This window comes from Oncorhynchus mykiss, chromosome 13, assembly GCF_013265735.2.
Source record: "Oncorhynchus mykiss isolate Arlee chromosome 13, USDA_OmykA_1.1, whole genome shotgun sequence".
In the NCBI taxonomy this organism is placed as follows: Eukaryota; Metazoa; Chordata; class Actinopteri; order Salmoniformes; family Salmonidae; genus Oncorhynchus; species Oncorhynchus mykiss.
Genome location: NC_048577.1, coordinates 20,718,746 through 20,859,788, shown reverse-complemented (window position 1 = coordinate 20,859,788; position 141,043 = coordinate 20,718,746). Strand labels below are relative to the sequence as shown.

At 43.5% G+C, this 141,043-nt stretch overlaps 6 protein-coding genes across 12 annotated transcripts; 5 read left to right on the top strand and 1 right to left on the bottom strand.

Annotated features, from left to right (window-relative positions):
- Positions 1–2: 2 nt before the first annotated feature.
- On the top strand, positions 3–19,848 carry LOC100136305 (insulin-like growth factor-binding protein 4). 2 transcript variants are annotated; one of them, XM_021557125.2, is made up of 4 exons: positions 41–2,091; positions 13,013–13,176; positions 13,753–13,878; positions 15,700–19,848. In XM_021557125.2, exons 1-4 carry the CDS (start codon positions 1,731–1,733, stop codon positions 15,835–15,837), a joined length of 789 nt encoding a protein of 262 aa, XP_021412800.1. In that variant the 5' UTR covers positions 41–1,730; the 3' UTR covers positions 15,838–19,848. The 2 variants fall into 2 exon arrangements, with proteins under 2 accessions (XP_021412801.1, XP_021412800.1); XM_021557126.2 differs by lacking the exon at positions 13,753–13,878 and having other exon boundaries at positions 3–2,091.
- A 4,037-nt stretch (positions 19,849–23,885) lies between these two features.
- Positions 23,886–34,478, top strand: LOC110485903 (SWI/SNF-related matrix-associated actin-dependent regulator of chromatin subfamily E member 1). Of its 5 annotated transcripts, none has more exons than XM_021557122.2 (11): positions 23,892–24,131; positions 25,199–25,249; positions 25,615–25,667; positions 26,180–26,284; positions 27,193–27,273; positions 27,594–27,725; positions 27,946–28,117; positions 29,591–29,763; positions 29,969–30,070; positions 30,744–30,984; positions 32,824–34,478. In XM_021557122.2, the coding sequence occupies exons 2-11, from the start codon at positions 25,243–25,245 to the stop codon at positions 33,045–33,047; spliced, it is 1,290 nt and encodes a 429-aa protein (XP_021412797.1). In that variant the 5' UTR covers positions 23,892–24,131; positions 25,199–25,242; the 3' UTR covers positions 33,048–34,478. The 5 variants fall into 5 exon arrangements, with proteins under 5 accessions (XP_036796471.1, XP_021412797.1, XP_036796472.1 ...); XM_021557123.2 differs by lacking the exon at positions 23,892–24,131 and adding an exon at positions 24,154–24,447; XM_036940575.1 differs by lacking the exon at positions 23,892–24,131 and adding an exon at positions 24,154–24,453.
- Positions 34,479–40,099: 5,621 nt separating this feature from the next.
- On the top strand, positions 40,100–43,934 carry LOC110485902 (C-C chemokine receptor type 7). The gene is made up of 4 exons (XM_021557120.2): positions 40,100–40,295; positions 41,809–41,855; positions 42,295–42,719; positions 42,949–43,934. Exons 1-4 carry the CDS (start codon positions 40,280–40,282, stop codon positions 43,604–43,606), a joined length of 1,146 nt encoding a protein of 381 aa, XP_021412795.1. The 5' UTR covers positions 40,100–40,279; the 3' UTR covers positions 43,607–43,934.
- A 1,707-nt stretch (positions 43,935–45,641) lies between these two features.
- On the top strand, positions 45,642–63,284 carry LOC110485900 (tensin-4). Its single transcript, XM_036940574.1, has 13 exons — positions 45,642–45,692; positions 51,617–51,886; positions 54,034–54,379; positions 54,582–54,916; positions 55,050–55,145; positions 55,948–56,079; positions 56,579–56,671; positions 57,226–57,303; positions 58,975–59,037; positions 60,548–60,719; positions 60,860–60,928; positions 61,112–61,138; positions 61,266–63,284. The coding sequence occupies exons 2-13, from the start codon at positions 51,628–51,630 to the stop codon at positions 61,396–61,398; spliced, it is 1,803 nt and encodes a 600-aa protein (XP_036796469.1). The 5' UTR covers positions 45,642–45,692; positions 51,617–51,627; the 3' UTR covers positions 61,399–63,284.
- A 219-nt stretch (positions 63,285–63,503) lies between these two features.
- LOC110485901 (keratin, type I cytoskeletal 18) lies at positions 63,504–95,316 on the bottom strand. Of its 2 annotated transcripts, XM_021557117.2 has the most exons (10): positions 94,877–95,316; positions 94,380–94,584; positions 88,615–88,697; positions 86,641–86,794; positions 84,340–84,621; positions 81,126–81,260; positions 80,064–80,284; positions 70,721–70,980; positions 69,224–69,326; positions 63,504–65,690 (listed from the first exon to the last, which is right to left on the bottom strand). In XM_021557117.2, exons 2-10 carry the CDS (start codon positions 94,575–94,577, stop codon positions 65,459–65,461), a joined length of 1,668 nt encoding a protein of 555 aa, XP_021412792.2. In that variant the 5' UTR covers positions 94,578–94,584; positions 94,877–95,316; the 3' UTR covers positions 63,504–65,458. The 2 variants fall into 2 exon arrangements, with proteins under 2 accessions (XP_021412792.2, XP_021412793.2); XM_021557118.2 differs by having other exon boundaries at positions 94,380–95,316.
- Positions 95,317–116,731: 21,415 nt separating this feature from the next.
- e7 (type I keratin E7) lies at positions 116,732–121,904 on the top strand. Its single transcript, NM_001124353.1, is given in 8 exon segments — positions 116,732–117,193; positions 118,037–118,119; positions 118,484–118,640; positions 119,365–119,529; positions 119,854–119,979; positions 120,581–120,801; positions 121,251–121,297; positions 121,509–121,904. Coding segments are annotated over 8 exon segments (1,317 nt in total). The 5' UTR covers positions 116,732–116,782; the 3' UTR covers positions 121,616–121,904.
- The last annotated feature ends 19,139 nt before the right edge of the window (positions 121,905–141,043 follow it).

Sequence of the window (141,043 nt, the reverse complement as noted above, 5' to 3'; positions counted from 1 at the left end):
GAGAGAGTTTATTTCACTTTTGTTTTTTATGATCTTTTTCACTTGCTTCGGCAATGTAAACATATGTTTCCCATGCCAATGAAGCTCCTTGAATTGAATTGAATGGAGAGTGAGTGAGTAAAGGGCAGATGCAGAGGGAGGAAAAGCGGGATGCTGGTCCCTAATGGACTCGTCTTCTCACACAACACACACACACTGGCCACACTAACCACGGCCATGTGCAGGAAAGGGACATGAGGTTGCCCAAGCTTTGTTATTTCAACAATGCTTTGTCATTAGCTGGAGGTGTGTGTGTGCGTGTGTCTGTGAAAGAGAGTTTAAGATGGCATGGAAGTGGTTTCCTTTATCCCCTTTGTGTGTGTATGAATGCCTTTTACTGCGAGTGAGAATAATAGCTTTCCAGATACGTTTTTCTCTCTGTGTGTGTTTGTGTGTCAGAGTGCAAGTTCATGTTCAGGCTAGTGTGTATTTAGAGAGAGAATGAGAGAGGGGGGATGAGAAAGAGAGAGAGGGGAGAGTAGGGGTTAGTGGTTCACGGCAAGCTATTGTAATGATGCGAGTTAGCAATTTTTTGTGTTCATAGTCATTGTGTTAGGGTGAAGGTGCTGCCAGCTCTTGAGTCTGAAATGTGAGAGAGGGGAAGGCTTTAGTTACATATTTTGTCGGTGTGATTCTGTGTTATAAGGGGACAAAAAGTGAGATACTCGTTCTGTGAATATTCAACACAGGAAAAGAGAGAGTGAGAGTGGGTACAGAGAGTGTGTGTGTGTGTGTGTGTGTGTGTGCGTGCGTGTGTGCGTGCGTGTGTGGGTGGAGGGTGGTTCAGCTCAGTCTTTCTTCCCTGCAATTCTGTGCGAGCATTCAAGATTGAGGGAGAAAACGTGAGGGAGAGAGCATGTGTGTGTGTGTCTGTGTGAGAGCATGAGTGAGCGACAGCAAGAGAAAAAGAGAGAGAGAGAGAGTGAGAGAGAGTGAGAGAGAGCGCGAGAGCGCGAGAGCTTTAGCCTGGCATTTCTTCCCTGTGCCTTTCAGCTCCTCTCCCCCTGAAGAAGGAGGCGTGTCCATTGGCCAGCAGTATAAATTCCAAGAAGAGCCACTCGTGTAGAGCCATTCTCAGGAGCAACCCATTGCACTGCACCCCATATGGAAGAGGAAATTGCTACTCAACTTGAAAAACTTGATGCCCCTTCCCTACACCTGGACATTGGCAAACCACAGACTTTTCTCTTTGCACTATAAAAGGCTTCACGGGCTCTGTGTGAATTCTTCTTGAAGGGAGAAAGACTCACCTAAATAGACCAGTGGGCATTTGTTCTACTTCCCAACAAATAACCACTTTGTGCGACTCAAAGACTTAAAGACTTTCGTCGCATGGGAGAGCAAGGACTAGATATTTAGCATTCTTTGATCTACCTGCATTCTTTTTCCAACCTCCCAAACATCCTAGGGCTAGGAAATCAAGCCTAAAAAAAAACGAGGTAAAACAGCGGGGACATTGTGTTCCAACTCCTGCCAAAACCCCTGCCACCCGAAACACCAACCAGCGGGCAACATCAAAGACCAAACCCTCCAACCGCCTCCCTCCCATTCCTTACCCTCCAAAACTAAAGCAGAGACCAAACAGTTGTGGGCGAGAGAGCAGAGAAACAGAAGGAATACTAACAAACAAACTGCAGGAAGTGCAAGAGAAATCGAGGACAAAGATTTGAGATCACGCCTTCGGGACTGCCATGGTGCGAGGTGGCGGTGCGGCTATAGCGCCGCCCTGCTGGGGCCTGTGGGCGGTGGGCGCCCTTTCGCTGGCGACCCTGTGTCTGACGGAGGAGGCCATCCGCTGCCCTGTGTGCTCCGAGGAGCGGCTGGCCAGCTGCCAGCTGCCTGATGGCAGCTGCGAAGAGACGGTGAGGGAGGCGGGCTGCGGCTGCTGCCCCACCTGCGCCCTGGCCAAGGGGGTGCACTGCGGCGTCTACTCGCCCCGCTGCGGCACGGGGCTCCGCTGCTATCCGCCACGGAACGTGGAGAGGCCCCTCCACTCGCTCATGCATGGCCAGGGAGTGTGCACCGACGAGAGGGATGTGGAAGAGAACTCAGGTGAGACAATAGGGAAGGTGTGGATGCGGGATACCGGTATCTTTAACGCTTGTCCACTGATGTGGCTGTATGTGCAGGTGGCATCACTGGGGGTTCACCCTCTGTTAAAAATGGGTGATGCGTTATGTTATCCCTCCTTCTTTTCTTCAGTTGTGGTCCGACTCTCCATATTGTATTTTCGGCTACTGTGTGCAACACTCTTAGTGGTGCACTGGCACGCCTACCCAGAACTAGGACATGTGTGCATGAGAACACCGCCACCTCAATAGCCTCAGTCGTTTTCCAGGTTAGTACTGTATACAACAGGATGTAGCTGTAAAATCAAGCCTGGCGGACTGGTTGGTCTCTTCACACTTTCTCTTCCTCTCTCTCCCTCTCTCATGTTGGATCCTAGCCGGTCCAGTTGGACCATACGCAGTTAAGTGGGCCAGGATACCGGGGCTGGGCCAGACTGTTCTCTCCCTGCTCCCTGCTCTTACCTGAGCTGGGGAGGGTGTGGCAATGTGCTGCTTGTTTGCTCTAATCTCCGCTAAGCCTCGGCCCAGAGCACACACACCAGCTCTTCACGCATGGCCTGACCTGAGAGCACACAGTCCCCCCGCTGTTTTGCACCCGGCCGTACACAGCAAAAGGGCACCTTCTGCCTTAGACATAGCAGAAAAGGTATCAGTGAAATGCCCACTTACAAGCCCTAACCAACAATGCAGTTTAAAAAAAAAATAAGAATGAGAACAAATAATTAAAGGGCAGCAGTAAAATAATAATAGAGTTATTAAAGTGACTTATGCATGGATAATAACAGGGAGTAGCAGTAGTGTGAAAGAGGGGGGGGGGGGGGCAAAGCAAATAGTGTGGGTAGCCATTTTATTAGATGTTCAGGAGTATTATGGCTTGGGGATAGAAGCTGTTTAGAAGCCTCTTGTACCTAGACTTGGCACTCTGGTACAGCTTGCCATGCAGTAGCAGAGAGTACAGTCTCTAACTAGGGTGGCTGGAGTCTTTGACAATTTTTAGGGCCTTCCTCTGACACCGGCTGGTATAGAGGTCCTGGATGGCAGGAAGCTTGGCCACAGTGATGTACTGGGCTGTACGCACGACCCTCTGTAGTGCCTTGCGGTCGGAGGCCCGAGCAGTTGCCGTACCAGGCAGTGACGCAACCAGTCAGGATGCTCTCGATGGTGCAGCTGTGGAACCTTTTGAGGATCTGAGGACCCATGCCAAATATTTTCAGTCTCCTAAGGGGGAATAGGTTTAGTCGTGCCCTCTTCAAGACTGTCTTGGTGTGCTTTGACCATGTTGGTTTGTTGGTGATGTGGACACCAAGGAACTTGAAGCTCTCAACCTGCTCCCCCACAGCCAGAATTGGTGTGTGATCAGTCCTCCTTTTCCTGTAGTCAACAATCATCTCCTTTGTCTTGATCACGTTGAGGGAGAGGTTGTTGTCCTGGCACCACACGTCCAGGTCTTTGACCTCCTCCCTATAGGCTGTTTCGTCGTTGTCGGTGATCCGGACTACCACTGTTGTGTCATCGGCAAACTTAATGATGGTGTTGGAGTCGTGCCTGGCCGTGCAGTCATGAGTGAACAGGGAGTACAGGAGGGGACTGAGCACGCACCCCTGAGGGGCCCCTGTATTGAGGATCAGCATGGCGGATGTGTTGTTACCTACCCTTACCACCTGGGGGCGGCCCGTCAGGAAGTCCAGGATCCAGTTGCAGAGGGAGATGTTTAGTCCCAGGATCCTTAGCTTAGTGATGAGCTTTGAGGGCACTATGGTGTTGAACGCTAAGCTGTAGTCAATGAATAGCATTCTCACATAGGTGTTCCTTTTGTCCAGGTGGGAAAGGGCAGTGTGGAGTGCAATAGAGATTGCATAATCTTTGGATCTGTTAGGGCGGTATGCAAATTGGAGTGGGTCTATGGTTTCTGGGATAATGGTGTTGATGTGAGCCATGAAAGCCATTCAAAGCACTTCATGCCTACAGACGTGAGTGCTACGGGTTGGTAGTAATTTAGGCAGGTTACCTTAGTGTTCTTGGTCTGCTTGAAATATGTTGGTATTACAGACTCAGACAGGGAGAGGTTGAAAATGTCAGTGAAGACACTTGCCAGTTGGACAGCGCATGCTCGGAGTACACGTCCTGGTAATCCATCTGGCCCTGCGGCCTTGTGAATGTTGACCTGTATAAAGGTCTTACTCACATCGGATGAGACAAGCGTGATCAAATTTCCGTGCTCTGTGTGTGGGTTTGTATATGTATGCATGTGTTTTTGCGTGTGTGTTCAGTGTATATGTGTGTGTGTGTGTGTGTGTGTGTGTGTGTGTGTGTGTGTGTGTGTGTGTGTGTGTATGTGTGTACGTACACTATATATACAAAGGTATGTCATCCATTCAGATGAGTGGATTTGGCTATTTCATTCACACCCGTTGCTGACGGGGGTATACAATCGAGCACACAGCCATGCAATCTCCATAGACAAACATTGGCAGTAGATGGCCTTACTGAAGAGCTCAGTGGCTTTCAACAGGGCACGTCATGAGATGCCACCTTTCCAACAAGTCAGTTTGTCACATTTCTGGCCTGCTAGAGCTGCCCATGTCAACTGTAAGTGCTGTTATTGGGAAGTGGAAATGTCTAGGAACAACAACGGCTCAGCCTCGTTGTTGCACAAAGTGAGGTCCATAGAGAAATGTTTTGCCGAGATTGGTGTGGAAGAACTTGAATGACCTGCACAGAGCCCTGACCTCAACCCCATCGAACACCTTTGGGATGAATTGGAATGCTGACTGCGAGCCAGACCTAATCACCCAACATCGGTGCCCGACCTCACTAATGCTCTTGTGGCTGAATGGAAGCAAGTCCCTGCAGCAATGTTCCAACATCTAGTGAAAAGCCTTTCCAGAAGAGTGGAGGCTGTTATAGCAGCAAAGGGGGGACCAACTCCATATTAATGCCCATGATTTTGGAATGAGATGTCCAATGAGCAGGTGTCCACATTCTCTTGGTCATGTAGTGTCTGTGTGAGCGTGAACTGAATGTAAATGTGTGAGAATACATTATAAGTGTATTTGTATATATTTGTGAGTGTATGCATGAGTGTACTGATGTAGCTGCAGTATATGTTGGCGTATGCACCATATGTGTGAATGTATGTCCGTGTATCTCTGTGTGTATCCTGTTATTGATCTCAGCATGTTAATACGTGGTCATAAGTGTGTGTGTGTTGTATTGCAGGGAACCGTGTGTATGTGTGTGTGTGTGTGTGTGTGTGTGTGTGTGTGTGTGTGTGTGTGTGTGTGTGTGTGTGTGTGTGTGTGTGTGTGGGTGGATGGGTGGGTGGGTGGGTGTGGGTGGGTGTGTGTGTGTGTTTAACAAGAGGAGGTAATAAAAGCTGCCTGTCTGCCTGTATGAAATTACTCTGTAATGGAGTGCGGCCAGTCTCAGGCTATTAGAGCTCTCTGCAATCAGTAATTCATTCTCACTCTCTTCATGGCCCCCATTCCTCTTCCTCCTCCTCCTCTTCGCTGGCACTGCAGATGTCTGACTGACTGACTCCTCTTACTGGAGATGTCTTGTTCACTTCCCCCTGCAGACATCTTGATACAACCCCTGTCTTTCTCCTCTCACGGTAGTCACATTCTTCTTCCTACTGCAGCAGCAGAGGTCTGGTTCCACTTGAACATCTAATACTGTATGGCTTATCTGCTATTCCTGTTCCATCGTATTCTTCAGATGGCAGCAGATGAAACTGTTCCTGCCTTTTTTTTAAAAATTCTTCCTCTCTCCCCTTCCAAAGCAGGGGGAACTCGTAGGCAGTCTTTCACGGTGGCGATTTCTATTATGCCAAAGAAGTTTGGTAGCGATCGTTTAAAAAAAAACGCACCGCCTACGAAGCCATTCACTCATTTGTTCCAGATTTCATCCACACTGATTGTCGGGACCTCCAGCGGTTATCGGTAATGAAGGTGAACTATCTCCCAGTTCCAAGCAGCACAGCAAGGCGAGACTTTGGACAGACTTGAACAGCCCTCAACTTCCAGGCTGCGTCTGACATGGCACACTCTTCTCAGGGCTCTCTGGTCAAAAGTAGTGCTCTGCTTTAGGGAGAATAGGGTGCCATTTTGAATGCACTTCCAGAGACTCAAGTCTCCAGCACTACTGCATCAGTTTCCCCCTGGGCCTGGGTGGGTTGCTGCTCCTCTCTTCCCCCCCCCCCCCCACCCCCCTGCCCCGGAGCGCATCGCCCACCGTCCAGCACTGCTAGGATGAGCTCATCGGCACGCTTGCTGCCAGAGCAGAAATGAGAGCCTTCTGCTCTGTGCGAGGCCAGCCTAGGTTAGGCCAGCACATAGCGTGACTAAACGGAATCAGAGAGAGGGGGAAAGCTGTTTAGTGCATGATAAAAAGGTGGACGGTCTTGGTTTTGGCTTCGTACCGTCCTCTGAATTGCTTAATCTGGCTGAATGTTTTTCCCTAAACATTGTTTACTGAATGACTTCGCCATCCACGCCATTGTGCTGTCCGTTGGAGACGAGCGGCGCTGACGCCGAAGTGGGCTAAAGTGCGAAAGCTCAGCGGTTTGGGAGTTCTCGTAAACTCTCTCGGCAAGCTAGGGGGTGTCAGCGATTGATGAAATGCTAAACGGCGTCGAAATGTTTGGATGTTTTGTTTTGTTTTCAGTGTTCTGGAATCCTACTATCCCAGGGTTGAGCTTCGGTTGACCCCCCCCCCCCAACGTAGCCCTACTCAATAAGTCTTACATCAACACTTCAGTGCAGCGCCTCTGAAACCCCCACAGACGGACAGGAAGAAACAGGAGAGAGAGAGAGAGGAAGAGAGAGGGAGTATGAGGAAAAACCCAAGCCACAAGTGTACGAGTTCCTTTGTGGCACTTTTGCCGGGTTTATCCATTATTAAACCGAGGGGTACATCTCCTTGAGACGCTTCCCGCACTGCCCCAGAGGATTCCCAAAGACAAGGACACCGTAGGGGGAAGAGTATAACTGATCCTGAATTGACAGCACATGTACCAGAAAGCATCCCAATGAAACGGTCATATACTCGGAATATAACATTTTCACACATTTTGTCAATAAACTTTTCCCAAAGCTAGCCTACCATTTCCATGGCCAGACGCACAGACCATTTAAATCTGAGGGATAGATGTCCAGATGCTATCTACTCTATGCCTTCTGTTACATTCCTTCAAGTTCAAAGCTGCAGTATTCGTAAACTCAATTTCCATAGCAACTGTAAGTACTGGGGAGTACATTTAGCATCTTATCATGTCCTGCAAATCTCATGCAGTTCCCTAATAACCGATTCTCGGAAACTCTCTCGCAATCCTGATTCTTAGAAATCATTATGAGGGCTTGGAATCCATTCAAACATGCCGACGGGGTCTCTTTTGGTGTCTTATTCAAATGCTCCGCAAACCTTTTAAACTCGGAAATGTGTAGTACTTACAAGCAGATACAGGTGTCAATGGGAATGTCATTACTGACATAAGGTGTTGCGAATGCCGTTCACGCTGGTGGTAAGCTTACAGGAGCCACATGTGTCTGATGTACAGTATGAATCTGCATTTAGGCAGGCCTGATCAGTGGCACTAGTCTAGTCAGCCATCTGTTCTTGTCAACCATCCACAACTCCTGTTCTTCTTACGATGTGAGGAAAACACTTGTCTGTGTGCTCACTGGAATTATGGAACTGATACAATCATTTCTCTGTGGCCAATGAGGATATGTTGGGGAATAGGGCAAACCAATTGCAGATGTCCCCGAGGGCGTGTTTAGGTCCTTATTATTTGCTTTCTTTGGGTATTTATCCCATTTGTACAGCTGGGCTTTCTGCAGCAGAACTCAGTAAATGTGATTAGCTAATTGATCCCTCCATGGAGCCATGGATTTAAGACCCCCTCCCCCTGGTGTCAGAGCTGTAGAGACACAGATGCACAAACAAACCAACGGACACCGAGTAACGACACAGAGCGACGATGAGCGCTCGCTAGCTGGTCGTCAAATTCAAATACGCCTAATCCTCGGAGCCCAGTGAGATCAAAGTCCCTCGTAAAATGTCTGAGTTCATATGTGAACGTAATAAACAGCAACCGCTCCCATCATGCTTTGTTTGGAAACATCCCATGTAAACACGTATATCACAAACATCTGGCAGGGGAACATCTGGCAGGGGACTCAGCCCATGGTGCTTTGTTTGAACAGTCGTTCGTTCATTCTGAGTTAAGCCCGTTGTTATGTATCGATGCACAGTTTGCACACTAAACATTTCACGTATAAATTCAATGACTCACTTATCTATCTAATGATCCAGAGACTCAAATGTACTGCAATCAAAATGTGCTTAATCACTACGAACAGTGTTACTGTTGGCACGGGTGGTGTGTTGCTGTAATGTTTTATGTTGTTGTATTTTGGTGCGTGATCCTGTTCTGTGGGATATCCTTACTGTACATGAGCAAAAACCACCCAAACCAGTTCTTATTTCATGGGTAAATCATTTTGGCCCACTTTTGTGGGGTACCTACCTCGATTCACGGCTGCTTTATGAAGCAGAGAAGTCAAATGAAAGTTGAAGGGGGAAAAAAGGGGAAGGGTAGTTTTGAGCACATCCCTTTTTATTGTAATAATGTCCACCTGCATTGTTTTACAGTACAGAAATATGCCACACAAAGCACTATGGACCAATAAGCTGAAAATACCCCCCAGAAAGGTGGAGGGTAACACTTTAGTTCAACACATTGTACACATTCTTGCTATTGCCAGCTGACAGAAAGAGCAATGACTTGACATAAGATATGCAGTGGGCGACAAACTGTGTCACACGTGCACTATTTACATTCAAGCGTGCCAAACGCCCACTGTCTCCTCACCCAGATTTCCACTGATGCAATGACGGCCGACGATAAGCGTCTCGCTAGCTGACGTGCTATAATGCTATGTAGCGTAACGAAGTCCAGCCTACGGAGCCAGACATGTCCCCCGGGACAGTGTTGAGACTAGTTCACATGCTCCGTCCAGACTCCCAGTGACAGCTGCAACTGGAACAGTGGAGTTTGATGCCACCCTCTGAACCTCCGGTGGGCTGGGAGTGGGGGAACACACCGCCGACATTCCCTGGCAATCACCTCACCGGAGGAAGGTCAAGTCATGGCCGAAAAATGGTTTGCAACTGGGTCGGTGGCAGACAAGTCTGCATTAATTCAACGATACGACGGTAGATGCCAACGGTTCGAGGGATCCAGCAGCTCTTGAACCCCACATGAACTCTACACAAACCTCCCCGGGTTGACATGTTCACGGCCTAAGTTTTTTGTTTTTTTTTAAGCGCTGTCAAAAACAGATGGAAATGATAGAACCTTTATCAGAACAGTCGTAAAATCGAGTCTTTCTTTATCTTGGCTATCCACCTGTGGCTGGGGTTGGATGCGAGTGAACACCGCACATTGTCCATGCTTGTGTTCTTCGCCTTCGCTCTTGACAAAGGAATCTAGCCGAAATGGTTCTGGCCCTGGCTTTTCTTCCTCCTGTTTGTTTAACATGATCCATTTGTATTAAAAGAAGATTATTACTTGGATTTTTTTCCCCCCCGGAGTGCGTCCCCCCCGTCCTTTCTATTATTCATCACAGCAGTCTGCCTTGTGCCTCAGCCTGCCTGTGTTTGAAATGGAGATGTTGACACAATCCTCCCGAAGCAGCAGCTTCCTGCCCGGAGAACAGCGGTGGCAGCAAACAGGACATGGCACCCCCTGACCCACTTTTAAATAACGTTGGGCTTGTATGACATGGCACTCCGAAGGAGCACGGATTCGGCAAACTGGCTAAATGGCAAAAGAGGGAAAGAACGATTTATAGGGAGACGGGAAAACAGTCCTGGGTCTGGCGGAAAGTGCAGATGAGTAAGGCCAACAGAAACATACAAACCCCCGGTCGGCAGAACACAGCCTGTCAATCAACTTCAGAGCAACTCCCTCACCTCAACCTCATGTAGAGAGGTGCGGTATAGAAATGTAAACCTCTCATGTCATTACTGAAATGTGACTAGAATAGCTAATGGCAAAACCCCTTACCCCGAGTCTGAAACAGCCAAAGGCCACCTTACCTCATGAGTAGGCTAGTCTATCCATTGTTCAATAACAAAAATAACTTCACAACTAAACCTGTTGATAGCTAATTGCTATTTAATCCTAATTACAGAGTGAATTCCCTTGGTAAATGTGGAAAGGTCAGAGAGAGCAATGCAGAAGATCTGACCCTGACAGAAAGTAGGTTCCCAGAAGCAACTGGTATTAATGCCACACTGATGTGAGACGCCATTCGTGCTTTGATCTTTCCAGTGATCTGACAGACAAAGCTCAAGGAAGCACAAAAGCCCAGGCTCTGGGTGCTATGGTTGCAGTGCCAACCCATGAAAGGTCACAAGCAGAACAGCAAAGAACAGTTGGTGGGGGAAAAAATGTGTTTGAGTTACCAACCAACCCTGCAAAGGCCACAGGTGAACAGTCAAGCCAGAACAAAACAGCTGTAAAGCTCTCCACACTCCATACGTTTGCCCACCGGCACCTTGTGACACTGCAAAATACCCTCTTCCAATCTCCATCTGGCACAGTGAGGTTTTTTTTTTTTGCTGTAGGGGAGATGGAAGTGGGGTGGGGGCAGTTTCCTGAGGAAACAGCTGGCTGCCTGCAGGGCCATAGAACTGGAGAATTATTGCAAGGTAAATGTGGCACAGGCCACAATGGGTAGGCAGGCAGTGAGGAGAGGGGGGGGGGGTAATTTACTGTATTGTACCCCTCTGAGTGGGAACACCACTGTTTGTCCTTGATGCTAAGCCTGGTTCTTAGCCTACAATTCACCATGGTGTTTTCATCAAATCAAATCAAATGTTATTGGTCACACACATATTTATGGAAAGATATCTCTCTGTTGGTATGACAACATTTGCATTGGGTCAGATCAGTGATATACTGTAAATTAGGTACACGAAATTATACATTTTCATGCAATCAACAAATTGCGAAAAGCCTCTGAGAGAAGGTGTAATTGACAGAGAAACTCATCAAAAATGGCATGGTCTATTGTTTCAACTCTTGTGCTGTGACATATACAGTGGGGAGAACAAGTATTTGATACACTGCCAATTTTGCAAGTTTTCCTACTTACAAAGCATGTAGAGGTCTGTCATTTTTATCATAGGTACACTTCAACTGTGAGAGACGGAATCTAAAACAACAATCCAGAAAATCACATTGTATGATTTTTAAGTAATTAATTTTATTGCATGACATAAGTATTTGATACATCAGAAAAACAGAACTTAATATTTTGTACAGAAACCTTTGTTTGCAATTACAGAGATCATACGTTTCCTGTAGTTCTTCACCAGGTTTGCACACACTGGAGCAGGGATTTTGGCCCACTCCTCCATACAGACCTTCTCCAGATCCTTCAGGTTTCGGGGCTGTCGCTGGGCAATACGGACTTTCAGCTCCCTTCAAAGATTTTCTATTGGGTTCAGGTCTGGAGACTGGCTAGGCCACTCCAGGACCTGAGATGCTTCTTACGGAGCCACTACTTAGTTGCCCTGGCTGTGTGTTTTGGGTCGTTGTCATGCTGGAAGACCCAGCCATGACCCATCTTCAATGCTCTTACTGAGGGAAGGAGGTTGTTGGCCAAGATCTCGCGATACATGGCAACCATCCATCCTCCCCTCAATACGGTGCAGTCGTCCTGTCCCCTTTGCAGAAAAGCATCCCCAAAGAATGATGTTTCCACCTCTATGTTTCACGGTTGGGATGCTGTTCTTGGGGTTGTACTCATCCTTCTTCTTCCTCCAAACACGGCGAGTGGAGTTTAGACCAAAAATCCCAATTTATGTATCATCAGACCACATGACCACCTCCCATTCCTCCTCTGGATGATCCAGATGGTCATTGGCAAACTTCAGACGGGCCTGGACATGCGCTGGCTTGAGCAGGGGGACCTTGCGTGCGCTGCAGGATTTTAATCCATGACGGCGTAGTGTGTTAATAATGGTTTTCTTTGAGACTATGGTCCCAGCTCTCTTCAGGTCATTGACCAGGTCCTACCGTGTAGTTCTGGGCTGATCCCTCACCTTCCTCATGATCATTGATGCCCCACGAGGTGAGATCTTGCATGGAGCCCCAGACCGAGGGTGATTGACCGTCATCTTGAACTTCTTCCATTTTCTAATAATTGCACCAACAGTTGTTGCCTTCTCACCAAGCTGCTTGCCTATTGTCCTGTAGCCCATCCCAGCCTTGTGCAGGTCTACAATTTTATCCCTGATGTCCTTAGACAGCTCTCTGGTCTTGGCCATTGTGGAGAGGTTGGAGTCTGATTGATTGAGTGTGTGGACAGGTGTCTTTCATACAGGTAACGAGTTCAAACAGGTGCAGTTAATACAGGTAATGAGTGGAGAACAGGAGGGCTTCTTAAAGAAAAACGAACAGGTCTGTGAGAGCCAGAATTCTTACTGGTTGGTAGGTGATCAAATACTTATGTCATGCAATAAAATGCAAATTAATTACATAAAAATCATACAATGTGATTTTCTGGATTTTTGTTTTAGATTCCGTCTCTCACAGTTAAAGTGTACCTATGATAAAAAATGACAGACCTCTACATGCTTTGTAAGTAGGGAAACCTGCAAAATCGTCAGTGTATCAAATACTTACTCTCCACTGTATGAGTTGCGGCCTTGTACGGGTTGGGATTGCGAGTCTTTCATGTGTTGTGTAGGTTGTAGCTCTAGAGGTTTCCCTGGTAAAAAAAAAAAAAGGTCTATTGACATTGATGGGACTTGCGGGATAAATAAAGGCTTCAATAAAATGTTGGTGACTTGTAGTGTTGCGACTCAGTGTTAACTGTTGTGTCCCACAGCGATGGACAGGCACGATGAGACCATCCCTGAGCACCCCAACAACAGCAACATCCGCTGCAGTCCCCAGGACAAACGCTGCATTCAGAAGACCCTGGCCCGCCACCCCGCCAAATCCACTAATCAGAGAAGCAACAACGCCAGGGAGGACCCAAAGGCTGCCCTGGTGAGCGCACCAACCACCGTTCACCTCCGTATAGGAAAAGACTACAGCTAAAGGTTACGTGTAGGAAAACATTACATACGCACATTTAAAGTATTTGAGCAGGTGCTGGATATAAAAAAGAATGTCACCCCATAGCTTTCAACTAGAGTCCAGTTCAGTCTTGTTACTAGACCGACACAGGTCTAACAGGTGTTTTCAATTACTATTTTACAGATCCAAATCCATGAGTTTAGCAGCTGGGTTACAAACGGCATGTAACCTATTCGCTATTTTCAGCCCTCATCATTCAATGGCCATCTCATGAAACGTAAACCCAGGTGTTCACTGAAATCAACAACAAAGGGTCGTATAAAACTCTTTGCCATTTCCAGATACCTACATGGACGTATATAAGCATACATGGGCGTACATGCCCAAACATCTACATGGGCCGCACTAGCCTGGATACCAGTCTGTTTAGCTAACATTCCACTCCTTATTCTCCGCGTCATATGCCAAAGATTAACATAACAGGAGTGGCAAGGAGTGGAATGATCGCTGAACAGATTTCCGACTAATTCCACTGGTCGTCCTCAGGCTCCATGTCGTGCTGAGCTGCAGAGAGCGCTGGACCGACTGGTGTCCAACACTCGCACCCATGAGGATCTCTACAGTATCCCCATACCCAACTGTGACAAGAACGGAGACTTCCATGCCAAGCAGGTTTGTCGACTGACAAGGAGTCCTTATCCCAATGGCATCTATATTATGCACTATTCAGGAAGTCCTCCGACATACTCTGAAATGGCACCTTATTTATGCCATTTATGCACTATTTTTTTAACCAGAGCCCTATTGGCCACTGCCAAAAAAGTAGACCACTACAAGGAATATCGTGCCATTTTGGATGCAGACATTTATCCAAGTAGTCTGTGTAGAAGGTCTTTATCATTCACTCGATCTGGTCTCAGACAGGCGCATAAGAACACACCACGCAAACAAACCCCTCTAACATTGTCACGGCTCTATTAGCCAAAACACCACAATGGCCCTGTAACAGCATTGTTTTCTGTGAGCATTTTCTCCTGCCAAGACTCCACATCTACAGACAAGCAAAAATTTACCAAAGAAAAACCGCGCTGAACCGTGCACGTACAACACGACACAGTGGTTAACCTAAAAGGGTTGACAGTAATCGCTTCACTGCAGTGATAGATGTCATTAGCTTTTCGAAAAGCAATTATTTCTCCGCTATGTCTGAAATGGGCGGCTTTGTAGATAAGACGGGGAAGAATCTGAGAACACGGAGCTCGATAAGGCTCGTTGCTCTGTAGAGCAGAATACGCTACGAAGCAACAGGAGTAGCAGAGTCAGTCAGTGGTAAAAGTCTTACCCTGCCAAGGGCATCAGAGTCTGGGCTCAGGCTTGATTGTGTAACACAGTTAATGTACCCTTGTCTGCTCTTTATAGTGTGTAAAAGGCATCTGTTCACTGTTGAACTATAACTGCATTGTGGTAGAGATTCACGGCACCCTTTGTGAGTATAACTAAGGTTATGAGAGGTCATCTGGCATCTTTTCATTGCACAGGAGGAATCTCAATAGGAAAGTTGAGCCAGGCTGATGGGGTGTTTCAAAACCACCCCAGGCTACATACAGATATGTATCACTCAGTGGTTGTGATTCATACAACTTTGAGATTATATTCAATTAATCCACATTCACACTGGTGAGATTGAGGGGCTTGAGAGAAAGTGATTAACAAAGGGAACAATGTCAAATATAACAGTGGTTTGAATGTGAAGGTACCTCAGGTTTGAATGTGAAGGTACCTTAAAGATGGAATCCGCAGTAGGGTGGAAACATCGCCACTGACCGCTCTACCACTGTTGTTATTGTTTTTGTTTTTGTTTCCGGAGCTGAAGAGAGTCGTGCGGCATGGTAAAAAAAAATATTGCAGTACATATTGCGCTCTTCTATCGTTGCTTGCAATGATGTCAGAGGATGACAAAAAGTGTTTGCTGTTTGCAGTAACTTCTTTGTTGTTGTAATATCACAAACGGACGTGGCGTTTCACCGTTAAGTAATCCAGCTACAAGGGAACTTAAGTGCTATTAAGAAACTGCAACAGCTTATGCCAGAGTACCTGCAGTTTTCTGAACCAAAAATATATATTTCGTTGTTGGACATAAAATACTATAGAATCACCAGGAAATCAGCTCAAAGTGATTTTAATTTAGGAAATCTGTTCCCAAGTATTCCCATGCATAAATAGAGAGCCATATGTGACAATATCACAATGCAATCAAGGTTTGAAATGAAATATATCTGTTTGAGATTGTTGCGGCCAATTTGCAGTGTACAAATGATTTATAACTATGTTCCAGCCCGCGACCATCCGCTCAAGGAAAAATTACATTGCTGAATGTATTTGGAGGCCCCTACCTTATGCCATTGATCTGATTTGATCTGTATCATATGCCTATCGTGCAACAAATGCCATTTGGCTTGTGACTGACACCTGTCTTGTTTCTTGTGTCTACAGTGCCAGCCAGCACGTGACGGGCAGCGAGGAAAGTGCTGGTGTGTCGACCAGAAGACGGGCATGAGGCTGCCAGGGCCCATGGAGCTGCGGGGGGAACTGGACTGCCACCAGCTAATTACTGCAACCATGAGAGAGTGAGGAGGGGACCGGCTGGGCCCCTGGGGGGCCAGGGCTAGGGCTTAGGGCCAGCCAAATTCTACTGGTGCTGTTTAGTTACAACTATGGAAGGGAAGGACTTAACCCTAAAGCCCCACTTCACGTGAGGCTAACGGTACTTGCTTGATATGAAAAAGATAAAAGGAAACCATAGAATTTTGCTATTTTACTATTGTTTGTTTTCGTGTGTGAGCGTATGTCTGTATGCATCTTTTTGAGCACATGTGTGTATTTTACGTTTCTGTGAAGTTAGGCAGATGCTCTTGCTTTAAATGACAGGTGGCAAACAACAGACTCCCGAATAAAAGTGTTGTAATCATTCTTCTCAAAACAGGACAACGTTGGTTTAGTGTAGTCTAGTTGAACTCTGATTTCCATCTCTTAGCATCTTTGAAACAAAAAACAGAAAATCTTTACGCATGAGTTAAGTGTCCTAACATGACTCACCATCGACCATTCAGCAGCAGCTGTGGAAAATAATGACTATTGCGAGTGTGTATGAGAGAGAGAGAGAATTACCAATTGATGATAAGCCGCAGCTTTTCACAACACTTGGAGACATGAAGTGAAAAGAGAGATTACTTTTGAAAGAATAAACTGTACCTCTGAGAGGAGCCCAGAATAGATGTGCTTTACCGTTATCCCCCCCCCCCTTCGTTCCCTCCTCTCCGCTTCCCCCCTTCTCTTTGACTGGGAGCTCTCTCTCTCTCTGGCTTATTTGTCCAGGGGGACTGGCATCATAGCTGGGCTCGGGACTCTGTACACTGCTGATAGGATAATCTTGTTTCTCCAGCTGGGGCTGAAGTACTAAGACGCCAGTGCTGCTGCTCTCATGTTTGTATGAATATGCTTCTATATACAGGATTTCTTTCCAACCAAGAGACTGCTTGTTGGCAGTATTGTGTTGTTTATAGTGGTGCTATACACTCATTGTGTCCCCCCCCCCCCCCCCCAAAAAAAGTGTTTTTTTCTTCTTCTCCTGTGCTTTTTGGGAGATTGTTTTTAGAAGGAGACAGAGATACAAACTCCCAGATGAGGGGGGCGATCTTAGAATAGCCTAGATGTGTGACTGACCACAAATACGGTCTAGTTGTCACACAAATATCTCCAAGTTTTTATACTGCATTGATGAAATAAAACATACAAGTAAATACACGGATCTCAGTGGGAGCATTACTGTAGTTAACCCACCTGACTGTTTCATGGACTAATGTAGTGTGACTTTGCATGATTGTAGCACGTGTGGCTCGTGACAACTTCTCGCGGCTAGAAGGGAAGAGGACTTTATGGCTGCAATGATGAAAAAAAAAAACACGCTCTAGACAGCCTCTGTAATGGCTAGCTGGCTGAAACGTTCGGAGAAACGCCAGACGTCTATATAATAGCATTGGAATCCTCACTGAGAGCTAGCATCCTGGTCATACATGGGCTCCCTCCAGTATAAGTGAACACCCTTGACTTTTACTCTGGCAGAGCCAGTTATCAGGTTCGACGTCATCGATGAAGCAGTATACGAGCCAAGGAATCATTGATTTGTGTTATTATGTGGACAAACTCCCTAGTGCATCATACTCCTACATACCTTCCACATACACTACATGGACAAGACTGTTAACATCCCTACAGCGATTTGATTGTACTGTATTGCAAACGGGTGGAAAAGATCGGTGATGGGTTCCCTCGGGCTATGATCTATGATGTGATTGGTTGATTGACCGACTCAGGCTTAACCTGTGGACCACAGGGAGTATAGGAGAGAAGACGGCCCTTGAACACAGGACAGTCTGATCAGCAAGGTCGGTCGTTTGTCATTTCTAGAAATGGATAGTGCACTTAATCCCCCTGAGAGAGTTTGGTTACTAATTGACTCCAGGGAGGATTCATCTCGCCGGGACATTCATTATTGGTGTTAACAGTACACTGGCACAGTTAGCTTCCTGTAGAGCGAGGCGAGGGGACAGTGCCGAGGGGGTAAACCAGACGGACGGGGGCAGCAGTTGTCCTGCTTCCTCTCTTTCAAGAACTGAAAGAAGAGTGCAGGACGGGTTGTCCAAAAACGGACTCCTACAAATGATAGGCAGCTCTTTTTGTCAGCAGAGATGTGAGCAGATCGACTAGAGGGAGAGGGAGCAGAGACGGTGTGAGTGACAGAGAGCTCGGGAGTTCCAGCTACATTTGTGTCGCAACTGATTTGCTCTCACAAAAAGCCACATTGTGTCCGTAAGGCACACAGCTTTTACCATTCACTCTCTCTCTCTCTCATACCCCTCTGGTTTGACAGAGGAGCCTAGAAGTAATTCAAGGGCTTTCCTCTGGCTGTTATCCAGAGCAGCAGAGCACATACTGTAGCAAGTCCAACTAAGCCCAACATAGCAATGCCCTTCAACACGGTTGTGCTGTGATTGCTGCCATGGGGTAGTACATCCTGGGACAGAAACATCTAATTTCATTAGGCAACATTGAACATTCACACCTCCCTGCCTGGGGACAAAGTAGATAGAAAACCCGCTGTGCTACATTACCATTCAGAATCACAATATCAAAGACATTTGGGTCGATGTGTGACATGACCTGACATGAGCCGGGCCAAAGATAATTATTGCGGACTTAGCCAACTGTACTGTATCTGTAACTTGCTTCCTTGTAAAAAATAAAATAATAAAAAAAACTGCCAAAGTTATCCAAAGGGTCTATGGGGATATTGCATGGTAATAGTGTTGTAGTCTACTTAGTAGTCGCTCAGTCAATGACTTATCTTCTGAACTAATTACTAACCTGTAGACATTTACTTAGCCTACATTTGACCAAAACTTTGACCGACAAAACAAACATCCCCAGTGGGCTGGTGGAACCAACGTCCAGTTTTGCCTGCTTCCTGGGTCATTAACCTTGAAACTGAGCCTCTCGATGATCACTAATAGTTCATATTAGCTTTTTCTCAATTGACAAGTCCCTAAAACATATTTTTGGCTCTCTGAGGCTATTCGGTGAAACAGGATGCTCTTACTTTCTGCCACATTCCACCATGACATCCACTATTCCCCTAGAATACCTAAGAGCAGAGTTCCACCTCAGCAGCTCCCAAATGAAAAGCCCATATTCCAAAAGCTGGTCATATTTTCATTGTAAAAATTCCTTGTTCTAAACCATAAATCCCACATAACTTCAACAAAGCGACTGATGTCATTCCCAACTAGAAAGACATAGGAAATGGTATTAAGGAAGGAGGATATACTGTAGCTGATAAGTTGATTGCATTTCAAAACACAATGAAGTAACATGAGCAATGAAAGGCTTCTCCAAAGAAGTTACAAGGAAGAGTATTTTGAGGCGTGAAACCCCAAAAACTATAGGAGTGCTTTGTGTACATTAAATGTTGATATTCCCTTGTCATGTACTGAATGAAAAAACACCATACATAAGTCTAAGGCCTTATCTTTACAAGTAGGCTGTCATTGTAAATACAAATTTGCTATTTACTGACTTGCCTGGTTATATAAAAGGTAAAACAAAGTAATATCCTAGAACATTCCATTTCTGTGCTACTGTAGATACTATCTCTAGGTAAAGTAGTGCTATGTTTCAAGTCAATGGTCCTGGTTTTCCTTTTGGATCCAAGACCTTCAGTGTTTAATTTACATTCAACGGTGTGTACCTACACTATATTACTTGATCTCTAACTTTTGCTCTACTGTATTTTGTATTTCTGAGGGATATTCCTATTTGCCTTGGACTTTACATGTTAATTCTACTGTAAAAAGATTTAAGGTAACTTTAGCATGTGTAGCCTAACTATATACTGGGTTTAAACATGGCGAGATCTTGTATGTGGGGTCCAGAACAGGGCCATGCTTTACCAACATTGAAGAAAACGCAGCAAGAATGTGTGCTTGTTACAGAATAATGATTTGGTTACCTTAGAAATGTTTACTCTATGAGAGAATTGTATACAATGTATTAGATCCAATGAAATTATAAACGTGTAGCATCTGATCTCTCGCCTGATTCTTTCCCCCTCTAAACGTCTGCATGGCATGTAGTTAAACGGTTCATGTATGTTAGATCATGTACCAAATATATTCCACCACACGGTAGATACTGAGTTCAAGGGAAAGTGTATACTGTGCTAAGTGTAGGCCATACTGATTGCACAAGAACCGAGGGTGCACTTCTAAACGGGTTGTTTCAATCAATATGTCTGGATCATCAAAGGCTAAGAAAAACATCATCCCAGTACTGTTTTCCAGGTCCACCACACAACCATAGCTACAGGTCAACCGACCGAGTCAGAAACTGCGGAAGTTTCTGTCAACTGAAAAAATCTCATGAATGTCTTTTGCCGGGTGTAACTTTTGAAGGCTCCGCTTAAACATACACGTCGTTAACAGTATTACTCAAGGCATGTCCAACGAATACCTCAGGAATGATACATCATAATAGTGTGACTGCCACCGCTTATAAAAATACCTGCACGGTCCACCACCAGAATAAACGTTCAAGGCTGCTTAGTTCCACTGCCTGAGTCTATTGGCGAGCCCAACAGGCTTAAGACGAACTGTGCCTGAATCAGAATGGGAAATACCCCCGGACCTTTCAGAAGAAAATCCTATGCCTAATCCAAAATGGGAAGTCAGTAGGGATTTAAGTGGAATCCTCTGCTTGATTTAAAATGGGATTGGCCTTTTCAAGTCTACAGGCATCCAGAATCCCAGGACTGTGCCAAGGAGGCCTGGGGGTGTGTCAGTTAAGCCCTTACATCTGGCATTTAGTCTAGGGGTCATCCGTCTCTGCACACCTCTGTCCAGTACATGAACAATAGGCTATATGAGATATTTACGGAATGCAATGGAGTACTTACTGCATGACAGGTGTCACACATCAAGTAAGTGATGCAGTGATGGAGGTCAATGTGCGCAAGCTGACCTATCCATAGATATCAAACAGTGCTAACTCAATGGGCCTATCTAAATAACTGTCGCAGAGAAAATAGTAAAGTGTTTTTCTGTATTCAACGTATTTGAACTGTATTCAAAGGTTGTGTTGGAAGACAATACAAATAGAGGGTCACACCATGATCAATAGCCTGCCAAATCAAACAACAAGTGGATTAGGGCAGAGCCATTCATTTGTTTTTTTGAAATGTCAATCCAGGTCAGAAGAGGCTTACTGTGTTATTATAAAGATGGCAACAAGCAAATAAAATCATTACTGTTGAGATTGTACCGATTGCAAAGAATGTGAGCAAGAATGCAAAGCATTTGAGTTCTAACAATCAGCGGCGATTTCAGCATGTAAATCTGGGTGGGGCAAAAAACAGTGGAATGCATGCCATCAAAGCCACTACACAACACAACACTAAACAATACATTAATTGCATGATAACCGTGACAAACGATGCCCACAAACTGTTAAGGCCTACATACAGCTGTCCCAACATTTTACCACTGCTACACCTGGCTATCAGCAGAGCCTTTTCTGGCAGCGAAACAGTTCATTCAGCCTCATTTACTGCCTTTAAAATAACATAGCAGATATGGCTGACTTGCTTAAACAAATGTGGTTTCTAATGACAATTGAGATATAGAAACTATGGCATAAGGGGACAACAAGCGGATAAGAGGCAATCCCTAATTTCAATGAAGACATTAATGAGCGAGCTAGGATGGACGTAGTCAATATAACTATTTGTTTAGCACTTTTGAAATGTACATTGACAGAATTCAGAAAATGGGCTGTTCTTACAGTGTTCTCCCTGTACACCAAGTCAGAACAGTAGGATAAATAAATGGGTCATGAAAGCAGACAATGAAAACTCTTACAAGATTAAATGATTATATTTCTCTAAAACAGGCTATAGGCTACATGTGCACTACCAAGTTAGAACAGTAGGCACAATTAAGAGGGGTAAATAGACCAAATTATTAGGGTGAGGCACATGGGCTACTAACAGCTTACTACGCAACATACACTTAGTATTTCTTTCTTAGCTACAGTATACATATCTCCCTGGCATATTACATAGTTTATGCAGCGGCATGCAATACATTTTTGGACTCACCTTGTTGTGCTGTGCTCACTTGAACAGGAAGGTGGCACGGCGGACCTTCGTGGACAAATTTTGTCATCAAGGTCTGCCATTCTCTGAATTTATGGTGCTTTTAAGACAACTGGGAACTCAGAAAAAAAACAAAGTTGAATAATGGATCTTCAGGTCGTAACTCTAGAAAAAGGCCAGACTTACAATTCCAAGTTGGATGACCATTCAAAACATATTTCCCAGTCCTTATTTCTGGAATTCCCAGTTGTCTTGAACTCACTGAAGTCAAGATATCACAGTTCTGAGTTAACAGTTGTTTTGAGAGTGACATAAATCACGCTTCATTGACAGCATGGCCAATGTTGAATGTTTATCATTTTAAACTTGGAAAAGAGACCCTTAATCCCAGATTTGGGACCACACGGCCACTCCACTGAATTAGAAGCTAGTGATTGCTTTGCAATGCTTGCAGTTAGCCACCGTTACTGATTCCTTCCAAACCACTCATCATTGAATTTGCGATTTCCAACTTGTTGTGTAATGTTTATGTCCAATGGCCGATGAGCACCGATACGTTTTATCTACAGTACTGTTCAAAAGTTTGGGGTCACTTAGAAATGTCCTTGTTTTTGAAAGAAAAACACATTTTTGTTCATTTAAAATAACATCAAATCAGAAATACAGTGTAGACATTGTTAATGTTGTAAATGACTATTGTAGCTGGAAACTGCTTATATTTAATGAAATATCTACACAGGCGTACAGAAGCCCATTATCAGCAACCATCACTCTTGTGTTCCAATGGCACATTGTGTTAGCTAATCTAAGTTTATAATTTTAAATGCTAATTGATCATTAGAAAACGCTTTTGCAATTATGTTAGCACAGCTGAAAACTGCATTAAAGATGCAATACAACTTTCTTTAGACTAGTTGAGTATCTGTAGCATCAGCATTTGTGGGTTCGATTACAGGCTCAAAATGTCCAGAAACAAATAACTTTCTTCTGAAACTCATCAGTCTATTTTTGTTCTGAGAAATGAAGGCTATTCCATGCGAGAAATTATCTAGAAACTGAAGATCTCGTATTACGCTGTGTACTACTCCCTTCACAGAACAGAGCAAACTGGCTCTAACCAGAATAGAAAGAGGAGTGGGAGGCCCCGGTGCACAACTGAGCAAGAGGACAAGTACATTAGAGTGTCTAGTTTGAGAAACAGACACCTCACATGTCCTCAACTTGCAGCTTCTTTAAATAGTACCCATAAAACACCAGTCTCAACGTCATCTGTGACGAGGTGACTCCGGCATGCTGGCCTTCTAGGCAGAGTTCCTCTGTCCAGTGTCTGTGTTCTTTTGACCATCTTAATCTTTTCTTTTTATTGGCCAGTCTGAGATATGGCTCTTTTTTTTTTGCAACTTCGGCCCTGAATGACAGATCGCCACTGCTAACAAAATAGGAGATATGAATAGACCAGCCTTGGCTTTTCTGAAAACCCTTTTTTGTTAGTGAAGCAGAATGTATATAGCTAAGTTTCATGCTTGGGTGACGTAAGCAATATTTTTTGTCATTTTTATCATATAGAATTTGAAGCTAAGGCTAATCGCTCTTGGCAAAGCATTGGAATATGAAAATGTATGGTCAGAATGAATTACCAAGATTCATTCTTCTGCCATAAGCAATAGCAGCTCAACCTTCAGTGCACCAATGACAAGACCTGTCATCCTGTAACTGCAGCAGCATAGTTCAATTAGTGCAGTTTATATCGGTTATGTATAAATTATAAATTGTTCATGAATTCTGTCCTCTTTATTGTATGTTCATGTTCATCACTGATTCATTCATACTGTAGTTCACTCTAGTGAACCCATGTATTCAGAATATCTGATTCCAAATCAGTAATTGATTAATTATGAATTTGATAGTCTCAAATTCAGTATTATATTGCAAAATCATCACAAATGTGTATTTATTATGTATAATTTATTTGAGTAATATATTGATTGAAAAAAATGTTAGTAATGAAATTAGGTGATTCAATTTAGAGTAGGCTAGCCTTGGGGTGTAATGCAAACATTATGCCCTTAACAGAGGAGAAAGGAATAGTTCTGGAAAATTCTACTGAAATCTGTGTGGACCCCATAAATATATATATATATGTTTCATTCTGAGGACTGTTTCTGCTAGCTAAACCTGATTCTAGCCACACACACACTGGTGGGGGACAAAGGATTTTGGGGTGAGTTTGCTGGCCATTACTTTCACTTGCTTGCTATGTGAACTAACCGACATATGAAAATCAATAGTATTCATTAATTGATTTATGTTGAATAGTCTTTCAATTGTATGTCAAGAATTTTTGTAAAATGCCACTTTTGTTTGAATAACAGATTTACAGATACATGCAAGGTGATGATGTGACTGTACTGTGACAGCTCTAGCTAGCAAATAGCTTATTCATATACAGCGTAGGAGGCAGTGGCTATCAAGCTAGCATGGTGCTTTCTAAATGGTCTGATCCAAGGTTTTTGATTGCAAAATCCACATCCAAAACGGTTCGGGTATAGTCACTGTTAATCCGCTGTTTTAACGCCTCAAATCAAAATTGAAATGTTTCAGTGACAGCTAGATAGCTAACGTTAGCTTGCTTTGATCTGACTGCTTGGTGGCTAGCTAATGCGAGCTACCTGACAACGTATGCGGAGTATCAAATACAATATTCTGTATTTTAGCTTTTGTTAAATCATTTAAACTGCAGATTATTCGCCTTCTCCAAAAGTTACCAAGCTCACCGATTGTGTTATCTACGTTTGCATGCTCATCATCTACTGATCAGATGTTCCAAGTTAGCCAGCTGGCTAGCTAAAGCTAGTAGCTGCATATACTAAGCAAGTAACGTTAGTTAGCTCAGCGTTACTAGCCTCGCTAGCTAGCACAGCTGGGTGTCAGCCAACTACGCAAGATGACAGAGCTTTATTTTTCAGCAAATGCATTTCCATGTATCTCATTTATTTACGCATGTGCAATTATAAGCAAATGCCATTCCAAATAGTGTAAGCGATGTTTTTGGACGCGAACAGCTTGCTAGTCGTCACATCAAACCCCTGTCATGTTCATGCCTGTCCACTGACACTGTTGTGATGTTGCACATACGTTGCCTGACATCATTTTGGCACCAACATCTCTTTTGTCTTCCCTCTCAAGCTACTTACTTTCTTTCCTATTCAATTTTTAAAGTACTGTAATAACAAATGAAGATAATGAAACACCTAAATGCTTTCCCCCATTATAATGTGTTTATTACAGACCCAATGACTGGAATAAACTGATAGAATTCTTCCTCTGCCAAGATGTCAAGTAAGACATTGTTTGCAATTATACAAGTTTAGCCATCAGATAATGAAAATATGAGTACTTCTGTTTGGTCTCGGATAAAGCTGGGCAACTATGGCTGCAAAAATGTGAATTTACAAATGTATATGTTATCACAATAAAATAAATTTGAGTTTCAGGCATGAAATATTAACTTCTGGTAGCCTATAGAATTTCCTAGTATTATAATTGATAGGTTAATAATTATCCGTCTTGTATTTGCTGAGAGAGAAATAGAAAATCACAAAATTCAGATCTACCTTGATGGGATTGATTTAATCAACATTGAGAGATGTAAAAAGGGGGCTTTTTGCTTCAATTTTAAAATCTCACCTTTTCTCTCAAAACAGAAAGAGAAAGAGAAAGGCCATATGCCCCTCCCCCTCCCCCAGCCCCTACAACAGTAAGTATTTCTGATGGCACATGGGAAGCCATTTGGAAAGGGATGTCCCATAACAACATTCATGCCGGCTATTATCTTTCAATGTTAACTTGCTACTGTCCACATTTTTGGGGGCTAACTTTGTTTTTAAAAGTGGAATCCATTTGGCCATTTAATACGGTATACCCATGTAGATAGTCCTGTTACCACAGTAGAATTGGTCAATGCAATAGGCTTTGCAGTCTCAGATAATAAGCTCCACTCCCTAAGATGTGAGGTACCGTATACAACATACTGTAGAGTGTAGACTCTACATTATTTTCATAAGAAACAACGGTAATGTATAGATAACATTGCTGTCTTGATGATCCTTCTTGTTGCTACAGCATGAGTGCAAGTCTTTTTCAGTTGAGTTCTACAGCTTTTCAACATTCGTGTTCTCACCAGTTTTTTCATTGATTTTGTCATGCTTTATCCCATTTAAAAAAAACGTTATTTCTCATCTGTGTTTCTGTCTCATTTGTTTCCATCAGCAATTGCCCAACACCCCCGGCTTTGTGGGGTACAACCCCTACAGTCATCTGGCTTACAACAACTACAGGCTGGGAGGGACAACAAGCAACAACAGTCGGGCAACGGTAGGAACAATGATGTAGAAAAAACACCGGGATGAAAACGCCAGACACAGAAGGAAACTAACATCAATATTTAAAATGACTATCTAGTTGGATTGAAACAGCCTAATCTAGCTTGCTTAGTAAAACTCAGTAGTAACGTATCTGCAGATATGAGCTAAAACAGCTCTTGACAACTTTGCTCTTTGTCTTTGTTTAGAAATAGTCATTTTTCCCAGGGCTTATAAGAGCAGACATTCTTGAACAGAGGGACAGTATGATTCATCTAACCCATTCCATTACCAAGGCTTTCTGAGATGTATGCCATCCCAGCGCTCCTCTGCTGCCTTCATCATACTAGTGCAGACTGGCCAAGTGTCCATCTGTGTGTGTTCAAAATCGCTCGATCCTGCCCTTCAAAGTCTGCATTGCTGACAGCCATGCTAAGTAACCCATGCCATCAGCGTTGCCATGGCATTATAGACCCAATGCTTGGCATGGGTTTCGGCTGCTACGGGAATAATTCAGCCGTTGCATGCAAGCTGTGGTTGGCACTCGGGTTCTGATAATGGCATTATGTCACGCAGTGTGCCCGTCTCAGCTTGAGGGAGATTTTGTATATTCTTCCATCAGCGTTACTCAATCATAGTCTCTGTGTGACTCCTGTACACTGGTTGGGCTCAAACAGGCTTTAATTAAATGGAGGTGATTGAACTGATGGTTTTGTAGTTTGATGGGTCTTTGTTGGGATTTTTTACAAATACTTTGTTGAAGGTTGGATGATCAGCTATGTGGTTGCGTATTTTCCTGCAGGGTGGTTCTCAGTCCAAACTTTGCTAAGTGTCAAATTGTATGACTAGACATTTTTAGCACCAGTTGGTGTCCTAACTTTGACTTTGAATCTTAAAAAAAAGTGCCTTTTTATTTCCCAGAATTCTTCAGGAATAAACATTCCAAAGCCACCCAAGCCGCCAGACAAGCCGTTGATGCCATACATGCGATATAGTCGCAAGGTAAGTTGTCTCCGCGTAACATTACTTAAACCCCAAACTGCGCCATCGTGCGCACCATTGCAAGACATATTAAAATACTGTACCCTTATAACACGCAGCACTTTAGCCAGGGTTAGGGACGAGCACTCTTAATGTACACTGCACATCGTCTGCCCCATGTGTCCATGCAGGTAGGTGTGAACTGTGAAACTAGACATACAGCAGCCTAGCCATTAAGAGCACACAGGCAGACTATGGGATATCTCCCTGGAGGTGGAGTTTAAACACGGCCTCCATAGGTTTGTGGAGATAATGAGCCCCTGTCTGGTTCTCATCACCAGGTTTGGGATCAAGTAAAAGCCTCCAATCCCGATCTGAAACTATGGGAAATTGGGAAGATAATCGGTGGCATGTGGAGGGACCTCACTGATGAGGAGAAACAGGATTACTTGAATGATTACGAAGCAGAGAAGGTTGGTTTGTTTTTACCGGGGTGTTTATTTACGGGGTTGTTATGGGTGACCAGTAACAAGTGTCTCCAACAGTTGTCAGAAGGGTCCCTCCAGTCATCATTCCTTCCTTTGAAAAAAATACTGAGTAACTTTTCTTCAATGTCGAAGAGTTTGTTTTTGCATTGCAGGGGCACGTGTCAAAGATCTCTCCCTTTGTCACATCCTTGTCTCTCCTCCACAGATTGAGTACAATGAGAGCATGAAGGCCTACCACAACTCTCCGGCCTACCTGGCTTACGTCAACGCTAAGAGCCGCGCCGAGGCCGCTCTGGAGGAGGAAAGCCGACAGCGCCAGTCTCGTCTCGACAAGGGCGAGCCGTACATGAGTATCCAGCCAGCAGACGACCCAGATGGTAAGACGCTCTCAGCACTACTAGTATTACCATGTCAGTCACACTGGTTCCCACACCATGTTTCAGCAACTGTGACATCACCTTGGTGTCAATTTCTATCCCTGCACTACCTCTTCGTGTTTTGTCACACTTGCTACTTCACCTTATAGGCCACGCTCCATTTCAGCTCTGTAGTATAAGTCTGGGCCCTGTATTTGGGATCAATGGCTTCACTGAGATCCAGTAAGAAACAAGGCAACACACATTCACATAGAAACATACATCAAAACTGGACTTCTGAATTACACCCTGCAGGAAATGATGCTTGTCTCGTATCGAGCTGGATAATGGTATACAGGAAATGGATTTAAAAAAAATCTTGTGGTAAGTTGGAAACACCCAAGATATAAAAATGTGATAGTTAGTATCCCTATGGGTTCATTTCTCAACAAGCTGTACATTGATGACTTCAAAAAGATTTGCCACATCAGTTGCTTTAATAGATGCGGAGAACGGGGAGAGTCTGAAGAAACTGTTCCCGTTGGTTTTGGAGAAAAAGCACCCCAAAAAAAAATCGGAAGTGAAGATCAACCGATGGAACAGGTTGATGGAGATGATGATCATTTTCGAATGACGTCTTTCTCCACCATAAAATGTGCGATGTTAATATGAAGCCAAAATTGTATTTCTTGCTCCCAAAATGCACAGACAAATGCACCATCTTGTCCCCATTGCTATTTTCAAAGGGTAGCATTCAAATGAAATGGGTGTTTGACTACAGCAGTCAATCACTTTATTTAATCACTGCAGTTTTTAGATTTTTTTTGTCAATTGAATGACTTTTGGCCCAACGTGGAATGAATGAATTCTCCATGTGTTCAATAAGAAGTTGACCTTATTAAAGAGACAATGTCTTCTCCTACATTTCTGACTTACTTTGATGCTAGTGTTACAGAGGACAGCTTCATTTGACCCTGGATTTAAAAGAAAAGTGTCACGTACCTAAAAGCTGGGATGTTCACTTAGTTTCGCAACATCCTCTAGTTTTTCTGGGAAATAATAGGAGCACAAGCGCCAGTAAAAACCACCAAGACGTTTCTGGAGTAAATGAGTAAGGTTTTTGAGACACAGCGAGAGAGAAAAATGTATCTTTAACTCTGTACCCACATATGGATATCAACACCATTCACAGCAACAGTGGTGAAACATCCTTTGCAAATGTGTATATTCAAGTATGTTCATGCGACAAACATGTAAACAGCCAAATTTGCAGACATTTCCGACTGATATATAAATGGTTCAACCAAATGTAGGTATGTCAATGTTGAACTATGTCCGATTAAGATATGCCAGATCAGATTTCTTCCGGAAGCCGACCACATCTACACTTGTTGTGGTGGGATCTCTCCCCTCTTGACCCATTGACCGTTGTGTTCACTGAGCCCTGATAGACACACGGCACCCGCCACATGCCTTTTCCATTCGCTCTCCCAGATTACGACGACGGATTCTCCACGAAGCACTCGGCTGCCGCCCGTTTCCAGCGCAACCACCGGCTGATCAGCGAGATCCTGAGCGAGAGCGTGGTCCCCGACGTGCGCTCCGTCGTCACTACCGCCCGCATGCAGGTCTTGAAACGGCAGGTCCAGTCTCTTATGGTGCACCAGGTACGCTGGTGTCTGTCAGTCTTCTGTCAGTCTTCTATCAGTCTTCCTAGAGACATATAGATACCCAGTCATGGCGTTGTTGTCATGGTAGCCTGGAAATCAGATCCTTTTTCCTTATTTGATAATTGAGTAGCAATTAAAAACAGGTAATCAGTCAGGTAAATTGGCAGATCTCTGTCTGTCTGTCTGTCTATCTGGTCCACAGAGGAAGCTGGAGGCGGAGCTACTTCAGATTGAAGACCGCCACCAGGACAAGAAAAGGAAATTCATCGATGCCACAGAGTCTTTCAACGGCGAGCTGAAAAGGGTATGGGATCATCATCCGGGAACTTGTACGCAAAATCTATTAATGTTGCACATAGTAAATATTACAGCGTTGACCTCAGGCTATTTGGAATGGGCCAGTTTTGCATTGTAGAGATCCCGCAGCTGCTAACTTGGTCCACGTGTCCTGGCAAACACGCGGCGTCATCACTTAGAACTCTAAGTGGATTGACTCGGTGCAGTTCTGAATTGACTCGGTGCAGTTCTGAATCCAGATGCTGCACTGCGTAGTCCATACCCCAGGTGGCGCCATTTACTTCGAGTCAATTGACTTCCTCTATGCTTCACAATGGGCAAACTCAATGAAATAAAATGATTGAAAAGGGGGGATACCTAGTCAGTTGTAGAACTGAATGCATTCAAATGAAACGTGTCTTCCGCATTTAACCCAACCCCTCTGAATTAGAGAGGTGCGGAGGGCTGCCTTAATCGACATCCACGGCGCCCAGGGAACAGTTGGTTAACTGCCTTGCAATGTAGTATCATTGTAGAGAAAACAGGAACTGTGCCAAATCTGATCAAGGTGTCAACATTGCACTCGCTACTCACTGTCTCACTGTTACTAATCACAGTTGCACAGGTGTGAGATTGATTGTAAGATTAATAGCATTAATCCCCCGGCGGGGAGACTCAACATGTTGCCACTCTGCGCCCAGCTGTGTTGTATGAAAGTAGAGGTGGACATGGAGAAGATATCTGCAGAGGTCGCTGCGGCAGAGGATGCATCCCGCAGGCGCCTGTCAGAGCGGGAGAAGGAGGCGTCCACGTCCTCTAGCCTGGAGGAGGAGGAGAAACCAGTTGGCCCGTCAAATGGCAGCAAGAGCCAACAGGTGTCTGTCAGGGACAGCAGCAACAAGGAGAGAGACGAGACGGAACCCAGCCCCATGGATACTGGTGGTGAGGCCCAACAGTGTTAATCACTAAACCGTATGGTATTTTAATGTATGGTTCTGGTCAGGTCCCCTGAGTTAGGTACAGTGCCTTGCGAAAGTATTCGCCCCCCTTGAACTTTGCGACCTTTTGCCACATTTCAGGCTTCAAACATAAAGATATACAACTGTATTTTTTTGTGAAGAATCAACAACAAGTGGGACACAATCATGAAGTGGAACGACATTTATTGGATATTTCAAACTTTTTTAACAAATCAAAAACTGAAAAATTGGGCGTGCAAAATTATTCAGCCCCCTTAAGTTAATACTTTGTAGCGCCACCTTTTGCTGCGATTACAGCTGTAAGTCGCTTGGGGTATGTCTCTATCAGTTTTGCACATCGAGAGACTGACATTTTTTCCCATTCCTCCTTGCAAAACAGCTCGAGCTCAGTGAGGTTGGATGGAGAGCATTTGTGAACAGCAGTTTTCAGTTCTTTCCACAGATTCTCGATTGGATTCAGGTCTGGACTTTGACTTGGCCATTCTAACACCTGGATATGTTTATTTTTGAACCATTCCATTGTAGATTTTGCTTTATGTTTTGGATCATTGTCTTGTTGGAAGACAAATCTCCGCCCCAGTCTCAGGTCTTTTGCAGACTCCATCAGGTTTTCTTCCAGAATGGTCCTGTATTTGGCTCCATCCATCTTCCCATCAATTTTAACCATCTTCCCTGTCCCTGCTGAAGAAAAGCAGGCCCAAACCATGATGCTGCCACCACCATGTTTGACAGTGGGGATGGTGTGTTCAAGGTGATGAGCTGTGTTGCTTTTACCCCAAACATAACGTCTTGCATTGTTGCCAAAAAGTTCAATTTTGGTTTCATCTGACCAGAGCACCTTCTTCCACATGTTTGGTGTGTCTCCCAGGTGGCTTGTGGCAAACTTTAAACAACACTTTTTATGGATATCTTTAAGAAATGGCTTTCTTCTTGCCACTCTTCCATAAAGGCCAGATTTGTGCAATATACAACTGATTGTTGTCCTATGGACAGAGTCTCCCACCTCAGCTGTAGATCTCTGCAGTTCATCCAGAGTGATCATGGGCCTCTTGGCTGCATCTCTGATCAGTCTTCTCCTTGTATGAGCTGAACGTTTAGAGGGACGGCCAGGTCTTGGTAGATTTGCAGTGGTCTGATACTCCTTCCATTTCAATATTATCGCTTGCACAGTGCTCCTTGGGATGTTTAAAGCTTGGGAAATATTTTTGTATCCAAATCCGGCTTTAAACTTCTTCACAACAGTATCTCGGACCTGCCTGGTGTGTTCCTTGTTCTTCATGATGCTCTCTGCGCTTTTAACGGACCTCTGAGACTATCACAGTGCAGGTGCATTTATACGGAGACTTGATTACACACAGGTGGATTGTATTTATCATCATTAGTCATTTAGGTCAACATTGGATCATTCAGAGATCCTCACTGAACTTCCGGAGAGAGTTTGCTGCACTGAAAGTAAAGGGGCTGAATAATTTTGCACGCCCAATTTTTCAGTTTTTGATTTGTTAAAAAAGTTTGAAATATCCAATAAATGTCGTTCCACTTCATGATTGTGTCCCACTTGTTGTTGATTCTTCACAAAAAAATACAGTTTTATATCTTTATGTTTGAAGCCTGAAATGTGGCAAAAGGTCGCAAAGTTCAAGGGGGCCGAATACTTTCGCAAGGCACTGTATATGGGGAGATGCTTCTTTTGGGAGATTGTCTGCTGAGCGCATTTTACAATGTTATTTTATACGTTTGAAACCACATCGGTCCAAACGTGTTTGCTGTCCCCTAATATTTCCTGCTTTCTTGGTTACAGAGAAGTCAAAGGCATCGGAGGAGTCGACGGCTCGTCCTGCCAGTGAGGTTGAGGAGGGGGCGCCGTCCGAGGACAAGGAGAGTGTTCCGGAAGGGGTTATGGAGGACGGCACCAGTGACAGTAACACAGGGTCGGAGACCACCTCTGCCGTGACGGAGGACGCCCCGCCCAGCGAGCCAGCAGCCTCAGAGGGGCCGAGCAGGGCACGCCCTACCGCCCACTGAGGAGTCGACCTCTGACCTTAGGGCCGAGAAATGTCCATGATGCATCATTCCATCTCTACAGTCCCACTCTGATGATAACACATTGTACATTAGTATCTATGTGAACAAAAGCTGTGTTTAGATGGGTTTCTATTTCTGATGGGAAGTTTGATGCAATTGGTTGAATCTTCAGAGCTCTGTTGGCAGGGTCAAAATGGACCTGCTGTCAATTTGTGAAGCGCTCCAAATCCACAAAGCAAAACAATTGTCCCAACTAAAGTGAATGTCATCTAAATTGAGTCCCAATTCATACGGTGAATTCACCGTATTTCTATCACAGACCGCAGTGCCAGTCGATAGCAACCATCCCATCACCTGTCAATATATCAAAACATATCTCTTGTCTTATTCTATGGTACTATATCTGGCAGACACTATGGTACTATATCTGGCAGACACTATGGTACTATGTCTGGCAGACACTATGGTACTATATCTGGCAGACACTATGGTACTATATCTGGCAGACACTATGGTACTATGTCTGGCAGACACTATAGTACTATATCTGGCAGACACTATGGTACTATGTCTGGCAGACACTATGGTACTATATCTGGCAGACACTATGGTACTATATCTGGCAGACACTATGGTACTATATCTGGCAGACACTATGGTACTATATCTGGCAGACACTATGGTACTATATCTGGCAGACACTATAGTACTATATCTGGCAGACACTATGGTACAATGTCTGGCAGACACCATTAATCTTACCGATTGAGGCTGGTTGTAAAAACAAGTTGTTCAATGTTTAATTACTTGTTCTTTGGAGTATAATGTTATTGTTGCTTTCAATGTTATTGTTGCTTTCAATGTTATTTTTGCATGGTGTCGCAACTCCTCAAATGGAAGAGTTTGCTTAGTAACGGAAGGGGGTGGGGTGACTCTCTCTCGATATTTTGTCATGTTTACTCTTAAGTATCAGTATTAAGTGACAGTATTGTCTCAGGAGTTAATAGAAATAAGTAGTTGTTTTCATGATTTATTATTATTCTTGTGTATTGTGAGTCCTGGGCCCAGTCCGTCCGTCCACCAACCTGTTGTAAATGCTACGAGTCCATCCATGCTGTACAGTGCTCTGAACAGTCAGTGTTCTAAAGTCTGCTAGCTCTCAATCAAATCAAAAGCGGTATGCTTAGAACAACCTTTCAGTGTTATGTTGTTATGACCAGTAGTACAACGTTCGACCCAGAACAAACTCTTAAATGTTAATATGCAATGTAAGAAGCCGCGTTAGAAGGTTTGCGTGAGCGTAAGTGGTTTTTCATCTCGTCCTGAAGCTACTTGGAAAAGCAGAGTGAGTCATCAACATACTGTCTTAAAAATCGATTTTGTTTGCCACATTTATACCAATAAACTTTTCTACCCTGACAGGAAGTTGTTGACGCCAGGGTTTGTTTTCAATGTCTCACGCATTGCGTATAGAACTGGTAATCCTTTAAGGTGGCGTGTTTGTTCATATTAACAGTTATTCCCACACTCAGGCTGAGGTGACCGAGGATAATTCCATGTTGGAATTCAAATCAAATGTATTTGTCACATACACGTGTTTAGCAGATGTTATTTGCGGGTGTAACGAAATGCTTGTGTTTCTAGCTCTGACAGTACAGTAATATCTAACAGTAATATCTAACAATTTCACAACAATACACACAAGTCTAAAGTAAAGGAATGGAATTAAGAATATATAAATATTTGGGTGAGCAATGTCAGAGCAGCATAGACTAAGATACAGTAGAATACGTTAGAGTACAGTATATACATAAGTTTATGTATATAGGGCAGCAGCCTCTAATGTGCTAGTGATGGCTATTTAACAGTATTTAACAGTCTGATGGCTTTGGGATAGAAGCTGTTTTTCAGTCTCTCGGTCCCTGCTTCGATGCACCTGTACTGACCTCGCCTTCTGGATGATAGCGGGGAAAACAGGCAGTGTGGTTCGGGTGGTTGTTGTCCTTGATGGCCCGTCAGGAAGTCCAGGACACAGTTGCACAGGGCAGGGTTCAGACCCAGGGCCCCTAGCTTAATGATGAGCTTGAAGGGTACTATGGTGTTGAAGGCTGAGCTATAGTCAATGAACAGCATTCTTACATAGGTATTCCTCTTGTCCAGATGGGATAGGGCAGTGTGCAGTGCGATGACGATTGCATCGTCTGTGGATCTATTGGAGTGGTATGCAAATTGAAGTGGGTCTAGGGTGTCAGGTAAGGTAGAGGTGATATGATCCGTGACTAGTCTCTCAAAGCACTTCACAATGACAGAAGTGAGTGCTACAGGGCGATAGTCATTTAGTTCAATTACCTTTACTTTCTTGAGTACAGGAACAATGGTGGACATCTTGAAGCATGTGGGGACAGTAGACGTCGGTGGCACTGTGTTATCCTCGGTGGCACTGTGTTATCCTAGCCCTGTGCAAATTATGACTCATTTGAACTGGCCAGCTTTCAAAAGACATGAACTCTAAGCAGAATGTGTTACACTTCCAACGACTTATCACACACTATCTATGGCACCCAATACTGACGACAGATTTGAAACCATTTGTTAAAGATTTGGTCCACTGGTCTGTGTCCTCTGATCTACAAGGTACAAGGAAGTGGGTTTCCTGTTTTCAATACAAGCACCACTCTTTCCAGCTGTCTGAAGTAGTGTTCTCTGTTGTAGTTAACATGTTTTTAACCAACAGTATTTACGTTGTATCGACCTGATGTGAGCAAAGGAGACAGGTAGAAGATAAACAGAGAAGAGAGACAGGTAGAAGATAAACAGAGAAGAGAGACAGGTAGAAAATAAACAGAGAAGAGAGACAGGTAGAAGATAAACAGAGAAGAGACAGGTAGAAGATAAACAGAGAAGAGGGACAGGTAGAAGATGAACAGAGAAGAGAGACAGGTAGAAGATGAACAGAGAAGAGAGACAGGTAGAAGATAAACAGAGAAGAGAGACAGGTAGAAGATAAACAGAGAAGAGAGACAGGTAGAAGATAAGCAGAGAAGAGAGACAGGAAGAAGATAAACAGAGAAGAGAGACAGGTAGAAGATAAACAGAGAAGAGAGACAGGAAGAAGATAAACAGAGAAGAGAGACAGGTAGAAGATAAACAGAGAAGAGAGACAGGTAGAAGATAAACAGAGAAGAGAGACAGGTAGAAGATAAACAGAGAAGAGAGACAGGTAGAAGATAAACAGAGAAGAGAGACAGGTAGAAGATAAACAGAGAAGAGAGACAGGTAGAAGATAAACAGAGAAGATAGACAGGTAGAAGATAAACAGAGAAGAGAGAGGTAGAAGATAAACAGATAAAGAGGACAGGTGGAAGGTAAACTGATAAAGAGGACAGGTAGAAGGTAAACTGATAAAGAGGACAGGTAGAAGGTAAACTGATAAAAAGGACAGGTAAAAGATATACACATCTAAGAGACAGGTAGAGGATCAACAGCCACAGTCGTCTTCCTGTTAGCACACTTAGAAAAAAAAACATCTGTCACTTTTGCAGCTAGATTCCATGTGCAGGAACCATACCGGCAGCCCCATATCATTTGAATTAGTAGAAAATTAACATCCGTGATGGGTGGACCGGTGACCTATTGAGTTTACTCATGAGTGTACCAGTCCATTTTTTTTTGGCAATTTTTTTTGGCAGTCCGTTCTAATAATTATATTTCTATGATCTGCTTTCTGCAATAGCGATGAGATTTGTCACAGCTTTAGTGTAGGTGCAGATGTGCACAGTTGTCCCTCTGCAGCAGTCAACCTGTTGCAACGAATTGTGGTTAGTGTTTCTTGGCTGGTTTCTTTTCCTGAGCGCCTTGAAAACTCAAAGCCGCAACCGCACAGGCAGACAGGTGTGCAACTTGCGCAGAGTTGGCGGAGAGTAGGGGAGAATAAGACTGAACATGCCCTTTACCAACAAAGGTAAACTAAGACAGCAGGGGTACTGCCACAACTGCCTAAGCAAAAGTGTTGTGGTGGTTAAGGCAATGACCAACATATACCGTATGAGTATTGGTGAAATTGACTTTTGGAGAAATCCCTTATTTGTCGAGGTTGTCAAAGGGGACATGGAGAAACATTAGTTTATCTCTAATATTTTGAATTAAACACACATGAAGCATTGATTGTAATGAGTCCGTCTCACCTTTGAAGTTCTTTGCATATCAGCCACTTGCTCTGGGAGGCCTGTTTTGTAGCTGTTGGTTTGGCAAACACCCAGAATTGGTAAGACACTTGAAAATAGTCCCTTCGATGCATGCTGTTTACAGAATGAGCATCCATCTGGTTTGTTACTGACTTATGCAGTAAATACTTTTCAGTATTTGTTTTTTAGTTATACTTGTACTTTTATTCTAGCTAAATGTATCTCAAAGTGGGTTATTTGCTATGCTGAAGATTTCATTTTATACAGACTTTGTAATACAGCCTTTTCATCCAACATATCTCCAACATCCACTCTTAAGTACAAACCAAAATAGTTCTACCTGGAGCCAAAATAGTTCTACCTGGAACCAAAAAGGGTTCTACCTGGAGCCAAAAAGGGTTCTACCTGGAGCCAAAACGGGTTCTACCTGGAACCAAAAAAGGATTCTACCTGGAACCAAAAGGGGTTCTACCTGGAACCAAAAAGGGTTCTCCTATGGGGTCGGTTGAAGAACCCTTTTGGAACCGTTTTTTCTAAGAGTACATACAGTACTTGTATTGTAATGATAATCAGTATGCCCTGTTTGACCCGGAGAGATTTTCCTTACCTTCATCCCTGCTCCACCTGAAAGTACAGGCAGGGGTGAGGATAAACTGAAGACAATAGAAAATAGTAGACCAAAGTAAAAAATACAATTAAAATCAAGGTGGCTAATGGCTTTTAATCCAACATCAGCTGTAAACTCAATTGGAGATGGCACGGGCAATTTCATCAACATCTAAGCCTATTGATAAGCAATGGGGTTGTAACAGCGAGGTGAGAAACCAAATCTACACCAATTTAGGACCTATGTACAGTGCCTTGCGAAAGTATTCGGCCCCCTTGAACTTTGCGACCGTTTGCCACATTTCAGGCTTCAAACATAAAGATATAAAACTGTATTTTTTTGGGAAGAATCAACAACAAGTGGGACACAATCATGAAGTGGAACGACATTTATTGGATATTTCAAACTTTTTTAACAAATCAAAAACTGAAAAATTGGGCGTGCAAAATTATTCAGCCCCCTTAAGTTAATACTTTGTAGCGCCACCTTTTGCTGCGATTACAGCTGTAAGTCGCTTGGGTTATGTCTCTATCAGTTTTGCACATCGAGAGACTGAAATGTTTTCCCATTCCTCCTTGCAAAACAGCTCGAGCTCAGTGAGGTTGGATGGAGAGCATTTGTGAACAGCAGTTTTCAGTTCTTTCCACAGATTCGCGATTGGATTCAGGTCTGGACTTTGACTTGGCCATTCTAACACCTGGATATGTTTATTTTTGAACCATTCCATTGTAGATTTTGCTTTATGTTTTGGATCATTGTCTTGTTGGAAGACAAATCTCCGTCCCAGTCTCAGGTCTTTTGCAGACTCCATCAGGTTCTCTTCCAGAATGGTCCTGTATTTGGCTCCATCCATCTTTCCATCAATTTTAGCCATCTTCCCTGTCCCTGCTGAAGAAAAGCAGGCCCAAACCATGATGCTGCCACCACCATGTTTGACAGTGGGGATGGTGTGTTCAGCTGTGTTGCTTTTACGGCAAACATAACGTTTTGCATTGTTGCCAAAAAGTTCAATTTTGGTTTCATCTGACCAGAGCACCTTCTTCCACATGTTTGGTGTGTCTCCCAGGTGGCTTGTGGCAAACTTTAAACAACACTTTTTATGGATATCTTTAAGAAATGGCTTTCTTCTTGCCACTCTTCCATAAAGGCCAGATTTGTGCAATATACAACTGATTGTTGTCCTATGGACAGAGTCTCCCACCTCAGCTGTAGATCTCTGCAGTTCATCCAGAGTGATCATGGGCCTCTTGGCTGCATCTCTGATCAGTATTCTCCTTGTATGAGCTGAAACTTTAGAGGGACGGCCAGGTCTTGGTAGATTTGCAGTGGTCTGATACTCCTTCCATTTCAATATTATCGCTTGCACAGTGCTCCTTGGGATGTTTAAAGCTTGGGAAATATTTTTGTATCCAAATCCGGCTTTAAACTTCTTCACAACAGTATCTCGGACCTGCCTGGTGTGTTCCTTGTTCTTCATGATGCTCTCTGCGCTTTTGACGGACCTCTGAGACTATCACAGTGCAGGTGCATTTATACGGAGACTTGATTACACACAGGTGGATTGTATTTATCATCATTAGTCATTTAGGTCAACATTGGATCATTCAGAGATCCTCACTGAACTTCTGGAGAGAGTTTGCTGCACTGAAAGTAAAGGGGCTGAATAATTTTGCACGCCCAATTTTTCAGTTTTTGATTGGTTAAAAAAGTTTGAAATATCCAATAAATGTCGTTCCACTTCATGATTGTGTCCCACTTGTTGTTGATTCTTCACAAAAAAAATACAGTTTTATATCTTTATGTTTGAAGCCTGAAATGTGGCAAAAGTTCTCAAAGTTCAAGTGGGCCGAATACTTTCGCAAGGCACTGTATATTGTGTTCTCAATGAACCGATCTAGCATTTTCTTCAGTGTAGACTACAACGAAAAATAAGCCTCAACAGCACAAGCATAATGGTGTTATCTTTCTAGTGACTGCGGGTTGAAAATAGAACAGGCGATACATTTTCCCTCGACCACTGCGGTCACTGGGAGCTTTGGCGTGTCTGAGTGTCTGTGCTGAACAACATGAACACTCATTTCCTCTCATAGTGTTCAATAGCTGTATGCAGCAGTTCAACAGCAATGTTCCATAGGTAATGAATCAGTTCTATCAGTTCTATGGGATGCAGTTCTATCTCTCTACACTGTCATACAAATGATGAAACCTCAAATGGTTCTGCACAGTGCGGAAAACCAACAACATTTGCATTTACTCTCATTCCTTGTCATTGTTTTTCACAAGACACCCCAGGGGAGTAAAGGTGTTAACAGTTTTTTTTTTTTAGTATAGTTCAAAGGGGAATCTAGCACCTGACACAGCCTCATCTCGACTAGCGGGCTGTCTCTCTACTTTCACAACCTGTGTACAGAGAGAAAGTGCAGTTGTAACTCTCAATCAACATGACCGCTGTCAAAGGTGAGAGCACATCTTTCGATGTTTCATACATTTTTTTTTATAAATGTCATATTTTTTTTTTATACATGTTAAATAGTTGATATATTCATGGGATATTAGCTTCCTGCAATTTTTCAACTAATAACAACTTTTATCAAAAATAATATAAATGCATTTTTGTTCTAGGATTTATTTATCCAATAAATAATTAGATAAATAAATATGTGTTGTATAAGTAGGGGTTATAATGAATTAAATGACTAATAAGGCAATACTACGGGGCAGGATTAGCACAACAGTGTGTCCAGTCAATCGCTGCATGCATGTAGACAATGATATACGAAAATAGTAAATGCGCTTCGGTTAGGTGAACATAGTGTACGTGATGTAGGGTGCCAGAATGGAAACGCTAAAGCCTTTCAGCTTGACCTATACAAGCCATACAGCTGTATAGCTACGTAGGCTATAATCATTCAATTGAGCTTTTACTTCTATATTATTAACACAATATCTGTGAATCGCTGACATCTGCTGCCCTTATTAAATTAATGATTTTTGAAATGTTAATTGACTTTTTTTTAATTGTTTCAAATCAATTGGGTATGGAAATACGGAAACTTGAACCAGGTTTGTAAGACTGAGAGGTTTGCAGGTACAGCCCCAGTTTACTCATGACACGTTTTGTAACCGAGTCACTTCTGTTTTGAAGGTTTGAGAATTTCCAGTTTTCTGATCGTGCGATGAGTCAAAAGGGGGATTTTTTTAAAAGTCGTTTTTGTTTTGTTTCTTTGTTTCTTTTTGTCTCTTAAAAAAAAAAAGATTGATTTAATGCTTTCCATATTTGGGTATGCTATGATATCTTTGGACAACTGATCAATTGGTGCATCCCTTTCTGTTACCACCAGATGTCCTGCTATGTCTTTTGTCGCACACTGTACAACAGGGGTCCTCAATTACATTCATCCGTGTGAATATTTTTCCTTGAGTGGATGGTCAGGAACATAGTTATATATGATTTGTACACTGCACAATTAACTGCAAAAGTGCCAAAAAGATAAAGTATTTGACAAAAGCAGAATCATTTCAAACCTTGAATACATTGAGATACGATCACATATGCTTCTTTATTTATGCATGGGAATATTTGGGAACAGATTTTTCGAAATTAAAATCACTTTGAGCTGATTCCCTGGGGATTTTCCAGTGTTTTATGTCCAACAACAAACACTTTATGCTCAGAAAACTTGGGGGGCCAAATAAAATCACCTGTGGGATGAATTTGGCCTGTTGGCCACTTATTGAGGAACCCTGCGGTACAAGCTAAATACCCAACAGTTGAGACAACTCAAATTCATTATTGACACTTGCAAAAACAATATATGCTAATAACAAGGGACATCAACTCCTATGTAGCCTCATAAGTGACGTGTCTTGAACTCTTTCCAAAGGTTGTTCATATAGTCAACTACTGTAACATATCAGTCTACTTATCGATCAACTGGTACTCTTTAACCACACCTTATCTGATTTTCAGATACACGAATCTTAGTACCAGCTCTGTTCATCTGGACCTACTTTGAGGTAAGAACAATGGATGAACACAGTCTTCAGTATACCATATCATACAATATCATTTGTGTGAAGTATTAATAGTCTTTTGATATCATTTTTTTGGACAATCATTTAAATGACATGTTGACAACTCACTTAATAACATGACACGAACTCTACCCACAGAAACGCACAAACACTACACTGGTACTAACCACAGTCTTTCAGTCAATGGCATACTGTATAGCGCAACTTCCTCTCAGGAAGTGGTATACTCTGAAAGCATGCCAGTTTATCAAGGGGCCAGATGCAGGGTACATTGTGTCGGCTTCATTTTGGACCCAGTTCCCTGATCCTGAACACTAATCTATTTGAATGACATTTTATTAGAATTCAAGGCGTTCGATTACACCAGTCAACCATCAATTATCCTGATTTATAGTATGTCCCATTTTGTCTTTTTTTTCAGACTTGCTTCTCTCAGAATGAAAACGTGACTACAGAGTTCACCACTGATTACAATGGTTACTCCACAGACACGAACGACTTGGATTATGATCATTGGACCCAGCAATGCCAGAAGGAATCCAACCGCCACTTCCGCTCCTGGTTCATGCCCACCTTCTACTCCCTCATCTGCTTCCTCGGTCTGGTCGGTAACATCCTGGTGATCGGTACCTACGTCTACTTCAACCGGCTGAAGACCGGGACCGATGTGTTCCTGCTCAGCCTGTCCGTCGCCGACCTTCTGTTCGCCGTGTCGCTGCCCCTCTGGGCGACCAACTCCATGACGGAATGGGTGCTGGGGCTGTTCATCTGCAAGGTCATGCATACCATCTATAAGGTCAGCTTCTACAGCGGCATGTTCCTCCTCACCTCCATCAGCGTGGACAGGTATGTTATTGCAAATGCGAACGCGTTCTCAAAGACTAACCTGGTTAAATAAAAGCCTGATTGAAACGTGTTGCAGTGTGCGTCCTGCTGTGACCTAATAGGCTGATCTGCTCCTATCTCTGCTGTGACCTAATAGGCTGATCTGCTCCTATCTCTGTAAATATTTGTATATATGAGCAGATATATGAGCCTGCTATATAAAGCCTACTTTATGTCATTTTTCCGACAGGTACTTTGCCATCTCCAAGGCCGTCTCTGCCCACCGCCATCGCTCCACGGCTGTGTTCATTAGCAAGGTGACCTCTGTGGTCATCTGGGTGATGGCGCTGGTCTTCTCTGTGCCCGAGATGTCCTACACCAACATCAGCAACAAGACCTGCACCCCCTACACCGCCGGCTCAGACCAGGTGCGCGTGGGCATCCAGGTGAGCCAGATGGTCCTGGGGTTTGTTCTGCCGCTCCTAATCATGGCTTTTTGTTACGGCGCCATTGTGAAGACCCTGTGCCAGGCCCGGAGCTTTGAGAAGAACAAGGCCATCAAGGTGATCTTTGCTGTGGTGGCGGTCTTCCTGCTCTGTCAGGTGCCCTATAATCTGGTACTGCTGCTGACCACTCTCGACACAGCTAACGGGGGCAGCAAGGATTGCATCTACGACAACAGCCTCCTCTACGCCGCTGACATCACCCAGTGCCTGGCTTTCATGAGGTGCTGCCTCAACCCCTTTGTGTACGCGTTCATCGGGGTGAAGTTCCGCCGCGACCTCCTGAAGCTGCTGAAGGATCTGGGCTGTATGAGCCAGGAGAGATTCTTCCAGTACACCTGCGGCAAGAGGAGGAGTTCAGCGGTCGCCATGGAAACCGAGACCACAACCACTTTCTCCCCCTAAAGCTGCCAATGCTGCCTTGTCTGACGGCCTTTTCAACATGGACAAGACCTTGTGCACAGCCTGTGTTTATTTCTGATTATATTTTAAATGTTTGCTTGTAAGTGTTCTGTAGGTCACTTAAAAGGTCTAAAGGACATATATGTTTAATGTATCAGGCAGCTTACTGGTCGTCACCAGGAATGTATTTGGATCAGGTCTATACCATAAAAAAAATCCTGTTATATAGCTGCCAGTGAAGGACTAGCACTGTAAATACTCAATATCTTTGTATTATTTCTGTGTTGTTTTGAGTCTTATTTCAGAAGTCTTGTAAATAAATTAAAAATTAAAAAAAATGTGTGGTCTGGTCTCTAAACTATAATGTCTCTAAACTATAATGTGACCACTTGTTCAAGTGACCACTTGTTCCACAACCCGGATTAAAAAATACTAAAGTATTCTAGGGTATAAATACTGTAGTATTCACTGTAGTGTTTACTGTGGTATACTGTAGTATAAATAAAACTGTAGTTTATACTATACTAATCCATGTAGTGTTTTTACAGGTTGTAGTATTTACTGTAGTGCTTTTGTAGACTTTAGTATACTGTAGTATTGACTGTAGGGTTTTTGCAGATTGTAGTATACTGTAGTATTTACTGTAGGGTTTTTGCAGATTGTAGTATACTGTAGTATTTACTGTAGGGTTTTTGCAGACTGTAGTGTATGTACTGTTTTTGCATACAAGGTGTTTTTGTTGTACTATCTTTGAAATAGAAGTGGGGGCTTTCTCCTTCAGGAAACCTACTGGAGAAATACTAAAACAGCACATTTTTCATAACCTGTGTGTAGGTAGGACTTGGGTCTGAACAGCTAGTTCAGTGCTTCTGCTCTTTTCTATAACCTGTAGGGGAATGAATATGTGGTCTATACTTGCCATGTATGTTTCTCAGTCATGGTGGCACAAATTGCGATACAGGGGAGGGGAATGGGCAGGGTATATGCAAATTAAATAATGTAGTGTTTACTAGAGTAAAAAAAGTGTAGTGTTTTTGTGGACTGTAGTGTTTTTGACATTACTGCGGTTAATACTGTAGTATTTACCAGAGGTTGGACCAAGTAATTGTTTTACAAGTCACAAGTAAGTCTCAAGTCTTAGCACTCAAGTCCCAAGTCAAGACAGGCAAGTCCGAGTCAAGTCTCAAGTCACGACTGTCAAGTCTCAAGTTCTAAACTTTGAGTTGAGTCCTAAACAAGTAGTCATAATGTGCTCTTCACCAAATGTAATACCATTTCATATTTTTAACAAGAGTAATAGTTAGTATATTACATTTATGCAAATCATGAATGCTTTTTAAAAAAAATATATTTATTACTTTCCAAATAAATGTTATATTTCCATGGAAATACATGGGTAGCCATGAGAAAGACCACCCCCCCAAATAGTGATCGACTATCGAGGATGGCTATGGGGCGCAATCAGGCGATGTAGGCTTGTACACAATCGGCCAACCTTAACACACACACACACACACACACACACACACACACACACACACACACACACACACACACGCACACACACAGTCTCTGTGTGGTTACAGTAGGCTAACATATGTCAATGGTTTAAGGAACAGCAGCAACATCAGGCAGGATTTAGGCAAACAGCTGCTGTACGATTCAAACTGTAATGCGTGAAATGAAGAGTTGATGGGCTGCACACTTTTTTTTTTAAAGCTCCATTTTTTAAATATTTGGGCTTGGGGAGTCAAGTCAGGTCGAGTCATAAGGCTCAAGTCATGAGTCATTGGTGTTAAAGTCAAAGTCGAGTTGCAAGCCATCCTATTTGTGACTCGAGTCCAAGTCATGTGACTTGAGTCCACACCTCTGGTATTTACTATAGTATTCCACAGTATATTACAACATTCTATAGCAGGGCTGCCCAACCCTCTTCCTATCCTGTAGGTTTTTTAGCGTATCTGATTCAGCTAGTTAAGGTCTTGTTGAGTAGCTGATAAGTAGAATCAGGTGTGTTAAATTAGGGTTGGACTGAAAACCCACAGGACGGTAGATCTCCAGGAAGACGGTTGGACAGCCCTGTTCTATAGTAAGTACTACACGTGATCGAGGGATTCTACAGTGTGGTGTAGTATTCTACAGCAGGGGTAGGTAACCCTGGTCCTGGAGGGCCACAGGCACTTCATGTTTTTGGTTTAACTGACCTGGAAGACCAGGTGTGTTGAATTTAGGCACTGAACTGATTAACAGTATACTGCAGTTTACTATAGAATTCTATAGTAAGTACTGTAGTATTCTATAGTAAACTGAAGTATTTTTTCATGTGGGAACCCTACTTCTATGCTATTTGGCATGTTAGATTTCCACCAATTTACAGTACCTTGCTTCAATATGGGTATTTGAAGCCTGTAAGTCTTTATTTGTATAGTCCATCTGTAGATGCACTACAGACCCATCAGTAACATTTCAGCTAACTATCTACTAACCCTATTTTTTTGTATTAATTTGACCTTTATTCAACTAGGCAAGTCAGTTAAGAACAAATTCTTATTTTCAATGACGGCCTAGGAACAGTTCTGTTCAGGGGCAGAACAACAGATTTGTACCTTGTCGGGGGTTTGAACTTACAACCTTCCGGTTACTAGTCCAACGCTCTAACCACTAGGCTACCCTGCCACCCTAACACTAAACCTAAGCTTAACCCTTACCCTAACACAGGGTTTCCCAAACTCGGTCCTGTGGACCCCAAGGGGTGCACATTTTGTTTTTTGCCCTTGAACTACACAGCTGATTCAAATAATCAACTAATCATCAAGCTTTGATCATTTGAATCAGCTGTGTAGTGTTAGGGCAAAAACCCAAAACGTGCACCCCTTGGGGTCCCCAGGACCGAGTTGGGGAATCATTGCCCTAACCCTTATTTTAAACCTAACCCTAAGCTTAACCATAACCTTAGCAAGCAGTTGCTTATCAACAGATAGTTTGTTGATAGTATGGCCATCTGTAGAGCATCTACAGATGGACTATCCAGACTCTCCAAATAAAGTGTGACCTTGAAGGCTTCCACGGGACAAAAGAACATCACATGACACGGTTAATAAATGGTTTACACTCAAACTATGGGGTTACAGAGGAGATTAGCAAAAGTCAGACATTGGCAGACATCGTCTCATTCACCTACTCGTTTCAAAACGGACCTTGGAGAGGTCACTTCCCCAGAAAAGCAAATGACAATAGGCTATTGTTTGTAAGAAAGGGTTTATCCCTTTACATCCTTTCTGAATGGAAAATATAAGACAGGGGTTGGACTCGTGCCCACTTCACGACTATGTTCTCTAGAACACTACCCCTCCTTTAAATTTCACTCATTCTAGTTACAGATGTCTGTAAAAATACAAATGTATTCTAAATCGCCATGAATTATATTATGTATAATTATATTATAATTCATATTTCCTGTTACTGGCTCAAATGAATATCCTACAACTCTATGTGCTTACCACGTTGATGACGTCATCCGACCTAACCCAGAATGTTAGAGCTGCAAGCAAGGGCGTGTGAAACAGTGGGCTGACTGGATGACAGCAGGAAGGGTCGGGAGCTATCAATAAAAGCATTCTACTCCTGGATTCATTTACTTTGAAACCTCAGGGACATAAGCAACCCCTTTCTTTACACACTGAGAACAAGAGAACAACAAAAACAGGTAAGATACCTCAACTATATTTCAGTATACAGGATCTCATAAATGGGACGGAGGGAGATTAAGAATGCATTTAATTAGAATGTGTATACTGTGTTTACTTATAATTCTGCTGTTACACTTTGGAGAAAAAAAAGATTTATGCAAGCAAGTATCAAAAAACGTTAATCAAGGATAGATAATTGTGTCTTTACAAATGTTAAAGTAGGGATTTTTCAGTAACAGATTTACACTATCGTTCAAAGGTTTGGGGTCACTTAGAAATGTCCTTGTTTCTGAAAGAAATGCACATTTTTTGTCCATTAAAATAACATCAAATTGATAAGAAATAGTGTAGACATTGTTAATGTTGTAAATGACTATTGTAGCAGGAAACGGCTGATTTTTAATGGAATATCTACACAGGCGTACAGAGGTCCATTATCAGCAACCATCACTCCTGTGTTCCAATGGCACGTTATGTTAGCTAAACCAAGTTTATCATTTAAAAAGGCTAATTGATCATTAGAAAACCCTTTTGCAATTATGTTAGCACAGCTGAAAACGGTTGTTCTGATTAAAGAAGCAATAAAACTGGCCTTCTTTAGACTAGTTGAGTATCTGTAGCATCAGCATTTGTGGGTTCGATTACAGGCTCAAAATGGCCAGAAACAAAGAACTTTCTTCTGAAACTCAGCAGTCTATTCTTGTTCTGAGAAATGAAGGTTATTCCATGCGAGAAATTGCCAAGAAACTGAAGATCTCGTACAATGCTGTGTACTACTCCCTTCACAGAACAGAGCAAACTGGCTCTAACCAGAATAGAAAGAGGAGTGGGAGACGCTGGTGCATAACTGAGCAAGAGGACAAGTACATTAGAGTGTCTAGTTTGAGAAACAGATGCACCACAAGTCCTCAACTGGCAGCTTCATTAAATAGTACCCGCAAAACACCAGTCTCAACGTCAACAGCGAAGAGGCGTCTCCGGGATGCTGGCCTTCTAGGTAGAGTTCCTCTGTCCAGTGTCTGTGTTTTTTTGTCCATCTTAATCTTTTATTTTTATTGGCCAGTCTGAGATATGTCTTTTTCTTTGCAACACCGGCCTAGAAGGCCAGCATCCCGGAGTTACCTCTTCACTGTTGACGTTGAGACTGGTGTTTTGTGGGGACTATTTAATGAAGCTGCCAGTTGAGGACTTGTAAGGCTGATAATGGGGTTCTCTAATGGGACTCTGTATGCCTATGTAGATATTCCATTTTAAAAAATCAGCCGTTTCCAGCTACAATAGTAATTTACAACATTATGAATGTCTACACTGTATTTCTGATCAATTTGATGTTATTTTAATGGACATTTAAACAAAAAAAATTTAAACAAGGACATTTCTACGTGACCCCAAACTTTTGAACGGTAGTGTATATCTATTATTCTTATAAGTATTACGTGTATCGTGGTGAAGGTGGGTTGGGACCTCATGCACAAGCTACCTGCACATACACATGGAGATTGGACGTCCTTCGCAGGGTTGCAATCTAATGCTGCAACCTCATGCTACTGCAACTACAGTATGTGTTGCCCCTAAGGCTGATGGAATGTTTTTGAAGTGTGTCACATAACAGAGAGCCTCAAGCATCAACTTTCCTCACTCTGTCTGCAATGTGGAAATAGTAGAATGGGTGGAAATAGTAGGCTACACTACAGCAACACTAAAGTTGTTTTTTTATAAGGCCTCCTGAGTGGCACAGGGGTCTATAGGCACTGCATCTTAGTGCTAGAGGCCTCACTACAGACCCTGGTTCGATCCCAGGCTGTATCACAACTGGCCGTGATCAGGAGTCCCATGGGGCGGCGCACAACTGGCCCTGTGTCGTTAGGGGAGGGTTTGGCCGTGGTAGGCTGTCATTGTAAATAAGAATTTGTTCTCAACCGATTTGCCTAGTTAAATAAAGGGTAAATAAAATAGGAAGCAGTTTTTAGACGTGACATCTGCACATCTTTTAATTGCTGTATTTACCATTGGTAAATCAGGATAGAAAACGTATGGTCTCTGATTGCTGTATCAGCAATGGAAATGTTGGGGGGGGACAACAAGGGTTGCGTTGTCATGGCGACTCCCTCTGGCCCTGTGACTCACTGGGTGCCTTGCCCTGTCTGAGACGAGGAGGGGGTAGAGTCTATGATCTCCCTCTGACACACTACACACCCTTCCTCTGACTGCTTCCTTTATCTCCTCAACTATCACTGCAAGCAAACCTTTCACTTTCACAAGAGATTGCATCATACTTCTAGGTCAAACAGGTCAGTTTCAGAATGACTATGGCCCTTAGCATCACACATGCAAGAGTATAGGTAATTAACAACAGTATTGATAAGCAACTGGTAGGCAGAAAACCTGAAGAGAAGGATATGAGTATCTGTTAATCGCCAGTAGCTGTTAAGCCAACAGTAAACAGGTCTCATATAATTAAATATTACTCATATTTAGATGTAGCTCCTTTCACTGGGTTCACAAAAGAGTTGACCTTTGTTGACAATGCTATCAACAATACAATGAACGTTTGTGGAGGGTTCTTGTAGTTCACGGGACAGCTGCAAGTCTATTGAGACTGGGAACCGCTGGGTGGAGATCACACAATGTGGAAGAGTGATATTTGAATTGATTTGACTCAAGATGACAATTTGTGTGAGTCCAATGAAAAAGCAGTATGATGTGAATCCTAAAACAAACGTGTAAATCATCTACTGTACCACATCTAGACTTTTAGTGCTGAGCCTTCTACTTGGGTTCTGTTGAATTGCAATGTCCTTTAACTGACGGCTTTTTCTTAGTCGGCAACTGGTTGAAATTCCGTTCCTTACAACCAGACAGTTTAAATAACTTTTCCCCTCTGGGTTTCTTAACATTTTTATCTGTAATGTAGATTTGTATAGATACATGTGCATTTTAGCAAAGTGTAAATATAACTTGTACAGTAGCAGGGTCAAGTGTAGGCTAGGCACAGCTGTCCTATTTAGGTCAGTTCGGGACACAGTGCAATAACTTCCATTCATCCCATTGACACGCCAATGTTAGCAATCTCGCCCGTGCTAATCAAATCAAATCAAAGTTTAATATGGGACGTGGGAACAAATCCAATTAACAACCCAAAAAGCACTGTAACAGTATTCCAAATTCCATCTATGTACAGTACCAGTTTAAAAGTCACACTTACTCAATCCAGGATTTTTCTTTATTTTTTTAAACTATTTTCTACATTGTAGAACAATAGTGAAGACATCAAAACTATGAAATAACACATGAAAACAAAAAAGTGTTAAACAAATCAGAATATATTTTCTATTTGAGATTCTTCAAATAGCAACCCTTTTGCCTTGACAGCTATGCACACTCTTAGCATTCTCTCAACCAGCTTCAACCAGCTGGAATGCATTTCAATTAACAGGTGTGCCTTAAGTTGTGCTGTGACATGGTAGGGGTGGTATCCAGAAGATAGCCATATTGGCAAAATACCAAGTCCATATTATGTCAAGAACAGCTCAAATAAGCAAAGAGAAACGACAGTCCATCATTACTTTAAGACATGAAGGTCAGTCAAGTGCTGTCGCAAAAACCATCAAGTGCTATGATGAAACTGGCTCTCATGAGTACCGCCACAGGAAAGGAAGACCCATATTTAGCTTTGCAGAGGATAGGTTCATTAGAGTTAACTGCACCACAGATTGTAGCCCAAATAAATGCTTCATAGTAACTGTTTAAGTAACAGACACATCTCAACATCAACTGTTCAGAGGAGACTGCATGAATAAGGCCTTCATGGTTGAATTGCTGCAAAGAAACCACTAGTAAAGAACACCAATAATAAGAAGAGACTTGCTTGGGCCAATTGAGATGGTTTTGGGATGAGTTGGACCACAGAGTGAAGGAAAAGCAGCCAAGAAGTGCTCAGCATATGTGGGAACTCCTTCAAGACAGTTGGAAAATAATTCCAGGTGAAGCTGGTTGAGAGAATGCCAAGTGTGCAAATCTGTCAAGGCAAAGGGCGGCTACTTTGAAGAATCTCAAATGTAAATTATATTCTGATTTGTTGAACACTTTTTTGGTTACTACATGATTCCATATGTGTTTTTTCAGTAGTTTGATGTCTTCCCTGTTATTATACAATGTATAGAAAATAGTGAAAATAAAGAAAAACCCTTGAATGAGTAGGTGTGTCCAAATTTCTGACTGGTACTATGTACGCACCGGATGAATTTACACAAGATATACTAAGAATGATATTTACAGCAATATATATATTAGTGAGTTAATCCCACTGGTGTGTCTGTTTCAGAGATTTACGTGATGCCTATAGCTGGAGCCATGTCCCACATAATACCCAATCACATTCTGAGGGTGGGTCAGAGTACCTGCCTGGACTCTGCTCATGAGGTAGCTCTGGGGTGCAGTCCGAGCGCCATGATGGACCCCAACGGGAGTTGCAGTGAACAGGACGACCTGGACATCTCCCTAGATAACCTGAACCAGCTCATTCTGGAACTGGACCCCACGTTTGATCCCATCTACTTCAACAAGAGGTCCCAGTCCAGCAGCCTCCACACAGGTAGGACAATGAGTGAGAGGGCATATAAAGCCCAATATTTATTCATTGCTGTAATATAGGCCTATTTATTTTCTACAGTACAAACTCACATGCTTTATTTAAACTGTAGTTTATCTACATATATATATATTTTTTTTATCAATATTTCTACGTAGATCTGTCAGGAGGCCTACGCCTACAGAATTACTTTCGCTCATTCAATTCAACAGTTTTGAAAATTGAAAAATGTCCAACTTGGTCAACGAAAGGGTTCAGACCTAGGGTACTTTTCTGTCGTAAAACATGGCTAGAAACATCTGCAGTTACGTTGGCTGGAGACCAAGCCTGAGAACCTTGAATAACAACTTCCTTTGTGCCCCATTCATGTACCCATGGCCCGGGGCTATGTAAAAATCCACCCATAATTTCACATCAGTTTAATGTTACAAAATAGAGTACATTTGTCTGGGGTTACTGCCCAGACAAAAAAAAAAAAACACATACCACACCCAGAACATCTGAGGCAGACGCACTGGTGCTTTCAATACAGTCAACCTTTTCGACAGTAACTGTCTGACATGGTCTGAACAACTGAAAAACAGAAGTGAGCACAATTCCATGCACAAGTATTCATTCTTAGAAAACCAAAGAACAAATGGCGTGGGATGTACTGAATGAGGTCACAGTAATTGTGATGGATATAGTTACTGGTACTACCTACTCATCAACGGATCTCCCCCTTGGTACTAGTCACCGTTCCACGTCAACTCTAGTCACAACATAACAGTGACCCGCCCGTCTCACTCACCCTGACCACAGGACACCTCACCTCAGTGGCATGGGGCAACAGACTCATCTATTTCAATAGGTTCCCGCCGTTACTGACAAGCGGGTAGATCATACAGTCAACCATAATAATTTTTTGGGGGGGGGACAAGTTGAAACTTCTCCGTGGCAAAGTACTGCATTCTCATCCTCACAGCAGGAACACAGTGTTTGCTTGGTGTATTTGAAGAGGCTGGGTAGGGACTCACTTGAACAAGTAAAAGCCTGCACGACGTGGACGAATTTCAACCTGCTGTCTTTAGCCTCCCAGGAAAACACTTGTGTGGTAGACACTGAGTGTACAAAACATTAAGAACGCCTGCTCTTTCAAATCAAATCAAATTTATTTATACAGCCCTTCGCACATCAGCTGATATCTCAAAGTGCTGTACAGAAACCCAGCCTAAAACCCCAAACAGCAAGCAATGCAGGTGTAGAAGCACGGTGGCTAGGAAAAACTCCCTAGAAAGGCCAAAACCTAGGAAGAAACCTAGAGAGGTACCAGGCTATGTTTCCAACACATAGACTGACCAGGTGAATCCAGGTGAAAGCTATGATCCCTTATTGATGGCAATGGTTAAGAATGGCCCACCACCCAAAGGACATCCAGCCAACTTGACACAACTGTGGGAAGCATTAGAGTCAACATGGGCCAGCATCCCTGTGGAACGCTTTCGACACCTTGTAGTCGATGCCCCAACGAATTGAGGCTGTTCTGAGGGCAAAATGGGGAGATGTTTTTAATGTCTGGTATACTAAGTGTAGTATTGCCATAATAAAGCCACACCCATCTAATACAGACAACGCCATAGAAGGGAAAGGAATGGGATGTATGTGTGTGTACACGTATGAGATTAAACAAGTCTCCACAATCTGCTCTGACTGTAGAGTATGGGTATGCGGCTCTTGAAAAGGCAATACATTTGATCTGTAACGGCACTCAGTGGATAAGATTGTTGATCACAGGAAAACAACTATTTCAACACTTCTCATTCATATAATGGGGAAGGAAACGTTCAAGACCATCCAACTTGAAATGTGTGTGATCACTTCTCGTAAGTGACTGTATTGTTAGAAACACCGGGAGAAAAAAACAAATCAGACGAATTGTGTGACTCGTTGCTCGCCGAATAGGGAAGTTCAGTTGATTCCCTGGTTAAGCCACTGAACATTCCTTTCTCACGCTTCTCTCGGTTTGTTCTTCCTCTCTCCTCTCAGATAACACATTTGCAATTTCTTATATTGTCTAGACCCATTCGGTTTCTCATTTCCCTTTTCCTTCCCTTTATCCATTCGATATTTAGCACCAACTTCCTATGGCGTTCTCCCTCTCTCCTCTCCAGATGACTTCTCTCCAGATGAAGACGTCTCCAGCTGTGTGGCCAGAGGCTGTGCTCCAAGGCACATCTCCACCTCCGTCTCCCCCTCCTGCAGCATTCCCATCCCACTGTCCTCTGCTTCTGGCTCCAGGTGCAGCCCCCAAGGCTCCCTGGTGTTCTCTGATGCCTCCTCTCGCCCCCCACTGCCGTGTGGAAGTGTTGTCCGCCGGCGGCTGCCCTCGACGCAGGGAGGCGAGGTGGGCATGTGTTCATCCCCGGTTACCCTGCGCATGTCACACTCTCACAGGAACAGTGCCGTCTCGATGATCTCCACGTCGCCCGGCTCAGAAACCAGTTACATGATGGGCAGGTCAGACTCCTTCGCACTCTTGTTAATACATGCTTTTGGAAATGACTTTAATATCGGAGTTTGATGCAAACATAATGACACGTTAGACCAGTCATGACTCCACAGAGCAACACTAACTGGTGCTGATACAGATTGACACTTGAAAGCTCAATCTACCCTCTGTCTGGACTCCACAGTGCCGTAAACATCTTCTCTTCCACAGCTATCAGTCCTTGCTCAGTGACAGTGAAGGCGACAGCCCCGAGTCTCTCCTCCTCTACCGCACGTCCAGCTCCTACAGCGACGTGTCCAGGTCCTCGACCAGGCCGTTCACCAACAAGCGTTCGCCAACTGGCCCATCACCACTCGGCCACTTCCAGGGGATCCACAGCAGCCCTGCCTCCCTGGCCGGTTCACTGACAGACATCCCTGTGGTGTTGGTCAACGGAGCCCCAGAGCGGGTGCTCAGCCCCCAGTCACCTCCAGAGGCAATGGTCCCAGACAGACAGATCAAGCAGAGGCCCAGCTCCAGGCCATCCTCGCCATCTCCCTCTCACTGTGAGTCCTGATGACGATGATCCTCGCCAATCTGTTTAAAATCTAAAATCTCTGTCCAGTGCTCTCTGCTGGGAAAAGGTTTGTGCGTATACAATAATAAAAGCATGTGCATTTTCTTTTCATGGTCCCTCAGCTTTGCAAGGCCATTTTCAAGGCAACCAGCACTCCATGAAGTTTGTCATGGACACCTCTCAGTTCTGGTTCCGTCCACACATCAACAGAGTTCAGGGTAAGCGTTTTGAGAAGAAACGGGGAGCCAATATATTTGCCAGCAACTGTTGCATTGTATGTTCTAAATTACGTTTCAAAGACGCAAAGCAAATTTAGGTTGAAACAGAAAACAAACGCTGATTTTAGGCTAAAATGATTTATTTTTATTGATACTCGGCCTGCAACAGAGTGACAAACAATGGTGACTATGGGGATAGCCCTGCACAACAATGGTGACTATGGGGATAGCCCTGCACAACAATGGTGACTATGGGGATAGCCCTGCACAACAATGGTGACTATGGGGATAGCCCTGCACAACAATGGTGACTATGGGGATAGCCCTGCACAACAATGGTGACTATGGGGATAGCCCTGCACAACAATGGTGACTATGGGGATAGCCCTGCACAACAATGGTGACTATGGGGATAGCCCTGCACAACAATGGTGACTATGAGGATAGCCCTGCACAACAATGGTGACTATGGGGATAGCCCTGCACAACAATGGTGACTATGGGGATAGCCCTGCACAACAATGGTGACTATGGGGATAGCCCTGCACAACAATGGTGACTATGGGGATAGCCCTGCACAACAATGGTGACTATGGGGATAGCCCTGCACAACAATGGTGACTATGGGGATAGCCCTGCACAACAATGGTGACTATGAGGATAGCCCTGCACAACAATGGTGACTATGGGGATAGCCCTGCACAACAATGGTGACTATGGGGATAGCCCTGCACAACAATGGTGACTATGGGGATAGCCCTGCACAATCTGATCTGTATCTGTGGTACCTGTGTGATTGTAGCTGAGGCCATAGTGATAGATAAGGAGCCGGGGACATTCGTGGTGAGAGACAGCACGTCCTTCAGAGGCTCCTTTGGGCTGGCTATGAAGGTGGACCAGGCGCCCGTCAACATATCCCCTACTGGCCAACCAGGTAAACAATCCTTAAGTCCTTCTCAGTACAACACCACTGCTCAGAACCACCACCACCACCACACAGTCCTATAAACAGAGTACACACAACTAAAGCACACTAAATGCCAGGATTAACACCAGTGTGTCTTGAAAAGACCTGACAGGTCTCACCTAACTCTCCCCGCTGCTAACTTGAGTGGGAATGTCAGTCTGTGTTGACCCTGAAAACTGTGGTGCAACCGGAGGCCGCTCATTACTCATAATGTCTACCTCTGTGGCGGTGCAAACACTCAATAGCATTTGATTACCGGAATGTTATTATAGTGTTTAAATCCTGGCTTCTTACATCAGTAGTAACTATTATCAATATTACACAACACCGCATCATCACAGTAAAATCAAAGCCATCTGTCCGTATGTTATCTAACTGCCATATGTCATATCAGATTTGTTTTCAGTAAATACTACACTGACTATCTGCCTTGTCTCTTTCCTGACTCTTGGCTTCTTTATTGTAGCGGAGGGCAGCTCAGATCTCGTGAGGCACTTTCTCATTGAATCGTCGGCCAAGGGCGTCCGTATCAAGGGCTCCTCACAGGAACCGTACTTTGGTAAGGAGTGGGCTACGTCAACTTGTTCATTCATAGTGTGACAATCCATCAATCCCACTTCTTTGACAGATTGCTCATTCATGGTAAACAGTCTTGACAAAAGGCCCACACCCTGGTTTAGGAGAAGCACGAATCACAAGACTTGAGTCAGCCATGTCTGGTCTGTGTCCTGAAAACTGGGAGGCAGAGGGATGGAGACGTTTTCATTTCAGGGCTTTGAGAGATGTGGGCTTCTATCCTGTCCTGTAAGAAACAATGAAAGTAGATGAGATTTATATTGGCTGTACCGCAACAATCACAGAAAAACAACAGTTGAGTCTGATTGTGACAATCTATGCCGATCTCAAACACATTTGTGATGTCGAGGTTGCTTTGTTGTTGCCTTGGATCATCAAGGCTACCCTGGTGCACAGACGTAATGCCATGACTCAGAAAGATCACACACGCCCTCTTGTGGACATTCCTTGAAACAACATGAATACTTTATCATTTGATATGTACATTCAACCATTAAGTTAAAACAATTGGACTGTTTTTTTTGTATCCCCTTGCAGGTAGTCTGTCTGCCCTGGTCTTCCAACACACCGTCACTCCGTATGCCCTACCCTGCAAACTTCTGCTCCAGTCACATGGTATGCTATAATACTTTAACGAATAGCCTAAATCTAATCAGGCAACAAGCCACAGATGTTTACATACATTTTATGATGATGTGAATAATAGCATTATTCCACATATAAGACAACATTTTCATTTCTAAACCAGGCAATTAAATTGTACAGTTGAAGTCAGACGTTTACATAAACTTAGGTTGGGAGTCATTAAAACTCGTTTTTCAACCACTCCACAAATTTCTTGTTAACAAACTATAGTTTTTGGCAAGTCGGTTAGGACATCTACTTTGTGCATGACAGAAGTAATTTTTCCAACAATTGCTTACAGACTGATTATTTTACTTATAATTCACTGTATCACAATTCCAGTGAGTCAGAAGTTTACATACACTAAGTTGACTGTGCCTTTAAACAGCTTGGAAAATTCCAGAAAATAATGTCATGGCTTTAGAAGATTCTTATAGGCTAATTGACACAATTTGAGTCAATTGGAGGTGTACCTGTGGATGTATTTCAAGACCTACCTTTAAACTCAATGCCTCTTTGCTTGACATCATGGGGAAATCAAAAGAAATCAGCCAAGACCTCAGAAAAAAAATTGTAGACCTCCACAAGTCTGGTTCATCCTTGGGAGCAATTTCCAAATGCCTGAAGGTACCACGTTCACCTGTACAAACAATAGTACGCAAGTATAAACACCATGGGACCACGCAGCCGTCATACCGCTCAGGAAGGAGACTCGTTCTGTCCTAGAGATGAACGTACTTTGGTGTGAAAAGTGCAAATCAATCCCAGAACAACAGCAAAGACCCTTGTGAAGATGCTGGAGGAAATAGGTACAAAAGTATCTATATCCACAGTAAAACGAGTCCTATATCGACATAACCTGAAAGGCTGCTCAGCAAGTAAGAAGCCACAGCTCCAAAAACGCCATAAAGCCAGACTACAGTTTGCAACTGCAAACTGCACAAATGTCCTCTGGTCTGATGAAACAAAAATAGAACTGTTTGGCCATAATGATCACCGTTATTTTTGGAGGAAAAAGAGGGAGGCTTGCAAGCCGAAGAACACCATCCCAACCATTATGTGGATATATTGAAGCAAAATCACAAGACATCAGTTAAAGCTTGGTCACAAATGGGTCTTCCAAATGGACAATGACCCCAAGCATACTTCCAAAGTTGTGGCAAAATGGCCTAAGGACAACAAAATCAAGATAATGGAGTGGCCATCACAAAGCCCTGACCTCAAGCCTATAGAACATTTGTGGGCAGAACTGAAAAAGTGTGTGAGAGCAAGGAGGCCTACAAACCTGACTCAGTTACACCAGCGCTGTCAGGAGGAATGGGCCAAAATTCACCCAACTTATTGTGGGAAGCTTGTGGAAGGCTACCCGAAAATGATTACCCAAGTTAAACAATTTAAAGGCAATGCTACCAAATCCTAATTGAGTGTATGTAAACTTCTGACCCACTGGGAATGTGATGAAAGAAATAAAAGCTGAAATAATTCTCTCTACAATTATTCTGACATTTCACATTCTTAAAATAAAGTGGTGATCCCAACTGACCTAAGACAGGTAGTTTTTACTAGGGTTAAATGTCATGAATTGTGAAAAACTGAGTTTAAATGTATTTGGATAAGGTGTATGTAAACGTCCGACTTCAACTGCATCTGTTTGGTCTACAGATCTGAACAAAGGACAGGAGGAAACAAATGACAGGTCAGCACCAGAAGACAAGACCAAGACAGGTGAGAGAGAATTGTGCAAACATCGTTCATCATTAGGTTGTCGAGTTGCGGTATCAATTCGCCAATCAGCTAGCTAAGTTTTATATTATTCTGCCTCTAAGGAATAACATGCATCAACATCATATTTCATGAACATGTTTGGTAGGCCTTAATGGTGACTGGCTAAAGAAGTATTCCAAGCTAGCTAGCTATAATAGCCAGCATTTCATTGTAATATTAGCTAATTATCTGTTCATGGCTTACCTGAGTAAACTTGGCCTTACAATTTTTTTTTTTTTTGCAGTTTTGATACAGCAGTAAAAGTAGAGTAAATGCAGTTGACTGGTATTTTAGCAGAAAGAATTGCAGCATACTGCGGTTATACTGCACATTTTGTCCGTAACGGGTGAAAACTGCTGCATTGGTTATCTTGAACTTGTTAGTTCAACTATAAGTTAGTTTCCCCGTAATATACTTTTGGAACATATTTAAATATGTACAAAGTCAGCGAACGGTATGTTCGGGTAAGCCGTGCAGAGATTCCCTAAAAACACGCCACTTTGATATAGCTACTACTTGTGTGTAGTTGGTTAGCGAAAATGCTATCCTAACCTGCTACAAAAAGTCACTTGAATCGAAGTGGCATGTTTTTTAGGGATTCCAAAGCAGTGCATGCCAACAAAGCTCAAAGGTGAGGTGATCACCTGACCCCTCGTGGCTCCTGCCAAGTATATGGATCATTACAGTATTCCTGATAAAAGCCAGAGATTTGGAAATTGACGAAATACCTATGTATTCGTCTCGGCAATTGGATTCGTTGTCCACAGAGCGGAATGGCGCGCTGTCAAGCTTCCACACATATTCCTCTATTTGGATTGGTGGATATATTTTGTTATTTAAATACTATTTTGAATATTCGATGAGGGGTGTTGACGTCACCCGCCTGTGTTCAATGGAGAGTACGATTATATTCAAGCCTAATACTATGCATAGACTGTCTCGAATTTCAACAGGGACAACTCTGATAGAACGTTTTCTCAAAGTTGCCAGGATGTCACGTGAATAACAGTTATATCAGTACACTCGTAACAACCTAAACATGACGAAACTTATATTAGATCAAATAAGCCTCACGTATCAAAATAGCAAATCATGTTTATCTTGGCTAAATTCAACACTCTCTCATTGCCGCCCATACAAAACTCCTCGCCTGCTTATTAATTAGGAATCTGCTTAACGTGGACAGATTTTATACAGCGCTGTATGAGTGCAACACAAGCTGCAACAATGTTGCAACTTCTTGCATTCAATCAATTATGCTACATTATAAACAGTCATAGTAGGTTACATTGCACACAGCATTTGGACTCCTATAATATTTAGGGAATGACTGTTAAGTGTAGAAATCTGCAGTACAATGTAGTGGTTGTCCCCCTGTCCTGCATGCCGCAGTAGACAGCTGTGATAAAAAGCATCACACTGGTTTCTCTTCTCTCAAATGAATTCATGATCTTCCCTGTCTTCTCCCTAGCTTGCAATTTCCTCTACCTGAGTGCAATCCCCACTGAGACGTTGACAGGGCCATGTGCTGTACAAAAGGCTGTGTCCTCCACCTTCACGATGGACCTGAGCACCATCACACCCACCATAGTCAACCTGAAGGTGTCACCCAAAGGTGTCACCTTGACAGACATCCAGAGAAAGTAAGAAAAATACGGCGTTTTTTTTTCTGAATGACATTTTCTTTTGAGTTGTTCGATGACTCTACAGCTGATGATGGTAAATGACTTCTAAGACCTTTCTTGATGAAATGAAATCTGATGAATGCGTGTGTTCCCATTAGACTTTTCTTCAGACGTCATTACCCTGCACACATGCTCAGCTACAGTGGTGAAGATCCAGACAAGAGACTGTGAGTTGATTCTTTCAAACGCTTGTGTTTCAGGGCCCCGAGTTTTTCCTGGTAAGGTCATGTGGTCAGGAAAAACATGGGGCCTACAAATCAGAAATAAAGTCCACTCTGAATGGACTGTTTCTCTCTCCATTTTTAAACGTAGTTTTAATCTCTAAATTCAACCACTTTTTATCTTCACAGGTGGCACAAGAGTTCCAAACCAGCAAGGTAATGTTCCTCATTATTAGCTAGCTTCAGCATGCATTTGCCCACATTATAATAGGTATAATTTGTGAATGAAAGCTAACAACAATGTAGGCTAATATCCAACTTTGATTATTTTTTTCCCATCCAGGATATTTGGTATAGTGGCAAAGGGCACTGAAGCGGGTAGGGAGAATGTGTGCCACGTCTTCGCAGAATACGACCCTCTTCAGCCCTGTAATCCGACCATTGAGTTGACACAGGGCATAATTTTCAAATCATAACCTCAATCTGTCCAGTATGGGAAGGTGAGAAGACAATATCACAGCACTGAATGTTGGAAGCTCTTTAAATCACTACCGTCTACGAGGGCGCCCAAAGCCAGACCTGACACAGATACTCTGATGTGTCAATTCTCGGTCCATGTATGCAGGCAGGTACGAGATCGAGTTAAAAGTACGCAGAAATGAATAGGGCCTGATTTTTGGGGGGATTAAAAAACAACATTTTAATAAAAAATAAATCCACTGAGTAAATCTAACATCCCGATTCTCGAGCTGCAACACACAGACATGTACGGTGTGGACATTCAGTGGGACATTCAGTGGGCTCTAAAGTGCCAGCAGTTCACTTGCATTTGCTAGTGAAAGAAATGAAATGCAAATATGAAAAATAACTGGTCGCATTGGTGCGAGTGTGATACACATGTAATTCTGCGTCCCATTAGTTGTATTTTCCACGTAACATTACGAGGATCACGCAACCTGATAGTCTGTAACTGTAATTATGATCCACGTCACAAAAAGCATTACAAAGGTATAATCAAAAATAAATATAAACATCTTGGCCTTAAATGGGGTCGGGAGTTTAGAAGACTGCGCGATGAAGAATGAATGAGTGTCCGGTATTAGCTATAGATGCAATGCTTCTAGAATGCCTTGCACTAGATTTGAGATTTTATCCATTTTGAAAATCCAAATGATGTATGCAGCTGCAAAGAAATACAATAGGCACCTTTACATAGGCTGAAACACACTTCTAACGAAGATATCGCTGACATTGCCAATGGGCAGACAGATTGCCAACAACAACCTTTTTGAGCAGAGTCTGGTCAACATGCGCACGGATCAGGCCTGGAGAGAAATCGGCTGTGACGCTGGGGATATTGGTCTTATTCCACAGCAATGCAGACTGCGAGCGAATATTCAGTCTCGTTTCCAATAACAAAACCCAGTACAGAGTCTCCCCCAATACAGACATTCTGAGTGCCCTCGTTACCAAGGTTGCAATGATGGGCAGTGGAACTGTTTGCCACAGAGAAGTCTACCCTGATCCCTGCTGCGTAATTCTAAATCCGCTAGCTACCAGGCAAGTCTGCCTAGGAAATTATTTCCTGAACATTTGAAGGTCTCTAGAAGATTTGTTCTCACCCACTGTTTCCTATCATAGCTTTTTCGTTTGTACTGTATTATGGATAAAATGTTTATTTGATACTGATGCTCTGCTTCAAACATTTGTCATGTCAGAGTTTTTTATTTATTTATCGCGGATAAGACGTTTGCACATTTTGTACCTAAACAATTAACTTGTTATTTGTTTAATAAAATAAAAACTCAAAGAATAAAGGCCCTTTGTGTCTTTCTAATTAGTTATTGTTAGTGACTTTTACCATAGGTGTAATTGGAATGCTGTCAAGAAGGAAAGAAAGTATTCCAACCTTGTATAGACTTGATTTGGTACAATTATATAATTGCGATCAGACTCACAAACAGCGCGCGCATGAACACGTGGGGTGGGGGGTTATCTAACGAGGTTGAAAAGCACTAGAGGTTCATTAGATAAGTAGAGATATCCTCTCCGGGACAAATTCTAACTTGAGATCCATGTGTCACTTGCATTTTGGCACAACTCTCCCATCTACACTAATGCATGAGAAAATGTGATTTATGGGCATGCAAGTTAGAATTGGGCCCTAGTATGGGTAATTTGATTATGTATAGCCTATTGCTATGCTTCATGACAATAATTATATTTTTTCCTGCACTAACTTTATCATATCTATTTTGTCAGATGTATATTATTGTGTATTGAATACAAAACGTATCTATTTCATATTTTGTCATGTTTATTTTATATTTAGGATAATAATAAACTTAAAGTGACAAGTGTTTGTGTCTTGTCCAGTAATGGATCTTTAATATCCCTGCAGGGTGCACCCATACCCCAAACACATACCTGCCAAATACATGAAAGAATCTGGAAATACATGAAATAATATGACTCTGTGGAAATACATTATTTCTGAAAAATGTGCAGCATTTGTACACATACCCATGACTAGAGAAATATACTATTCTATATATATATATTTTTTTAAACCCACTGAAGACAGCGTTTTTGGTGTTTTATTTAAATGAATACATTATTAGACAAAGGCATAATTCTTAATTCTAAAGTTAAAGAGCTCCAAAAACGAAAAGAAGAATTAGTCCCAAGTACTCCGCGAAGCAGAGCAAATCAAGCGCATGAAGAACTACATAGAATATAATTGTTTTTAACATTTGTACACAGGAGGGACCCAACTGCAATGCACAATGGTATTATCTTCGCATCCTATATTTGGTGCCAACTCAAAAACATTGCAAAAAAATAAAATAAAGATACTGTCTTATAGAGTGTAATCAGTCATATAGATATTATGTATACGACACAACAATACCAAAATAAAGCATTCAGGATACTGTAGAGCAACTATTTACAAATACCGGCCCCTGCTGGCTAAACCAGGGTATATCTCTGCGATACAAGTGGCGGGGTTAGATTAGAAAAGGGCTCTCTCCGTCTCCAACCGTTGGAGAGCTTCCGTCCTGTAGGTTTTCGCTCATATCCTAATCTAGCGCACCTGATTCTAATAATTAGCTGGTTGATAAACTGAATCAGGTTAGTCACAACTCGGGTTGAAACGAAAACCTACAGGAGGGTTGCTCTCCAGGAAGAAGCCTCACTGCAATTTCGGGTCACAGTGAGCAGTGTGGGGGAAATAAATAGCTTCTTCTTTTTTTTCTCTTTTTTTTTTTTAACTGTACATTTCTAACTTCATTGCTTTGTTTGGACTTTGTCCATATATAGATAATATATAGACTACAGTTGATTTACAGCATTATAAGGAAAAAGCCCGAAGTACAGGTTTCAGCCATAGGCAAACTGTCAGTGCTGGGTTGATCCATGACTGCGTAGCAAAACCATTGGCATTTTACACACAGCGAATTGAGAAGTAAAGAACCACCCTTAAATAGTCCCCAGTAGAATGCCACATACAACTCTGTGATGCCTCAGCTTTTTTCCCATGTTTATATTTTTCACCACCTGTATAAAGTGTCAGTTGTTACCGAGGGATGGTTGGATTATACATTTGTTAAATGTGATGACCACAGTGAGTACTATATACTCTATCATATATTATTGACCACAGGGGAAATCTCTTGAACATGGCATTTTGTCACATTTGCCTTGGATGGCAAAATCGCAAGTAGGCAATATGACTTTCTACTTTTACACATGATTAAGAAATGCTGATATGTCAAATGAAACACACATTAACCCCTCATGTACGTGGTCTTCTGTGGCTGGTTTGGTCATGGGGGTTGCAAAATGGCTGCTGGTAATGCTGATGTCACAATGATGATTGTGGGTGATAGTGGAGTTGCAGGAACTTTGATGGCATGACAATACCGCTAGGTTCAAAATATACATGTTCGTACAAGAGGATTCTAATTTAGCAATAAGGCCCGAGGAGGTGTGGTATATGGCCAATTGACAGCAGCTAAGGGCTGTTCTTATGCGCAACGCAGAGTGCCTGGACACAGCCCTTAGCCGTGGTATATTGGCATATACCACAAACCCTGAGGTGCCTTATTGCAATTATAAACTGGTTACCAACGTAATTAGAGCAGTAAAATACAAATGTTATCATTCCTGTGGTATATCTTCTGATATACCACAGCTGTCAGCCAATCTGCATTCAGGGCTCGAACCACCAGTTTATAATATTTCATAACTCTTTGCAATTCATGGGACCAGTGTTGCTAGTTAGCAATGGCGCTAATAGTTATTAATGGACCTGGTCGGTCCCATGAATGTGTTTTATATTTTGAACGCTTTCGCATGGAATGTCTTAATTGTCTTAACCTTCCCGTCTTCAGCCTAGGTCAATGGGAAGCAATGCTGATATCACGGTGATATCACTGTCAAGGGTAGGGATGCTGTTGCCAGATCACAACATTTATGAGGGAGGCAATTCAATGATGATATCACCCATCAAGGATGGGCATACTGTTGCGTCGACTATACTGTTGCCTCGACATTTGCCGCGATGGTGGGGATACTGCGGGACCTCTTCATCACCAGGCGGACCTCCACGTCGGGCAGGCTATCCTGCTTGGTCTGGGCGCAGCCCTCGTCTGCAGTCGCCATGTGCAGGTCGAATCGTAGCGACACCGACTTCTTCCGCAGCTTGGGGTTCCCCTTGAAGAAGGAGCCCTCCCACTGCTTAATCACCTTGTCGATCCTGTCCGTCCTGGGGGGTTGGGGAAACAATGGGTTCGGTTTTAAAAGGCAATAGATGCTAGACGGCAACTAGAAGCGTAGAGTACATGTTTAGAAACAAACAAACATTCCTTAACAAAGCTGGTGTTGTGAAGTGTACCCTGGCCACAGTAAACCTGGGGTAAATCCTAATATGGTATCTCTAACTGATGATTGGTCCTATATGATTGTATGGGTGGGACTTTTACAGTAAAAGGTATGTCAGAGAACCCTTCCCAAACACACACTGATTGTACATGCCTCATGAACAGTTCATTGTGATAAGTATCTAATTCAAAGTCAAGGAAAGTTTACGAGATGACACAGTTAGTAAAACAACAGGCTTTTAAGCACCAGGGCGACGATGACTCTGAAAGCAAACATATTTATGCGGCCGTTCCCATCCCGTTTGGTACAGTGTGTGGTTTTAACACCTGATGTGTGCACAAAGAATGTAGGAATGACAGACGCCACTCCCTCTTGGGAAACGCCGGTGTCTCCACATCTAATGGAGCTCATTAAGGAATGTCTCTCAATGAGAAAGATTCCCAACAACCCCCAGACCGAGAGCGCATGCCAAATTTATGCCACATTTCGTAACTGAATAAACTGCTGTTAATCACTCCTGGCTTAGGCATGCAGAGGTACTTCCCTGTGCGTGTCTGCACATCTTGTCTCTCGGACTAGATGTCGCTAAGGGAGGGAAAATGAAAGTGTCTATTGGTGTCATCTTTAGTCTAACAAAGACAATACACACGGAAAGGTGGTTCATGTGAAAGATATGTTCAGCTGCTACCGAAAGTGGTAAAAAAATGTGTCCTGAATTATATTTAGAATACCTAATTTGACAGTTTGAAAAGATATCCCATAATGGTCTCTTGAATAACATATGTAAAGCATCCCTGCTCCCTTCACTGTAGTTGACACTCAGGAACGATTACTTTTCACACTTACTGAATCAGGCGGTGACACTGGGTCAACAATCATGATTAATAGGTCTGATTAGGGACGTGGCGATCATGAAATTTCGTCATCCGGTGATTGTCAGCCAATAACTGCCGGTCTCACGGTAACTGACCATTAATTAACCTAAACACACTTAGCATCTGCTGGCTTCCACACATGAGCCACTGATGCAGACCTTCAGAACATCTCAATTTTAAAAAGTCTAATAAATCCATGTAATATAGCCTACACCTTAACAATAAATCCATGTAATATAGCCTACACCTTAACAATAAATCCATTCTTTATTTTAGACAGGTATAAAGAAACATGATATGAAAATGTATTTTTTTGCCTATTTCATGAAAACAGAATAGCATACGTAAGTTGACCTTATGTTAGGCCCTGATCTGGCTATGCCATATGACTGTGGGCTACACTAGTTCATTTAGCAGACAAGATTTGCTTAGAATTCCCCGTGGCATTATTTTATATTATTTTATAGTATGAAGAATACAATAGAATAAAGCTGAATAAAATAGAAATTATATTTTCTCCAAATGATTCGAGGGAGTGCGCATATGCAGCTATTCTGTGTTGAGCAGTTAACAAAGAAATAGGTACTCCTATATTCTTAATTTAGTTTTTAATGTACCTTTAGTTCTTCAAACGTTGGGCTATATGTTTTGATTTTTAATACATTGGAAGGCTGCATGATGCCACTAATGATGATTTGAAAAAAAGTTGCTTGAAAGGCATGAGCTCTGCTTAGTTATTTTTGCACAGGCTGTACACACTTCATCAGTCTCTCATTCACAATTTGACAAGCACTTGATAATGCCTCGAATTTCCCAGCGGCATCCCCTTTGTGTGACCGTAATGCACTCTTAAAAAATCCAGGCCTTTTGCGGGCCAGTGACCGTTGTGCCCTTGGGCTCAATATAATAATTCAAATTCCCTTTTCTCTAAGTGCTACGTGCTCCGAAGCACTTCTCACTCACATGGCTCTCCATCACGTGATCGGGTCTTTCTCACAGGCTACAAGTGTAGACAGACACATCGGGGACGCAAGTGCACGCGTCCTTATCCAATTCCGAGGTGCATATTGAAGATATTGGAAGAACTGTCCACATTTATTTTTGTTTTCTGTTCTGTGCAATAAATAAATATTCCAAACATAGTCTGGGACAGTTGTGGGATGTGATAGATTCCAAATGAATGCAACCACTACGCAATGAGGCTGATGCAACAGATCAGAACATTTAGCTTAAAATGTTGATAAACTATTAGGCTATTTCTTCACATTATAAGCGCAGCAATGCGCACACGGCAGTAGGCTATAAGCACGAATGTTTCATTATGAGGAAAACACCATGATCAAAAGTGACCGCAAATGCGATTATGCATGCTTTTATTATAGAAGTGCATCTTTATGGTGAAAAGGATCTTTCCCAAACTTGAAACACATTCGCTGCCTATGTATGACAGTTGGACTCTTACACCCCTTGTAAAGTGGATTGATGTGCTTAATTTTAAGAAGTTATTTGGCATCTTTAAGATATAGACTACATGAGTTGTGCGACTATGGTTTGAAAAAGATGGAAAAAAAGGCCTTGTTTCTTGCCACACGCTAGGCATCATTCACAAGTGATAATATATAATTCAGTTCAAGTGATAGGCAAATATTGTCACCCATCAGACTATTCCTGATTTAATCTTGTCTTACCATATACTAAATAATATATGTGTGAAATTAGTTTTGATTCAGAATGGACCATCATTATGCACTTGTCCCGAAACTGGCAGGGGAAAAAATACATGTCATCTATGCACTTAAATAGCGAACGGAGGATGATTGTCCCGTGGTAATTTGTATATGCTAGCCAGGTAGGCTATACTGTTGTAAAGAGAAGCAATGTGCTTAATATTAGGAAAGTTGAGAAAAATATATAGTAGGCCGAGCCTATACAATCTGATGGGATGCTATTTTTAATAGAGGCCATCACTCTGTTTTCTCACACAATTGCATAGCCAATAGAAATGTTGCGCAACATGAGCTCATGGGCTCTCATGAAGTGTGATTAGATTTTGAAATAAATTTTTATTGATGTCAGAGTGATTAGAGGGACATGCTAGACTACAACTAGAAACGTAGAGTACACGTATTGGAAACAATCAAACAAACATTCCTTAACAAAGCTGGTGTTGTGAAGTGTACCCTGGCCACAGTAAACCTGGGGTAAATCCTAATGTGGTATCTCTAACTAATGATTGGTCCTATATGATTGTATGGGTGGGACTTTTCCAGTAAAAGGTATAAGTCAGAGAACCCTTCCCAAACACACACTGATGTACATGCCTTCTGAACAGTTAATTGTGATAAGTATCTAATTCAAAGTCAAGGAAAGTTTACGAGATGACACAGTTAGTAAAACAACTGGCTCAAGCGCAAGGGCGACGATGACTCTGAAAGCAAACATATTTATGCGGCCGTTCCCATCCTGGTTGGTACAGTGTACTCAGCACAAGTGTGGCGGTAATACGGTCACCGCAACAGCCCTAGGTCTGATAAATACTTACTCCACGGTGCCAGTGCCCTCTGCACTCTCCCTCACCACGTTGCCTTGGAGGATCTCCTGGGTCTTCACTGTGGAAATCCTCAGATCATTGTCTCTCTCTGGCTCTGCACATAAAACACATACTCAAATCAAACAGAAATTTGATTGGTTACACACACATACGCTACATGACCAAAAGTATGTGGACACCTGCTCATCGAACATCTCATTCCAAAATCATGGACATTAATATGGAGTCGGTCCCCCCTTTGCTGCTATAACAGCCTCCACTCTTCTGGGAAGGCTTTCCATTAGGTGTTGTAACATTGCTAGGGAGACTTGCTTCAATTCAGCAACAAGAGCATTGGTGAGGTCGGGCACGGATGTTGTGCGATTAGGACTGGCTCACAGTCGGTGTTCCAATTCATACCAAAGGTGATTGATGGGGTTGAGGTCAGGGCTCTGTGCAGTCCAGTCAAGTTCTTCCACACAGATCTCGACAGACCATTTCTGTATGACCCTCGCTTTGTGCACGGGGGCATTGTCATACCGGAACAGGAAAAGGCCTTCCCCAAACTGTTTCCATAAAGTTGGAAGCACAGAATCATCTAGAATGTTATTGAATGCTGTAGCGTTAAGATTTCCCTTCACTGGAACTAAGGGGCCTAGCCCAAACCATGAAAAACAGCCCCAGACCATTACTCCTCCTCCACCAAACTTTACAGTTTGCACTACACTTTGTGGCAGGTACTGTTCGCCAAACCCAGATTCATCCGTAGGACTGTTAGATGGTGAAGCGTGATTCATCACTCCAGAGAAGAGAACGCGTTTTTGATGCTACAGAGTTCAATGGCGGCAAGCTTTACGCCACTCCAGCCAATGCTTGGCATTGCGCATGGTGATCTTAGGCTTGTGTGCGAGTGCGGCTGCTCAGCCATGGAAACCCTTTTCATGAAGCTCCCGACGAACAGATCTTGTGCTGACGTTGCCTCCAGAGGCAGTTTGGAACTTGGTAGTGAGTGTTGCAACCGAGGACAGATGATTTTTACGCGCTATGCGCTTTAGCACTCGGTGGTCTCGTTCTGTGAGCTTGTGTTGCCTACCACTTCGCGGCTGAGCCGTTGTTGCTCCGAGACATTTCCACTTCACAATAACAGCACTTACAATTGACCGGGGAAGCCCTAGCAGGCGAGAAATTTGACAAACTGACTTGTTGGAAAGGTGGCATCCTATGAAGGTGCCACATTGAAAGTCACTGAGCTCTTCAGTAAGGCCTTTCTACTGCCAATGTTTGTCTATGGAGATTGCATGGCTGTACGCTCCATTTTATACACCTGTCAACAACGGGTGTGGCTGAAATATCCGAATCCACAAATGTTTTTATATATAGTGTATTTAGCATACTGAATGTGTGTGTATGGTATTCCTGCCTGATTGTGTGTATACGAGTGTGTATGACTATTAACATGAATATGTGTGTACCATTCTGTGTGTGTATGTGTCTGACCACGTCACCCACCTGTAAGGATGACCAGGCTCTGTTGCCTATACAGCGTTAGTGCAGGGCTCCTCCTCAGGCTGTTCTCTGTCACAGACCACTGCTGGGGTCTCTCAGGCAGGGGCTCGGACAGTGGCTCCTCAGGGGTTACTGCGGGGTCACTGAAGCCATTCTCCTCCACTCCATTCTCCTTGGGCTCCTCCCCTATGGAGCCTGGCTCTCTTATGGGGCCCCTCCAGCGCCGTAGCCCCATGACCTGTCCGTTACGCCCACCTGGGTACCTGTGAACAGATGAGAAAACATGGTGAGTAGGACTCAATGGAATCTGTGAGGGGGGACACTCCTTCGGCAGCTGTCTCAGATGCTGTCTACATATTTGATGGGATAACTTTAGCCATTTCCGTACACTCAAAGAAATTGCCTGGCGGAAGGATATCTTATAGTGTTGTCAGCACATCCTAATCATGATATGACATGACAGAGCAGATTGATACAATAAGGAGCTTGGCATCTTGAGTTGAGCAAGTGCATTGTGATCTTCTGAGAACATAGATCTGAATCCAATAGACTAGTAGAAGATCTAGGATGCATCATCGAGCGTCACCTTACTCAACCTGGATGGTCATAAAACTAGATCCTGCGGAGCACCTCCCAGATCAATAAAAGGTGGTACTAAAAACATAATTATGAGGCCTGCTGGGGTGAGTGTGCTAAATTGAGGGACAGATCTGCGATGTACAAACATAATGGCTGTGAACTGTCTGTGCTTGAATGCATTCGTGTGACCAGCCTGTGAATGCCCCAGTGATGATAACTGAGTATAAACTTTAGGCCTGTAAATTGAATGGAATCTTCCGTAATAAATGTTAAGAGGAAACGACATTAAAGATCTCAGGGACCCGAAAGCCATGAGGTGAAGAGGTGAATGTGGGGATGTCTGGTACAGAACATCTGGTAGTTTAAAACGGTCTTATATCTGTACACACAACGCAGAGAAATGAGTCTGTATTGTCTGTCTGCCTGCCTGCCTGCCTGCCTGTCTGTCTGCCTTCCTGCCTGCCTGCCTGCCTGCCTGCCTGCCTGTCTGTCTGTCTGTCTGTCTGTCTGTCTGTCTGTCTGTCTGTCTGTCTGTCTGCCTGCCTGCCTGCCTGCCCGTCTATCTGTCTGTCTGCCTGTCTTTCTGCATGTCTGTCTGTCTGCCTGTTTTCCTGCATGCCTGTCTGCCTTCCTGCCTGGATGCCTGTATTGTATGTAAGTAAATACACTGAGTGTACAAAACATTAAGAACACATCCCCCGCCCCCACCCCTTGGACTCTACAAGGTGTCAAAAGCATTCCACAGGGATGCTGGCCCATGTTGACTCCAATGCTTCTCACAGTTGTGGACCATTCTTAAATCTTGAAAAACCCAGCAGCGTTGCAGTTCTTGACACAAACCTGGCACCTACCATACCCTGCTCAAGGCTTAAAAATCCTTCTTTAAGCCGTCTCCTCTCCTTCATCAACATTGATTGAAGTGGATTTAACAAGTGCCATCAATAAGAGATCATAGCTTTCACCTGGATTCACCGAGTCAGACTATGTCATGGAAAGAGCAGGTGTCCTAAGTGTTTTGTACACTCAGTGTACATTAGCACACTCCTGGTGAATTTCCAGTAACCAACAGTTTCGCAATTATATTGACTCACCACCAGAACATCTCTGTCTCAACCTGCAATTATTTTTGATTCTCTATGCAGCTGCAACAGTAAAGAAAGAACATCTGTCACACTCCTCAACAAAAGAGAAAGACTCAACACGTAAATCTAGTTGTTTGGACAGAGAAACAAAGGGGCTAAAATATGAGGAATCCGTTTTTAAATGACCTTCATCCTTTAAGCTCATTTTCAAATCCAATCCAATTTTATTAGTCACATGCGCCGAATACAACAGGTGTAGACCTCACAGTGAAATGCTTACTTACGAGCCCCTAACCAACAATGCAGTTTCAAAAAAATACAGATAAGAATAAGAGATAAAAGTATCAAGTAATTAAAGAGCAGCAGTAAAATAACAATAACGAGACTATATACAGGACTATATACCACTACAGGATCTATGTGCAGTGGCACCGGTTAGTTGAGGTAGTATGTACATGTAGCTAGAGTTATTAAAGTGACTATGCATAGATTACAACAGAGAGTAGCAGTGGTGTAAAGAGGGGGAGAGGGGTGGGGGACAATGCAAATAGTCTGGGTAGCCATTTGACTAGATGTTCAGGAGTCTTATGGCTTGGGGGTAGAAGCTGTTTAGAAGCCTCTTGGACCTAGACTTGGCGCTCCGGTACCGGTTGCTGTGCGGTAGCAGAGAGAACAGTCTATGACTAGGGGGGCTGGAGTCTTTGACCATGTTTAATGCCTTCCTCTGACAATGCGTGGTAGAGGTCCTGGATATCAGGAAGCTTGGCCCCAGTGATGTACCGGTCCGTTCGCGCTACCCTCTGTAGTGCCTTGCGGTCGGAGGCTGAGCAGTTGCCATACCAGGCAGTGATGCAACCAGCCAGGATTAGGGGGAATAGGTTTTGTCGTTCCCTCTTCACGACTGTCTTGGTGTAATTGGACCATGTCAGTTTGTTGGTGATGTGGACACCAAGGAACTTCAAGCACTCGACCTGCTCCACTGCAGCCCCGTCGATGAGAATGGGGGCATGCTCGGTTCTCCTTTTCCAGGAGTCCACAATCATCTCCTTTGTCTTGATCACATTGAGGGAGAGGTTGTTGTCTGGGCACCACACATCCAGGTCTCTGACCTCCTCCCTATAGGCTGTCTCGTCGTTGTCAGTGATCAGGCCTACCACTGTTGTGTCATCTGCAAATTTAATGATGGTGTTGGAGTCGTGCCTGGCCGTGCAGTCATGAGTGAACAGAGAGTACAGGAGGGGACTGAGTACGCACCCCTGAGGGCCCCCTGTGTTGAGGATCAGCGTGGCGGATGTGTTGTTACCTATCTTTACCACCTGCGGGCGGCCCATCAGGAAGTCCAGGATCCAGTTGCAGAGGGTGGTGTTTAGTCCCAGGGTCCTTACTTTATTGATGAGCTTTGAGGGCACTATGGTGTTGAAAGCTGAGCTGTAGTCAATGAATAGCATTCTCACATAGGTGTTCCTTTTGTCCAGGTGGGAAAGGGCAGTGTGGAGTGCAATAGAGATTGCATCATCTGTGGATCTGTTAGGGTGGCATGTACATTGGAGTGGGTCTAGGGTTTCTGGGATGATGATGTTGATGTGAGCCATTACCAGCCTTTCAATGCACTTCATGGCTACAGATGTGAGTGCTACGGGTCAGTAGTCATTTAGGCAGGTTACCTTAGTGTTCTTGGGCACAGGCACTATGGTGGTCTGCTTTAACCTCTTTGATCTCTAGGGGCGCTATTTCATTTTTGGATAAAAAACATTCCCGTTTTAAGCGCGATATTTTGTCACGAAAAGATGCTCGACTATGCATATTCTTGACAGTTTTTGAAAGAAAACACTCTGAAGTTTCAGAATCTGCAAAGATATTGTCTGTAAGTGCCCCAGAACTCATTCTACAGGCGAAACCAAGATGATGCGTCAACCAGGAAATGAGCAGAATTTCTGAAGCTCTGTTTTCCATTGTCTCCTTATATGGCTGTGATTGCGCAAGGAATGAGCCTACACTTTCTGTCGTTCCCCCAAAGTGTTAGCAGCATTGTGACGTATTTGTAGGCATATCATTGGAAGATTGACCATAAGAGACTACATTTTCCAAGTGTCCGCCTGGTGTCCCTGCGTCGAAATTGGAGCGTAAAGCCAGGTGCAATTATTTTTCCATTTGAGAGCAAGGAGAAACCAGGCTTCCACGAAGGATATATCATTGAAGAGATATGTGGAAAAACACCTTGAGGATTGATTCTAAACCACGTTTGCCATGTTTCAGTCGATATTATGGAGTTAATTTGGAAAAAAGTTTGCGTTTTGAGGGCTGAATTTTCGTTTTTTTTTTTTTTTTTTTTTTTTTTTTTTGGTAGCCAAATGTGATGTACAAAACGGAGCTATTTCTAATACACAAAGAATCTTTTTGGAAAAACGGAGCATCTGCTATCTAACTGAGAGTCTCCTCATTGAAAACATCAGAAGTTCTTCAAAGGTAAGTTATTTTATTTGAAGGCTTTACTTGTTTTTGTGATAGTTGCCTGCTAAATGCTAACGCTAATGCTAACGCTAATGCTAACGCTAAATGCTACGCTAGCTAGCTACTGTTACACAAATTATTGTTTTCCTATGGTTGAAAAGCATATTTTGAAAATCTGAGATGACAGTGTTGTTAACAAAAGGCTAAGCTTGAGAGCTAGCATATTTATTTCATTTCATTTGCGATTTTCATGAATAGTTAACGTTGCGTTATGGTAATGAGCTTAGGTCTATAAATAGAATCCCGGATCCGGGTTTGGTCGTCGCAACAGGTTAAACATGTTGGTATTACAGATTCGGACAGGGAGAGGTTGAACATGTCAGTGAAGACACTTGTCAGTTGGTCAGCGTATGCTCGCAGTACACGTCCTGGTAATCCATCTGGTCCTGCGGCCTTGTGAATGTTGACCTGTTTAAAGATCTTACTCACATTGGCTGCAGAGAGCGTGATCACACAGTCTTCCCGGAATAGCTGGTGCTCTCATGCATGTTTCAGTGTTCTTTGCCTCAAAGCGAGTATTGAAGTAGTTTAGCTCATCTGGTAGGCTCATGTCACTGGGAAGCTCTCGGGTGTGCTTCTCTTTGTAGTCTGTAATGGTTTGCAAGCCCTGCCACATCCGATGAGAGTCAGAGCCGGTGTATTACGATTGGATCTTAGTCCTCAATTGACACTTTGCCTGCTTGATGGTTCGTCAGAGGCCATAGCGGTATTTCTTATAAGCTTCCGGGTTAGAGTCCGACTCCTTGAAAGCGGCAGCTCTAGCCTTTAGCTCAGTGCGGATCCTGCCTATAATCCATGGCTTCTGGTTGGGGTATGTACGTGCGGTCACTGTGGGGACAACGTCATCGATGCACTTATTGATGAATCCAATGACTGATGTTCTGTACTCCACAATGCCATTGCAGGAATCGAGGAATATATTCCTGTCTGTACTGCAAAACAGTCCTGTGGCTTCGCATCTGCTTCATCTGAACACTTTTTTATTGATCTTGTCACTGGTGCTTCCTGCTTTAATTTTTTGCAGGAATCAGGAGGATAGAATTATGGTCAGATTTGCCAAATGGAGGGTGAGGGAGAGCTTTGTATGCGTCTCTGTGTGTGGAGTTATAGGTGGTCCAGAGTTATTTTTCCTCTGGTTGCACATTTAACATGCTGATAGAAATTTGGTAAAATGTATTTAAGTTTCCCTGCATTGAAGTCCCCGGGTACTAGGAGCGCCGCCTCTGGGTGAGCGTTTTCTTGTTTGCTTATGCAGATCATTCAATGATGTCTTAGTGCCAGCCTCTGACAGTGGTGGTATGTAAACAGCTACAAAGAATACAGATCTCTCTGTAGTTAGTGTGGTCTACAGCTTATCATGAGATACTCTACCTCAGGCGAGCAATAGCTCGAGACTTCCTTAGATATCGTGCACCAGCTGTTATTTACAAAAATACATAGTCCGCCGGCCCTTGTCTTACCAGACACCGCTGTTCTATCCTGCCGGTACATCGTATAACCAGCCAGCTGTATGTTGATATTGTCGTCGTTCAGCCACGACTCCATGAAGCATAAGATGTTACAATTTTTAATGTCCCGTTGGTAGTTTAATCTTCCACATAACTCGTCGATCTTATTCTCCAAGGATTGCACGTTTGCTAGCAGAATGGAGGGAAGTGGGGGTTTATTCGATCACCTACGAATTCTCAGAAGGCAGCCCGCTCTTCGGCCCGTCTTTCTCCGCCTCCTCTTCACGCAGATCAAAGGGATTGGGGCATGTTCCCGAGGAATCAGTACATCCTTCGCGTCAGGCTCATTAGAGTCGTGAAAGAGTCGTGAAAGAAATGATTCTGCTAGTCCGTGGTAAGTAATCGCAGTCAATTCCTGACATTTAATCCAAGTAAAAATTCCCTGTCTTAGGTCAATTAGGATCACCACTTTATTTTAAGAATGTGAAATGTCAGAATAATATTTGAGAGAATTATTTATTTCAGCTTTTATTTCTTTCATCACATTCCCAGTGGGGCAGAAGTTATACATACACTCAATTAGTATTTGGTAGCATTGCCTTTAAATTGTTTAACTTGGGTCAAACGTTTCTGATCGCCTTCCACAAGCTTCCCACAATAAGTTGGGTGAATTTTGGCCCATTCCTCCTGACAGAGCTGGTGTAACTGAGTCAGGTTTGTAGGCCTCCTTGCTCTCAAACACACTTTTTCAGTTCTGCCCACAAATCTTCTATAGGGTTGAGGTTAGGGCTTTGTGATGGCCACTCCAATACCTTGATTTTGTTGTCCTTAACCCATTTTGCCACAACTTTGGAAGTATGCTTGGGGTCTTTGTCAATTTGGAAGACCCATTTGCGACCAAGCTTTAACGTCCTGACTGATGTCTTGAGATGTGGTTTCAATATATCCACATAATTTTACTTTGTGAAGTGCACCAGTCCCTCCTGCAGCAAAGCAACATGATGCTGCCACCCCTGTTCTTCACGGTTGGGGTGGTCTTGGCTGATTTCTTTTGATTTTCCCATGATGTCAAGCAAAGAGGCATTGAGTATAAAGGTACACCTTGAAAAACATCCACAGCAACACCTCCAATTGACTCAAATGATGTCAATTAGCCTATCAGACGCTTCTAAAGCCATGACATTATTTTCTGGAATTTTCCAAGCTGTTTAATTAAAGGCACAGTCAACTTAGTGTATGTAAACTTCTGACCCACTGGAATTGTGATACAGTGAATTATAAGTGAAATAATCTGTCTGTAAACAATTGTTGGAAAAATTACTTGAGTCATGCACAAAGTAGATGTCCTAACCGACTTGCCAAAACTATAGTTTGTTAATTAACAAGAAATTTGTGGAGTGGTTGAAAAATGAGTTTTAATGACTCCAACCTAAGTGTATGTAAACTTCCAACTACAACTGTATGAATTTGATGTGTTTGGTGATACGTTTTTGACTGTCTGAATGTGCATGGGAAACAAAATATGGGTCATTATAGGGCGTGGGACCCTCATTGGGGAGTTTTTATAGCATAGTTTTCATGTTCTGTTAAAAGCAACTGGGGCATCTTCATTCTGGTTCATTTGCAAAGTGAAGGAGAGTTCATGCAACTTAAGAGGGTCTCCGCCCTTCCTCATGTCCTCACAGATCCTGAGATCATCTTTCTCATACTGACTAATGATTCACGACCTTCACTTTCGATGCCTTTTCTTTCAAATGTATAGTGCCCTCAAAAAGTTTCTCGAGCAAAAAACCTTCACATTTCTTCACCGTCTTGTTATTAATTTAAGAACTTCAATGTGATACAATTTCTGTTTGGACATTTTAATGTTGTACGAAAGCTTATCCTGCCTGTTTATTTCATCCGTCTTCATTCATTTTATACCTCTCAGAGCTTTACGGTTCTTATTTATAGTTCAGGTTTGCGGTTTAAGGATAAAGACCTGCCAGCTCATTGCTGTGAATATGCCCTGTAGCATGAAACTGTTTTAAAATGTAATTTCACAATATCACGTTATACCTTCATATCAGCTATCTCACCCTTAGTAGGTGCGTATTCATCTGTGTGCATCTAAACTCAGCAAAAAAAAAGAAACTCTCCCTGTCAACTGCGTTTATTTTCAGCAAACTTAACATGTGTAAATATTTGTATGAACATAACTGAGACGTAAACTGAACAAGTTCCACAGACATGTGAATAACAGAAATGGAATAATGTGTCCCTAACAGTCAGTATCTGGTGTGGCCACCATCTGCATTAAGTACTGCAGTGCATCTCCTCCTCATGGACTGCACAAGATTTGCCAGTTCTTGCTGTGACATGTTACCCCATTCTTCCATCAAGGCACCTGCATCAAGTTCCCGGACATTTCTGGGGGGAATGGCCCTAACCCTCACCCTCTGATTCAACAGGTCCCAGACGTGCTCAATGGGATTGAGATCCGGGCTCTTTGCTGGCCATGGCAGAACACTGACATTCCTGTCTTGCAGGAAATCATCCACAGAACGAGCAGTATGGCTGGTGGCATTGTCATGCTGGAGGGTCATGTCAGGATGAGCCTGCAGGAAGGGTACCACATGAGGGAGGAGGATGTCTTCCCTGTAGCGCACAGCGATGATGCTGTGACACACCGCCCCAGACCATGACAGAGTGGACCTTTCTCCACCTCCAAATCGATCCCCCTCCAGTGTAACCTCGGTGTAACGCTCATTCCTTCGACGATAAACACGAATCCGACCATCACCCCTGGTGAGACAAAAAAAAAAAAAAAACCTTTTGCCAGTCCTGTCTGGTCCAGCGACGGTGGGTTTGTGCCCATAGGCGACATTGTTGCCGGTGATGTCTGCTGAGGACCTGCCTTACAACAGGCCTACAAGCCCTCAGTCCAGCCTCTCTCAGCCTATTGCGGACAGTCTGAGCACTGAGGGTGGGATTGTGCGTTCCTGGTGTAACTCGGACAGTTGTTGTTGCCATCCTGTGCCTGTCCCGCAGGTGTGCAGGTGTTGTTACACGTGGTCTGCCACTGCGAGGACGATCAGCTGTCTGTCCTGTCTCCCTGTAGCACTGTCTTAGGCGTCTCACAGTACGGACATTGCAATTTATTGCCCTGGCCACATCTGCAGTCCTCATGCCTCCTTGCAGCATGCCTAAGGCACATTCACGCAGATGAGCAGGGACCCTGGGCATCTTTCTTTTTGTGTTTTTCAGAGTCAGTAGAAAGGCCTCTTTAGTGTCCTAAGTTTTCATAACTGTGACCTTAATTGCTTACTGTCTGTAAGCTGTTAGTGTCTTAAAGACCGTTCCACAGGTGCATGTTCATGAATTGTTTATGGTTCAATGAACAAGCATGAAGATTTGTGAAGTTATTTGTATTTTTACGAATTATCTTTGAAAGGCAGGGTCCTGAAAAAGGGACTTTTCTTTTTTTGCTGAGTTTATGTCTGTGTAATTGACCAGAAATCGAATCTAGCTCAGCTGCTCCATTCTAGAGTAAAGCCTTTTGCTCTGGGGGTTACAGTTCCACATGTCAAATCTCAGGGAAGGTTACTCGTCACCATGTAGTTCACCAAACCTCCTCTGCTACATCTGCCCCAGGATCTGTACCAAATGGCATCCTATTTCATTTTTAGTGCAACATTTTTGTTGAGGGCCCATATAGCCCCTGTCTGTGACCGTTAGCCACCTCACCTGCCCTCCTCGCGCTCCAGCAGGCGCCTGTAGGTGGCGATCTCTTTCTCCAGCCTCATCTTGGTATTGAGCAGCTGGCCATGGCGCTCTCGCTGCGTGGCCAGGCCGCCCCTCACCTGCTCCAGCTCGCCCTCCAGACCCTGGATGACCTGGGACAGGCCCTGCAGCTGGCTGGAGTACTGACACTGGGTGTGGTGGAGGGAACTCTCCAGACCTTTCTCCTGGGGAAGGGAAGGACGGGGGAGAGAGGAGAGAGGGTGGACAGGAGAAAATGATGTGGGACAGAGAGAGCAGATGAAAAGGGAGAGAGCGGACAGAGGAGATAGAGGAGGGGGCAGAGGAGGTGAGAGGGGAGAGGGGATAGAGGAGAGAGGGTAGAGGAGATGGAGAGAGTGGAGAGGAGATGGAGGGGAGATGGAGGAGAGAGGGGAGAGGAGAAGTATTAGAGAGGGGAGAGGAGAAGTATTAGAGAGGGGAGAGGAGATGGAGGACAGAGGGGATAGGAGATGGAGGAGATGGAGGAGAGAGGGGAGAGGAGATGGAGGAGAGAGGGGAGAGGAGATGGAGGAAAGGGTAGAGGAGAAAGAAGAGAGGAGAGAGGTGAGAGTAGAGAGGAGATGGAGATGGAGGAGAGAGGGGAGAGGAGATGGAGGGGAGAGGGGAAATAGCAGGATCAGAGAGATTAAATAATTGTAAAAATGGAGAGGGGAGAGAGAGCAGAGAGGGGATGGAGAAGGTGGAGCACAGCGATGGAGAGGGAGGACAGTGTAGAGGGGAAAGAGGGAATATGATAGAGGAGAGGGTGGATAGGGACAAAAGGTGATGAGAGGATGACACAGAAAGTGGAACAGAAGAGAGAGTGAGAGGGGTCGAGGGGGAAGAGGCAAGAGTATAAGAGTGAAAGAATCCCCAATAGTGCTTTCAGAATCAATCAAGTTGAATGTTCTCCATACTCTACTGATCCACTCTACTGATCCATGGGTGTTTGTCTGCCGCAATGCTAAGCTTATGGTGGTGTGTGTGTGTGTCTGTGCATGTGTGTGTGTGTGTGTGTGTGCTCACCAGAGCATGTAGGGACTCGATCTCCACCTGCAGGCAGTGCCACTGTTTCCTGGCCTCGGCCAGCTCTGCCTGCGCCTCCCTGAGGGCAGTCCCTCCGAGGTTCACCTGGGCCCATGCTGCCTCTTCTGCATTGAGCTGGGGGAGTGAGAAAGAGGTCATATAACACACACACATACACCTACAGGTGCGCACGGAAGTACGCATGCACGCACCTACCCTACTAAGTTCTGATGGAGATGGATGCTGACACACACAAACAGGAACAGTTCACATGGAACTCAGGGACACACACACACTCATACAAATTGCCACCCGCACACACTCATAAAAACTGGTACCCACACACACCCATAAAAACTGGCACTCTCACACATTGGCACAGAGCCAGAGGACTCTGTGCAGGTACACAAAGTAGAACAACTCTAATGACTTAAATGACTTAAACTTGATGAAACATTGTAAATAAGCTTCACACCTTTATAAATCTACCTGTAATAATTTTCCCCCACAGATTCCCACAGGGCACAAACACGTTGAATCAAGTTTGTTAGTTAAACATGAAACTGACACTTGTGCTCAATGGATTCCTCAAACCTGTGGACATCATAATATTACTCTGTAATTACCGTGTAAACAAGAACATATTAGGGGCAATTATTGTAAATGTTAACCGTAACCAGTCATTTTACAGTAAGAAGGATAACATAATAGCTAGTTAGCCTCGTCCCATACAGTATGTACAGTGCATTCGGGAAGTATTCAGATTCCCACTAAGGCCCTATTCTAAAATGGATTCAAAAAAATGTCCTCGTCAATCTTCACACGAAGATGATGAGAAAGCAAAAACAGTTTTTTTAGACTTAGACATTTTGAAAATAGGACATTTACCTAAGTATTCAGACCCTTTACTGAGTACTTTGTTGAAGCACCTTTGGTTATTACCTTGAGCCTTCTTGGGTATGACGCGACAAGCTTGACACACCTGTATTTGGGGAGTTTCTCCCATTTTTCTCTGCAGATCCTCTCAAGCTCTGTCAGGTTGGATGGGGAGCGTCGCTGCACAGCTATTTTCAGGTCTCTCCAGAAATGTTAAATCGGGTTCAAGTTCAGGCTCTGGCTGGGCCACTCAAGGACATTCAGAGACTTATCCTGAAGCCACTCTATTGTCTTGGCTGTGTGCTTAGGGTTGTTGTCTTGTTGGAAGGTGAACCTTTGCCCCAGTTTGAGGTCCTGAGCACTCTGGAGTAGGTTTTCATCAAGGATATCTCTGTACTTTGCTCTGTTCAACTTTCCCTCGGTCCTGACTAGTCTCCCAGTCCCTGCCGCTGAAAAACATACCCACAACATGACGCTGCCACCACCATGCTTCACTGTAGGGAAGTAAGACGGGATGCTTGGCATTCAGGCCAAAGAGTTCAATCTTGGTTTCATGGTCTGAGAGTCCTTTAGGTGCCTTTTGGCAAACTCCAAGCGGGCTTTCATGTGCCTTTTACTGAGGACTGGCTTCCCCAGATCTATGCCTCGACACAATCCTGTCTCGGAGCTCTACGGACAATTCTTTCGACCTCATGGTTTGGTTTTGCTCTGACATGCACTGTCAAATGTGGGACCTTATATAGACAGATATGTGCCTTTTCAAATCATGTCCAATCAATTGAATTTACCACAGTTGGACTCCAATCAAGTTGTAGAAACATCTCAAGGATGGTCAATGGAAACAGGATGCACCTGAGCTCAATTTCAAGTCTCATAGCAAAGGGTCTGAATACTTATGTAAATAAGGTATTTCTGTTTTTATTTTTAATACATTTGCAACATTTTCTACAAACCTGTTTTACTTTGTCATTATGGGGTATTGTGTGAAGATTGATGAGGATAAAAAAAAGAAAAAAAGTCATCTCATTTAGAATAAGGCTGTAACGTAACAAAATGTGGAAAAAGTCAAGGGGTCTGAATACTTTCCGAATGCACTGTATGTGCTTCAGCCAACTCTGCTTCGCCGACAGATCTGGAACCAGGCTGTAACAGGGCTGTATTCCACTCCAGACTCCAGTCCACATAAAGGGGCTCTAACTAGGAGGGCAACAAACAAAGTCATTCTGTAGAGCAGACGCTGGTGAAGTACCAGTCGCTGCCTGCCTGCAGCCAAGGTACTTAATCACGCCTGTTACATCAAAGTCACTGGCTGCATCCCAAATAGATCCCTATTCCCTAAAAATTGCACTACTTTAGACCAGAGCCCTATGAGCCCTGGTCAAAAGTAGTGCACTAACCAAGGAATAAGGTGCCAATTGGGATGCAGCCAGACGGTAAAACTGACCAGACGGAAACAAGACAGCCATGATGAGTGACTCATTCCATTCCCCATATTCAATTGAAACTGAAATGCTCCTATTTCAAAACCTGAAATATGAGCTGAAATATCATCTCATGGGCAATAAGCAAAACTGACTAGATGGGCTGCGTTATTGTTGAAAACAACACCACTATGAGAGGAAGCTATAGCCCATTTGCTAAACATATCATATTCCCTGAAATCAAAATGCTACTATTTCAAAGCCTGTAAAACTGTCCCCATCCGATGTGATGTCAAAAACAACAGCTGTGCCAATTGCAAGTTCTCCTTCTCAACTGAAATCCAAATGCTCCTATTTCAAAGACTGAAAAGATGACTGTCCTCAGCTGATGCCTTATAAGGACTTAGCAGTAAACAGATCAGAGAAGCCCGTTGGTGTATTACAATGCTGCGGTTGTGGTTCACGACGTATCGATATCTAAAGAGGTTGTGTGGAGCAGCGTTTCGATATCGCAGTAAAAGTGTATCTTTTCTTCTTCGGAGGTAACGGATTGTCCACGGGTACCTTTCTGTATGTGGAGTGGTGTGTGATGAGGATGAAGAGGGAAGGAGAGATAAAGAGAAGGAGAGAGAGAGAGAGAGAAAGAGGGAGAGAGGTGAACAACCCATCTCGGACCTCAGACCACCCATCTCGGACCTCAGACCCTAATTCAGTACAACAAATCAAAATTAAACCAACTCCTCTTATCTTACCACATGTCACTGCGTTGCCTGGAAACAGCCGAGGTGAGCTATGATCAGGGTGTGACTAGGTGGCAGGGAGCCAAGGGAGGATGAAAGGAAAGACAGAGAGAGGGATGGATGGAAGGAAGGAAATTATGAGATGCGGAGGGACGAAGGCAGTGGGACACTGCGTACCTGTGGGAGAGATCCTCCATGGGCTCGGGGCCTGAGTGTGGCTCCAAAACGGCTAGGCCCGGCAGCGGAGCATGGAACTTGATTTGGGCCGGCGGCCAGGCCGGGGTGTCGGTCATCTGGGACTCGACTTAGGCCGGTGAGGCTGAGGCGGTCGCACTGCGTCCTGATTCGGTCGAGGAGCTGGGAGAGCTCCATCCCTGTGCCATCCTCCTCCCACGCTGTGGCCGTCACTAGCAGCGCATCACGAGAGTCGGCCTGCTGCTGCTGCAGAGCACGGGCTGCCTGCACAATGAGCCAACCAGTGAGAGGTAGAGAGAAGAGGGAGAGAGAGACAGGGAGATATATGAATGTAAGAGAGTATACAAGAGTGTGTGTGTGACAGCGAGAGGCGATGGATCCTGAGAATGAAGGAGAAAGGGGAACAGAGAGAGAACGAGGGCAGAGGAAGAGAGCAAGAGAGAGAGAGAACAGTGTGAGATCAGACACACGCAATGCAGGGGAGGGAGTCTGTTATTGAGCCTGTGAGTCTGGGACAGTGTGTGTGTGTGTGTGTGTGTGCGTGCGTGCGTGTGTGTGGGAGAGAGTATCCGGATCACGTAAAGACCTGAGTGGAGGAAGGGAAGGGGAGTATTAGTCAGCAGGAATAAAAAGGGTTAGTAAAAGAGAAAGAGAGAGAGAGAAGGGTGGGAGGATGACAGGAATGCATTGAAAGGGAAAGGATGGTGTGAAACCTAACAAGCCTTTCCACTGAGGTCAATAGGGGAGGTGTCTGGTTAATGGGATAATAAGGAGAAGGTGTTCTGAGACGCTGCTCTTTCTTTACAGTAGCTTGCTTCTCCCTCTCCCTCTCCCTCCCTCCCTCCCTCCCTCCCTCCCTCCCTCCCTCCCTCCCTCCCTCCCTCCCTCCCTCCCTCTCTCTCTCCCGCTCTCTCTCTCTCTCTCTGTCTCGTCTCCCCTCTCTTCTGTCTCTCTCTCTTTCTCCCTCTCTCTCCCTCTCTCTTTTGTCTCACCTTTCTCTCCCCTCCGCACATAAACATTCAAAAAAGAACGAGACAGTGGAAATTATCAAAGGTGGAATATACTGTACAAACACACTGGATGCTGATCAGTAAAAAGTAAATGAATTTCCTCCTAATTGGAACAGGACATAAGAGTTGGATAACCCCTACCAGAGTCACTTCCCACTGGGCACAAACTGGTTGAATCAACGTTGTTTCAATCATTTTTTGATGTATTGTGAAGTGGAATCTACGTGGGAAATACATTGGATTTGAAAAAAGTAATCAACGTAAACTGTTGTTTTGAGGGTGAAACTTTAACCACAGGATTATGTAATCATGGTAACCAAATTTCAACATAGACAAACCTTGTACAACATATGTTCAATTTGTAACTTTAAAACAATGTCAGATCTTCAACGTTATATCCAGTATCAGAAAAAAATGTGTTATTATTTCAATTCAACCCAGAACTGGAAAAATAGACAATAAAATAGGCCAATGGCTCCAAGCTCTGGTTGATTTCAATTGTAATGATATTTAGTGATATTGGAATGTTTTTGGTTGTCAACGCAACCAAATATCAACATTTGAAGGAGATGTATCATCTGCTTAGATAGTTTCATCTGTGCCACTGACTTAGTCTTATTTTTTTTTCTCCTTTTTGTCTACAAATTAATCATTGATATGTTGGATTCACGTCTGCATCTCAAACAGAAATCGAAGTTAAAGAATTGGACCGAATCAAAACAAACTTGAAATGCCCATTCATCAAAGTTTGTTTTGAATCAGTCCTATACTTTAATTTCGATTTTTGGTTGAGATGCAGACGTTTCATCAACATATCAATTATTCATTTTGAGATAAACTGGAATTAAAGTCAGTGGCACAGCTGGAACTATCCAAGCAAGAGAGAAATCTCCTTCAAATGTTGATATTTGGTTGTATACCAAATACAATCAATAGCCTATTCACCTGTTGACATGTTAACAAATGATGTGTTGGATTCATGTCTCCAACTCAACCACAAATACAAGTTGAAGAATGGGATTAAGCCAGTGGCTCAGATGGAACTATACAAGCAGTAGATGCATCTCCTTTAAATGTCGATATTTTTGATGCAACCAAACACAATTCAATATTAATTTGACAGTAAATAGCCTAAAGTTAAGGCTATCTTACAAACGAATGTTACAGTATTTATTCAACCTTTTTTTACGGATGTCTTTACTGAACAAAAGCAGCTGTCCGCAACCGTACAGACCCTTGCAACATGCACACGGACACTGGCACAAGACCGTACCACATAGTCCTGGTGCATGTCCTGCAGCTCTGTCATGGAGTGGTGTAGCTCCGCCTCCAGCTGCACGTTGGTTTGCTCCACCCTCATCTGGTTCTCCCTCAGCAGAGCCACCTGTTGCTCCAGACATTTGGTCTGCCTCTCTTCCGCCTCACATCTATGACAGGACACAGGACACATCTCATCATATCAACTGGGTTGTGTTCATTAGAGCACTCAATGGAAAAAATAAAATAAAATCTAAGAACACATTTTTTGTTGTTGTTGTTGTTTCTTACTGGGCAGGTAGTCCCTGTTTCCACGTTTCAGTCGGTGATATTGACTTGTATTTAGCCTTGACCACAGTGGTCTATGCAAAGCAGCTATAGGCCTATACTTTACCAGGAGGTGGTTACATAGGGAAATGTTTTTCAACATAAGGCTACTGAATGTACCCGACTCTGGGTCAACTAGCCAGGGTACCCTACATGGGTGGTGAAACAGCTACACAGACTGTGCATGTAGGTAAACACCGTGACACAGTATATGGGAAACGTTACAGCCACACATCCATTGTATCTTAGCAGGTGCATAGCCCTTTCCTGCAGTCAGTGACTAAAAACACCCTCGTTGGCCTCACGGGTGGAATGTTATTCATATTTTTCATCATTTCATAATTAACAAAGATGTTTGTATTTATTTATGACGGAACTATGGTGTTTCTATGTCAAACGGTTTTGTTATACTTCAGACGTCTGTGGTGCACTGTATATAAAGTGCAACAGTGGGTTGCAAACTCTATATCCGACATGGTACAGGTGTCTTCTGTTTTTAAGCCCATAACCATGTGTGTGAGGTGTGTACTTTTGTTTCAAAGTAGATTTGCTTAAGACTGCCAAGAATCACTCTGTGTGACCCTGATTTAGCCCACTGCAGTAAGATGTTTTAAGATGTACAAGTGTTTTCAGGTCAAGGTAAATAGACGGCACACTGCAATCTCTGCTCCCATGTGTTTTAGTGACCCTTCACCAGCTCTGACATAATCATGTAAAAGACCTTATCATACAGTACGAAACAAATCTTGCAACACTCCTTCAGTAGTTGCAATAGTCCTCACTTCCCAGCATGCTAAAGCCACAGTCACAGACATCAAATCAAAGTGTATTGGTCACGCACAACGGTTTAGCAGGTGTTATAGCGGGTGCTGTGAAATGCTTATGTTACTAGCGCCTAATGATGCAGTAAAATGTCAACAAGTACACAAGTCATACATATATATATATATATTTGAAACACAATATAAACCTTGTGACACAGAGTTGCAGACAACATCGTGACAGTGGCCCAGGTAAGGCCAGCAGGACACAATATATAAATAGAGGAGGTGTGTATTCATAGCTCATAGCTGTCTGCATGCCGTTGCCCTCCCTTGCCCTTCAGGGGTTAATGGATATCCGTCTGCATCCCAAATGACACCCTATCCCCCATTCAGTGCACTACTTTTGACCACACTCAATGGGCACCCTTATGGGCCCTGGTCAAAAGTGGTGCTCGAAATAAGAATTAGGGTGCCATTTGGCACACAGCTCTCTGGCAGTAGCAGAGGGGCTGGTGTGTCACTCTGCATCAATACCGATGGGGAAAGTGCTGACGAGGCACAACACAGCCGGGCTGTGATTTGTATGCAGGTTGTTGAGCAGGAGTGGGAACTAGCCGAGTTACAACAAAGTGCGGGCTGCACTGCTGCTACAGTGGAGAAGTGATTATAAAGTATCGCTGCAGGGGGAAATTAAATATCTGATTGTTATTCAAGAGGTGCATTTAAAGTGTTATAGACTGAAATTGGTAGGAGTAGGATTTGATGGATTTTTCCAGAACTGCTATGGTATAGCATTGTTTTCTTTAGATATGATGATAATAAATACTATGAGGGTGTATGTCTTACTGTATTAGTATAGTATTCTAGGCCTGACCTAGAATGTCCCAAACACTACTGACCTGGCCTGGATGGTAGAAGCCCTGGACATCATGTGGTCAGACTGCAGCACCAGCTCTGCATTCTCCATCAGCAGCTTACCAACCTACAGAACCAAAACACAGTCAACACACACAAGACAAAAACAACAAGGAAGGGAATAAGATGCGACGAGAAGCGTGTAAAACACGATCGATTTCAGAATGTGTTCAATCTTGTTGATCCATGTAACGTTATCGGTCCAATAGTTAGGAAAACACAATGAAACATGACATCACATACGAATACACCTCAGTACACTGGAAGTTCACATTACCGTGTGCTGCATCAAATTGGGGTCTGTTTTTAATGCGAAAACATACGGGTGAGGCCTATCGCAATAGAACAACTGTAGTAAAGGTTCCGCTTCCCTGTATTACACTAGCCTCGTCTCATACTGTCTGGCATGACATTGACCGACGGAAGAGTTGGCTACCGCACATAGAGTCCGGGACAAGGCTAACACACTAGCACCAGCATAAAGAGAGACGTCTTTGAAAGTTCATCAGAGAAAGGAAGTTGGAACAGAGACGAGAAAGAATTATACTGTACACAGAGACATAACAATGGATTCCACAATTTCATCTGATTTTGGGGGAAGTAGATAAAGGGCTTCATTGCCAAACCCCCCCCCCCCCCCCCCCCCCCAAAAGAAAAAGTATCCCTTTAATCAATTTAGACAAGTCAGTTGGAATTGCTCATTATTCTGTGAGAATAAGATCACTTGAGGTTGAGCCACTTCACATTCATTGAAAGGACTGCGCAATAATATTCTGCCTGTTCATGCGTGTCAGATTGCCACCAGCTCAGTGAGTCAGATTTATTACATGATGACGTTCCACGATTCGGGTTCATTAAGACAAGGCCTGAAGCAGTTGTGGCACAGGTATTATTCAAGCCGAAGAGCCTCTCACAGGGATTCTAGTACTTGACCTCATAAACCATAAATGTTTGGCGTTAACTGCAATGCGAGAAACATGAAACTTGAACTAATGTTATCCAAAATCCCTTGCATCTTTGATATTGAAACGTTTGCTGTACAACCTAGGGCCATTTTGAGCAAACAGAGTTTTCAATGTTGCCAATCACAATAGCACAATGCTTACTCAAGGCCAACACACCCATTCTGAAGGAAGAAAGTCAGGAATAACTTGGACTTCATTGTGTTGTGCTTTTGCTCACAACAACCGCCTCAAAGGTTATGATCATATTTTCATTGCAATTACCCGTTCCATTATCTTAGCTCTGCCAGTTATTCATCTCTGACTGTGTTGATTCATAGCCCTGAGAGAGTACAAAACCAGACATTAGCGGCTTGTTTTCTTCCGACAGGGCACTTCTCCGACTGAACATTAACGGATTGATTTAAAATGAAATCACATCCAATTGTATTTGTCGCATGTTTCGTAAACAACAGGTGTAGACTACCAGTGAAATTCTTACTTTACAGGCCCTACCCAACAATGCAGAGAGAAAAAATAGACAAACAATAACACAGGAAATAAATACACAGTGAGTAATGATAACTTGGCTATTTACACGGGGTATCATTATTCCTTATTATGGCTCGTCATTCAATGCTTCTAAATAGAATGAGGGTGGCGCCAGGTCTTAAAACCTAAACCCACAACAATAACACTAGTCTAGGACTGAAACCGGACTTGAGGAAGATGCACATTACAAAGTCAATTGTTACTATAAATCATGAATTAATGTCAAAGGAAGATTTGAAGAATGTTATCAGTTATGCGTATGTCAAGTCATACATTTTTCATTTAATTTGATTTATTTAGCCAGGATAGTCCACTCAGTAACAATTGCCACTGTTTTCCAGGGAGTCCTGGGTTCCACAGAAATCAATATTCCAGGTATTAGTCCAGGCGAAAGTCTGAGGAAATGTCATACATACACTACCGGTCAAGTTTTAGAACACCACATCAAGGGTTTTTCTTTATTGTGACTATTTTCTACATTGTAGAATAATAGTGAAGACATCAAAATGATGAAATAACACATACGGAATCATGTAGTAACCAAAAAAGTGTTAAATCAAAATATATTTTATATTTGAGATTATTCAAATAGCCACTCTTTGCATTGATGACAGCTTTGCACACGCTCGCCATTCTCTCAACCAGCTTCACCTGGAATGATTTTCTAACAGTATAGAAGGAGTTCCCACATACAGTGGGGCAAAAAAGTATTTAGTCAGCCACCAATTGTGCAAGTTCTCCCACTTAAAAAGATAAGAGAGGCCTGTAATTTTCATCATAGGTACACTTCAACTATGACAGACAAAATGAGAAAAAAAATCCAGAAAATCACATTGTAGGATTTTTAATGAATTTATTTGCAAATTCTGGTGGAAAATAAGTATTTGGTCAATAACAAAAGCTTATCTCAATACTTTGTTATATACCCTTTGTTGGCAATGACACAGGTCAAACGTTTTCTGTAAGTCTTCACAAGGTTTTCACACACTGTTGCTGGTATTTTGACCCATTCCTCAATGCAGATCTCCTCTAGAGCAGTGATGTTTTGGGGCTGTTGCTGGGCAACACAGACTTTCAACTCCCTCCAAAGATTTTCTATGGGGTTGAGATCTGGAGACTGGCTAGGCCACTCCAGGACCTTGAAATGCTTCTTACAAAGCCACTCCTTCGTTGCCCGGGCGGTGTGTCTTGGATCATTGTCATGCTGAAAGACCCAGCCACGTTTCATCTTCAATGCCCTTGCTGATGGAAGGAGGTTTTCACTCAAAATCTCACGATGCATGACCCCATTCATTCTTTTCCTTTACACGGATCAGTCGTCCTGGTCCCTTTGCAGAAAAACTGCCCCAAAGCATGATGTTTCCACCCCCATACTTCACAGTAGGTATGGTGTTCTTTGGATGCAACTCAGCATTCTTTGTCCTCCAAACACGGCAAGTTGAGCTTTTACCAAAAAGTTAAATTTTGGTTTCATCTGACCATATGACATTCTCCCAATCTTCTTCTGGATCATCCAAATGCTCTCTAGCAAACGTCTGGCACTGCAGGATTTGAGTCCCTGGCGGCGTAGTGTGTTATTGATGGTAGGCTTTGTTACTTTGGTCCCAGCTCTCTGCAGCTCTCTCTCATTCACTAGGTCCTTGCGTGGAGCCCCAGATCGAGGGAGATTATCAGTGGTCTTGTATGTCTTCCATTTCCTAATAAATGCTCCCACAGTTGATTTCTTCAAACCAAGCTGCTTACCTATTGCAGATTCAGTCTTCCCAGCCTGGTGCAGGCCTACAATTTTGTTTCTGGTGTCCTTTGACAGCTCTTTGGTCTTGGCCATAGTGGAGTTTGGAGTGTGACTGTTTGAGATTGTGGACAGATGTCTTTTAAAATGATAACAAGTTCAAACAGGTGCAATTAATACAGGTAATGAGTGGAGGACAGAGGAGCCTCTTAAAGAAGAAGTTACAGGTCTGTGAGAGCAAGAAATCTTGCTTGTTTGTAGGTGACCAAATACTTATTTTCCACCATAATTTGCAAATAAATTCATTAAAAATCCTACAATGTGATTTTCTGGATTTTTTTCTCTCATTTTGTCTGTCATAGAAGTGTACCTATGATGAAAATTACAGGCCTCTCTCATATTTTTAAGTGGGAGAACTTGCACAATTGGTGGCTGACTAAATACTTTTTTGCCCCACTGTATGCGGAGCACTTGTTGGCTGCTTTTCCTTCACTCTGTGATCCGACTCATCCCAAACCATCTCAATTGGGTTGAGGTCGGGGGATTGTGGAGGCCAGGTCATGTGATGCAGCAATCCATCACTCTCCTTGGTAAAATAGTTCTTACACAGCCTGGAGGTGTGTTGGGTCATTGTCCGGTGGAAAAACAAATGATAGTCCCACTAAGCCCAAACCACATGGGATGGCATATCGCTGCAGAATGCTGTGGTAGCCATGCTGGTTAAGTGTGCCTTGAATTCTAAATAAATCACAGACAGTGTCACCAGCAAAGCACCCACACACCATAACTCCATGCTTTACGGTGGAAAATAAGCATGTGGAGATCATCTGTTCACCCATACCGCATCTCACAAAGACACAGCGGTTTGAACCAAAAATCTCCAATTTGGACTCCAGACCAAAGGACATATTTCCACCGGTCTAATGTCCATTGCTCGTGTTTCTTGGCCCAAGCAAGTATCTTCTTCTTATTGGTGTCCTTTAATAGTGGATTCTTTGCAGCAATTCAACCACGAATGCCTGATTCATACAGTCTCCTCTGAACAGTTGATGATGAGATGTGTCTGTTACTTGAACTCTGTGAAGCATTTATTTGGGCTGCAATTTCTGAGGCTGGTAACTCTACTGAACCTATCCTCTGCAGCAGAGGTAACTCTAGGTCTTCCTTTCCGTATTAACTGACCTTCATGTCTTAAAGTAATGATGGACTGTCATTTCTCTTTGCTTATTTGAACTGTTCTTGCCATAATATGGATTTGGTATTTTACCAAATAGGGCCATTTTCTGTATACCAACCCTACATTGTCACAACACAACTGATTGGCTCAAACACATTAAGAAGGAAAGAAATTCCACAAATTAACTTCTAACAAGGAACACCTGTTCATTCAAATGCATTCCAGGTGACTACCTCATGAAGCTGGTTGAGAGAAATGCAAAAGAGTGTGCAAAGCTGTCATCAAGGCAAAAGGGTGGCTATTTGAAGAATCTCAAATATAAAATGTATTTTGATTAGTTTATAACACTTTTTTGGTTGCTACATTATTCCATGTGTGTTATTTCATAGTTTTGATGTCTTCACTATTATTCTAGAATGTAGAAAACAGTAAAAGTAAAGAAAAACCCTTGAATGAGTAGGTGTAAAACTTTTGACCGGTGGTGTTTGTACATTTGTAGATGACATGTTCTCACATGGTAACGCCTGCAGATATCGTATCAGTGCAGTTATGCATGAAGGATCTTTATGATGATCAATGGACTGGCAATTGCTCATATTTTATGCAACACTCTCACTGAAAGTGAAATTGGGCATAAAAGTCAACCCTCCCATTGGCTTCAATACTAATAGGTCAGATCATGGTGCTTTCTTCGCCTTTGTCTCCATTCACATTCAGAGACCATAAATCAAGGAGTGGTTGCAAAACCTCCAATCAGCTCATGTGAGCTGACAATTACAGCAGCCTGTGTTAATGGTCTTCTAGGGCAACGGCCTTTAAAGCAATAAAAGGATCCACATTCTTGTGTGTGACAATGGAGTGATGTCTTGTTTCCAAATGTCCTGATATACAGTATGAGACTACTTCTCAATCTCTGTAACAGTTGACATTGTCTGGGTTGTCATATGCCAGTTTTAATTTGACTGCTATTAAGTGTAATCATCGCCAGGACTGAAAATTGTTAATAACCGGTTTGTTCAGTCAATGCTGTAACTATCTCAAGCCAAAACCCTGCACGCAAGAAAACACCTTTGAAGTAAAGATGCTTTGCAAGCTATTTTCAGAGACATTTTGTCGGCTTTGGTCTACTCTGATAAAAAATGATACGGATAATATACAGCACAAGTTAGGTTCCTAAAGTCAGTCCTACTAGCTACTGTATGGCCACAACACACCAGCTCAATCAAATATAGGCATTTACAGTACCTCAGCATAATCACTGGCAAACAAATGGACTGTTTAATGAGTTGGGGTCCCGCAGGGCTCAATGTTTGGACCAATTAAAAAGGTAATAGATGGCAGTCTCACCTGGGAACGAAGGTCGTCCACAGTGCTTTCCTGCTGGGTCCATTCCTGGGGGTGCGGAGCGTTCCTCAGACCCCAGTCTGCAATCTGGCCCTCCAGACACAAGTTTGCCTCTTGCAGCTTGTTTACCTGCTCCAGGAAGCCCTTCAGACGGCTGTTGAGGCCCTGCATGGTCCACCGAGAGTCCTGCAGCAAATCCATGATGCTCCTATGCAGTGTACACCAAAAAATACACACAAACGCCTCTCAGGGGTATTATCAAACACTTACAGCCTCGCCAACTCAGGAGAGTGTCTGATACAAAGGGTCAACCCAAACGTACAGTAAACACTTATGCCATCCAAAACCTCTTGCACTTCAATTTCAGCATACGTCAACAACACAGCCACTTCTACCCACTTTGCAACCCTGGCAGGCAGCGCCCTGCCTGCTACCGATACTGTTGAGATTACGGATCCATGAGGTGTTTACTGGGTAAATATTTACCTAGCAATACTCACCTGTGAGGCAACGTGGCGTCCCTCACTCTCTCTCCTCCTCTCTCTCTCCCCTCTCTCTTTCTCTCTCTCTTTCTCTCTCTCTCTCTCTCCAGGCTAGGCAGCACCTTGTGTTGACAGTAGTAAGATAAGCACCAGTCTCAGTAGTCCTTGGTCGCGGCAGCGAGCTGCTCCTGATCCTCCCCTCCTAGACGGAGCTGGACCACATTCTTCTCCACTGCTTCGAACAACTTTCACTTTCCCACTGGGTCCCAGGTCAGAGACGGTCCCCTGTCTGTGACAGATCAGATGGGAATGGTAGGGTTAGGGCTAGTCTCACTATCGCTTTCGCACCAACTATGTGTCAGCTGTCATGGGGTCAGCCATGACAGGGCCAGGTTCTTTCCGCCCCAAACACAGCCTGCAGCAGTGCTCTAGGGGAGAGTGCTGGGGTAAAGCAACACGCTCACTCACTGGACACACTGCTGCTTACATCACCAGCGCTCTGAGGCCCTTTGTGTTCTCTGATCCAGGATTACTGAGCCCTGTGTGGAGGGAAAGTTCAGGCACACACTGCGACAACACTCTCTGTTTGTGTGTCTGTGTTTGTGCGTGTTTGCGTATGTATGTGTTTGTTTGCACATTTGTACGTGTGTAAACAACATATCTAGTATCTACTAATACTACACTTTAATTAATAATGAGAAACTAATGTCTATCCACTTACTCATCAGATCAGCAGCCTGTAATAAACACTGAACTTTGTGCTGTGTCACATGGGTTGCTCAATTCCTCCCTTGACTACCACTACCCTCTCATTGGCCTGTTTTGTGTGTGTGTGTGTGTGTGTGTGTGTGTGTGTGTTTGTCTGGGGGGGCAAGTGAGATCATTTTCCAGACATTCTCGCAGGACACAACTTTTTCATCCTCTTGAAGTTGACAACAATGTTCTACTTGTATAGGAGTTACCAAATGTGTGTTGATTCGTCATGGCAACCATCAAGCTTTCTTTCAGTCTTTCACTGACTTTTTTATGACTTTACCTCAAGTAATGTGAGGATGTTATTCCCATGATCAATTCAACCAAGATCTTAGACATTTTGGCACCAGAACATACGTCATAACAATACGAGCTTTAAGTCAGGTGAGGTAATAAGATAAGACGTATGGTTGAGGTAGTTAAGGTGTGGGCGCGGCATCGAAAGAAGCCGGTGAACGTCTGATGGGAAAAAGCACAATAAAACATCCAGTTTAAGCCGCTCTGACAGGGTGTTTGGAATGTGAGTTAAGGTAACACAACTCATAGTCATCTCTATTTCTCTCTCTCTCTCTCTCTCTCTCTCTCTCTCTCTCTCTCTCCTCTCTCTCTCTCTCCCGGGGTAGGCACCTTCAAGTCCTTTCCAGTCCTTTGCACTCTCAATCTACCTCATTAGGTGATAAAGGCAGCAGATGACTGTGGGATTTACTTGTTGGATCAATAAAGGGGTTCTCTTCCTTTCTGTGTAAACAGCCACGCCTACATTGTACCATTCACAGACAGGATCTAGGGATCATTAATATGAGGTCACACTTAAAGCTGCTACAAACACTGTGTCTGTCTTGAGTCTATAGTACAATATCCCCATGGAAACACTTCATGGGCAAAAAGAATGTTCTCTCATTGAAGTGTTTCCCTCAATAGGTCAGTGCCTGTGGTTTTGGCTTTGGTCCATAACAAGCGCATACTAGTAGAGATAGTCATAGGACAGTCTATTCCGACAGGGACGAGAGAGAGGTGAGAAATGCTAGACCCACAAATCCACCAGACCAAAATGTGAAACCAGGTGAGACCTAACTAGCATGTCAAAGGGAAAACTAGAGCAGGTGGAAGTAAGAGGCAACGCGGGGCAGTTAGGGCTCTTAAGATCACACATACACGCCCACGCAGCGCTGGCCCGCAGCCTATCCCCCTGGTATGATGGTTTGATGTCTATGATGATGGGCGAGATTGATAGTGGCGTCGTTAACCGGATGAAAACAATACGGCGCAGCAAGCTCTTCTGCGTGTGCGGCCTGGGACAACATATCACAAAATGTGAGTGAATGCGCACGGGGGGAATGCGTTCCAGCCGGTTCCAGTCAGGACACTGCAGTGCGTTGCTCCCACAAGGACGCAGTTTCGTCGCACGACATTTGCGGGGAACGTTGAGGCACGCAATTAACTGAGGGGGATCAGGCAAGCAGGCAGGGAGCAAGGATAAGCGAACAAGTAAAAACCTGATAGAGGTCAAGTGTTGATCTTGATCTTGACAGTGCTACCCAAGACCTTCAGTTCATACTCCTTAACCTGTTTCCCCTAGTACATTCATTGCTCTAGGTGTTTTCTGCAGGCAGAAGAGCACAAGCAATTATGACAACTGACAACTGTTTTTTGTTTTGTTTTACCTATTCCATTAGGCATTCAAGCTTTATTAAACCAACATTAGGACCTGCAGGTATCATTTGAAACACACCGTGGCACACGGTACTGTGTTAACGCCAAGAGGGTTTTGTCTGAGCATGATCTCATTATGCAACCTCTGAGACTAGAGCCCTGATTTGTAGGTTACTAGGGTATTAATCCAAACCAGTTCAAAGGATTAACTGCAGTAAAACGCTTTAGCATGATCTCAGTAACTGGTCACGTTTTGGCTTCCACATACCTGACATGCCATTGTAAACCAGTAAACCATTATACTGTTGAAGACGGTCTGGGACATACACACATTTACAATACTTCATAATCACACTTTTTATGAGTAGGGGTAATAATGTCTGTCTGGGCCAAATTCCTAATCTGGTCTACCATACTACCATGGCCACCTAATTATCCCCAGCTTCCAAATGGCTAATTTAAAACCTATCTACGTCCTCCTGCAATGCTCCACAGGTCTCTGCTGTAAAACGTGTTGTTGTTATAGCTGACTTTCGAAAGCTGCACCACATTGTGAAAACGGATGTCTTTTCGAACCGGTAAATGAATTTTCAGGACAACCATAGGGAGCAAGCAGCGTTTCACCGCTGCTGACAGGGTCCTGGTTAGAAAGCATCTGTTTTTTTGTTCACTTGGTGGGCCGCAAACCTTTGAAAACTAACCTGTGTGAACGTTCAATCTTAATTCCTCATGAACCATTTTGAGCTTCAGTCACTTAGTCAACAAGTCAGTGGAGAGTTCAAGAGGAGTGAGGCCTACTGTATGCATTGGGTCCATCTCTCCTGTCACCAAGGGAGTGTGCAGGGGTGTTACGTTTTAGACCACCTGCATGGAGCAGGTATTTTTACTATTTTCTACATTGTAGAATAATAGTGAAGACATCAAAACTATGAAATAACACATGTGGAATCATGTAGTAAGCAAAAAAGTGTTAAACAAATCTAAATGTAACTTACATTTGAGATTCTTCAAAGTAGCCACGCTTTGCACGCTTTGCATTGATGACTGCTTTGCACACGCTTGGCATTCTCTCAACCAGCTTCACCTGGAATGCTTTTCCAACTGTCTTGAAGGATTTTCCACATATCTTGAGTACTTGTTGGCTGCTTTTCCTTCACTCTGCGGTCCAACTCATCTCAAACCATCTCAATTTGGTTGAGGTCGGATGATTGTTGTAACGGTCATCGTATGAAGGAGTGGAGGATCAAAGCGCAGCGTGGTAAGTGTTCATCTTGATTTTTAATACGAATAGTGAACACTGAAACAAAAAACAATAAAACGACAAACGAACAGTCCTGAACGGTGGAATAAAACACAGAACAGAAAATAAACACTCACGAAACACAAGTGGGAAAAGGATACCCAAGTATGATTCTTCATCAGAGACAACTAACGACACCTGCCTCTGATTGAGAACCATACCAGGCCAAACGCAAACACAACACAGAAAATGGAACATAGACTACCCACCCAACTCACGCCCTGACCATACTAAAACAAAGACATAAATAAAATAACTAAGGTCAGAACGTGACAATTGTGGAGGCCAAGGCATCTGATACAGCACTCCATCACTCTCCTTCTTGGTCAAATAGCCCTTACACAGCCTGAATGTGTGTTGGGTCATTGCCCTCTTGTAAAACAAATGATAGTCCCACTAAGCGCAAACCAGATGGTATGGCGTATTGCTGTAGAATGCTGTGGGAGCCATGCTGGTTAAGTGGGCCTTGAATTCTAAATAAATCACAGACAGTGTCACCAGCAAAGCCCTCCCACACCATCACACCCCCTCCTCCATGCTTCACGGTGGGAACCACATAGGTAGATATCATCCGTTCACCCACTCTGCGTCTCACAAAGACATGGCGGTTGGAACCAAAAATCTCAAATTTGGACTCATCAGACCAAAGGACAGATTTCCACTGGTCTAATGTCAAACACATTAGGAAGGAAAGTAATTCCACAAATGAGCTTTTAACAAGGCACACATGTAATTGAAATGCATTCTAGGTGACTACCTCATGAAGCTAGTTGAGAGAATGCCAAGAGTGAGCAAAGCTGTCATTAAGGCAAAGGGTGATGACTTTGAAGAATCTTAAATATGAAAATATATTTTGATTTGTTTAACACTTTTTTTGGTTACTACATGATTCCATATGTGTTATTTCATAGTTTTGATGTCTTCACTATTATTCTACAATGTAGAAAATAGTTTAAAAAATAAAAACCCTTGAATGAGTAGGTGTGTCCAAACATCTGACTGGTACTGTCTACTGTTTCCACTAACTAGGTAAGTCAGTTAAGAACAAATTCCTATTCCTGATGGCCTACTGGGTAACAGTGGGTTAACAGTCTTGTTCAGGGGCAGAACCTTGTCCGCTCTGGGATTTGATCCAGCAACCTTTCGGTTCCTGACCAAAAGCTCTAACCTCTAGGCTACCTGACGCCCCTTTATGAATGTATGGATGTTGCAACTACAGATTGCCCCTTTAAGTCTATCAAAAGTGTGCAAGTTTGAGCATGTGTCCATTAGGACTATGGAATTGTTTTTTATCAGCATTAATTAGATTGAGCAATAAAAGCCACACTGTTATTCCATAGGCTGAGAGCCACACTATACAGCTGTTGCAAGAGCACATTTTTCACAGGCTGTCCACTGGTTTCAAAAACAATGATTGATAGGCAGCATATATTTCTTGAATTCATGCCATTATTGGGTTCAAATACACATTTAGATTTGTGAACAGCCATCCACAACAACCATAATCCGTGAAGCGCAAACAGCTAAATGAGAGAGGTGCAGTGTGATTCACATCAATGCGCTATGTAGATACAATAATACGTAATATCCGTATCGCCGTAGACTACACCACTGCTGTCGTCTTAACCTCCAAGCGTTTATCCAGGTTGGATAATCGTTAAATGCCGACAGCAGTTGCACCAATGGAAGACATAGCTTGGACTGTAGCCTACAAAAGCCTATTCCTGCTCTTTTCCCGCGATCCATCAAACACATTTTGGTGACATCATAGTGGTCTCTGATTTGTGGTCAGACTCGCTCAGGTGGAACAAACCTAAACTTGTGCCCATTTTTCAATGCTGATTTGAATGTCATTGACGAAACAGAGACGTGTCAAATATGTTTTTTCTCGCAAACATCACTTCTGAATTTCAAAGTTATCCCCGACGTAATTGTCTAGTTTTTAAAAAGTATCTGTAATCTGATTACAATATTTTTTCTGGTCATTTAACGGAGTATTTACCGGTCTTTTGTAATCCATTACACGTAAAAGATGACATGTAATCTGTTACTCCCCAACCTCTGCTATATATGTCATGTCTTTACTTCATGTCTTCTCATCTGTTACTTCCTTTTCTTGTAAATATATGATTCATGAATGTACTCACTGTATCGATATTTAATTAAAGATATAATATGATATATTTTTATGTGATAAAGTAAAAAAAAGCAAAATCCGAACAACTTTTTGACTTGCCTTCTTCATGCAATAATGGCATTATAGTGCCGTGAAAAAGTATTTGGCACCTTTATTTTGGCACATTTTTTATACCGAATGTTATGAGATTTTCAACCAAATATTATAATTTTTAAAAAGCTTTATTTAACTAGGCAAGTCAGTTAAGAACAAATTCTTATTTACAATGACTGCCTACCGGGGAACAGTGGGTTAACTGCCTTGTTCAAGGGCAGAACAACTGTTTTTTACCATGTCAGCTCAGGGATTTGATCCAGAAACATTTTGGTTAATGATCCACTACTTTAACCATCTGCCGCCCCAAAAACATGATAAAGGGAACCTGAGTTTAAATTTAGATTTTTTTTAAAGATACTTATTTTAGTTATTTAATTAACAAAGTTTTGCAAAGCCCATTTCCCCTGTGTGAAAAAGTAATTGCCCTCTTACACTCAATAATTGGTTGTGCCACCTTTAGCTACAATGACTGCAACCAAATGCTTCCGTAAGGACTGATGCCGGAGAAGAGAAGCAGGTACAGAGAGTAGAACATTTAATATGGAACAGACATCAAACAGGACAGAGACAGCGTCAGAACCTGGTATGCAAAGTCAAACAAATATTAATCTTGAAGCGGGGAACAGAGCTTGGGAACAGACAGATATAGGGGAGGTAATGGCACAGGTGATTGCGTCCATGTGAGTCCAATAATCGCTGATGCGCGTGACAGGGGAAGGTAGGTGTGCGTAATGATGGTGGCAGGAGTGCGTAATGCTGGGGAGCCTGGCGCCTTCGAGTGCCAGGGAGGAGGAGCGGGAGCAGGCGTGACAGCTTCCTGGAGATGTTGAGCAGTCTCTCACATCGCTGTGGAGGAATTCTGGCCCACTCTGCTGTATTCTGGCCCACTCTGCTGTATTCTGGCCCACTCTGCTGTATTCTGGCCCGCCAACTGCTTTAACTCAGCGACATTTGTGGGTTTTCAAGTATGAACTGCTCATTTCACTTCCTGCCACAACATCTCAATTGGGATCAAATCAAATCAAATGTTATTGTGCTGAATGTGCCGAATACAACAGGTGTAGACTTTACCATGAAATGCTTTCTTACAAGCCCTTACCCTTAACCAACAATGCAATTTTAAGAAAATAAGACAAATAAAATATTTACTAAATAAATTAAAGTTTAAAAAGTTACACAATAAAATAATAATAATAATGAGGCTATATACAGAGGGTACCGGTACCAAGTCAATGTGCGGGGGTACAGGTTAGTCAAGGTAATATGTACATGTAAGTAGGGGTAAAGTGACTATGCACTATGCACCGCTGATCCTCAACACTGGGGCCCCACAAGGTTGCGTTCTGAGCCCTCTCCTGTACTCCCTGTTCACCCACGACTGCGTGGCCACGCACGCCTCCAACTCAATCATCAAGTTTGCGGACGACACAACAGTGGTAGGCTTGATTACCAACAACGATGAGACGGCCTACAGGGAGGAGGTGAGGGCCCTCGGAGTGTGGTGTCAGGAAAACAACCTCACACTCAACGTCAACAAAACTAAGGAGATGATTGTGGACTTCAGGAAACAGCAGAGGGAACACCCCCCTATCCACATCGATGGAACAGTAGTGGAGAGGGTAGCAAGTTTTAAGTTCCTCGGCATACACATCACAGACAAACTGAATTGGTCCACTCACACAGACAGCATCGTGAAGAAGGCGCAGCAGCGCCTCTTCAACCTCAGGAGGCTGAAGAAATTCGGCTTGTCACCAAAAGCACTCACAAACTTCTACAGATGCACAATCGAGAGCATCCTGGCGGGCTGTATCACCGCCTGGTATGGCAACTGCACCGCCCTCAACCGTAAGGCTCTCCAGAGGGTAGTGAGGTCTGCACAACGCATCACCGGGGGCAAACTACCTGCCCTCCAGGACACCTACACCACCCGATGTCACAGGAAGGCCATAAAGATCATCAAGGACATCAACCACCCGAGCCACTGCCTGTTCACCCCGCTATCATCCAGAAGGCGAGGTCAGTACAGGTGCATCAAAGCTGGGACCGAGAGACTGAAAAACAGCTTCTATCTCAAGGCCATCAGACTGTTAAACAGCCACCACTAACACTGAGTGGCTGCTGCCAACACACTGACACTGACTCAACTCCAGCCACTTTAATAATGGGAATTGATGGGAAATGATGTAAATATATCACTAGCCACTTTAAACAATGCTACCTTATATAAATGTTACTTACCCTACATTATTCATCTCATATGCATACGTATATACTGTACTCTATATCATCGACGGTATCCTTATGTAATACATGTATCACTAGCCACTTTATACTATACTATGCCACTTTGTTTACATACTCATCTCATTTGTACATACTGTACCCGATACCATCTACTGTATCTTGCCTATGCTGCTCTGTACCATCACTCATTCATATATCCTTATGTACATATTCTTTATCCCCTTACACTGTGTACAAGACAGTAGTTTTGGAATTGTTAGTTAGATTACTTGTTATTACTGCATTGTCGGAACTAGAAGCACAAGCATTTCGCTACACTCGCATTAACATCTGCTAACCATGTGTATGTGACAAATAAAATTTGATTTGATTTGATTTGATTTGATTTGATTTGATTTGCATAGATAATAAAACAGCGAGTAGCTGTTTGGGGGGGGGGGGGGGGGGGGTGTCAATGCAAATAGTCCAGGTAGCCATTTGATAAATTTTTCAGCAGTCTTGTGGCTTGGGGGCAGAAGCTGTTAATTAAGGAGCCTTTTGAAACTAGACTTGTCGCACCGGTATAGAGGTCCTGGTACGCAGTACCCTCTGTAGCGCCTCACTACAGTCTTGCTCACGTTGAGGGAGAGGTTGTTATTCTGCCATCACACTGCCAGGTCTCTGACCTCCTCCCTATAGGCTGTCTCATCGTTGTCGGTGATCAGGCCTACCACCGTTGTGTCTTCAGCAAACTTAATGATGGTTTTGGTGTCATGCTTGGCCACACAGTCGTGGGTGAACAGGGAGTACAGGAGGGGCCTAAGCACACTCCCCTGAGGGGCCCCCATGTTGAGGATCAGCTTGGCAGATGTGTTGTTGCCTACCCTTACCATCTGGTGGTGGCCCATCAAGAAGTCCAGGATCCAGTTGCAGAGGGAGGTGTTTAGTCCCAGGGTCTTTAGCTTAGTGATGAGCTTTGTGGGCACTATGGTGTTGAATGCTAAGCTGTAGTCAATTAAAAGCTTTCTCACATAGGTGTTCCTTTTGTCCAGGTGGGAAAGAGCAGTGTGGAGTGCAATTGAGATTGTGTCATCTGTGGATCTGCTGGGGAAAACTACGAATTGGAGTGGGTCTAGGGTTTCTGGGATGATGATGTTGATGTGAGCCATGACCAGCCTTTCAAAGCACTTCATGGCTACAGACGTGAGTGCTACGGGGCGGTAGTCATTTAGACAGGTAACCTTGGCGTTCTTGGGCACAGGTGACTATGGTGGTCTGCTTGAAACATGTAGGTATTACAGACTTGGTAAGGGAGAGGTTAAAAATGTTGGTCTATGCATGCTCTGAGTACATGTCCTGGTAATTTGTCAGGCCAAGCGGCTTTGTGAATATTGACCTGTTTAAAGGTCTTACTCACATCGGCTATGGAAAGCATGGTCACACAGTCGTCTGGAACAGCTGGTGCTCTCATGCATGCGTCAGTGTTGTTTGCCTCGACGTGAGCATAAAAGGCATTTAGCCCTTCTGGGAGACTCGCGTCACTGGGCAGCTCATAGCTGGGTTTCCCTTTGTAGTCCGTAATAGTTTGCAAGCCCTGCCACATCCGACTACCTTCAGAGCCGGTGTAGTGGATTTCAATCTTAGTCCTGTATTGACGCTTTGCCTTTTTGATGGCTTGTCTGAGGGCATAGTGGGATTTCTTATTAGTGTCCCACTCCTTGAAAGCGGCAGCTCTAGTCTTTAGCTCTGTGCAGATGTTGCCTGTAATCCATAGCTTCTGGTTGGGATATGTACCCACAGTCACTTTGGGGACAATTTCATCGATGCACTTATTGATGAAGAGGTTGACTGAGGTAGTGTACTCCTCAATGCCATTGGATGAAGCCTGGAACATATTCCAGTCTGTGCTGGCAAAACAGTCCTGTAGCTTAGCATCTGCGTCATCTGACCACTTCCGTATTGAGCGAGTCACTGGTACGTCCTGCTTTAGTTTTTGCTAGTAAGCAGGAATAAAGAGGATAGAATTATGATCCGATTTGCAGGGAGAGATTTGTGCGCATCTCTGTGTGTGGAGTAAAGGTGGTCTAGAGCTTTTTTTCCCTCTAGTTGCACATGTGACATGCTGGTAGAAATGTGGTAAAACAGACTTAAGTTTTCCTGCATTAAAGTCCCCGGCCACTAGGAGCGCCGCTTCTGCTTTCTTGTTTGCTTATGGCCTTATACAGCTTGTTGAGTGCGGTCCTAGTGCCAGCATCAGTTTGTGGTGGTAAATAGACAGCTCCAAAAAATATAGATGAAAACTCTCTAGGTAGATAGTGTGGTCTACAGCTTATTATAAGGTACTCTACCTCAGGCGAGCAACATATTGAGACATCCTTAATATTAGAGATTGCGCACCAGCTGTTATTGACAAATAGATACAGACCACCACCCATTTTCTTACCGGAGGTAGCTGTTCTGTCTTGCCGATACACGGAAAACCCAGCCAGGTCCTGAGGCAGCAAAGCAAAGCAAATCCCCAAACCATCTCGTCCAAAACCATCTGCCCTTGACTCAAGTAAACACTGCATTCCACAGTAAGAACCTTTTACCAGTGAACAAGCATGGTGGTGGCGGTGTGATGGTTTGGGGATACTTTGCTGCCTCAGGACCTGGACGACTTGCCTTAATAGAAGGAATCATGAATTCTGCTCTGTATCAGAAAATTCTACAGGAGAATGTCAGGCCATTCGTCGGTGAGCTGAAGCTAAAGCGCAGCTGAGTCATGAAGCAAGACAATTATCCAAAACACACAATCAAGTCTACATGAAAATGGCTAAAAAGCAACACATTTGATGTTTTGGAATGGCCTAGTCCAGACCTAATCCCAATTGAGATGTTGTGGCAGGACTTGAAATGAGCAGTTCATGCTTGAAATCCCACCAATGTCGCTGAGTTAAAGCAGCTTTGCATGGAAGAGTGGGCCAAAATGCCTCCAAAGCGATGTGAGTCATTACAGCTAAAGGTGACACAACCAGTTATTGAGTGTAAGGCAATTACTTTTTCACACCGGGGCATTGGGTGTTGCATACCTTTGTTTATTAAATAAATTAAATAAGTATTGTTGTGTTAATTGTTCACACAGGTTCCCTGTATTAGATAGTAGGTTTTGGTTGAACATCTGATAACAGGCAGTGTCAAAAATACGCAAATGTAGAGAAAATTTGAAAGGGGACAAACACTTTTTCACAGCACTGTAAGTGTCGATATGACAGCAGTCAAAAATAGTCCCTTATTGTCAGTTATTGGACACATTATTCATGGCCTCACTTGTGCTTTCAGTATGGTGTGCGTCTTCACGCAATGGCATCAGTTGGAGCTCATTTAGCTGTTATCCCTTGTCCTAACCGTTGAGACAAATCTTCGTCACATTCACTTGCTTGCAACACTTCCCACAAACGCGTCACTTGCAGGTGACACGGGTGTTCCGAGTGCCTCTGCCCACCACACACAAAAAAAAAATGGCCCGCCCTGTTCGTCATTCACAATTGGTGATTACATAATAATGCATCGTTCGCTTCCCCTCGCTCATCAACTCACCCATCATACTTCACTGATTTCATCTGTTGTTTTATGTGTGAAATTTGTTCTGATATAGTTTAGGTTCAGTTTCGAGGCAATTATCAGAGTGATTACCAACTGGGCAGGGCACCTTCAACTGTCGGGAGTAGGAGGGGCAGCGGGGAAAACCATTCAGAAATGACATATCCTCCTAAAACTGGTTATAACACCAGTTCTGTTTGTGATGTTAAGATTCTAACAACCACAGTGCATTATAGAGACTTATTTAGGAAAACCCAAGGATGGGGGGGGGGGGGGGACATGTAAATGAGTTTTGCGTCCACATTACGCTCTGTGCACTTCTAGTGTTAAAGCTGAGGAGAGAGGGACAAAAAAAAAAACGATTAGGCCACATCATAATCGGCTTCGACATGGTTTTTGTGAAAGCGCCTCCGGGCTTAAGGAGTCATTGTTGTTCTGAAAAACAATTACACCTAGGAGTGGCACACTTTCCTGAGATCACCTGTCTCCTGAACAAGGATTGGGACATACTTTACACACGTCCAAACAAGTCAAGTCAAAGGCTCCATAGACAGCAGGAGGAGTCGCCAGAAATGCAAGAGGTAGGGTCTATGTGCATAGGCATTATCTGGTTTAGCCTACCATCTGCCCATCACAACTGATTTAGGATTGACTGTTCCTTCCTAAATTATAATTGATAAATTCAACTTGGTCAGTTGGTTGAAGCTAGAATCCTTAGTTGCTACCTCCATTTTTGTACTTAACAATGAATTATATGTACCCATTGATTCTTGAAGAATATGAATTATATATGCAGTGCATTTATAGGTCGCAATTCAATGGCTCAAACACGAGACGTATGTTGCAGGGTCTACAGTCAATCACGGATTACGAAAAAAAAAACAGCCCCGTCGCGGACATCGATGTCCTGCCCCCAGACAAACTAAACAACTTCTTTGCTCGCTTTGAGGACAATACAGTGCAACTGACATGGCCCGTTACCAAGCCTGTGGGCTATCCTTCTCCGTGGCTGACGTGAGTAAAACATTTAAACGTGTTAACCCTTGCAAGGCTGCCGGCCCAGACGGCATCTATAGCCACATCCTCAGAGCATGCGCAGACCTGCTGGCTGGTGTGTTTACGGACATATTCAATCAATCCATATCCCAGTCTGCTGTCCCCACATTCTTCAAGATGGTCACCATTGTTCCTGTTCCCAAGAAAGCTAAGGTAAATGAACTAAATGACTATTGCACCGTTGCACTCACTTCTGTCATCATGAAGTGCTTTGAGAAACTAGTCAAGGATCATAGCACCTTTACCCTACCTGATACCCTAGACCCACTCCAATTTGCTTACCGCAAATAGGTCCACTGACGATGCAATCACCATCACACTGCCCTATCCTATCTGGACAAGAGGAATCCCTATGTAAGAATGCTGTTCATTGACTACAGCTCAGCATTTAATGCCATAGTACCCTCCAAACTCATCATTAAGCTCGAGACCCTGGGTCTCAACTCCGCCCTGTGCAACTGGGTCCTGGACTTTCTGACGGGCCGCCCCCAGGTGGTGAAGTTAGGAAACAACATCTCCACTCCACTGACCCTCAACACTGGGGCCCCACAAGGGTGCGTTCTCAGCCCTCTCCTGTACTCCCTGTTCACCCATGACGGTGTGGCCATGCACACTTCCAACTCAATCATCAAGTTTGCAGATGACACTACAGTGGCAGACTTGATTACCAACAACAACGAGATGGCCTACAGGGAGGAGGTGAGGGCCCTCGGAGTGTTGTGTCAGGAAAAATAACCTCTCACTTAACGTCAACAAAACAAAGGAGATGATTGTGGACTTCAGGAAAAAGCAGAGGGAGCAGCCCCTCATCCACATCGACGGGACAGAAGTGGAGAAGGTGGAAAGTTTGAAGTTCCTTGGCATACACATCACGGACAAACTGAAATGGCCTACCCACACAGACAGCGTTGTGAAGAAGGTGCAAAAGCGCCTCATGAGGCTGAAGAAATTTAGCTTGTCCCCTAAAACACTCATAAACATTTACAGATGCACAATCGAGAGCATCCTGTCAGGCTGTATCACCGCCTGGTAAGGCAACTGCACCCCCCTCAACCGCAAGCCTCTCCAGAGGGTTGTGCGGTCTGCACAACGCATCACCAGGTGCAAACTACCTGCCCTTCAGGACACCTACAGTACCCGATGTCACAGGAAGGCCAAAAGATCATCAAGGACAATAACCACCCGAGCCACTGCCTGTTCCCCCCGCTATCATCCAAAAGGTGAGAAGGCGAGGTCAGTACAGGTGCATCAAAGCTGGGACCGAGAGACTGAAAAACAGCTTCTATCTCAAGGCCAGCAGACTGTTAAACAGCCATCACTACCATAGAGGGGCTGATGCCAACATACAGACTCAAATCTCTAGCCACTTTAATAAATGGACTTAATAATATCACTTGTCACTTTAAATAACGTCACTTTAATTATGTTTACATATCCGACATTAGTCATCTCATATGTATATACTGTATTCTATACCATCTACTGCATCTTGCCTATGCCGCACGGCCATCGCTCATCCATATATTTATATGTACATATTCTTACATTTGTGTGTAAAAGGTAGTTGTTGTGAATTTGTTAGATTACTTGTTAGATATTACTGCATTGTCAGAACTAGAAGCACAGGCATTTCGCTACACTCGCATTAACATCTGCTAACCATGTGTATGTGACCAGTAAAATGTGATTTGATTTGATTTGTTGTACCCCATCAGAACCCAAAAGAGAAGCTTTTTTTTACCCCAATGTTTGTAAACAAAGTAAATGTAAACAAACACTGTATAGCTTCGAAACTACAATGTTGATATCGTGAATGATCAGTTGTTGCATCCATAGATCCATGTCTATGAATTTGAGAGTGGTTCAATTTATCCAGGCCCATTCCTCAGCTTTTACCAAAACAGAGGGCTTTGTTATCGTTTCAACTACAGATTCCAGCTTTAAGGGCTTAAAAGAACAATCTGTGCAGGCTGGCATTAAAAGCATTACAAGGATTGTGGTCAGACAAGCATGGCTTACACAACCACAAAACTGGAGAGAGCAACTTATTTGCTAGATCAAGGAGTGTCAGATAGTAATTTTAGAGTTGTGTGATTGGTCCCTCAATAACCTTGATACTGTAGTGCACATACTGGTAGAAATGGACCAATAGGCCTATTCATGGGGGTACATGCGTGTCATTGAATTTGAAATACAGCACACAGAGCAAGTGAACAACTTGACAGCCAGGGGGAAAGAAGACTAAGGCTGCGTTTAGACAGGCAGCCCAATTCCGATATCTTTTCCACTAATTGGTATTTTGACCAATCACATTAGATGTTTTCACATCAGATCTTTTTCAGAGCTAATCTGATTGATCAACAGACCAATTAGTGAGAGAAAAAAAATCGGGCTGCTAAAATGTCTGCTGTTTGTCACTGGGGATGTCTGCTTAGACCTGACAAGATACCCTGAAGGTCTGAAGGTGGTTTACGGAGGTCAGTGAGTAAAATGGAGCAATTATACTGTCTGTCCGCATCCTTTGAAGCCTAGTGCGTTATCAATGGCTCAAATCCACAGTTCAGTTCAGTTAAATTCACAGCGCTAATGTGAGCGTACACCCTATAGAAGGGATCCCCTACCCCAACCCAATTGGCCAAAAGTAATCTTTCAATCATTTTAGATGATTCCATTTCATGTGGCCCACGCGTGGTTAATTAAGACAGTCTTAATTAAAACCGTCTTAATGATAAATGACAGTATGTTGAGAAAACACATCCGATCATGGGACCACTTTAAATGTGTGTTGTAATGAGTGTTGTAATGAGTAAAAAGTCTGTGTGGCACAAAATGTGCATGAATGACGTCTGTCTGTTACTGTTTTCGCCTAGAGGACACAACACCTTATTCCATTTCCCCATCAGGTAATGAACTGATGCACAGATGAGGAAGCCATGTGGGCTTGAAAATAACTGCTAAGTACTGGGCACAGATATCAATTCAACGCCTATTCCACGTTGGTTCAACATCGTTTAATTGAAATGACGTGGAAACAACGTTGATTCAACCAGTGTGTCCATTGGGTAGTAGTTCAGTAGCCATCTGTCAGTACGCCGTGTCACTCACGAACAGGCGGAAAGTGTAGGGACGTGACAGGGACCTCCATCACACCTGTGTGAAGGCCACCGAAATGAAAGCATGTCGACAAACCAGCTAACATCAACCCACTCTGACCTTGAAAATAATCACATGATAGAGAGAGAGAGAGACAGGGAGGGAGGGAGGGAGAGAGAGAGAGGGACAGGGAGGGAGGGAGGGAGGGAGAGAGAGAGAGAGGGAGGGAGGGAGGGCGGGCGGGCAATTACAGTAAAGATACTCTCAGCCCTTCAAATTCAACTTGCTTTCAAAGCCAGTTCCACTGCATCTTTTCATTGTTCCCTTCGAACCAGGGACTGGTTTAGACTTGGGACACCAGGTGTGTGCAATTAATTATCAGGTAGGACCGAAAACCAGCAGGCTCCAGATCTTCTAGGGTAAGAGCTCTAAGCTATGCTTGGGTAACTTTCAAAAATGCTGCAAAACCTGTAAGCATTAAAACCAAAGGGGGAATTACAGGTCTAAAATAAACAACTATTTTTTTTAATTGGGCAAAGCTATGATTATGAGGGTGGGGAATGTGCTCCTCTCCAGTCTTGTTCACCTGAAAGGCTATTCATGTGTGTTGATTGGAACATCGTACAGCGGTTTTCATTAGAAAGTACATATTGTTCTGAATGGACCAGGTGGCTCCCTTGGAAAAGCTCATGTCCTTTCATTACCTGTTTTGTTATTTCTCATTGAGGCTCACAAGTACTAATTTGAGGCTATTGGCGATTTTATATATATTTATTTCTGCATTGAGGATTGCCAACATTGAACTACAACAGAGAAAGCTTTTTGTTATTTGTATATGTGTTTATTGTGGATTCCCCATTAGCTGCTGCTACTCTTCCTGCAGTCTGAGAATTTTTTTTGAACATTACAGTACCTTCATTACAGAATTCACAACACACTGAGTGTGTGCCCTCAGGCCCATACTCCACTACCATATATCTACAATGCAAAATCCATGTGTACGTGTGTGTATAGTGAGTATGTTATCGTGTGTGTGTGTATGCATGTGTCTGTGCCTATGTGTGTGTTACTTCACAGTCCCTGCTGTTCCATAATGTGTATTTTTACCTGCTTTTTGAATCCGATTCTACTGCTTGCATCAGTTACCTGATGTCAAATAGAGTTCCATGTAGTCATGGTTCTATGTAGTACTATTCGCCTCCCATAGTTTGTTCTGGACATGGGGACTGTGAAGAGACCTCTGATGGCATGTCTTGTGAGGTATGCATTGGTGTCAACACCTCTTACAAAAACAAGTAATGAGTAAGTCAATCTCTCCTCCACTTTGAACCACGAGAGATTGACATGCAGATTGACATTAATAGCTTTAATAAATAGCTCACTAGCTTTAAGCACCAGATGTCAGAGCAGCTCACAGATCACTGCACCTGTACATAGCCCATCTATAAATAGCCCAAACAACTACCTCTTCCCCTACTGTATTTATTTATTTATTTTACTCCTTTGCACCCGAGTATTTCTACTTTGCACACTCATCTACTGACAAATCTAACATTCCAGTGTTTTAATTGCTATATGGTATTTACTTCGCCACCATGGCCTATTTATTTTCTTTACCTCCCTTATCTCACCTCATTTGCTCACATTGTATATAGACTTATTTTTCTACTGTATTATTGACTGTATGTTTGTTTTACTCCATGTGTAACTCTGTTGTTATATGTGTCGAATTGCTTTGCTTTATCTTGGCCAGGTCGCAGTTGTACATGAGAACTTGTTCTCAACTTGCCTACCTGGTTAAATAAAGGTGAAATAAAATAAAATAAATCAAATTAATGTTAGCTCTCTGTGTACTTTTAAGGGCCAGCCGTGCTGCCCTGTTCTGAGCCAACTGCAATTTTCCCAAGTCCCTCTTTGTGGCACCTGACCACACGACTGAACAGTAGTCCAGGTGCGACAAAACCAGGCCATGTAGGACCTGCCTTGTTGATAGTGTTGTTAAGAAGGCAGAGCAGCTCTTTATTATGGACAGACCTCCCCATCTTAGCTACTGTTGACTCAATATATTTTGAACATTACAGTTTATAATCCAGGGTTACTCCAAGCAGTTGATTCACCTCAACTTGTTCAATTTCCACATTTATCATTACAAGATGTACAGTAGTTGAAGTTTAAGGTTTAGTGAATGATTTGTCCCGAATACAATGCTTTGAGTTTTGGAAATATTTTGGATGAACTTATTTTTTGCTACCCATTCCAAAACTACCTACAACTCTTTGTTGAGTGTTGCAGTCATTTCAGTCACTGTAGTAGCTGACATGTATAGTGTTGAGTCATCCGCATACATAGACACACTGGCCTTACTCAAAGCCAGTGGCATGTCGTTTGAAAAAATTGAGATAAAAACACGGGGCCTAAACAGCTACCCTGGGGATTTCCTGCTTCTACCTGGATTATGTTTGAGAGGCTTCCATTAAAGAACACACTCAGTGTTCTGTTAGATAAGTAACTCTTCATCCACATTATAGCAGGGGCTGTAAAGCCATAACACATATGTTTTTCCAGCAGCAGACTATGATCGATAATGTCAAAAGCTGCACTGAAGTCTAACAAGACAGCCCCCACAATCATTTTATCATCAATTTCTCTCAGCCAATCATCAGTCATTTGTGTAAGTGCCATGCTTGTTGAGTGTCCTTCCCAATATGCGTGCTGAAAGTCTGTTGTCAATTTGTTTACTGTAAAATAGCATTGCATCAGGTCAAACACAATTTTTCCAGAAGTTTACTAAGGGTTGGTAACAGGCTGATTGGTCGGCTATTTGAGCCAGTGAAGGGGGCTTTACTATTGTTATGTGTCACGCAGTCACAAACACAAGATCACTTTCTCAAAGTGTAAACAACTGAGGTTATGACGATATAATACATATCAGAACAGAGATTGAAAGATAAGGGACGGAGTGTATTGCGTTTGAATGTTTGATTTTCCTAAAACAGCTATGAAGGCATAACAACATACAGTACATAGAACTATAAAGGTGTGTTAGTAAGTAATTAATTAGCCTACCCACACAGATATACCATAACCACAGTACGGCAAAGGCTATATAGAAAATGATAACTAAGCATGACCTGCAGCATTCCGTCACATATAATCAGACAGCATATTGAACATATAATAGAGTTTGATTTCACAAAAGGTGAAAAGTACATCAGCATCGGTAACCGTTAGGGGCAAGTCATTAGAACAACGCCAGTTTGTGGTTGCTTTCTATTTTACAAGCTAATCATATCATTGCAACTGTCTTATACTCAAGGACATGTCTGTGAAAGCAACTCCATAGAGGGATGGCGAAGACAACCTGGAAAGGTTGTGTTTACGCTCAACATCTGGGAAACACCTAGGTTGTGATTCACACTTTGCACCTGTTGACAAAATAACGGAGACTTGAGTTTGACGTGAGAAGACGTCTAGCGGCCTGTATACTGTACCAACACTGGCCTACGGCAGAAGCCAAACATGAACTCAGTTTTCTGTGTAATTCAGTTAATATCAATGGCATGTCAATTGTTTAAATAAATGGCATGTCAATCTTTCGGCATGCTATCTGTGCTAAATGATCTCAATATTAAGAAGGTGTTCCTAATGTTTGGTATGCTCAGTGTAAATGAATGTGTTTCTGTGTGTTGTTTTGGCCATTCCACACATACAGTGGGGCAAAAAAGTATTTAGTCAGCCACCAATTGTGCAAGTTCTCCCACTTAAAAATATGAGAGAGGCCTGTAATTTTCATCATAGGTACACGTCAACTATGACAGACAAAATTAGGAAAAAAATCCAGAAAATCACATTGTAGGATTTTTAATGAATTTATTTGCAAATTATGGTGGAAAATAAGTATTTGGTCACCTACAAACAAGCAAGATTTCTGGCTCTCACAGACCTGTAACTTCTTCTTTAAGAGGCTCCTCTGTCCTCCACTCATTACCTGTATTAATGGCACCTGTTTGAACTTGTTATCAGTATAAAAGACACCTGTCCACAACCTCAAACAGTCACACTCCAAACTCCACTATGGCCAAGATCAAAGAGCTGTCAAAGGACACCAGTAACAAAATTGTAGACCTGCACCAGGCTGGGAAGACTGAATCTGCAATAGGTAAGCAGCTTGGTTTGAAGAAATCAACTGTGGGAGCAATTATTAGGAAATGGAAGACATACAAGACCACTGATAATCTCCCTCGATCTCACCCCGTGGGGTCAAAATGATCACAAGAACGGTGAGCAAAAATCCCAGAACGACACGGGGGGACCTAGTGAATGACCTGCAGAGAGCTGGGACCAAAGTAGCAGAGCCTCCCACACACTACGCCGCCAGGGACTCAAATCCTGCAGTGCCAGACGTGTCCCCCTGCTTAAGCCAGTACATGTCCAGGCCCGTCTGAAGTTTGCTAGAGAGCATTTGGATGATCCAGAAGAAGATTGGGAGAATGTCATATGGTCAGATGAAACCAAAATATAACTTTTTGGTAAAAATTCAACTCGTCGTGTTTGGAGGACAAAGAATGCTGAGTTGCATCCAAAGAACACCATACCTACTGTAAAGCATGGGGGTGGAAACATCATGCTTTGGGGCTGTTTTTCTGCAAAGGGACAAAGACGACTGATCCGTGTAAAGGAAAGAATGAATGGGGCCATGTATCGTGAGATTTTGAGTGAAAACCTCCTTCCATCAGCAAGGGCATTGAAGATGAAACGTGTCTGGGTCTTTCAGCATGACAATGATCCCAAACACACCGCCTGGGCAACAAAGGAGTGGCTTCGTAAGAAGCATTTCAAGGTCCTGGAGTGGCCTAGCCAGTCTCCAGATCTCACCCCCATAGAAAATCTTTGGAGGGAGTTGAAAGTCTGTGTTGCCCAGCAACAGTCCCAAAACATCACTGCTCTAGAGGAGATCTGCATGGAGGAATGGGTCAAAATACCAGCAACAGTGTGTGAAAACCTTGTGAAGACTTACAGAAAACGTTTGACCTCTGTCATTGCCAACAAAGGGTATATAACAAAGTATTGAGATACACTTTTGTTATTGACCAAATACTTATTTTCCACCATTATTTGCAAATAAATTCATTAAAAATCGTGTGATTTTCTGTTTTTTTTTCTTCTCATTTTGTCTGTCATAGTTGAAGTGTACCTATGATGAAAATTACAGGCCTCTCTCATCTTTTTAAGTGGGAGAACTTGCACAATTGGTGGCTGACTAAATACTTTTTTGCCCCACTGTACCTGTACTGTGTGGGCAACCAACTATACCTTTGATGTGATGTTTAGAGTACCTGTTAAAGGTCATTGTAATTGTTATCTCTCTCTCTCTCTCGCTCTCTCTCTCTCTCGCTCTCTCTCACTCTGTCCTGAATGCCCTCTTGATTCATGTGACATCTCTGTTAACAAATTGGCATTTCCTATTTGAATCTTTTAACATCAAGTAAATATCAGGGTAACCATGTCATCAATTCATCAATCCAAAACATAGCCTACCAACATGAGCATGTCGTGTGGGCTAGCCTACTGTTCTACTACGTTTAGTTAGAGTTCCTATTTTACTGTATCCTACATTTCCCGGTGACTACAGAGGGAAAAGTACACTTTTTGTTGCGGGATTCAGTCGTCGGTCATCTCTTAAAACGTAAGCTTCTATCTTATCATATTCATAACTTGCTCACTTGAGGTTTAACATGCCGTGACAGTTGTCATACTGTAAATGAAAGTGATACAAATGATGGAGGCAGAATGCCAGCTAACTCTCACGCGCACCACACCTTAGTGACCTTATTTAATGAGCTGACTAAGGACACACCTGTTGGATGAATATCTATTCACGTAAATAATTATCTCAATACGCCCTTCAGCCTCTCCCACCTCCAAGTGGGGTATATATTCTGCTACCAGGCATGAACTGATTCACCACCAACTCTACAAAGTACCACTCCGGGTTGTGTCATCTCTACATACCCATCATCACAACGTCGCCATGAGTGCTTTATCACTTCGCAGTTATGGAGGCAGCCGAGGCTCATCCTCCATGTCTCTCGGAGGAGGTTACCAGAGTCGCATCGCATCACAGGCACCAAGCGTCTATGGAGGGGCAGGGGGACAGAGTGTCCGCGTATCTTATGCTTCGGGCACCAGGAGCGGTTTTGATCTGTCCAGTGGGCTTGGGGGTGACAATGGCAACTATGGTAGTAATGCAGTGTCGGTCAACGAGAAAGCTACCATGCAGAACCTCAACGACCGTTTGGCTACCTACCTGGAGAAGGTGCGCTCCTTGGAGACGGCGAATGCCCAGCTCGAGCGTCAAATCCGCGAGTGGTACGAGAATAAGAAACCGGTCACCAGAGATTACAGCAAATACGAAGCTATTCTTGTCGACCTGCGCAGAAAGGTGAGCATCTTTGGGGCATAATAAATACAGTATATTGCTATATTGAGCGAGATTGATTTGATTACATTTTATTTCATCAACCTCACTATTTGTTGGGGCCTCACTACTCTGGCAGAAAACAACATCTATTCTCATATACAATTCAATTATTATTTACAAGACACAAGACATACCCTGAAGTTCATTGACTGGCTGCGTCTATGAAGCTGTCATGTTGCAATGGAAGTGTGCCCTCGGGATGTGAATTTGATTGAGGAATCATACCAAGTTTACAGTAGTGATGGATTATAGCACTTAATTGTCATGAATCTATTGTCTATTGAAAGAAATAATCTACCAAAAAAAGGGCTTGGCATGTGAAACCTTCACTTCCATTCAACTTATCTCCCTGTCAACATTTATATTCACACTCATGCCGCCTGCATTACTTCTTTCAAAGGGGAGAGCCGCGATGATGACGCTATAAATGAATCACACCACTGTTCAGTAGCGTTTTGAATTATTGCATCTGATGGGATTCTAGTCACGCGTATTACTTTCATGTCCCATTCATAACTGCGTGGCCTTTGCCAGAGATAGGCTACAGTATATCTGTGTGGGTAGGAGGCTAATCAATGACTTACTAACACAATACTATAGCTCTGGTAGGCTTCACCTTATCACACTTTAAGAGTCTCTCATTACAGCTATTCACGATTATGGCTCGGGAGAATGCACCTTCATTGTTTTTGACAATCAAAAGCAAATGATGTAATCATTGTGATAGGCCTGACAGTGTGTAATCGTCTTCCTTTTTAATGTACCATGTACCAACCAGTTTTTTTGCTGTTGCCCTGTTCTCAGATCAGTGCTGCCACTCTGAGCAACGCCGGCATCCTCCTGCAGATAGACAATGCCAGACTGGCTGCGGAGGACTTCAAAGTCAAGTGAGTACAAAGGGTCTATAAGATGGAAGCGGCAAACAACTGTTGAATTCACCTTAGAATAATGCTTTAAGTCGGGATTGGAATGGGAACTATACGTCATATATCGACTTTAGTCGTGCAACTTTTATACCCTTATTAGAGTATGAAGGCACTCCTAGTGTGACATTACACGAAGGTCAACGTGTCCACGACGTGATGCTCAATGTCACATTACTGTACACCTTAGGAACATCATCAGCGGTCGACTGCACGTAAAGCAGGTCTGACTCGTTTTTGTGCCATTTGGTATGTTTACTGTTGGCGGCAACTGTTAATAATGCTGGTTAACTCACATGCACCGTTTGTCCCTTCCCCCTCCGGAAAGGTTTGAGAATGAACTGGTTATGCGTCAGTCGGTGGAGGCGGACATCGCTGGACTGAGGAAGGTTCTGGACGAGTTGACCATGTCCCGGTCAGACCTGGAAATGCGGATTGAGGGGCTGAAGGAGGAGCTGGTCTACCTCAAGAAGAACCACGAGGAGGTGGGTGTCCCTCAGGGCTCTGTTGGGGCCTTGGAAGCCCTCTTTTATCATACCATATCCCCAAGAGTCATGGCAATAGCAATAGCAAGACCTCCCCACGTTTCCAAATTCTTATATATTTTACCTAGATGAAAACAATGTGGTTGTCAGAGACATAATTCATTCTCATCGCATGCCAAGCAGTATTGTCTTTGGCTGTATCAATGACAATGCAAACAACAGATCAAACAGACCTTGTTTGGAGTGTCTGCGCTGTCTCTGTTTGTGTAGCTTTAAAGCTGTCAGCAAATTTGTTACAAGCCCTGCAGCAGTACGGCATGGCTGTTAAAACCACACTTGAGATCACATGGTGGCAAGTCCTATTTCCTGTTGGATATACTTACTGTAGGACGGTTGTATAGGATGTCAGAGAAGCTGACGGAAATACACCATGAACACTGTAACTATTATGAAAGATGTATGAAAGATGTTGACCGTTTGTGGCACCCAAGTACCTAATTGATTTGTCATGTGGTTGAACCTGAGACACCAGTGCACCTCACCTGTTTGTGACCCAATTTGACGCCTCACCCCTGTGTAATTGTGCTAGACAATTTCCCTGTCTTGGGCAGTAAAGTTGTATCTTATCTTACCCAGGGACAGCCTACCCAGTGGCAACCTCCATTTGCCTCTCAGCTGGTGCTGACCCCAGTTGACCTCTGTCATCCCTCTGTGGCCCTTATAGGAGATTGCTGCCATGCGGGCCCACATGAATGTCAGCTCAGTGAACGTGGAGGTGGACGCAGCACCCCAGCAGAACATGGCCAAGATAATGGAGGAGATCCGTACTCAGTACGAGGGCATCGCCGAGAAGAACCGCCGCGACATGGAGACCTGGTACAAGGGCAAGGTGAGGAGAACGAGAGCCCAACCTTGTCAAGGGAGAACCTCTTGATCCATCTGTTCTGTTTTAGATCATATGAAAATGGCTTAGTGCGTCTTAAGGTAGCCTAGTGGGTAGAGTGCTGGACTAGTAACCTGAAAGGTTGCAAGATCAAATCCCCCGAGCTGACAAGGTAAAACATCTGTCGTTCTGCCCCTGAACAAGGCACTGTTCCTAGGCCGTCAATGAAAATAAGATTTTGTTCTTAACTGACTTGCCTAGATAAATAAAGGTAAAATATCAGACCATAGATAATTAATTTTGTGCATATGTTCCTTCTGTCCGTCCCAGTTTGATGAGCTGAACAAGGTGGTGACCAGCAGCACAGAGACCCTGGAGACGTCCCGTAGTGAGATCAACGAGCTCAAGAGGACCCTGCAGGCCCTGCAGATCGAGCTGCAGTCCCAGCTCAGCCTGGTGAGCAAACAAATACCCCCTAACGTCACACCCCTCTCTGCCTCCTGGTTGTTGCTAGACGTATGAGTTAGAGCTCATAGGGTGTAATTACTGTCGCAGATTACTCGGGATTCGGAAATGCATGACATTTACAAGATTAGGAGCTTCAGTTAAACAGTGCAGTACAACTGACACCTCGTAGTAAAACCATCATCATTTAGACCTCATAAATACATGTCTACCCTACGGGTTACACATGAGTCCTCAGATTTCCCTTTTAGAAACTGAATATGATGGATTAGTTCTAGAGAGAGAAGCAATCAGTCAACTCAGAGCTTTGTAATGATCACAATAATAATAATGCATTTCATTTTTGACAAGCTCTTCGATCGATGGATAGATGAAGTGAAGTTGAAGTGAAGTTGAGGATAACCGTTTTTTTTGTTACACTACAGCTGTGATCCTCAAAACTGAATTCTTAAAAACACGTGCTCACCAGGAACTTCACCTCAATCATGCACTGATGTCAGTGCGGGTAGTCGAGACTTGGCCTAAATCAACACCACTTGTTGAATCGGTCTGAAGTCTTTAACCCTTCCTCTTCCTCCCTCTCTCCCTATAGAAATCAGCCTCGGAGGGCCAGCTGAATGAGACTGAGTCCCGCTACAGCATGCAGCTGAACCAGCTCCAGGGCATGGTCAACAGCCTGGAGCAGGAGCTGGGTCGCATGAAGACGGACATCGAGAGGCAGGCCGGCGAGTACCGCATGCTCCTGGACATCAAGACTCGGCTGGAGATGGAGATCGCCGAGTACAGGAGGCTGCTGGACGGAGAGGATGTCGGGTAAGGAGAGGAGAGCAGGGTGCAGATCTCTAATGTGCATACCCAATGGGATTTACATGGGCCTCACATACCCAATGTAAATGATAAATGGACGTTTACATACCCAATTACAAATCAACCCCTAGCCTGTTTGCCTTTCAGTATCCCCTACACCTTTGACACATAACCACCTGCTGTAGGCACTTTTGATCTAAAATGACTGGATACATGCAAGAACTATGGTTGTGAATATTACATATTACTAGAGGGCAAGATGGAGCAATCATCATTATGCTAATGACCTACAGTAGCCCATCAAAACGTTACAGATCTACAAGAAGTGCCCAGGGGAAGGGGCCAGGGGTCGATTTGGAACTGGGCAATAGAGACTGTGTTACAGAGTAGAGAGATCAATGTAGAGATGTTCAATAGGAAGGTGCTTAACACTTCGACTATCTTCTGCCCTCCAGGAGAGCTGTCATCACCAAGAAGGTTGAGATTGTTGAGGTCAAGAAACGTAAGTAGAGCGAGACCCTTTTCTATCACATCAAATCCCATTTTGATTGAACCCAGCAGTAGCAATTGTGAAACACTCTAGAACACAAAGGATTTGGTTGAGTTGAAGGTGCTAAAGGTGCCAATCTGTTCTCATGGTTCTGTGCTTCTCCTTATTGGCTATGCCCAACACTAAGTGTACTTACTAACGGTTATGTGTCCCTACTTTGTAGCTGAGCCAGTGGTGACAAAGAGAGTGAGGATGGTGATCGAGGAGATAATCGATGGAAAGGTTGTCTCCCGTACAGAGGATGTGGACATGGAGGTGGCGAAAAAATAGTTTCCTTACCCACCCAAACCCACCTGTCAGTAAAAGCCTGGTTCCACCTGCGGCTAAAAGGAACACCAAGAATGTTAAACTGTTATAATCTCCTCTGGATGGCATTGCTCTGGTGTTGCCTGTATGCTCGTTGAATGTGCAGAACCGTGCAATATTTCATAAATTGACCATATTTGATATTTAAGTTGACAAAACAAACATGCTTTTGAATGTCCTTGTTGATCGAATGACAATGTGTGACGTTTGGTTGAATTGTCCCAAATCACATAATAAAAGATGTTTCAGTATCTACCGTAGTTGATCGTTGTCTGTTTGTCTTGAGCATGATCTCTCAAATCATTTATCCTCTCAGTCCACTGTCTTGTCATTGGGAAGTAACATTGTTCAGAAGGGGATGATGAACATGATCAAATATCAAGGAACACTTAAAGAGAGGATTTTATGCCAGTCTATTTTATATTGTAGGTCAGGGGTGTCCAAATCATTCCAAGTAGGGCCTAGTGTCTGTTTTTCCAGGTGAAGGGAGTTATTTACTAATTAGTGTCCTTAATTCATCAATCAAGTACGAGGAGCGAAATCCCGCAGATGCTCGGCCCTCCATGGAATGATTTTGACACGTGCTGTAGTGTTATAATGTTATCTTCATCATAACATTTAGTTAGTATGATTCAGTATGAGGTCATTAACAAATCATCACGGAAAAATAAATAGGCAGCGAACTCTATGCAATTCCTTTAAAGAAGCATAATCCTGAGACATTGTCAAAAGAGGGTTAGTCTAATGGGAGTGGATCATGGCCCTGTACAGATAACACCTTTGGCATCTATAAAGTTGAGATAATCTATAAAGTTTAATCTCGACTGACCACACTGAAGCAGTCATCTCCAATCAAATATATGATTTGAGGTCACAGTCTGAATTCCCCAAACAAATCACTTTAATTACAGATGATTACAAAGATACTGGAGTCAAGAAAAGGGGAGTTAAGAACAACTCAATTGAAAGGTTTCACTTTGTTCCCAAGGATGGGAAGGAACTGACTTAATAAAAAACATTGTAATGGTGAAGTCTTATTGGGTCAGGGTGGGACAAGACCAATATTAACAGTGTGAGTAAGGACAGTTGAGCAAGACTCAGAGCTACAGTATAAACAGTACTCTATGTAAAGGTTCATGCTTGAGCTGGCCTGTTACTGAGTTAGGAGTGAGATTGGAGACAGTGAAGAACGGGGCGGCAGGTAGTCGAGCGGTTAAGAGCGTTGGGCCAGTATCTGAACGGTCGCTCTTTTGAATCCCTGAGCCAACTCGGTGAAAAATATGTTGATGTGCCTCTGCATCTGCAGCAGGAACAACCCTGCTTAGCTCAGAAGAAAGCCAGCAGTGGGATGCAGGGTGTTATGCTGCTGGTGTCTCAGAATCTACCATACTTGATCATTGTGTATATGTTTTGAACATGATCTCTCAAATCATTTCTCCTCCCATTTGGCAGCAATAACCTCAACCAAACACTTTCTGCAGTTGAGGATCAGACCTGCACAACGGTCAGGATGAATTTTGGACCATTCCTCTTTACAAAACTGTTTCAGTGAAGCTATATTCTTGGAATGTTTGGTGTGAACTGCTCCCAAGGGCATGCCACAGTATCTCAATCAGGTTGAGGTCAGGACTCTGACTGGGCCACTCCAGAGGGTGTATTTTCTTCTGTTGAAGCCATTCTGTTGTTGATTTACTTCTGTGTTTTGGGTTGTTGTCCTGTTGCTTCAATTGGCAGACAGATAGTCTTACATTCTCCTGCAAAATGTCTTGATAAACTTGGGAATTAATTTTTCCGTTGATGATAGCAAGCTGTCTAGGCCCTGTGTCAGCAAAGCAGCTCCAAACCATGATGCTCCCTTCACCATACTTTACGGTTGGGATGTTGGTGTGCTATGCCTTTTTTTCTCCACACATAGTGTTGTGTGTTCCTTCCAAACAACTCAACTGTAGTTTCATCTGTCCACAGACCTAAGTTGACAAAACAAACATCTGTCCACAGAACATTTTGCCAGTAGCTCTGTGGACCATCCAGATGCTCTTTTGCAAACTTCAGACGTGAAGCAATGTTGTTTTTGGACAGCAGTGGCTTCTTCCGTGGCGTCCTCCCATGAACACCATTCTTGTTTAGTGTTTTACATATCATAGACTCTTCAGAGATATGAGCATGTTCCAGAGATTCCTGTGAAGTCTTTAGCTGACACTCTAGGATTCTTCTTAACCTCATTGAGCATTCTGCGCTGTGCTCTTGCAGTCATCTGTCCAGGACAGCCACTACTAGGGAGAGTAGCAACAATGCTGAACTTTCTCTGTTTGTAGACAATTTGTCTTACCGTGGACTGATGAACATCAAGGCTTTTAGAGAAACTTTTGTAACCCTTTCCAGCTTTATTGAAGTCAACAATTCTTAATCTAGGATCTTCTGAGATTCGAGGCATGGTTCACATCAGGCAATGTATCACGATCTTGGAAATGAGCGGACCAAGGCGCAGCATGAGTATAGTTCCACATATTTATTTAAGTGAAACTAACAATTACAAAAACTTACACAGACCGTGAGGACGTAGTGCCCAAACACACTAACAAACAATCAATATCCCACAAATGCAGGTGGGGGAAAAGCCTACCTAAATATAATCCCGAATTAGAGGCAACAATTACCAGCTGCCTCTAATTGGGAGCCACACAAACCACCAACCTAGGAATCTAAACACTAGATAACCCCCCAGTCACGCTCTGACCTAAACATCATAGAGAACCGATGGCTCTCTATGGTCAGGGCGTGACACAATGCTTCTTGTGAATAGCAAACTCAAATTTTTTGAGTGTTTTTTATAGGGCATCTCCAATCTCATCTCAATGATTGTACTCCAGGTTAGCTGACAGGTTATCCATGCTGGTTAAGTGTGCCTTGAATTCTAAATCAATCACAGACAAAGCACCCTCACACCATCACACCTCCTCCTCCATGCTTCATGGTGGGAGATCATCCGTTCACCTACTGTGTGTCTCACAAAGACACAGCGGTTGGAAACAAAAATATACAATTTGGGCTCATCAGACAAAAGGACAGATTTCCACCAGTCTAATGTCCATTGCTCGTGTTTCTTGGCCCAAGCAAGTCTCTTCTTCTTATTGGTGTACTTTAGTAGTGGTTTCCTTGCAGCAATTCGACCATGAAGGACTGATTCACACAGTCCCCTCTGAACAGTTGTTTGTATTTGTATTTGTATTTATTATGGATCCCCGTTAGCTGCTGCCAAAGCAGCAGCTACTCTCCCTGGGGTCCAGCAAAATTAAGGAAGTTTTTAAAACATTACAATACATTCACAGATTTCACAACACGCTGTGTGTCCTCAGGCCGCAGGCAGTACTAAATCCATGTGTATGTATAGTGCATACGTTATCGTGTGTGTGTGGTGTTTGTGTTTGTGTGTGTGTGTGTGTGTGTGTGTGCCAATGTTTGTGTTGCTTCACAGTCCCCCGTTGTTCCATAAAATGTTTTTTTTATCTGTTTTTAACATCTAATTTTACTTGCGTCAGATACTTGATGTGGAATAGAGTGCCATGTAGTCATGGCTCTATGTAGTACTGTGTGCCCCCCATAGTCTGTTCTGGACTTGGGGACTGTGAAGAGACCTCTTGTGGAATGTCTTGCAGTGGTTTTGCAGTGGTCTGATACTCCTTCCATTTGAATATTATCGCTTGCACAGTGCTCCTTGGGATGTTTAAAGCTTGGGAAATCTTTTTGTATCCAAATCCGGCTTTAAACTTCTTCACAACAGTATCTCGGACCTGCCTGGTGTGTTCCTTGTTCTTCATGATGCTCTCTGCGCTTTTAACGGACCTCTGAGACTATCACAGTGCAGGTGCATTTATACGGAGACTTGATTACACACAGGTGGATTGTATTTATCATCATTAGTCATTTAGGTCAACATTGGATCATTCAGAGATCCTCACTGAACTTCTGGAGAGAGTTTGCTGCACTGAAAGTAAATTATTCAGTTTTTGATTTGTTAAAAAAGTTTGAAATATCCAATAAATGTCGTTCCACTTCATGATTGTGTCCCACTTGTTGTTGATTCTTCACAAAAAAATACAGTTTTATATCTTTATGTTTGAAGCCTGAAATGTGGCAAAAGGTCGCAAAGTTCAAGGGGGCCGAATACATTCGCAAGGCACTGTACTTGGATGTGTAGTGTCAGCATTTGTTGCTGGCATGTCATCACTAAGTTTGCTTATCTTGCCAATGAAAAAGTCATTAAAGTAGTTTGCAATATCAGTGGGCTTTGTGATGAATGAGCCATCTGATTCAATAAATGAAGGACCTGAGTTGGCTTTTTTCCCCCCATAATTTCATTTAAGGTGCCACAAAGCTTTTTACTATCATTCTTTATATAATTTATCTTTGTTTCATAGTGTAGTTTATTTTTATTTAGTTTAGTCACATGATATCTTATTTTGCAGTACGTTTGCCAATCAGTTGCCTGACTTAATGCCTGACTTAATTGCCATACCTTTTGCCTCATCCTTCTCAACCACACCATTTTTCAATTCCCACATCAAACCTAGGGGATTTAACAGTTTTTACAGTCATTTTCTTAATGGGTGCATGCTTATTAGTAACTGGAATAAGTAGTTTCATAAATGCGTGAAGTGCAGCATCTGGTTGCTCCTCATTACCCACCACAGACCAGCAAATATTCTTTACATCATCGACATATGAATCACAACAAAACTTATTGTATGACCTCTTATACACTATATTAGGCCCAGCCTTTGGAACTTTGTTTTTTCTAGATATGGTTCTTATATTGTGATCACTACCAACTATGGATTTGGATACTGCTTTAAAGCAAATATCTGCAGCGTTAGTAAAAATGTGATCAATACATGTTGATGATTTCATTCCTGTGCTGTTTGTAACTACCCTGGTAGGTTGACTGACAACCTGATCCAGGTTACAGTTAGAATTTTTCTGAGTGGGCAGCTTGATGAATGCCAGTCAATATTTAAAAGATACTTCTCTGTTGATATCACATACTGTACATTATCAAGCATTTCACACTTGTTATCCAGATACTGACTGTTAGCACTTGGTTGTGTAATGGCTGTTGGTGGAAGAAGAAGAGGAGGACCAATGCGCAGCGTATTAAGTGTCCATATTTAATATAACAAATTGAACACAACAAAATACAAAAATAACAAAGTGAAATAAGTGACATAACAAAAGAACTAAGGTCAGAACGCGACAGTATCCCCCCCAAAGGTGCGGACACCGGCCGCAAAACCTGAACCTATTGGGGAGGGTCTGAGTGGGTGTCTGTCCGCGGTGGCGTCTCTGGCGTGGGACATGGACCACACTCCGGCAGCACCGTACAGGCGGGAGACTCCGGCAGCTCCGGAGTGAAGGGCGATTCCGGCAGCTCCTGGCTGATAGATGGCTCCGGCAGCTCCTGACTGACGAGCGCCTCCGGCAGCTCCTGACTGACGAGCGGCTCCGGCAGCTCCTGACTGACGAGCGGCTCCGGCAGCTCCTGACTGACGAGCGGCTCCGGCAGCTCCTGACTGACGAGCGGCTCCGGCAGCTCCTGACTGACGAGCGGCTCCGGCAGCTCCTGACTGACGAGCGGCTCCGGCAGCTCCTGACTGACGAGCGGCTCCGGCAGCTCCTGACTGACGAGCACTCCGGCAGCTCAGGACAGACGGGCGGCTCTGGCAGCTCCTGACTGACGGGCGGCTCTGGCAGCTCAGGACAGACGGGCGGCTCTGGCAGCTCAGGACAGACGGGCGGCTCTGGCAGCTCAGGACAGACGGGCGGCTCTGGCAGCTCAGGACAGATGGGCGACTCTGGCAGCTCAGGACTCTGGCAGCCCAACCCAGACAGGAGACTCTGGCAGCTCAGGACAGACGGGAGACTCTGGCAGCTCAGGACAGACGGGAGACTCTGGCAGCTCAGGACAGACGGGAGACTCTGGCAGTGCTGGTTAGGAGGAAGACTCTGGCAGCACTGGACAGACTGGAGCACCTGTAGGGAGGAGACGGAGAGACATCCTGGTGTGGGGGGCTGCCACCGGAGGGCTGGTGCGTGGAGGCAGTACCGGATAGACCGGACCGTGAAGGCGCACTGGAGCTCTCGAGCACCGAGCCTGCCCAACCCTACCTGGCTGAATGCTCCCCGTAGCCAGGCCAGTGTGGCGAGGTGGAATAGCCCGCACTGGGCTGTGCTGGCGAACCGGGGACACCATGCGTAGGGCTGGTGCCATGTACCCCGGCCCGAGGAGATGCACTGGAGACCAGATGCGCTGAGCCGGCTTCATGGCACCTGGCTCGATGCCCACTCTAGCCCGGCCGATACGAGGAGCTGCGATGTAACGCACCGGGCTATGTCTGCGCACCGGGGACACCGTGCGCCTCACGGCATAACACGGTGCTTGCCCGGTCCACCTCTCTCCACGGTAAGCACGGGGAGTTGGCTCAGGTCTCCTACCTGACTTAGCCACACTCCCCGTGTCCCCCCACAATACATTTTTGGGGCTGCCTCTCGTGCCTGTTGCGCTGCCGTGTACGTGTCGCCAACTCCATTCTCCTGTAACCCTCCTCGCACTGCTCCAGAGAATCGCATGCGGGCTCCGGCACTCTCCCTGGGTCGACCCACCACCTTTCTATTTCGTCCCAAGTTGTCACATAGTCCAGATATAGCTGCTGCCCGATACCATGCTGCTTGGTCCTTGGTTGGTGGGTGATTCTGTAACGGTCGTCGTATGAAGGAGAGGACCAAAGCGCAGCGTCGTAAGTGTCCATATTTAATAGAACAAACAGAACACGGCAAAATACAAAAATAAAAAAGTGAAATAACAAACCGAAACAGTTCCGTGTGGAACACACAGACACAGGAAACAATCACCCACAACTCAAAAGTGAAACCAGGCTACCTAAGTATGGTTCTCAATCAGGGACAACGATTGGCAGCTGCCTCTGATTGAGAACCATACCAGGCCAAACACAGAAATCCCAAATCATAGAAAAAGGAACATAGACAACCCACCCAACTCACACCCTGACCATACTAAAACAAAGACATAACAAAATAACTAAGGTCAGAACGTGACAGGTTGTCTATAGCAGCTTCCCAAAATAATGGGTTTTAGGTGAGGCAGATGAACCTGTGGCCATATTACTTTAACAGTATTTAACATTATACCGTCTCTCTATTTACAGGAATGTGGTTCTGAATATAGACCGCAACACCGCCTCAATTGGCATTTTTGTCTTTTCGTTAGATGTTATAACCATGTATTGCTACCATTGTATCATCAAGGGTATTATCTAAGTGAGTTTCAGAGAAAGTCAGAATATGAATGTCATCTGTTACAAGCAAGTTATTGACTTCATGGACCTTGTTTCTTAGGCTACATATGTTACTATGGGATATTTTTTAGCACTTTTCTGTGTTTCTTGATTGTTTTAAATGCGTTACTGGGAAGCTTTTCAGAGGTAGACTTACTCATGTTATTCACATTGGAGCTGATAGTGCAGGGTGAGCTGCGTAAAGTGGTTTTCCTACTATTGCACACCGCCTCAGTGCTAACAGTGTAACTCTGGTTAAAAGGCTCATGATTACTGCTTACAATAGCTGTAGGATAAACAGATATATTTGGTGCAATTAGGGGTGCATCAATTAAATTACTTACATTGTGTTTGCCAATGCCCTGGATCGAATGTGGCAAAGCTGTTTCAGGTCTGTGTCAGTTCCAGGCTCAACATCTACATGGAGACCCCCGTTGCCAGAGGACGCTGAGATGTGTCTGTTACTTGAATCAAATCAAATCAAATATATTTATATAGCCCTTCTTACATCAGCTGATATCTCAAAGTGCTGTACAGAAACCCAGCCTAAAACCCCAAACAGAAGGCAATGCAGGTGTAGAAGCACGGTGGCTAGGAGAACTCCCTAGAAAGGCCAAAACCTAGGAAGAAACCTAGAGAGCAACCAGGCTATGAGGGGTGGCCAGTCCTCTTCTGGCTGTGCCAGGTGGAGATTATAACAGAACATGGCCAAGATGTTCAAATGTTCATAAATGACCAGCACGATCAAATAATAATAATCACAGTAGTTGTCGAGGGTGCAGCAAGTCAGAACCTCAGGAGTACATGTCAGTTGGCTTTTCATAGCCGATCATTAAGAGTATCTCTACCACTCCTGCTGTCTCTAGAGAGTTGTAAACAGCAGGTCTGGGACAGGTAGCACGTCCGGTGAACAGGTCAGGATTCCATAGCCGCAGGCAGAACAGTTGAAACTGGAGCAGCAGCACGGCCAGGTGGACTGGGGACAGCAAGGAATCATCATGCCAGGTAGTCCTGAGGCATGGTCCTAGGGCTCAGGTCCTTCGAGAGAGAGAAAGAAAGAAAGAAAGAAAGAAAGAAAGAAAGAAAGAAAGAAAGAAAGAAAGAAAGAAAGAAAGAAAGAAAGAAAGAAAGAAAGAAAGAAAGAAAGAAAAAAAGAAAGAAAGAAAAAGAGAGAATTAGAGAGAGCATACTTAAATTCACACAGGACTCCGGATAAGACAGGAGAAGTACTCCAGATATAACAAACTGACCCTAGCCCCCCGACACATAAACTACTGCAGCATAAATACTGGAGGCTGAGACAGGAGGGGTCAGGAGACACTGTGGCCCCATCCGATGATACCCCCGGACAGGGCCAAACAGGAAGGATATAACCCTACCCACTTTGCCAAAGCACAGCCCCCACACCACTAGAGGGATATCTTCAACCACCAACTTACCATCCTGAGACAAGGCCGAGTATTGCCCTCAAAGATCTCCGCCACGGCAAAACCCAAAGGGGGGCGCCAACCCAGACAGGAAGATCACGTCAGTGACTCAACCCACTCTAGGGACGGCATGAAAGAGCACCAGTAAGCCAGTGACTCAGCCCCTGTAATAGGGTTAGAGGCAGAGAATACCAATGGAGAGAGGGGAACCAGCCTGGCAGAGACAGCAATGGCAAACGTTAAACTCTGTGAAGCATTTATTTGGGCTGCAGTTTCTGAGGCTGGTAACTCTAATGAACTTATCCTCTGCAGCAGATATAACTCTGGGTCTTCCTTTCCTGTGGCGGTCCTCATGAGAGCCAGTTTCATCATAGTGCTTGATGTTTTCTGTGACTGCACTTGAAGAAACTTTCAAAGTCCTTGAAATTTTCCATATTGACTGACCTTCATGTCTTAAAGTAATTCTTATTTGAGTTGTTGTCATAATATCGACTTGGTATTTTACCAAATAGGGATATATTCTCTATACCCCCCTACCTTGTCACAACACAACTGATTGGCTCAAACACATTAAGAAGGAAAGAAATTCCACAAATGAACTTTTAACAAGGGACACCTGTTAATTGAAATGCATTCCAGGTGACTACCTCATGAAGCTGGTTGAGAGAATGCCAAGAGTGCGCCGAAGCTGTCATCAAGGCAAAGGGTGGCTACTTTGAAGAATCTCAAATATCAAATAGATTTTGATTTATTTAACACTTTTTTGGTTAGTACATCATTCCATATCTGTTCATTTATCTGTTCACACTGAGTTTGTTCTGATGTCTTCACTATTATTCTACAATGTAGAAAATAGTAAAATAAAGAAAAACCCTAGAATGAGTAGGTGTGTCCAAACTCTTGACTGGTACTGTATGCACAATAAAGAAAATACATTTCAGGTTTGCTCACAACATTGATCAAACTTCAGAAAAATGATAGGCTATTCTTGATCTGACTGAGCTCTAATTAAAAATATATATATAATAAACCGTGTCTGCAAACATCCATCCACCAAACAACAACAAAAAAAAACTCTCGGAGAATGAGTACCAAACCGGTAAATAGTCGTTTATAGGATATGATAGGTCAGTCAGTTAGGTGGCTAGCTGACGGGAAAGACTTCTATTGTAAAAACGGCTAGCTGGAGCTCGTCTGAGCGGTCGGCTGTGAACGCCCTCACCCTCTAGTACTTAATGCTGATATAATTGGTTCTGACTCGCTACAGACTGTCCGGAAAGAACAGTACGGATGCATCTTAGACCAGGACTTTTATTATCTTCATCACCACCACACACTATAGTATTCACACTCGCAGGCAGAAATCATCCGTTTACATGGGCTGGACTTGTGGTTCTGACAAGTAAGAACAATTACAAACTGGGTGGTTCGAGCCCTGAATGCTGATTGGCTGACAGCCGTGGTATATCAGACCGTATAGCACGGGTATGACAAAACATTTATTTTTACTGTTCTAATTATGTTGGTAACCAGTTTATGACAGCAATAAACAAACCTGGGGGGTTTGTGGTGTGTCCGCGATGCGTCGTGCATAAGAACAGCCCATAAATTGGCAATATGCGACACACTCTCTGGCCTTATTGCTTAAATATACAATGTTTCAAGCTATGCAAAAGGAATACCTACATAGGAAATAATGGCATAGCATCTATACAGGGATATTCACATAACAGCATACACATTTACAGCTGTATATGTACAAACATCTCGCTGGAGAGAGAGAGAGAACTAATTACTGAGACAGGCGAGATTTATGGCCCTCTCTCTCAGGACGGGTGGAGATGTTATCTGATCTGTGTCTAGTTCCACAGAGTCATAAATCGTACTGTGCACGAGGGAGCACAAGGACAGTCTACTACAGGTTACATAGGAATGAACCATCTCTGGACAATAACATACACTGCCAAACGCTCATGCATTCAATGCAACACATGCAATTATAAACGACATTCACACGGAGTATCTGAAATATATGCCGAACAAAAATATAAACGCAACGTGCAACAATTTCAAAGATTTTACTGAGTTTCAGTTCAAAGAAAGAAATCAGTCAATTGAAATAAACTCATTAGGCCCTAATTTATGGATTTGAGCAGCGATGGGCCCACATACTTGGGAGCAAGGCCCACCCACTGGGGAGCCAGGCCAAGCTAATCAGAATGAGTTTTCCCCACAAAACGGCTTTATTACATACAGAAATATATATATATATATATTTTTTAGTATACATGATCTGCAGCAGTACTATTCAGCTACAAATGTAATAAGATAACTAGGCCAAAGGTGATTGCTTCCAGTCAATCACCATAAAGTAGCATTAACCCTCCCAACAATAAACCCAACAACTCACTTCTTCCTAAAAATAAACACACTGATACTTTGGTTGGCAGCCAAATCTGCATCATTGTCTGCAGACAATGATAGCAACTCTGACCTAGAGGGGGAGGGGTCAGAGTCCAAATGTGCATTCGGGCACTCTGATTGGTGGAAACCAGGAGGCTGTGATAGACAGCTGAGAAGAGGACAACAGGGAAAGTCACATGCACAGGCATGTTTTTTGTTGTTGTTTTAATTGTAATTTTTTACATCTATTGCAGTAACATCGAAGGACTCTTATAACGTGGTGAGCTAGAAGGAGAAAGTAATAAGCTAACTTCAATAAGCTGCTACCTTAGCAGGAGCAAAAAAATAGGCTTCTAAGTTCTCATGATACAGAGAGCAGGCTACTGAGACAGACAGTGACTTGGCGCTCAGCGGTGAGGCTGAAGCAGGCTGCAATGCATGCAGGAGGAAACAGAGGAGACAGAGAGAGCGAGAGAGCGAGAGAGCGAGAGAGCGAGAGAGCGAGAGAGAGAGAGAGAGAGAGAGAGAAAGCAAGCAGAGTGAGGTTAGTACAGTGGTTCTCAAACTTGGGGTCTGGTCCCCATGTGGGGTCCACTAAGAAAATCTGTACACATCTTATCAAACAAGTTCGGAACCATAAAAAAGAAGATGTGTTTCAATATGAACATCTCCACATGGCGTATATTTATTTTCGGCCTCCATTCAATTGCAATCAGAATGTAAACAATACAGTTCTAAAGTTCTAATACAGTTCTAAAATGTGACATGTTTTCGTTTATATCGGGATTGTTCATCACATCTCGATCGCTCACTGGACATTGTAGTTTATTATATTAATGCAGAATCGTAAGTGATATTCCACTAGTTCATGTGAATGCGATAATACGATCATGTGTGTTCCATTGATGTCTGTTTGCTCGGGGGTTTGATTAATAATGCCTAGGAATGCAAATGTGAAAGCTATGTCGTTTGAAAAAAAAACAGATATCTATGTAAAGAGTTGGTTGTTTTATGCAATCCATCATTGCAACTGACTGAACTGTCGCTGATGTTACGTGTCAGTATGAATAGTTTCTCATATTTCCCCCCCTTTCAGGGGTATAACATTACATTTGAATAGCTAATAATCTATACAGTGCGTTTGGAAAGTATTCAGACCTTCACTTTTCCCACATTTTGTTACATTACAGCCTTATTCTAAAATGGTTTAAATATTTATCAATCAATCTTATCAATCTGAACTCAATACACCATAATGACAAAGTAGAAACAGTTTTTTAGAAGAAATAAACTGAAATATCACATTTACATAAGTGTTCAGACCCTTTACTCAGTTCTTTGTTGAAGCATCTTTGGCAGCGAATTACAGCCTCGAGTCTTCTTGGGTATGACGCTACAAGCTTGGCAACCCTGTATTTGGGGAGTTTCTCCCCTTCTTCTCTGCAGATCATCTCAAGCTCTGTCAGGTTGAATGGGGAGCGTCGCTGCACAGCTATTTTCAGATCCAGAGATGTTCGATCGGTGATGATATGTTATGTTTCGTATGGCATGTGTTCATTTGTGGGTGTCCATCATCTATTTTGGTATAATATGTTACGAATTGCAATTCATATAGTATGTTACGAATTGTAATTTGTGGATGCAATTGAGTTTCCTGCAGTTGGGGAGCGTCGCTGCACAGCTATTTTTGTTGTTGTTGACGGAACGTTGGTGGAGCGCTTCAGAGATGCATCTCTCCAACAGCTTACCGGGGAGGCGCACTGGGAATGGTCAAGAAAAACATTTTGCGCCCCTGCCTTTGACAAAGGGGGCACTGCTTATCAAAGGGGCGGCATCAGCGCTCAACTAAAAAGCCCATATGCCACTGGTTGAGAGGAATTGCCTTTGTTTTTGTGCAGAATTATGTGAGGTTCTATGTGTTGTTGTTGGAGGTGTATCTTGGTCAGTTTAGCTTACAAAATGCTGCCCCCGTCAATCTAATCCTGCCTAATGGGCAGGCCGGCCATGTCAGTGTCATATCATTGATTCACAGTGTCGTATTATTGATACTCAGAGTCATATTTTGGACGCTTTGTTGATGTTTATTACAGACCTATCCTCCTCCTCCACCACCACCACCACCACCACCTCCCACCATGAGCCCAGGATATCCAGGGTATGCATTCGGTCCTCCTACACAGCTGCGCCAAGAAGCTTTACTGAGGGGAAATCAGCATCAGGCAGTCCACTCAGTTGTGGCTGAGTTCCCTCAATGCAATGAGGTGATGGGCCTGGTGTTGGGCCTGGAGCCATCCAGGGTAGAGGTCTCCCTGAAACAGAGGGAGCAGCTGAGTCATCGGGGGAGTGGTGGCTTGGTGTGCCTCCCAGCAGCGAGGGCCCAGGCGGAGCCTCTCTACGGAGGCTCCAGCAGTGCCACTGTACTCAGTGAGGTGGCTCCCAAAGGTAAATACATCCAAAATGACAGATCTCACCCAGTGCTCTATCCATCGGTGTACATTCCAGAATGTTTATTTCCCATGAATCAGGCAACATGTAGCTTATACTTCAGGGTGCATATTCTTCAAGTCACTAGACCTCACTCTTATTGAAACAGTGAGGAGTCATATCATTGGTGATGTTAATGATAAGCAGTGTCATATTTTGGTTGTTTGATTTGATGTTTATTACAGACCTATCCTCCTCCACCACCACTCTCCATGAGGCCCGGATGGCCAGGGGATCCCTGTGGTCCTCAACCTGTTCCGACAACCTGCGCACATGGAAGAGGTGAGTAAAGACAGTCTTTAATTAACAGCAGTGAACCTGGAGGCCTGTTATGTATGACTTTGGGTAAGTGTGCGAGTAACTAACAGGAATAGTGTCATTTATGGAGTGAGGCTTCAACGTTTATTAGGATTGAATCTTTTCCTGGAGGCAGCGCTGAGTGGTTTCTGCTAGATTGGCCAGCCCCAATGTCAAAATGGTTATATCGTAAAAAAATTAATAGAAACAAAAATGTCTTAATTTAAGGTTAGAGTTAGGTATAAGGTTAGTAGTGTGGTTAAGGTTAGGGGTAAGGTTAGGGGTATGTTTAATGTGATTTTATGACTTAGTGGTTGTGCCAGCTGGTGACCACCCTGAAGAGCTGCCTTCAGTACATGAGTCATCCCAATAAATGCCAACCTGCCTTTAATCATGCTGGTGCCTTGTACTGCCTACATAGGGTTGAGGTTGTGTCCATCTGTCCCACTTGTCACAGACCCACGGAGCAGATACGTGGATGTCCTCGGCCAGGAATGGAAGAACAGCCCCATGACTAAATGTCCTGAGATTCCCAACTGCCCTGCTCAACGCCCCGTGGACCTGCTGCTGAGCCTCTCATTGTGAAGGCCAAGACCTGTGGAGAGGGCTGGCTTGGCTTTTGCCGTAAGAAGGAGGCACACCTGCTGGAGGATTCCCCAAAATCTGTAAGAAACCTGCTCTTCACATCCTGTCCAGAAACATTAGTGAACTAATACACTGTGCATATTTTTCACACTGAGTTTGTAGACGGAAAATGTTTATTGAGTGACAGTTAAAGACAGAGAATGGTAGATGGCTAAAGATTGATTCTCATTCCTATCCATTTCTCTGTCAGATTGTCTGGGATCCTATGCTCAACAGGATACGAGGGTACCACAGGAGGAGGTATGAACTTTCAACTGACCTTTTAAATCAGAGCAAAGCAATTGTATGAACTGTGTGTTTTTAAATTGCTTTTACTACTCGTTTTTAAATTGTATTGATAGATATTTTTTTACAGAGCAAGCCTCTACCACCTCCCTCACCAATTGGGATGGACTCCCCTCCACCAATGGGGGACACAGGCTATCTGGGGGACTCTGGTAGTCTTCCCAAGGGTATCAATATTACAGCAGGTGCCTACATGAGACTTAACTTCTCATACTGTTTCAGCCAATCATGGCTCTGTCTGGTGTCTAAGTTTTCCCCCCTACTTACAGCAGGTCTGTGCGGTGACCCTAACCCCCAGATGAACCCGAGTGGGAACGTAACCGAGGCCCCCAGCCAGTGGCAAACCCGGACCACAGCTGTTCATGACAGACATGTATGGTCGGATGGCACCGATGGAAGTCCCACCTGACGGTCAGTATTGGTTATAAGTTGTTCTTGCTATTCTTCTACATGCTTGATAGGCTGGTGAGCTAAGGAAACCTCCCACCTTTTTGATACCCTATTAGCTGGTAGTGGTCAGACTCCCACCAGTGCTTTCACTATGGACCTCCCAGTATGCCGTAAAGTTAGACAGCAGCCTTTCGGTTCACAATCTACAGAATTCAGTCATTCATTCAGTCTACAATCGTATTCATTCACATTTGAGTTGTGTTTAGATGTTTGTAAAAAGACAGTGAGGGAGAAAGAGTGAGATACGGTATATTTTCAGAGAATTCCGCATGGTGGAATGGGAACTTTGCCTAAAATGACATGCCCAAATGTCACCCCAATTCAAGAATGACCCATTAGCTACCAAGCATGATAACCAAAAAGGCAGTTTTAATCAAAAAGTAGCGGTATTTATGTCCTCTGGATTTGCCGTAAATTGTTGTGGGATAATTAGGAGTGCAGTGATACCTTCCATCCCTGGATCGAAGTACGGAAGTGCATATATATTGGCGTATGGTCGTTTCAAGTAGGACAGCATTTATTATAATGTAAATGTTTTGACTAGACCTAGGATTATAGGATAGGATCAAAGAATCATAGAATCATAATGCAGCCTATAGAAGCGCAATGACACTATTGTTCCACTAGAGGACACCATCCTCTTTGGTAAACCAGCTGGAACTCAATACAATTAGTGTGAGGCATAGAGATGGATAGACAGCACATTTGCTACAAAGATATAGCGTGTGTCCTCTCTTTCACTCTCTATGGCTCACACCCATTGTAATGGAGAGAATCCAACGCTGGATGTCAGTGTGGTACCACCATGGTACACTAAAATCCTTTTCTGAATCAGTGAATGTGTTAGTCACTAAGGCCAACACCAGTGATTTATGATATTGTAAACATGCCAGAATGAAAGCACACTATAGAAAAGTAGCTAGTTTGTCAAAGTCCCACTGGTCGGTAAGTGCACTGGACTTTTACAAAAGAATTCCAAAGTTTGGAAAAATTGAGTCATACTTTCACATGCAGTGCCAACTTGGTTGGAAAATGTGCCTCCCAGCTCACACTCCTTTCTGCCAGTTACAGTAGCAGTGTTATTCAGTACTGTCGTTACATCACTGTTAGGTAAACTAGCTCTATAGGCCTACGATTATTTGTACCACATTTGGTTGAACCGACCAAATAACAATGTTTATTTTGTGACAAGTATGTTGCATTGTGTACACAGGGCGGTTCCCTGAGGGGAATGCCTGTTTATGGGCCTGTGAAGGCAAATGACTTTCCACTAACTATAACAGACATATTAAGGAAGAACAAATCAAGACAACTGTATATATACCATCTTCCATTTTGTTACATGCTTATCTGTATGTCACACCTGTTTACGATTTACTGTATTAGTCCAGATGAGATGGACATTTGTCTTCTGCTTTTTTCCCCATGCCCTCCGGTACACACACACACACACACACACACACACACACACACACACACACACACACACACACACATACACACACACACACACACACACACACACACACACACATTAGCATTGGAGAGCATGGAGCAGAGGGCATTCACAGTGCAGTACCCAATGAGCAGCTCCCTTGACCAAGTTACATGTTAACATTACATGTTAATGCAAAAACAGAATGATGAATAAATATCCTGGATGGCTTTGCTTTCTGATCATCTCGCCACCAAAAGAGATACGTTATCTCATTTTTTATCAAGGATGTCAAAATGTGTCTTCCTTCCACTATTTGCACAGCAGCTGTGTGTAATCACGGCGGCTCGCTAAATGACGGTGAGCTGTGATTGTTATGTCTCTCTTGACCCCACGCATATCTCACAGCAGTGTAGTAGCTACTGTCTGTAGCATATAGCTGATAAGAACAGGGTGTGGTTGACACTGAGAACCAGTCTGACTGTTGCCTAAGTCAACTGGCTGGCCCCTTAACAGCCTCCATTCCTGATGTGTTGTCAACGTTGTCCATCGCAACAACACCCCTTCATAATAGTTGTGAAACAAACTGCTCCCTTGTCATGGCTGTTATTGGGGCACATTTTTTTTTACGGTCGTATGATGAATCACGCCATGCATGATAAGCGAGGAGAGAGACGTGGTGTGATGTCAGTGGCTGTCTATTTTAACGACACAATAGGAATGCTAGCATTGACAGATTTAGTGTTGGGATCCCATGGCACTGTGTGCAGACCCAAGTCAGAGCCGCGCTGTGGGCACATTGCCCTTGGAGGTGCCCCAGTCCCACTGAGACCTGCATTCCAGTCGTTGTTTTTGGACTTTCACAGATAGTTATTGAAGTCCCAAGCCAGATACATTTCTACAGACTTCTTGGGATGAGGAGGAGAATGTGTTCCACTCACTTTTGATACTAAGCTGAGCTTTGTCTCACTACTGTACTGTAACAAGAACACACCGTTTCATCTATTTCAAACAAGGGTGTTTCATGATTACTCTAATATGTACGGTCAAAGTAGATTGCACTGGGCAAAAACTGGTTGAATCAACGTTGTCTCCACGTCATTTCAACCAACAAATGAACTGTGATGACGTTGAACGGATGGAAAACTGATTGGATTCACAAAAGTTCCTCAACGTAAGGGAATTTACTATTTTTGTTTACCTAAATTCAATGACAGGGTGACATTTTTGGTTGATTTCAAGTTGAATTCATGTTAGTTGACAACCAAATGTAAATCAAAACTGGACTTTGAACTGACGTCTGTGCACAGTGCCCATGTGATGTAAGAGAGAGATTCCTTCTAATTCAATTAAATGAGATGTTATTACAGTCCAAGCCCTGAATAAGATGTATTGTGTTGTGTTGATTGACAAGGAAATGGTCCAGAACTGATAAACATTTCAAATGTCAGTAGAAAATACCAACCACATCAGTTCCAGGCAATATGCCAGGTGATCAAAACAAACGAAATGTTTCACAGCAATAAACAATGTCACCTAAAGCTGATGTCACTCCCCCACCAACTCAAGCCTTGGGTTCTGTAATCAAGGCAGCAATTGCAGTGTTTTAACAATCCGTGTATACAACAGGAGAAGATGACATATGATGACAGCAGTTAAACATTTCTTTTGACCACAATGTAAGCTAGGTGGTTATCCAGCACTTCTATGAACTCACCCCATTCTACAAGCAAGAACAGTGTGTGTGTGTGTGTGTGTGTGTGTGTGTGTGTCGGGGGAGAAGATCAAGGCAGACTCACCAATACAACAACAATAGCAATAACAAGAACAGCCATTTGAAAGGACATTATTTAGAAACGGGCCTGACTATGTATTTCTTTATTCATGTATTGTGTGTTTGTGTGTTTGTGTGTGTGTGTGTGTGTGTGTGTGTGTGTGTGTGTGTGCATATGTGGTGTGTTTTGTGCAAGGATGTGTGTATGCGTGTGTCTGTGAGTGATTGCGAATTGCAAACATGATCCCCTTGGTTCATTTGTAGGAACTGCAGTTTCTAAATATCCTTTTGATTCTGCTCCAATATCAGCATTAGTCATCTCAGTGTTCCACTAGAGAACTTCTGCAATTATCATTTATGCACAGCATAGACAGATACACCTACCTATCTGTAAAACATAAACATAGAAAAGTGTGTTCCCACGTCAAACGGACACAGACAAGTACACACCCCTTGTGTCCTCCACCCCCCTCACTCCTGTACCCGACACCTCTGACTAATTCCACTCTACTCAGAGTTCCACGGAGTGCAAAGTGCAAAACAGATACCATCCCTGTCAACAGACTTTCTTTGTTCAGCCGGTCAGTATTTACCTCCTCAGTCAATGTTTTTCCACTTGTCTCTAGGCAACACTGCCACTTGGTGAGGAAGAAACTCTGCATGTTGTGACACTGTGTCAAAATGCTGAAGTATGTGTGAGGGCATAGATTAGTCATCCCGACTCGCTTTTGAGGAGTCATTTTACCGCACCCAGGGTCATATTCGCAGTTCCGTGGTCACGGATCCTGCTCCCTGCTCCTTTCATTCCGTGGTGTTTGAGTACAAGACCTTTCAGTAACCTTC

Bases quoted from the DNA above. Each gene is read 5' to 3' on its own strand.
- LOC100136305 (XM_021557125.2), top strand. From the start codon at position 1,731: ATGGTGCGAGGTGGCGGTGCGGCTATAGCGCCGCCCTGCTGGGGCCTG. The intron at 13,177-13,752 runs GTGAGCGCACCA...GGTCGTCCTCAG, and splicing joins AGGACCCAAAGGCTGCCCTG to GCTCCATGTCGTGCTGAGCT. The intron at 13,879-15,699 runs GTTTGTCGACTG...TTGTGTCTACAG, and splicing joins GAGACTTCCATGCCAAGCAG to TGCCAGCCAGCACGTGACGG.
- LOC110485903 (XM_021557122.2), top strand. The intron at 25,668-26,179 runs GTAAGTATTTCT...TGTTTCCATCAG, and splicing joins CTCCCCCAGCCCCTACAACA to CAATTGCCCAACACCCCCGG. The intron at 27,726-27,945 runs GTTGGTTTGTTT...TCTCCTCCACAG, and splicing joins ATGATTACGAAGCAGAGAAG to ATTGAGTACAATGAGAGCAT.
- LOC110485902 (XM_021557120.2), top strand. The intron at 41,856-42,294 runs GTAAGAACAATG...CTTTTTTTTCAG, and splicing joins TCATCTGGACCTACTTTGAG to ACTTGCTTCTCTCAGAATGA. The intron at 42,720-42,948 runs GTATGTTATTGC...TTTTTCCGACAG, and splicing joins ACCTCCATCAGCGTGGACAG to GTACTTTGCCATCTCCAAGG.
- LOC110485900 (XM_036940574.1), top strand. From the start codon at position 51,628: ATGCCTATAGCTGGAGCCATGTCCCACATAATACCCAATCACATTCTG. The intron at 56,080-56,578 runs GTAAACAATCCT...TCTTTATTGTAG, and splicing joins ATCCCCTACTGGCCAACCAG to CGGAGGGCAGCTCAGATCTC. The intron at 59,038-60,547 runs GTGAGAGAGAAT...TCTTCTCCCTAG, and splicing joins AGAAGACAAGACCAAGACAG to CTTGCAATTTCCTCTACCTG.
- LOC110485901 (XM_021557118.2), bottom strand. From the start codon at position 94,577: ATGGATTTGCTGCAGGACTCTCGGTGGACCATGCAGGGCCTCAACAGC. The intron at 69,327-70,720 runs GTGGGTGACGTG...TTTTATGTGCAG, and splicing joins GAGCCTGGTCATCCTTACAG to AGCCAGAGAGAGACAATGAT. The intron at 65,691-69,223 runs GTAAGTATTTAT...CCAACCCCCCAG, and splicing joins GAGGGCACTGGCACCGTGGA to GACGGACAGGATCGACAAGG.